The 109,474-nt window shown below is 49.6% G+C and overlaps 4 protein-coding genes and 1 long non-coding RNA gene across 5 annotated transcripts; 2 read left to right on the top strand and 3 right to left on the bottom strand.

Moving 5' to 3' along the window:
- Positions 1-9,246: 9,246 nt before the first annotated feature.
- Positions 9,247-20,766, bottom strand: LOC308358432 (V-set and transmembrane domain-containing protein 1-like; the record flags this gene model as incomplete). The annotated part of the gene is made up of 7 exons (XM_080828611.1): positions 9,247-9,492; positions 11,468-11,499; positions 11,606-11,643; positions 11,782-11,809; positions 12,068-12,160; positions 16,245-16,283; positions 20,445-20,766. 7 exons carry the CDS (start codon positions 20,764-20,766, stop codon positions 9,385-9,387), a joined length of 660 nt encoding a protein of 219 aa, XP_080684737.1. The 3' UTR covers positions 9,247-9,384.
- Positions 20,767-31,864: 11,098 nt separating this feature from the next.
- LOC308358433 (T-cell-interacting, activating receptor on myeloid cells protein 1-like) lies at positions 31,865-36,925 on the top strand (the record flags this gene model as incomplete). Its single annotated transcript, XM_080828612.1, has 4 exons — positions 31,865-31,874; positions 33,558-33,848; positions 34,122-34,418; positions 35,696-36,925. 4 exons carry the CDS (start codon positions 31,865-31,867, stop codon positions 35,845-35,847), a joined length of 750 nt encoding a protein of 249 aa, XP_080684738.1. The 3' UTR covers positions 35,848-36,925.
- A 1,392-nt stretch (positions 36,926-38,317) lies between these two features.
- Positions 38,318-88,620, top strand: LOC308358858. The gene is made up of 6 exons (XR_013968344.1): positions 38,318-38,439; positions 44,497-44,552; positions 63,216-63,289; positions 85,174-85,424; positions 86,808-86,887; positions 87,625-88,620. It is a non-coding gene; the product is annotated as an uncharacterized lncRNA (long non-coding RNA).
- On the bottom strand, positions 72,562-75,796 carry LOC308357891 (T-cell-interacting, activating receptor on myeloid cells protein 1-like; the record flags this gene model as incomplete). The annotated part of the gene is made up of 4 exons (XM_080827771.1): positions 72,562-72,713; positions 73,990-74,286; positions 74,561-74,851; positions 75,763-75,796. The coding sequence occupies 4 exons, from the start codon at positions 75,794-75,796 to the stop codon at positions 72,562-72,564; spliced, it is 774 nt and encodes a 257-aa protein (XP_080683897.1).
- LOC308358856 (T-cell-interacting, activating receptor on myeloid cells protein 1-like) lies at positions 84,486-97,148 on the bottom strand. The gene is made up of 10 exons (XM_080829332.1): positions 96,979-97,148; positions 93,763-93,798; positions 93,342-93,632; positions 92,771-93,067; positions 87,908-87,952; positions 87,412-87,495; positions 87,282-87,309; positions 86,790-86,851; positions 86,196-86,233; positions 84,486-84,893 (listed from the first exon to the last, which is right to left on the bottom strand). Exons 1-10 carry the CDS (start codon positions 97,010-97,012, stop codon positions 84,750-84,752), a joined length of 1,059 nt encoding a protein of 352 aa, XP_080685458.1. The 5' UTR covers positions 97,013-97,148; the 3' UTR covers positions 84,486-84,749.
- Between the last annotated feature and the right edge of the window lie 12,326 nt (positions 97,149-109,474).

A 109,474-nucleotide genomic window follows, 5' to 3' on the forward strand; every position in this document is an offset into this window, starting at 1 on the left:
TGCTCCGCTTTGGGGAGCCCCCCCCGGGGCTGGGCAAATGGCTTGAGGCTGGAAATGAGGGTACGGGTGGGGAGACCCGCAGGATGGGACTGGGCTTCTGTAAGGAAATCACATCACAGTTCTGAGTGGTGTTGTGGTGGACGTGAGGCTTTGGGCGAGGACCGCAGGTGCCTGGCCTCGTCTCCGTCTTCCTTGGGCCGGAGACAATCATGGGCCGCCACCTAGCTGCGGAACTGGCAGCAAGCAGGAGCCGCGGGAATAAAGGCCTTCACCACGGCGTCCCTTCTGCCTGCGGCAGTTGCCCGCTCCCCGCGCTGATCCTCTGTTCTAGTTAACCCTCGGTTTATGCCAAACCGGCCCAAACTAAGTGACCTAAAACAGCCCTCGTTTTAGTATGCCCACGGACTGCAAGGTTGTGAATTTGGGCAGAGAACAGTGGGGAGGATGGTATCTGTTCCCCACCGTCCCAGCCTCAGTTGGGAAGAAGACCCGAATGGCAGTCAGAGACATGGGGGGCAGTGTCTGGGCATCGAGCCGAATTGTCCTCTCTCTGGTCTTTTCTCCCTTGCTGCTTTCTCTCACCCTTTAACAAGTAAACTTTCTTTTTTTATTTTTTTAAATTTATGATTTTATTTTATTTCATCTTTTTAGCCCCTGGCTTTGAGTTACCCATGGTATAGATACTTTTCTTTTTAAAGATTTTATCATTTTATATATTTATTTGACAGAGAGAGACAGCAAGAGGGAACACAAGCAGGGGGAGTGGGAGAGGGAGAAGCAGGCTTCCCGCTGAGCAGGGAGCCTGACGCAGGGCTAGATCCCAGGACCCTAGGATCATGGCTGGAGCCAAAGGCAGATGCTTAACTGACTGAGCCACCCAGACGCCCCACAAGTAAACTTTTAACGTTCGAATGGTTTTAGGTTTACAGAAATGTTGCAAAGAGAGTACACAGTGGCCCATTTATCCTGTGACCTGGTACCAAGTCCCCCTATTGTCGGTATCCTACATTAGTATGGCATTTGTCACAGCTAATGAGCCAGCCTTGATACAGTGCTGTTAACCGGAGTCTGTACTTTGTTCAGATGTCCTTAATTTTTGCTCAGTGTCCTGTCTTCTGTGACAGGATACATGACACTGATAGACTGTGCCTCCTCTTGACCCCACAGCTCCCAGACTCCTTGTTTTGAATGACCTTGGGGATCTGAATGACCTTGATGATGTGAAGGACCTTGATGGCTTTGAGGAGTGCTGGTCAGGTGTCGGGGTGGGGTTCATGTTCACCTGAAGGTGTTGAAAAGCCAGGTTGGAACTAGAAGAGTTGTGTTGTTTTCAAGAAATGTGCGTCCCCACACAGGAGGGCAGCAAGCAGGTCAGTCTCTCACTTCCAGCTTCCGGGGGAAAGCGTCCACTGGACCACTCAGAGCGTTTGGTATGGGGTCAGCGCCGGCTCAGAGAGGAATGGGATCCGGCTCAAGATCGAGCCATCTGGAGGGCTCAAGATTGTGGCTCACAGCTCTGGGGACTTTTGGGGCGGAATGAGTGAATCAGGTGTCTCGTGTGCTTTCCACCAGCGCCACCTGGAGGTGGAAGGCGAACCCTGCGGAGAGGCTGGAGATGGACTGATGGACCCCAAGGACAGAGCCAGGGCCCTTCGGTGAGCTCGTGGAGGAGATGCGCTTACAGGCACCAGGAGAGAACGGTGGCCTGCGGAGAGCGAGGGGAGGAGCAGAAGGTCCAGGTGGGGAAATAAAAAAAAAGCTGACCATGCCTACTGCAGCCGCAGGCAACCTGTCAAAAATATTTCCGTTGCTGAACTGACACGATTTTTCCCTTGCATGTGATTAATTGGACACCTTTATTACCTAAGATGACTGTGAAGGTCATGGGACTTGCCTCAGATGTGTCCCAAGGGCACAGACCTGTGACGTGGGTGTGTTAGGGTAATGGGGGCGGAAGGAGAGAGCCAATGTTCTTATCACGCCTGCTTACAGCTCCTCCGCCTTACAGTGAGGGTGAGGAACGAACTTGGTCCTCTTTGCCCAGGGCTTTCTCAGCTTCAGCCCTGAAATATCCATGTCCTGTGAAACTCCTCCTTCCCACATCCTGGGGCAGCCCCCGCCCCAGCCCCAGTCCTGGGGAAACTGGGACGGTGAGTCCTACTGCTGCTAACAACACTATCCCATATCTCTCCCACTTTTGACCAGGATGTAGAGACCTGGAGTTTTGGGGGTTTTTTTTTAAACATTTTTTAAAAAATTTTATTTATTTATTTGACAGAGAGAGAAATCACAAGTAGGCAGAGAGGCAGGCAGAGAGAGAGGGGGAAGCAGGCTCCCTGCTGAGCAGAGAGCCCGATGCGGGGCTCGATCCCAGGACCCTGGGATCATGACCTGAGCCGAAGGCAGAGGATTTAACCCACTGAGCCACCCAGGTGCCCCATGGAGTTTTTTTTTTTTATTATTAAGATTTTATTTACTTATTTGGCAGAGGGAGAGAGATCACAAGTAGGCAGAGCAACAGACAGAGCGAGGGGGAAGCAGGCTCCCCACTGAGCAGAGAGCCCAATGCGGAGCTCGATCCCAGGACCCTGAGGTCATGACCTGAGCTGAAGGCAGAGGCTTAACCCACTGAGCCCCCCAGGCGCCCCAAGACCTGGAGTTTTTAAGAAATATTCCTTAGGTTCACATAACCCAGACGTAGACCCAACACCATCTAAAAACAAAGGACTTTCCGTAGCCCCGGCCTCTTCCCAAGCATGCCCCCTGGGCCATGGAAGACCCAAGTTAGGAAAACACCAGTGGACGACCCTTGCTATGCTGCATTTGGAATTTTAGCAAATAAACAGCTGTGGTTTGGGATGAATCCCAGAGTGCGTGTCCACAAATGGTATCTGTTAGGGCCGGCGAGCAATCTTAACAGTGTTTGTCCAGACTCTGTTCGTAACAAAAGCCCTTCTCGGACTAGCTCCGACTCAGAAAACTTTTCCAGGTGTCATTTATTTTAATTATTAGTATTTTTTTGACTCAGAGGGTTCCCAGAACGATTGAACGGGAAAGCTGCGCGGAGAGGGGGGTGCTGAGGGTTGGAGGCAGCCAGAATGAAGAAAACAAAAGCTCTGAGTCATCTTCGGGTTTCTGTTAAAGACCGGCTTCCTCCACATGGTGGGACAGATGGCCACCAAGAGCTCCCGAGTTTGAGAGAGAATGACTTCCCCGACAGGAGGAACAGAGGTACGGCTCCCCCGCCCGCCCAGCGACTCCCCCGGGGGCTTTAGCGCCTTGTCAGCCGCCACGGGCACAGCCCGAGCGGAGGGGAGCAACGGGGAGACGTCTTCATGTGCACCGAGCCTGGGAGCTGCTGGCGGAGGCCGGGGCGCCCGCTTGGCCGGCTCCAAAGGCCTGCAGGGCAGGCAACCGGGGCCTCGGGTCCTCACGTTCCGCCAGGACCCTGAGCTCGGGGCTTCCTGCTCTGCACTCATCATCTTGAAGTTCTTAGTCATTTATCTTGGGATCTGTGTTTCGCTGATGAATTCCTGTAGGACAGTGCAGCCTAAGCCGGGGGCTTAGAGCCTCCTGCCTCCTCCCTAGCTCCCTGGGTTCCCGGTCTCCCGGCTGCTCTCACAAAGCAGCACAGACTCCCAGTGGCTTAAACAAAGGGAATCTATTCTCTCTTGGTTCTGGGGGAACCGAGGTCAGCAGGGTTGGTTCCTTCCGTCTCAGGCCTCTCTCCTGGCTTCTGGTGCTTCTCGGCTTAGAGACACATCACCCCAATCTCCGCTTGTATGTTCCCATGGTGTTCCCCCTGTGTGCATCTCTATGCCCAAAGGGCGCCCCTTCTTACAGGACAGAGTCGTATTGAGCGAAGGGCCCACCCTCCTCCAGTACGACCTCATCTTTTAAATTAGGTCTGCAATGAGCGCATTGGAATGACCACCATTCGAAGCCCACCTTCCAAGATGCAGGGGGGTTAGGCCTTACACATGTGAATTTTGGGGGTAGACAAAGTTGAGCCTATGAGAGTGTGAGCTGATATGTGTGGTTGTGGACACATAGAGGGTCTGTGTGGCTCTTTCTCTGGGTGTCTGCGTAAAATAGTGTGTGTGTGTGTGTGTGTGTGTGTGTGTGTGTGTTTGTTATGAACTCAGTGTGTTCCCCCCTAAACTCCAGTGTAGTGGGATTTGGAGATGGACCTCTACGGGAGTAATTAAGGGTAAATGAGGTCGTTTAAGAGTGGGGCCCTGATCTGATCGTATTAGGGTCCTTAGGAGAAGAGCCACCAGAGAGTTCGCCCTCTGTCTCTGTCTCTCTCTGTCTCTCCACCCACTGCATGAGCACAGAGGGGAGGTCATGAGAAGACACAGCGAGAAGGTGGCCTCTGCCAGCCAGGAAGAGAGCTCTCACCAGAAGCCAACTTGACCTGCACCCTGTCCTGGACTTCCAGCCTCCAGAACTAAGGAAATAAATAAGATAAATAAGAACTAAGGAAATAAATAAATGCCAGTTGTTTAACTCTAATAGTGTGTGCATGTGTGCATGTATGCACATGTGTGTGTGGGGGTGTGAGAGAGAGCGAGTGAGCTGGCCGCTCTTTGTAGAGCAGAGACCCCTTCTCTCCCTTGCCCCAAGCTTACGGACCCCTCACTCTCCAGAGTGCCTTCCCCTCCCCAAGCACACACAGGGTGAGAGCAGAGAGACTGACATACCTGAAGGAGGTCAAAGAATCTGGGACGGGCCAGGGCCCCGAGATTCAGAAGGCCTCTCTGCTCTACCTTCTTCCCAAGCCTGACCGTGCATTACAGGCTGATGCAGGCTGTAAAGGGGAAGCCACAGGCTGCCAAGTTCCTGGGAAACAAGCCCCATCCAAGTTGCAGAGCCGGCTGGGTCTCTTCACGAAGAGATGTGGGTTGGGCCCCCCTCCCTTAGGTAAAGCACCTCTGCGGTAGGGAGGATGGCCCCAGAAGTGTAGCACATCAAGACAGAGAAGACCCCAGAAACCATCCAGTCTTGCTTGTTTTCCACTTTTACAGATCTGAAAACTGAAGGAGCAACCCCCCCCCAAAAAAAACCTTCCGTTGCACCCTAGAACACATATTTCCTGGCTTAATTCAGTTCTCATTCTGGTGATGGATTCAGTTTTCCAAAAGCATTGGTCTAGGATAGGTGTTGGCAACAGGCCCATCATTTGTGTTTGTAAATAAAGTTTTATTAGAACACAGCCCCGCCTACTTGTTTCTGTAACAGATACTGCTGCCTTCTTGCTTCCAGAGCGGAGATGAGTTGACATAGAGATCCTCTGGTCCACAAAGGCTGAAAATACTCCCCTCTGGTCCTTTTCAGAAAAAGTTTGCCGACCTCTGGTCTAGGACTGGGCAGGCCTGGGTTTTCTATCCACTGTGTAGATACGTGGATAAAAGACGCTAAGCCTCGCCCTCGGGTATGGTTCCTGGTAAGGTGGACGTGCATTAGCCAAAGACAAGACTTGGAGGTTTTCTTCTTTACATATTCGTTGTGCTAATATATGAGCAGAAGCTTGGCCTCCTTGACTCTGTGCTGAGGTATAGGTTATAAATGAAAGGCAAGATAAATGCTTGGTTTCTTTCCTCTGTGCTTAAATCTTTTGAGAGTGGGTTTCTAGCATGTTCCAAAGGTAGCCAGTAATATCTTTTTCTAAATCGATCCAGTAAGTGAAAGGCCCCCCTTACCTCTTTGGCTAAAAGTCTGCAAGGCTGTGAGCCTAGAATTGTCACTGTCAGTCCCAGACTCCTCAGGACAGCTGGTCTGAATAATAATGATAACACAGAAATAGAAACAGAGATGAGAGATACAGACAGGAAAAGTCTAAATGATTTTGGAGCCTGGGGATGCAATTTTCTGAGATATGGTTAGCTCTGTCTTTTCCTTGGTTAGGTTACATGACTCAATTTCTTCCTTCTTTCCCTCCCTCCCTCTTTTTTTTTTTTTTTTTAAACATGATCTCTAGGGGCACCTGGGTGGTGGCTCAGTTGGTTAACCATCCGACTCTTGGTTCTGCTGAGATCATGATCTGAAGGTTTTGAGATCAAGCCCCGTGTCAGGCTCCGTGCTCCCTGGGGAGCCTGCTTGAGATTCTCTCTCCCCCCATTTTGCCCCTCCCTGCCATGTGCATGCGTGCACACTCTCTCTCTCTTTCTCAGATAAATAAATAAATCTTTAAAAAAGATAAATGTTACCTCCACAACCAAGGTGGGGCTTGAACTCACCCCAAGGTCAGGAGTCACATGTTCTATCAACTGAGCCAGCCAGGCATCTCACCTTTTCCTTTATTGTTTTCAAGTCTTTTCAAATCAAGTTTCTCCCTTCGTCATTTCCATCCAAGAGTTTAAAGTAGGCTAATGATGGAAGGCAGTGCGGATGAAACAGAAGTGAGCGTGTTTCAGCAGATTGAAGACACAAACTGAGTGGAAAAAGAACGGGCCTTTCAATAAAGGGTACTAGGGTAGTTGGTTTTCCAAGTGGAAAAATTAGATCCCTCCCTCACACCTTAGACAAAAATTAATATCAGATGCTTTACATATGAAAAACGAAATTTAAAAAATGTTAATTTAGAAGATACGGAGGAGTATACACATCATGTAAAGCTAGTCAAGACAATGAGAAGTCCCTTGACATATAAATTAAGATGAATTACTTTGAATGGCTAACATTAAAAGATATAGAAGGGATGAAAATATGTCACAGGCTTCAAGGAGGTCTTTGCAGCATACAGCTTACAAAGGAAAGACGTGCCTGGTATACATATATAAATCAGAAAGGAAAAGACCAACAGAAAAGTGGACAATGGATAGAAATCATCAATTTACAGAAAAGAAACCCCAAATGGTCAATAAGCCTCACTCATACTCAGGAAAATGCAAATTAAAACAACCATGAGATATCTTTATATAGGCAGCTTAAAGTGGGTTATGAGTTCATCTATTTTAATCAGCAAAATTATCAGGTTTAATATATTTCTGAATTGGCAAGGACGTGGGGAACTGGGAACTTATACATCCCTGGTGGAAGTAAAAATAGGGAAAACTACTAGGTCTCAGTCTGGCTCTCCTAATGGGATTAAAGGTGTAGATAGCACAAAAAACAGGTTTTACTCCTAAATATGCCACCAAGAGATCACACTTGTGGACAGGACGTCTATTGCAGCATTTTGCTGATAGCAAAGCCCCGGAAACAGCCCAAACATCTAGTCGTGGAGGAAGGACTCAAGAGAAGCCATGATTGGTGCAGCCAACTAGTTCTTTGTGTCAATCTGGTTTATTGAGATACAATCCACATACTGTACAATCTACACTTCTAAAGCATCCAATTCAGCATTTTTTAAAGAAGTGTATTCACAAGGATATGTACCATCACCGGTTTCTAATTCCACAATATTTCTGTCACCCCCAAAGAAAAACCCCATCCACTTTCTCCTTTCCCTCAGCCCCTTGACAGGCATGAATCAGTCTATACTCTGTGTCTGAGGGTCTGCCTTTGGGCATCTCACAGAAATGGACTCCTACGGCATGCACGTAGCTTTTTGTGACTGGCTCTTTGACTGAGTGTAATGTTTTCAAGTTTCGTTCATGTTCAGTGGCAAGTCAAGGTGCTTTATTCCTTTTGGGGTTGAACAATATTCCATGGTATGGCCAACAGCTGACTTCTGTATTCAGGCAATGAGCTGTATGGGTCTATGAGCTAGACCCACAGAATTCACCTGGATTTTCAGCAGCATAATATTGGGGACAATAAAAAGTCACAGAATTATAATATAAAAGAGGATCCCATATCTGTGTATATGTTAACACATAGAATATTGCCATATACTGACAATCAGTAGATGTCTGTGTAGTAAAAGTATGAGAAAATGGATAAGAATAACATGGAATAACATGCATAAAGGTCACCTCTGGGGAAGAGAGGAAGGACGACAGATTGGGAGCGGGCGTCATGAAACATAGCAAAAAACATCTAGAAAGGAAGGACAGTGTGCATATTTCCATTTCTGTAGTTTGGTGTTTGGGTCAAATTATTTCATAATTAAACACCTAAAAAGAGGAAAGTTGCCCAGCATGTGCTTGTGAGTTAAGAATATTTATATGTGCATCCCAAATTCTTCCACTTTTGTTCACTCAGAGATGGAAAAAAATGACTTTCGATCCTGATCGGGTGACGTAAGTAGAAGCAGAGTTCACTTACTTGCGTTTACATGTAGCTGGCCATTCCGAGTCACGGCCACAGAAGAAAGTCCACGTTCAGAAAAGTCCTTACAGTGGCATAATACATAAGTTAATGAGGTTCTGGGTGCCACGTGACAAAATCCACATGTACTTGGTAAGTCTAGGTCCACTGCATCCTTTGGTTTTATTTTATTTATTTATTAATTAATTATTTATTTATTTGACAGACAGAGATCACAAGCAGGCAGAGAGGCAGGCAGAGAGAGAGGAGGAAGCAGGCTCCCCGCGGAGCAGAGAGCCTGATGCGGGGCTCGATCCCAGGACGCTGGGATCATGACCTGAGCCGAAGGCAGAGGCTTTAACCCACTGAGCCACCCAGGTGTCCCGCATCCTTTGGTTTTAAAGAAATAATATGAACAGAAATATGACGGCACTGAGAAAGCGCTTCTGTTCATGTCAACAAGAAAACTGGTCTTGGCTTTGGGACTAGAGGGCTGCCCAGCACTGCTTGGAAGGATCATGAACCAAACACAGCTTGGGGCTTACCCTGGGGCACGCCTCTTGAGGTTGCTTCGGTTAGTTCACCATTAAGTGTCCATCTTTGTGGCTTGTATCTTGTGCTCCTTTTCTTTCTTTTTTTTTTTTAAAGGTTTAATTAATTTATTTGAGAGAGAGCAAGAGAGAGCATGAGAGAGAGAATCTCAAGCAGACTCTGTGCTGAGCAAGGAGCCCGACATGGGGCTCAATCCCAGGACCCTGAGATCCTGACCTGAGCTGAAACCAAGAGTCAGACGCTTAACAGACTGAGCCACCCAGGTGCCCACCTTGCGCTCCTTTTCAAAAATCCCTCTGTCTATGGGGGGCCTCACCCAACAGCAACCAATGGGCTTTTCTGGGGAACAATCTTTCTATTTGTGGGGTGCCATCCAGAATCCCGTAAGTGGATAGAACAGGACCACCAGCCCATAGATACAGGTCATGTTTCAAGTCAATCCATACTAAAGTCACACTCCAGATTTTGGGAAAACCCAGCCAGTAATTCTTGAGAGGCATGGAAGCAAAAAAGCAGATCTTTAATTTTATTACTATGGATTATGAGCCAAGGACGCGGAGTGACCCGTTTTCCACAAGACCAGTCATTCCACCATCTTAATGCACGTTCTCCTTCTTCTAGGGCTCCGGCTGTCCTCCTTCACCTGCCGCACTGCACATTCACAAGATCCTGGGGCTCCTCGGCGGAGGACAGCGACTGCCTCAGGTAGAGATCAGCATGGCTCCCTCCCTGGGGGGGTCTTTCAGTCTTTGGGGGAAAGAGTTGGGCTTTTAGAGCTTAGCTGTCCAATATGGTACCTACAAGCCGCATAGGGCGACTGACATTTAAGTGAATTAAAATTACATTTAACTTAAAACGCGGGTCCTCAGTCATACCGGATGCATTTTGCGTGTACAGTAGCCACACGCAGCCAGGGGCCGCTGCATCAGATAACACAGCCATAGGACGCGTCCTTTACTGCGGCAAGTCCTACTGGACAGCCCCATTCCGGGAACGGCTGTGGTCTTGGGGAGGATGAGGGTTTTGACTCTAGTTTGAATCATACAACACTACTAATGATGACTGGTACCAAGAACAGTCATTGCAAATGTATGGGGTTGGGAATAAGGACTCCCATCCCGTAAGAGTACCTATTGGTTGTGTTAATATCACGCTATTTTAAAAACAATTTTATTGAGATATAATTCACATACCATGAAATTCACCTAACAGAGGTGCGCCATTTGATGACCTTTAGTGAGTGGATCTGTGGAATGAGGTAGCCCTTGCCAGAATAACTTTTAGGACATTCGTTACCAAAAAAGTTCCCTTTGTGCCTGTGTGGTTATACCCGCCCTCCTGGGTGTGGTTATACCTGCCCTCCTGGCTCTAGCCACAGCCGTCTATTGAATTACTCCCTCGGGAGAGTTTACAGGAATGGGACAGTGGACAGTCTCCTGTATCTGGCTCTTTTCATAACTTAGCTAAGTGGTTTTGCAGTGTATTCATTTAGCACATGGATCTTTCACTAGTTTCTTCCCTTTTTGTCGTTGTTGTTGTTGAATAGAATTACACTGTATGGTGAGGTACCCCACCATATTATCACGTTATTATAATACTATTATTATCAACAAGTTGCTAATCAATGCCATTTACCCAACATTTAACATAGACTAGATTTGTTCATTGATGGTTCATTTGTGAACCTGTGAACTATGTTTTTCTATACCTTTTAAAAAATATATATGTATCTCAATGAACGCCATGGACATAGATATTTTTCAAGTACAACAGCGAACAGTTTGCACCTTTTGCTAATGCCCCTTTTTACATGCTTTGGCATACAGAATGGACCAAGCAACCTCTGTGTCCTATGGAAAAATGTATAAATGTCACCTGATAGTTGCTCTTAGAGGTAATGGTAATTAATGTTAAATCACAAGTAAGCAGTTTTTTAAATAGAAAAAGTTGATCGATATACATCGATTAACATTCGTTAATCAATGCTTTCACGCCATCCACCTGTTGTTTTAAAACTTGCCAGAAATTCCAGCAAACCCTTTATGTTTAGTGTGTCACTGGATTCACACAGGCCTTTTCATGGGGGATTTTGATCCCCATTAGATAAGGGAGGGAATAAAGTGTCCAAATCACAGGGGTTTCACGAGTTGTCTCAGACCATACTGGCGGCAAATAGTAGCCATGGGGAGTTGGAACCCAGCTACTGTGAGATACAAAGCAGGTGTTTCTTTGTTGAATTATTGAGATATAACTAAGGTGTAGCATTATATGTGGTTAAGGGGGACCATGGGTTGATTTGATACATTTATATATTGCAACATGATGTCAGCTAACATTCTCCATCCTGCTGCATAATTACCATTTCTTTCTTGCAGTGAGAACAATTAAGACCTAGTCTCTTAGCAACTCTGAGGTTTATAATACAGCGTTGTGAGCTATAATCACGGTGTTGTGGGTCACATCCCCACGACTTAACTTATCCACTAGTTGCAAGTCTGTACCCTTTGGCCAACATCTCCCCAGTTCTCCCACCCCTGGTAACCACCATCCTACCCTCTGTTTTGATGAGTTTGGTCAAGGCACATGCTTTTTAAACACAATGTTAATTGGCCTCTTGTCAGTCATGTGAACTGAGGGCATCCAAGTAACCAGAAAATGGGCTAAACCAGGAGGCAGACGGGGTCAGCCTACGGTGCTAAGTGACCTTGTGGGGAGAGCTCACCGAGACAGGCATCCTCTCCAGGTTGGATAAATCTGCATGTGTGTAAAAGGGAAAAAAAAAATCAGGTCTCGGTTTGCGGGAGTGACACTTACTCTTCCATCCCACGATTCCCTTGTGGCTTCTTCCCTTACCACTCACCCGTAGCCTCCGGCTTGGGAACTTCAGAATGGCTGGTTCTAAGAGACAGAAACACATTAGGGATCTGAAGACTGAGGGAGAGGACAGGGCTTTGGAGAGAAGAGGCACGAGAATCCCAGAAGGGCAAACGGGGTTCCGGAGAAGGGAGGGGCACAAGATTCGTCAGGTATATCTACCTCTTGGTGGATTCTCCATGTGACGAATCTACAAAACAACAACAGCAACAAATGCGGAGGGATTTGTACAACGAGAAAATCCGTCACTTCATTCCCCTTCCCCAGTGTTTAGAACTGGGACTTCCCTGGGGTGCCTGAGTTGCTCAGTCAGTTAAGTGTCTGGCTCTTGATCTCAACTCAGGTCTTGATCTCAGGGCCATGAGTTCAAGCCCTGCGTTGGGCCCCATGCTGGGTGTGAAGCCTATTTATTAAGCAAGCAAGCAAACCAGTGCTTCCCTGAACTCACCGTGCTGGGTGCATCTGTTGATGAAGAAGACGGCGAGGAAGAGGATCGAAATGGAAAGGCAGCTGAAGGTGGCAGCGAAGATTAATCTGTTGGCTGGTGGGGGAGGAGCAGGTCATAGAATCAGTTTGGCTCCTGAGACACCCTGATCGAGTTCAGCCCCACAGGTGCGAGGAGTCAGATACCCTGGCTTCCAGAACTTGCTGCTACCACTTCTGAGCTGGGACTTCCAATGACTATGGGAATTTCCTTAATCTCTCCGACTCTCCATTTCCCTCTTCAAAGTGAGGATAAGAACAGTCGCCATTGGACTGGATAGCAGGGGGTTAACTGGATGGGCACTCACAGAAAGGGCCTCACCCAAGGGAAATCCCTAATAAACCTTTCAGCCGTATCAATAATTCTGATTATTTATGGTGAGCCTCTCCGTGGTAGGGGCTTCACACGTTCTTCTCATCTTGACAGGAAGCACACGAGATGGTGGGAAGGCAAGCTGGTACAGCCACTTGGAAAAACAGTGTGGAGGTTCCTCAAGAAGTTAAAAATAGAGCTACCTTACAACCCAGCAATGGCACTACTGGGTATTTACCCCAAAGATACAGACGTAGTGAAAAGAAGGGGCACCTGCACCCCAATGTTCATAACAGCAGTGTCCACAATAGCCAAACTGTGGAAGGAGCCCAGATGTCCCTCGACAGATGAGGGGATAAAGAAGATGTGGTCTATATACACAATGGAATATCACTCAGTCATCAAAAACATGAAATCTTGCCATTTGCAATGACGTAGATGGAACTAGAGGGTATTATGCTGAGCGAAATAAGTCAATCAGAGAAAGACAATTCTTGTATGTTCTCACTGATATGTGGAATTCAAGAAGCAAAATAGAGGAGCATAGGGCAAGAGAGGAAAAAATGAAACAAGATGAAATCAGGGAGGCAAACCTTAAGAGACTCTTAACTCTAGGAAACAAACTGAGGGTTGCTGGAGGGGAGGTGGGTGGGGGGATGGGGTCACTGGGTGATGGGCATTAAGGAGGGCACGTGATGGAATGAGCACTGGGTGTTATATAAGACCGATGAATTACTGACCTTTACCTCTGAAACCAATAATACATTACACGTTAATTACTTGAATTTAAACAAAATAACATTAAATTTTAAAAAGAGAGAAACATACAAGATAGCTTTACTGTTCCCATTTCATTCCAACCTGAACAAAATATGCAGAAATTAAGGGAATTGCTCAGAGTCCACAGCTGGGACGGGTAGCTCCGTGCTGGCCTCTGGGTGTGGAAACACCAGAGAAGTGACCTCACACTCTGGGGAGACGTACATTTACCCCCGTCACTGCGACGCTGCAGAGAGAACAGTAAGTCCCATCCCAGAGGAATGAAAGTCCACACTCAAGAGTTCAAGAGTTAAATGGTATATGTACTGGGATATTATTGAGCCATAAAAAAAGTAGAAAATCCTGCTGTCTGCAACAGTGCAGATGCATTATGCTGAGGGGATGAGCCAAACAAAAGCAAATACTACCTGATTAGATTCTACTTAGGCAAGGAATCTGAAACAGAGAAAAAAAAATCTTTCAATTGAACTTGTAGAAGCTGAAGTAGAGTGGTGGTTGCCAGGGGCCGAGGAGGGTGGCGGGTGGGGAGGTGGGGAGAGGCTGGTAAGAGGCTTCCGGCTTTCGGTGAACAGAGGAGTAAGTCCTGGAGGTCCAACCATCACGTGCACACTTTGGTCCGTTACACCTCCCGAAGGGGGGTAGGGAGAGGGGCAGGATGAGAACAGGGAGCTTGAAGAGCTGAGTAGTGGTGGAAAGCACTGGCTTCAAAGCACAGAGTCTAAAATCTGACTCAATGTGTAGGAATGAGATTGTAGTGATAATGATTATTTTCTCCCCCCATCTCCCACCCACACCTGTCTCCCTCTGTCACGGAGGATGCCAGCGCTCCTCCACTCCCTTTGCCATTTTTATGCTCTCTGGATCATGGTTTCTTTCACTTTCCAATGTGAACATTTGCATCTCGTTGTCAGGAGACTGCCAGGAAGGACCCCAAATGCCTCGGGATCTCGTATCCGAGGGACACCTCTTTCCCAAGACCGCCTGAAGCCCCTAGCCCGGCACACTGCAAAAGACACCAGGGAGGGACATGGATATCACACTCTTGCTCAGTCCTTTTCTTCTCAGCCCTCTTTCCCCGGCACCTCCTACACTGTCACTTTCACACTAATACTTCTTTGAATCTTTCGGTGGGACTGAATCCAAGAGACCCTCAAAGCAGCAAACTATCAATGCCTCTCCGGGAGCCTAAGAACGCAGGGTGGGACCAGCTGCTCCAGACATCAGCCCTGCTTCCCGTTCATCTAGCCTTGGGTTTCTCTCCCGCAGCCCCTCACTAGAAGGGAGAAGTAAACCATCACAAGACTTTCCCCTTCGTACGGCGCCACAACCCGCTGATCTGCGTTCACCCTGAGACATCCACGTTTCCTGGCCAAATTTCCCACCGCTCTTTACCAACTGCTAGAATAAATTAGCAAGGGTCTCTGGTGTCGGCGTGAAGGAATCACAGGGAGTGGTGGGATAAAGCTGGCCACCGGCGTAAATGAGGCCTCAGGCAACAGAGAGGAAGCCGGGCCTTGTGTGCACATATGTGACCCTCTGTACGGGCCGGGAGCATCCTATCTGTGCTTTAAGACTGTATTCCATTTAGAATTGCTGCGGTATAAATTTGAGCTCAGAAAGTACATCTCAAGAGATGATCTACACACCCACTAGGATGTCTATAATAAAATGAAAGGGAAATAAGTATTGGCAAGGATGTGCAGATATTGGAACCCACATGTATTACTGGTGGGAATGTAAATTGGTGCGGCCACGTTGGAAAACAATTTGGCAGTTTCTCAAGAAGTTAAACATAGAGTTACCATATGTCCCAGGAATTCTACTCCAAGGTAGATATCCAAGAACATTGGGAGGAGGAACTCAAACAGGTGCTTGCCCCCCGCCTCCCAGAGCTCAGAGTAGCATTAATTGCGATACCTGAGAGGTACGAACAACCCAAATGTCCACCATGGGGGAGGGAATGGGGAGAGACTGCTGATGGGGAAGGAGAGTCTGTTTGGGGGGGATGAGAATGTTCTGGAATGATAGAGTGGCGTTGGTTGCACAACCTTGTGAATGTGCCAAATGCCACCAAATTGTGTACTTTAAAAGGCTGGATTTATGGGATGTGAATTATAAATCAATACAAAAGAAAGAAAATAAGTAATGCGAGAGCCAAAAAGAAGAATGCTCCTCTTCCTCCTTCCCCTCGCGCCCGTCGCTAGACTTCCCGCCTTATTTCTGGTACTTCCATGGTCCTTGACTGGATCTGATATCAGATTTCTCCCAGAAAACATTCCTGGTGTGACGTATGTTCATAAGGCTGGAGTAGAGCTCATTCCCCAAGTCTGCTAATACCGAATGAAAACACTTTCAAAGGCTATTACTTATTTTGCAAGGACATTTTGGAAGATACCTTAAAAAAAAAAAAACAAAAAACGTTGTTCTAGCATAGACTCTAATGACAGCCTTGGACAATTTTGGCTCGTTGGAGTAGATTACAGGGAGGTTATGAGTTGCAGAAATTAAGGATGAGTAAGCAACTAGATGCCAACTTACATTATATATTTGGCCATTAAAATCTGGATGAGCTGTTTTCATCCAAAGATGTCAAAAGTTCTAACTTTTACAAGCATTTCCGAGGATAGACTCAGTCAACTCCTCATGGAAAAGCAACATCAGAGGAAAGTAACTTAATATTCACCTGTTTTTGAGAACTCTAAAGTTTTAGCAAATCCTTGATCACACACATTCCCAAAGCACCTGGGCTCCACGGGTCCCCATCCTGTTGCCCAAACCGGACACACAAGCTCATCCCCAGTCTTCACAAGACTCCACCACAGTGTTTCACTACGTAAAAAGACAAACGACGCACCTCTAACTGTTTTACTCATCGGCTTCTCCTTAACCCACAAGGAGCTTGGGGAATCATCTTCCCAGAAAGGCAGTCATCTTCCCTATCACAGTGAGAAACCAAGCATCAAAGTTCTTCTGTGCCTTTTAACCAAAGGGGACTGCCTGCCTCATGAGGTACATAAAATTCGGAAAAATATCTCTCAGATTATCTTACCATTTTTTACTCCCGTAGCTCCACGTCCATCGTGGACATCTAGAAAATAAGATGCAGTGGGGGGGGGAGTCAGTGATTGAGTGGAAATCTTGGGGACGTAGGTCCTCTTACTCTGCTTATGGACTCTAAGCCCCCTTTGGGAAGTGGAAAATGTCTTTCCCATTTCCCTTCCCCATTTCCCATTTTCCTCTTGGGATGCTCACTGGGTCCCCAAACCAGAGCCATAACATTAGATGGCTCTTTTTTTTTTTTTTTAAAGATTGTATTTATTTATTTATTTGAGGGGTGAGGAGAGGCGGAGGGAGAGAACCTCAAGCAGACTCCATGCTGAGCACAGAGCCTGACACGGGGCTCGATCTCACGATGCAGAGATCATGACCTGAGCCAAAATCAAGAGTCAGATGCTCAATGACTGAGCCTCCCAGGCACCCTCAGATGGCTCTTTTTTGTACTCCTGAGTTTCACATGATTTTTATCATATTATGTTTAATAACAAAACATTTATAAATGATCTCACTAATTTTACCCCTTCCAGTCCTATTCCTTGCCAGTCTTCCCTGTCCCAGGAGGGAGCACCACCGTTTTACAAATATTTTCTCCCATTTGGTAGGTTGTCTCCTCATCTTGATGACTGTTTCTTTTGCTGTGTGGAAGCTTTTGGCCTGATGCAATCCCACTTGTTTATTTTTGCGTTCATTTTCTCGTGATTTATGGGTCATATAAAAAAATCATTGCCAAGGTTGTGTAAAGGAGCTTTTCCCGTTTTCTTCTTGGGGTTTTATGTCTTGGGGTCCTATGTTTAAGTCTTTAATACATTTTGAGTTAATTTTTGCGAATGGCGCAAGGTGAGGGTCCTGGTTCATCCCCTTCATGTGGTTATCCCATTTTCCAACATCATTTGTTGAAAAGACTGTCTGCGCCCCATTGAGTAGTTTTGACTCCCCGTTAAATATTAGTTGATGTGAGGGTTTAGTTGTGGGCTCTTGACTCCGTTCCATTGATCTATGTGTCTATTTTTATGCCAATGTCACACCATTTGGATTACTATAGCTTTTTTAAAAAATTGTTTTATGAACTTCTGTTATTTTCATAGGTTATGTAATAGCTATTCAGTAGCCTAGAATCCTTGCTATCACATTACAGTTTTTAAAAAAGATTGTATTTATTTATTTGACAGAGAAACAGAGAGATCACAAGTAGGCAGAGAGGCAGGCAGAGAGAGAGGAGGAAGCAGGCTCCCCGCTGAGCAGAGATCCCGATGTGGGGCTCGATCCCAGGACCCTGAGATCATGACTGAGCCGAAGGCAGAGGCTTAACCCTCTGAGCCACCCAGGCCCCCCATAGCTTTGTAGTATAGTTTGAAATCAGTATGTACAGTAGCCCCACCTTTATTCTTCTTTCTTGGTATTTCTTTGGTTATTCAGGATCTAACAGGTTTTTTGGTTGAGTCTTTAGGATTTTCCATGTATAACATTACATCATCTACAAATAAAGACAGCTGTCCCTCTTCCTTTCCAGTTTGGATGCCTTTTACTTCCTTGTCTTGCCTGATTGCTCGGGCTAGGACCTCCAGTACTATGTTGAACAGGAGAGGTAGGAGTGGACGTCCTCGTCCTGTTTCTGTTCTCAGAGGAAAGATTTTGACCTTTCGCCTTCGAGTACGATGCTAGTTGTGGGTTTGTCATGTATGTCCTGTCATGTTGAGATGCATTGCTTTTATACCTGATTTGTGGAGAGTTTTTAATCTTGAAAGGACATTGTGTTTTGTCAAATGCTTTTTCTGCCTCTATTGAGATGATCATAGTCTTTTTTGTTTCATTCGTTAACATGGTCTATGACATTTACTGATTGTGTACATCGAACCATCCTTGCACCCCAAGGATAAATCCCACTTAACCATAATGCAAGATCTTCTTAATGTGCTGTTGAATTTGGTTGCTAAGGTTTTCTTGAGAATTTTTGCCTCTGTGTTCATGAGGGACATTGCTCTGTAGGTTTCTCCCAGTGTCACTATCTGGCTTTGGTATAGGTAATGCTGGTCTCATGAAATGAATGTAGGAATGTTCCCACATCTTCAATTTTTTTTTTAAGTAGGCTCCACACCCAACATGGGGCTTGAACTCATGACTCTGAGATCAAGAGTCACATGCTTTACCGGCTGAGCCAGCCAGGTACCCCCACATCTTCCATTTTTAGTAAGACTTTGAGAAGGATTGGCATTATTTCTTCTTTAAATGCCTGGTGGAAATCACCAGTGAAACCATCTGGTCACTTTTCTTCATTGGGAGGTTTTTGATTATTGAGGCAATCTCCTTATCTGTTATCGATCTGTTTAGATTTTCTATTTCTTCATGATTCAGTCTTGGTTTATAGACTTCTACAAAGATTCTCTTGCCCATAGGTGATTGCCCAAGTCTCCAGGTGCTTCTAGGCCATGGCCAACAGGACCTGGAATTAATTTACAGTCTCCTTCAGGTTCCACAGCTGGTACTGAGCTCTGTCTGCCTATTACTCAATGCACAGGTGGGTGAGATTCCTCTCGGGTCCCTTGCGGTGTGGTGCCAGATCCCACAACTCCCACAAAGGCACTTTGGTTTGTGGATGGATGCCAAATTTCTGTTGTTGAAGTGGAGGGTCAGAAATGAGGGATGTCTTATGCCGTCCTGATAGTATGGATTTTTCTTGTTTTCTCAACTTGTAGCGGCTCTGGGAGTTCTGTTTTCAGCAGAACAATAACAATACAATTGGGTCTGTTGTAGGCAATCAGACATCAGAGTCTCATACTGTGACCTGGAGTCATCTCAGGGTCTATGTTGAGTAAGAGGGAATGTTTAGGACTGATCCTGGAGAGGCCAAAGCAACATGGGTGAAGGGAAGGACCAGGAATTCCTCTTTTCCAATGCACCTGGGGACATTCTTACCCATCTTTCTATTAACCATAGATTTTATTTTCTGAATTTGACACTTTGATATCTTGGGACATTGCTGACCCTGCAGAGATCTCCCACCAAGGGTATCCACTTCCCCAAGCACACCCCTCAGGTGCAAACCAACCATTCCAGAGCTCACACTACCAACCACCTCCTCTATGGCTCTCACACTCTGGGTCGACATTCCCTGTCAGATACCAGACAATCAGGGACAACCTCTCTACACCAGAGCCTATCTTTTTTTTTTTTTTAAAGATTTTATTTATTTATTTGACAGACAGAGATCACACGTAGGCAGAGAGGCAGGCAGAGAGAGGGGGGGAAGCAGGCTCCCCGCTGAGCAGAGAGCCCGATGTGGGGCTGGATCTCAGGACCCTGGGATCATGACCTGAGCCAAAAGCAGAGGCTTTAACCCACGGAGCCACCCAGGCACCCCACCAGAGCCTATCTTAAGTCTGTTCCTTCCCACAGAAACCTCAGTAAAGACTCTTGCCCAGTCTTCCTCCTCCCTCTGCTTCTTGACTGTCCTTGGTGCTTCTCTATGTGGTCCTGCGTGGCATGGCCATCCCCCTCTTCTTGGGAACTCTAACAGACCTCTCTCTCTCTCTCTCTCTCTCGATTTTATTTATTTATTTATTTATTTGAGAGCAAGAACGTGAGAGAGAGCACAAGCAGGGGGCAGGGTGGGCCAGAGCGAGACGGAGACGCAGGCTTCCCTGGGACGATCTGAGCTGAAGGCAGACACTTAACCCACTGAGCCATCCAGGTGCCCCCAGACTATCTTTTTCTCAATGGCAATCATCTCTTCATCTTTGGCCATACTCTACCTCAAATTTTCCATTAATACCTACATTCTTTTTTAAATTATTTATTTATTTATTTATTTATTTGACAGAGAGAAGGCGAGCACAAGCAGGGGGAGCAGCAGAGGGAGAGGGAGAAGCAGACTCCCTACTGAGCAGGGAGCCCGACATGGGGCTTGATCCCAGGACCCCAGGACCATGATCCAAGCTGAAGGCAGACGCCTAACCCACTGAGCCACCCAGGTCCCCTAATAACTATATTCTAAAACACTCCCACATCCACCTCGTTAATCCACACTCAGAATCTCTGATGAGAACCTTTCCCCACACTCACTTCCTATGTCCACCGTATTTTACACTCAAGTGGCCACGTCTGTCCATTTCCCGGACTTTTCCTCGCCCAGCCAGGTCCCATCACAGCACAGGAATATATGCCTCAAGCACAAACCTGAGGCAGCCTTTCTCACCTCTGACCTTGAGCTGTACGTATTCGCTCTCCCCTGACCACTCCTGGGAGACCACTGTCTTGTAGGCGCAGAAGTACATCCCAGCGTCCTTCGGCTCCAGGTGAGTAAGGAGGAACTCAGCCTTGTGTCCTGTGGACCTCTGCTCCTGCCTGTACCTGGAGTCCTGCAGCTTCCTCAGCACGAATGTCACATTCCGGAAGTGAGACTGGCACCTCAGGGTCACGTTGCCTCTGTATCCAACCACTAAGCCGGACAAGGCACTGAGGGAGGGCTTGGGAAGCGTCTCTGGAAAGAATTCAGAGTTAGTCTGACTCTTCATCATGACGACCACCAGTGCCCTCCCAGAATTCAGAGCATTAAAGAGAAAATCTGGGTGGCAGGAACAGATAGGGTTTATGCGAGAAAACTCACCATTCTTTATTTATTTTTATTTTTTTTTAATTTATTTATTTGATAGAGAGAGAGCGAGCGAGCACAGGCAGACAGAGTGGTAGGCAGAGGCAGACGGAGAAGCAGGCTCCCCGCCGAGCAAGGAGCCCGATGTGGGACTCAATCCCAGGAGGCTGGGATCATGACCTGAGCCGAAGGCAGCTGCTTAACCAACAGAGCCACCCAGGCGTCCTGAAAACTCACCATTCTTTTTCTCACCTTCAAAGCCCAGGCTGAGCCCTGGAAGAGAAACCCTCATGAGACATGGGTTGTATACTCATCCTTGAGTACATATCAGGCAGAGGACGCGTGGCTAATTTGTTAGAGATCTATCCTGTTTCTTGGAGGCACTTCCTTGGATTGATTTTTTACCTTTAGCTTATGTCCCGTTGTCTCTCATTCAGGAGTTACATTTACGTACAAAGTTCCAGCAGCCTTTACCAATTTATGATGTTGCTTTCAAGATCAGTCTTTCTTTCACCATCTAGACATCACTGCGCCTTTGCCTATATTTTCTTCTCCTGCTCCCCATGACCGCACTTTTCACCCTGGCCACTTAAATAACATGTGGTTATTTTACTGTGGAGTGTGAGCAGAGGGCTTCCTCCCTGATTCAAATGGAGAGAAGTCGCTCTCTCTGACAAGATTCTTCTTTTCGCAAGAAGTTCAAGACATTCGCGGTCCTCAATGCTCTTTCCACATGTGACTTTGATCTTCACAAACGTCAGGCCCCACCTCTCCTGTGTTCTGTTCTATGTATTTCATTCTGGGATAGGGAGGTCATCCCTTGGATGAAAATATGGGAAGCCTGTCTTGGGGGTCTGTCAAGCAGTGAAGCTAGAATGTCTCTAGATGTGAGAATATCTCAGAACATCTGGCCCTTGCTTAAACTCAGGGGTTAACTCACAACACAGAACCCCCCCAAGTTTCACCAAGAAAAAAGGTGCACTGAGGCCAAACTTGCAGTGACAGTGGTGGGATTTATAGGTAGGAAATCATCCTCTGAGTGGTCAGGGCATCCTAGGTCTCATGTTCCCTTTTCAGTCCTCCCCCAACAAACCTGTTTTTAGACTCATGTTGTGTTCAGTTCTGGTATCAGCCAATATTCTGCTCAAACAGTGACTGCCCCCCCCCTTTTAAAATAAGCACATAGATGACTTTAGTTCATTTTGCCTTATGAAACCCTAATGGAGAATGGGGTGTAAAGGTGAGAGGGAGGTTCTCTTTCTTTGACAAATAAAACTGTATATACTTAAGTTACACAACACGATCTATATGTATATACACATGCATACATAGAAAAATTACCACAATCAAGCCAATTAACACATCCATCAGCTCCTAGAGTGACCCTCCGTGTGTGTGTGCGTGTGTGTCCGGGATGAGAATGCAGAATGATTAACTAGGGTCTCCATGCTGTGCGTTGGAGAACTTGTCCCTCTTTCCTAACAAGGGACCACAGTGGACATAGACAAGGAGGACTGTCCACACAGAGGGAACTGTCATTGGGGCGAATACAGGATAACTTGAAAAAAACACATTTCTCAGGAAAGAAGTACAATGAAAACTCACCAATTACCAAGTGTCTGTCATTCGATGGACTCTTTACAGACACGGACCACTGACACACTTATACTTTTTAGCAGGTTCTTGGCGGGCCACTGTCATCTACCGTCTTACAGCTATGTGCTCTGAACAACGTCCAGCCTCATTGGGTGCTACACCTCCCACTGAGACAGGTAGTGGTGGGGACACGAGAAACCACAGCTCCCTAAAAACTTAGGTGAGGCTGTGGTTTATGATAAGAAATACACATTTGGTCTTTGTCCTGGTTCCTGGCACATAGCTGCTACCAAAGCTCTTGGAATTTTCTTAACCATGTTTTGTTTTGTTTTTTTTTAAAAGACTGTTTATTTATTTATTTTAGGAATCTGTACACCAAAATGGGGCTCAAACTAATGACCCCAAGATCAAGAGTCCCATGCTCTTCTAACTGAATGAACCGGACACCCGCCCTTGGAATTTTGCATTGGTTGGATGCAATATAAATGTCTTTCATTATGTTATGAAGTGACTTCTGGACCACACCTAAGGATGAGGGCTGGTTGCCAGGGGAACCAACCATATGATGGCAAGCTTGGAACATGCAATTCCATCTCCTTGACCTCTGGGAATGGGGGAGGGGTTGGAGATGGAATCAATTGCCATTGGCCAATGATTTAATCAATTGTGCTTATGTAATGAAGCCTCTATAAATGTTCAGAAGGATGGGTTCAGGGCATCTGGGTGGCTTAGTTTGTTAAGTGACTACCTTTGGCTCAGGTCATGATCCTGGAGTCCTGGGATCGAGTCCTGCTTTGGGCTCTCTGCTTGGCAGGGAGCCTGCTTCTCCCACTGACTTTCCCCCTTTTGTCCTCTCTCTCTCATCCTCTAGCTCTCAAATAAATAAAAATAAAATCTTTTTAAAAAATGGAGGGTGGTTTCAGAGGGCTTCCAGGTTGATGAACCGAGGGAGGTGCAGGGAGAGTGGTGTGCCTGGAGAGGACGTGGAAACTCGGCGCCCTTTCCCCACACCCGGTCCTCCACATCTCTTCCATTTGGTTATCCCTGAGTTATAGCCGTTTCTAGTACACTGGCCACCAGTATTCAGTATTTCTGTGAGTTCTGTGTGCCTCTCTAGCAAATTAACCAAACCCAAAGAGGGGGTCATGGGAACTCCTGATAGATAGCTGACTGATCAGGTGATGACCCAGACTTACCATTGGCATCTAAAACGAGGAGGAGGGAGTCTTGCGGGCCTGAGACCTTACGTACAGGATCTGATGCTGACTCCAGATAGATAGTATCAGAACTGAGTTAAATTACAGGACACCCAAACGGTGTTCAAGAATTTCTTGGTGGTGTCCGGGCCCCACCCCCACACATTGGAACTGGGCGCCAGAATCGATCTCCAGATTCCTGTTAAATTACGATTTAACAGATCCATTGAACGCAACATCTGGAAAGCTTAAAAATTGTATCTAAAGCATTCTTCAGATTATGTTATATAAAATATTCTCCTATTCTATTGTAGAAAGAAATGTTGTGGTGACACATCATGGATGGACCTTAAAAACATCATTCCTGGGATGCCAGGGTGGCTCAGTTGGTTGGGCCACTGCCTTTGGCTCCGGTCATGATCCTGGGGTTCTGGGATTGAGTCCCGCATCGGGCTCTCTGCTGAGCAGAGAGCCTGCTTCTCTCTCCGCCTCTGCCTGCCACTCTGCCTGCTTGTGCACTCTCTCTCTCTCTGACAAATAAATGAATAAAATCTTTAAAAAAATCATTCCTAGAGAAAGAATCCAGACATGAAAAGTCACATGTATGATTCCATTTACATGATAGATGCAGAATAGCTCCATTTAGAGAGACAGAAAGTGCATGGGTGGCATCCCCCTCCCCCCACCCCAAGGAAGGGGGATGGCGAGTGGCTGCTTTGTGGGTACAGCATTTCCTTTACGGGTGATGAAAACATTTTTGGTGGTTGCACAACATTGTGTCTAAATATCTAAATGTGTCTAAAATGCCACTTGATTGTCTACTTTAAATGGTTACTCAGGTGAATTGTATCACATTTTAAAATTTTTAATTAAATTAAAATTAAAAATTTTACGTAAGTTGGGTACATTTACATAAGTTGGGTACATTTACCCTCTGTACTAAAGTAGTATAGAGATCGAAACATCAGAAGTCCACCCGATATAAGAAGCGGAAATGACTAGTTGTGTTAGTTTAGGCACGAAACCTCCATTAAGTGTAACAGCGAATCTGGCTGCCCAAGCAGCCTGACCCAGGGATTCAGGGCTGTTAGGGTCTTTTCTCTCAGCTGCCATGTGTCATTCCCTCTGAGTATTGTCACGACAGGCCTGGGAGCCTGGAAGCAAGTCTGTAGGCAGCTGCAGTCTGGCATCTTCGGAAGGCCACCCTCAGAGGACCGAAATTTATCTGAATCCCAATGCTAGTCTGAGAATCTTCCTACAGACTGGACTGCCTTGCTAAGCATTATAGACCCACCCATGGAGTAATGATTAGTTGTGTCCTCCAGCAAGGTAGGTTCAAGTCCTAACCCCCAGCACCTATGAATGCGAACTTATTTGGAAATAGCATTATTTGGGAGTAGGCTAGTCCCATAATTCAGTATGACTGGTGTCTCCATAAAAGGCGGGGAGATATAGAGAGACGGACACAGAGGGAAGATGGCCATGTGAGGACATGAGGGATTGCAGCAAAGCATCTGCAAGAAAGGAACCCAAGGACTGCCTGCCATCCCCAGAAGGGAGGAGAGCCTGGAACAGAGTCTCCCTTGGGACCTCGGAGCCCTCAGAAGGAACCAGCCCTACTGGCACCTTGGACTTGGACATCTGGCCTCCAGAACTGTGAGAGAATAGATTTCTGTTGTTTTTTTTTTTTTTAAATTTATTTATTTGTTAGAGAGAGAGAGAGAGCAAGCACAGGCAGACAGAGTGGCAGGCACAGGCAGAGGGAGAAGCAGGCTCCCTGCCGAGCAAGGAGCCCGATGTGGGACTCGATCCCAGGACGCTGGGATCATGACCTGAGCTGAAGGCAGCTGCTTAACCAACTGAGCCACCCAGGCGTCCCTAGATTTCTGTTGTTTTAAGCCATTTGGTGTTTGGCACTTTGGGAAATGACTACGGGCAGGATGAGGTTAGTCTCTCAACTGCCCAACTTATTCTGCCCTACAGTAGGGGGCTCAGGGTATAGCCACACCTAAAGCTCAAAGCATTACCCAAAGGAAGGGCTGTATCTCAGAAGAAGGAGGAAGGAACTGGGGCAGATGACAAGTCCTGATACCCTCTCCACACACCCCTCAGCCCCACCTCACAAAAGAGGAACTGGGAGCTTGGACAGTGGAACAGCTGTAGAGCTCCTACGAGACCAAGCCAAGGTCATAATCACCGGGCTTCCTATTAACAGGCTGAGGTCCCTTTGATTACATCACATTCAAGTTGAGGACAGTTAAAATCAGTAGAGAATGGGGCTGGTCAGAAATTTTTCTTTTCATCTATTGTCCCCAGACGTAGCCCTTCTTTCTAATCTTGGTCTGTGCCCAAACCCATAGTTCCACACCCTATGTATCCCACCCTCCTCTATGCCAACAAGCATTCATGGCAAGAGTGGTATTTGGACCAAGCAGGTTTGCAGACCTCATGGGAGCTCTGCGCTGCTTAGCTGAGTAAATGAGGGTATCACCCCATGGCTCTGAACCTCACTTTCCCAGGTGCCCAGAACAGAGGAGTGTCATACCACAGCCCACGAAACTCTGACAGGTAGCATGTGTCCAGTACACAGAAGATATCATTTCACATCAACCCCCGCTTCACCGTGAATTTTCTCACCCACCCAAAGCCATCTGTCCTAGTCCTGGAGACTCACCAAGGCAAAGCAGGGACAGGAATTCTGTGAGCATAGTGTCCCTTTGACTCAGACCGAGATCCCGTCTTCAGTTTTACAGTTCAAAGGAAGAAGGGGAACTGAGCCATCGCGGGTCCCTCCTGCCCACTGTGTCTCCGCGTCGTGTGGGTAGAGGTCTTACCCCGACACGTTGGTTCTCCACTGCCTGGTGTACAGTTTCCTTCTCACAACTAAGCCAGGAAACCATCAGTGACAACATCTCCCTCATAAATGTGGTGTGTGCGCCTCCAGCTCCACCCACTCTGAGATCTGTCCTATCTCCTCTGAAGTCCTGACCAAGACATTTTCTTCACAAAAATTTTTGTTTTGGAAAATATTTTAGAGTTACAAATAAAAAAAATATTACAGAGCTCCCACATAACCATCAATCAGCTTTCCCATTGGTAATAGAACTGCTGTGTATTATGAAAGCCAGGAAGTTGGCATGGGCACAATACGATGCCTGGGCAAGCACGTGGTAACATCCAGAACATCCTGCAGGAGTCTTTGGTAAAAGATGGGAACCTGCTGCTCCTGAGAGCAGGCTGCTCCACAAGAAAACAGAAATTTTGAGGCTGAGCAACTTGTCTTTCAGTAAACCTTGACACATGGGTCCCACAACATCAGAGTTTTCCTGTACTTTCTGTTATAGAAGAGAAAGTAAATCAAGGGAAATTGAAAAGCGTCTATGCAACTTTTTTCCCAAATGGGAAGAGGGTAATCCCATTTTCCAGGAACAAAGGAGGAAATATTGGTGAATTAAGGAAGCAAATTCCTCTCTAGCAGTACAACACTCATCTCTCCTTCCCAGGTACGCATTGCTTCCCAGGTCCATTAAGGACTCTTGTTGATTAATGATTGCCTCACATAACTGAAAACACTAAGGCAGTGTTCAAGCATGGGTAGACCCAAAGGCTCAAATAATGGTACTGGGAATCTGTCTTTCTCCATGTCTAGGTGCCTCTCTCCACTGTGTAGACTTCACTTTCAGGTTGGTTTTCTTCATGTGGTGGGAAGATATCCAATGGCATCTCCAGGGAGAAACAGTGTGTTAGCACTAACACATGCAATGAAACTCATAAGGCAGACTCAACATGGTTTTGATCCTGGTTTATATGTCCATTCCTAAATTGATAAATGTAGCCAAGGTGATGGATCACACTAATTGGCCTTTTGGGTAGGTATGAGCACACCTGCAGCTAGAAGTCTGGATCAGTTTCATTTAAACACAGAGAGTAAGTGACAAGTGGTCAATGTCCCAGTGAAGATGGTTATTCCAGGATACGCTGGATATGAATAGATAGACATGCAAAAAGTCAGTACTGTCCACTATGTGCGTTTATCTGCCCATCTCAGGCTGTGCCCAGGCAAGTCTTTCTCTTCTTCCAAGGACTAATCTATGACTCTTCTCTCCCTTAGCCATGGGTTTTTAACCATGAGATTGCTGAAAGCGTATGCAGATGCCACAATGTTATCCCTATACATCTGTTTTCTAGAATTATTAGGTCCCCTTCCTGGAGGTATGAGAGGTGTATCTACTGATACACAATGTTACAAGTGTTGAAAAATCCTATACTACATCTCAAAGCAGATGTCAGCACTTCTGATACACAATACCCTAGCAGAGGTAACACACAGCCAAGCAAAAAATGAAAAGTAGATTCTCATACACTCTGAGAGGGCAAAATAGATCAAGTCCCTTAGGTTAGATTGAAATTATTGGAGGGACTAAGACTGGAAGAGAAGATAGAGTAAGCAGAGAAGACCCCCAACTCTGGGCCACTGCAACTCTGGACCACTATATGCGTATCAGAGATACCTTGTTCGAAGCTCGTACAGGCTCCTCACCTTCTGACTCAACCTCAACCTTGTCCTGCAATTTTTTTTTTCAGTACAATTCTTCAGAAGTTAAGTTTCTGACAAAACACCAAGGGAAAGTGAGTCCTGATTTTTATTAAGGTTTGAAGTCACCAACATTCCACACTAACTAGTAAGAGGAATGTATGTGTTAATGCACTCGTGAACACATTCCCTCCGTGTCCCCCACATCCACTTATTCCTGGTCCAGCTCTTTCTGCCATCAGATGGGGCGACTTGGCTCCAGTTCACATGTCCTTCATCTCCCCGCTGAGAACAATGTGCTGCTGTCACATGTTCGTCTCGTGGGAAGGGAAGGTGCACAGGCACCAGATTAGAATACGCAGTACCCCTGAAGACCTGGGCTGGAGTTAAACTGTTGCTACTTGCACCTTATCCTGCTGACCAAAGCAAAAAACGTGGCTGAATCCATAGTCGAAGGGCTATTGATGTGATCTATTTCCCTTTGACTTCTTGGCCACAGTTATTCATATCCATCCCACATATAAAATATGCTCATTCCCACCCCAGGACATGGTCCCCCCAATTCCCATCCAATCATGGCATCAGGCTTTAAATCCAGGAGCTAGTGATCATGATCAAGTCTATAGGTGGTTCCTCTGGATCCAGGACTCGTGAACTAAAACACAAATTAGCTGCCCCATACATTTGCCATATGATGACAAAACAGAAGTGGGAAAACCACAATACTCCCACTCGAGAAAGCTTCCTCCTTATGTGTGTCGGTGATATAAAGCAGTCACTGGTTTGCAGCAGCTTCAAAAATCACTCTGGGAAAATGTTGCTAGATGCCACAGTTCTGGGGGTGGAAATGTTCCTTCACAAAGTTTCACTTCTGTTCTTCATGAAGAGCTTCTCAGCCTACTGTCCTGCGAGGTCTCGGTTCCTCTTTCTGAGACGTCTTTCTTTTATCAACCTTCCCGTCCACTTCTGAAGAAGACCCTGGAGAATATGACCCGCTGGATGGATGGCCCATTTTCTCAGCTTGCTTTCTGCACACAGGAAGTTGAAACTTCAAGTCTTTGTATAATTTTTTAAAGCTTAGATTGGCAATGGTTTTGCTAGCATGGCTTTCAACACCATTGTGGCTTTCAGGGCACCTGGATGGCTCAGTTGGTTATGCCTCGGACTCTTGATTTTGGCTCAGGTCATGATCTCAGGGTTTCTGGAGCAGAATTCAGTGATCACTTACCTACAAGACCTAGTGTTCATCACAACAAATTCCCTCTTTAATCCCCATCACCCATCTGGCCCATCCCTCACCACCACCCTCCAGCAACCCTCAATTTGTTCTGTATCATTAAGAGTCTCTTATGCTTTCCTTCACTCTCTTTTCTTTTTCCCCTTCCCATATGTTCATCTGTTTTTTTCAGATGTTAAATTCCACATATGAGTGAGATCATATGGTATTTGCCTTCCTCTGACTGACTTATTTTGCTCAGCACTCTAGTTCCATCCATTACAAATGGCAAGATTTCATTTTTTGATGGCCGAGTAATATTCCATTGCATATATATATATATGCGTATATATATATGTGCGGCACATCTTTTTGATGGACATTTGGGCTCTCTCCATAGTTTGGCTATTGGGAACATTGCTGCTATAAACATCGAGGTGAGTGTGCCCCTTCAAATCTGTGTTTTTGTAAATTTTGTGTTAAATACCTAGTAGTGCAGTTGTTGGATCCTTGGGTAGTTCTATTTTTAACTTTTTTATTTTAGATTTTATTTATTTATTTGAGAGAGAGAGAGAGAGAGAGCTTGAGTGGGTGGAGGACCAAAGGGAGAGGGAGAAGCAGATTCCCTGTTGGGCTCAATCCCAGGACCCTGGGATCATGACCTGAGCTGAAGGCAGACAATCAATCCATTGAGCCTCTCAGGTGTCCCTATATTTAACTTTTTGAGGAACCTCCAAACTGTTTTCCAAGTGACTGCACCAGTGTTCACTCCCACCAACAGTGTAAGAGGGTTCCCTTTTCCCGACATCTTCATCAATACCTATTGTTTCTTGTGTTGTTAATTTTAGCCATTCTGACAGGTACGAGGTGGTATCTTCTCCTGGTTTTGATGTATAGTTCCCCGAGGTTAGTGATGTTGAGCATCTTTTCATGTGTCTGTTGGTCATTTGTGTGTCTTCTTTTTTTTTAAAGATCTTATTTATTTATGTCACAGACAGAGATCACAAGTAGGCAGACAGGCAGGCAGAGAGAGGAAGGGAAGCAGGTTCCCCGCTGAGCAGAGAGCCCGATGCAGGGCTCAGTCCCAGGACCCTGGGATCATGACCTGAGCCGAAGGCAGGGGCTTTAACCCACTGAGCCACCCAGGTGCCCCTAGATTTTGGGTTTTTTAAAAAGATTTTATTTGTTTATTTATTTGTCAGAGAGTGAGCAAAAGCAAGGGGAGCAGCGGGCAGAGGGAGAAGCAGACTCCCCACTGAGCAAGGACCCCCCCATCACAGGACTTGACCCTGGGACCCTGGGATCATGACATGAGCTGAAGGCAGACACTTATTGACTGAGACACCCAGGTGTCCCAGTTCTTTATAGATTTTGAATACTATGCCTTTATCAGATATATCATTTGAAAATATCTTCTCCCATTCTGTAGGTTGCCTTTTAGTTTGGTTGCTTATTTCCTTCACCGTGCAGAAGCTTTTAATCTTGATGAGGTCCCAATAGTTCATTTTTGCTTTTTTTTTCTTTGCCTCCGGTGACATGTCTAATAAGAAGTTGCTGTGGCTAAGGTCAAAGAGGTTGCTGCCTGTGTTCTCCTCTAGAATTTTGATAGTTTATTATCTTACATTTAGGTCTTTCATCCATTTGGGGTCTATTTTTGTGTGTGGTGTAAGAAAGTGGTCCGGTTTCAGTCTTCTGCTTGTTGCCATCCAGTTTTCCCAACGCGATTCGTTGAAGAGACTGTCTTTTTTCCACTGGACATTCTTTCCTGCTTCGTCAAAGATCAGTTGACCATAGAGTTGAGGGGCCATTTCTGGCTCTCTGTTCTGTTCCGTGGGTGCATGTGCCTGTTTTTGTGCCAGTGCCATACTGTCTTGATGATCACAGCTTTGCAATGCAGCTTGAAGTGATGCCTCTGGTTTCATTTTTCTTCTTCAGAATTGCTTGAGCTCTTCAGGGTCCTATAGACCGGGACTCTCCAGCAGTGTCTGCACCAACCTGTTTCCATCTCCTCAGTGGAATCATTTGGACCCAGGTGTCCAGAGCCTCTGGCTGGGTTAGAATTTGAGCCCTGAATTCACTGTGTTCATATAAAGAGTTTGCATAAATTAGGAACTCATGGAGCATTTTTATTCCTTCTTGTTTCCTGGATGTGGTTGGAACACAAAACCTGTAGGTCACATGAGAGGAAGGAAGGGAAGGGTTGGCCAAAGATGTCATCACCCACATCCAGCTTCCCTCCCTGTCGTGGATGAGACCAGAGAGGGGCCCCCAGAGCAGCCGGCAGGGCCAGTATGATCCCTGAATTCCTCTGCCTCCTCTGCTTTGGTAAGTCTCGTGGGCCCATCTACTGGGATTAGAGGTAAAGGTGGGTGGAGAAAGACGGGACCACTTGAAACGGGAAGAGCAGCAGTGATGTCTTCACCGACTCCTTCGGGTGTCTCAGAAACCCAGGGGGAGTCTTGAGACACATCTTATCGGTCAGATGTTCGCCAGTAGGCAAATACATTTCATGCCGTAACCTGTCCTCTGCCTCTGTCATCCCTACTTACTTAAAATGTTATTGACTTGATATCTTAATTTTATTTTGTTTTATTTGTTTTTGCAATGTCTTTATTTTAAACAAGCACATTCATCTGAAGATGGGAATTTAATGCCGATCGCTTAAATTTAAAAAAATAAAATTCAAATGAAAAGCCAGGGTCACTTAGCAAAAAAATAGGTTGGTGTAAGCGTATATGCAGATTAAAGGAGTAAGGCATGAGGATAGTCTAGCCGTGGGCTGTTGGTCATTACATTTCTGAGCCCGTGCCCAGCTACTTTCCTATCACAAAGGGCAGTTGGCCAGAGACAGATGTGTGGGAAGGCTGATCTCTAGCCTAAGGAATTCTTTGTTATGATCAAAGGAGCGGAAGTGACTGGAAAGGGTTTCAGCTTTCTGATGCCTTGATCAATGCTATAAAATACGGTGTCACTGCACCCCATGAAACCATCCGTAGGGCCCCGTGGTTTGTATCCCACCCCGAGGGAAATGCCACTCTGACCCTTGCAAACAGTCCTACGTGATGGGAATCAGACCCGTGCTGATAAACGAGGACCCTGAGACTGACAGTTCAGGGTTCCTGCTCAGGGCTGTGCAGTGAGTTCAAACCCAGGCCTGTCTGGATCCAAAGGCACTGCTGTTTCCACTTGGTCATAAGGGGATATTAAGAATGAGGCATGGTGGGTCTTCAGAATGGGAAAGTCCCCGGGGTGAGTCAGCAAAGGTCAGCTGGGAAAAGTATAAGGAGATGAAAGATGGGTGCTTCCAAGTGTTCAGGGGCACAGTAGAGCTGGGGGCATCTCAGGAGGTCGATCTGCTGGTGTTAAGAAAACCTGCTTCCCACAAATAGGGACAGCATCAGTCTTAGCTTGATTGGGTCCCAGCGATGTGATTGATTTTCACAATAATCGCTGACCCCTAGATTCTAGGGTCATCCATGGGGCTTTCGTTGCCTTCAGGCTGGTCTATCTGGTGAAATGAAGAAAGGACGGTATTATAAGTTTGAATCTTTCTACCAGCCTTGAAAAATCTGAGCCCTGCTTAAATTGGGACATCTCTTCAGTTGGCCAATGTGCTTTCTTGATTCTTACTGTGTTCCAGGATTGTTTAGACACGGGGGATGCTAAGGAGAACAGAATAGAGTAGCTTCCTTCCAGGTGTTGATGGGACAGTAAAGCCTTGTGTCTCCCCGGGCATGAGTACATAAACTCTCTAAAGAATTCAGGGGTTTGTGGACATCTGTGGAACCAGGACAGGTCCTGGGGCGTGGGAGGAGCGAGCTGCCCAGGAGACCTTCTGGGAGAAGCGAGGAAGGAGCCGAGAGCAGAGCTGGAGCCACAGGCCCGCGTGGGGAAATGAGAAGCCCCAGATGCCTGACCTCCAGGGTCCCTTCTCAGGGGCAGCCCCTGGGAGGCCCCGCGGGACGGGCTCCAGGCGGGTGCTCGTGTCTCATGGACGGTTCTCTTGCAGGGCTGTGTGCTGGCCAAGGAAGCAGGGGGACTGACGGTGAGTTCCTTCAGTCAGACCCTCCTTCTCCTTCACTCCAAACTCCCCGTATCACTTCTCTTTCCTTCAAGGGGTTTCCCGGGACCAGAAAAGGGCACCAAACCCCATCCTGATCTCTGCTTCCTTCCAGGGTCCCTTCCCAAGCCCTCCCTCAGGGCCTGGCCCAGCTCCGTGATGCCTCGCTCAGGTAATGTGACGCTGCAGTGCCAGACTTCTACCAAGAATGTCAACTTTGTTCTCAGAAAGGGAAAAGTTCCTTTGGAGTCTGTGCAATCATGGATTTCCACAGATGGGCCGGCTGAATTTCAACTCACTGACCTAAAAACCAACAGCGCTGGAGAGTACACCTGTGACTACTACAGACGGACGCCCCCCCACACACGTTCACAGCCTAGTGACGTCCTCCTTCTACTGGTGACAGGTGAGGACGGTGCCTCGGAGGGACACGGGGTCTTGCAGGGACAGGTGTGGGGGGGACCGAGGGAGGGAGGGGGCAAGGGGAGACGGAGAGACACAGAACAGAAAGAGCCAGGGCTTGAAGCAGAAATCGCCTTCCCGCCGTCAGAGTGGAAAGAGGGTGAGACCAGGGATCTGTCATTTCCCCCACTTGGCGGGAACCCCTGCCGGGAGAACAAGGGTGGGTGGGGGACGCAGGGCTTCTCCCCATGACCATGGAGCCCTCCTTCTCTTCCAGGAGATTTACCTAGACCTTCCCTCCAAGCCCACCAAAGGGGTGAGGTGACCGCAGGAGACACCGTGACCCTGCAGTGCCAGAGGCCAGACAATATTTTTATGCCTATAATGTTCGCTCTCCTGAAGGTGGGAACGGCAGGGCCCGTACGGGTCCAGAGTCCGGTGGGGAAGGAGACGGACTTTTCCCTCCGGGCTGTGACAGTCAGTGACGCCGGGAACTACAGCTGTGTGTACTTTCTGATGAAGGCTCCTTTCTTGACCTCACAGCCTAGCAGTCATCTTGAGATCCGGGTGACAGGTGAGGCGACAGGTCCATGACTCTTAGGACTTTTAAAAATTTAACTTATTTCTTAATTAGGTTGTTTTTATTTGGGCTATTTTACTGGCTTTTTCCAGTTTTGTTGACCTATAACTGACTTAAAACACTGTTAGTGTAAGGTGCGTGTTCTTTTCTTCTTTTTTCTTTCTTTTGTGGACCGGAGAGCGTTTCTTCTGTCACTGTCGGGTTCCTGCTTCTCCTTCGCTTTCCCGATCGTCTCCTCCTTAAACCTCTCCTTTCCTACTTTCCAGTCTTTGGCCTTTGTGGCTTGGCATTCTTGGAGACTTTCTCAGCTTGTTCTTCCAAACGACCCGTCGCGCCCCGACCAGCGCCCCTTCTGCCACCCCGGGCATCCCCGAGAGCTGTGGTCCGTCCCGCCGACGGCCACTTCACGGCAGTCCCTTTCTCACTCTTAGAACACGCTGCTCCCCGGCCGCCTGCTGTCGTGACGCAGCTACAGTATCTTCTAAACTTGCCGCCTCACGGGAGGCTGCGCCCGCGTCCTCGGCGTCGTGCATGTTTGCGTGTGCCCTGTGGTCGGCGAACGTTCTGTAGTTAGGACGCAAGGTCAGGGCGGGCACTGCCGAGAGGCGCAGAGGGCATCCCGGGCCTGGCGGCGTCTTCAGGGGCCTCTCCCCACGGACTCTGTCTCCAGGGAGCTTTGTTGCCGATGGGTTCACACGCGAACTCTGTGCTCCTGGCGTGTGGGAGCTGGAGGAGGCAGCTGCCGGTTCCCTCTGGGAACCAGGGCCAATGGCGAGCCCGAGCTCTTCTTGGGTGAAACTGAACCGAAATGCACAGTGGTCCCAATGCCCAGCAACTAAGCTGGAATTTTCTTGAGCCCACTGGCTGCACAGAATAAGTGTTTGCTGTGAGGAGGGGAGCAGACGCAGCCCCCGAACGACTTCCGTTCTCTGTGCCGCAACGGTGGGTTTTGGGGTTTGGGGTTGCCGCTAAGCCTGGTTCCTACTACGAGGAGGGAGACGGGGAAAGGGCAGCGCGGGTGGAAATGAGACGACGATCCAGGACAGGATGGGGGAGCGGTAAGGCCGAGAAACCAGGAAGGAGACCAGGGAAGAGCCACTACAACGCTCCGGAAATCCGACGCTGTGTTGAGTGATGACAGCGTCGGGGGAGGTAGAGCTGAGCACTGACCAGGAAGCACCAGCGGGTGCAGGACGGTCGCACTGGGCAGGTCCGCGTGAGAAGGAGGGATGCTCCTTTCCAGCCGCTGCTCATCCTCTCCTCTCTCCCAGCTCCCCCAGGGGCCGCGTCCCGGGATTACACCTCGGGCAACCTCCTCCGACTGGGTCTGGCTGCCGTGATTGTGGTGATTATGGGGGCTCTCGTGGTGGAAGCCTGGTGCGGCCGGAAGGAGTCTCCACGTGGATCCACAGAAAACAGCTGAGCGTCTCTCTTGTTTGGGCTGGTGTAGCGACACGGGGCTCTCTCAACACCAAACGCCACCATGGGACTTCTTGCGGTTCTCAACATAGACACAGACGGCATTTTGGGTGGGATAGTTCTTCATCACAGGGGACTGTCCTGTTCGTCGTGGGAACACTTAGCACCACTTCTCGTTCCCATTAAAGAGCAGCTGAGGCCCCAGTCATTGTGGAAGAAGATAGCAAGCGAGTTCTATCGTGCTTTTCCCAACACCCCTAGATGGGGAGGACGGGAGTGTGTGGTGTTCCCCTGGTGGACAGCCTGTGTTTGGGGACCAGGAGAAATATTTCTTCTCTTCTTCCCTCTCCTGATCTCAGGTCTGTCTTTCTATGCATAGACTCCACAGCTCTCTGGGGGAGTGAGGCATCCTTGGTCAAGTTAACAGCCTGTGTGAGATCTTTGGGGGAGGTTTGGGAAGCTTGCAGATGAAATGTGACCTCACTTACTTCCTGACATTATGGAAGACCCAAAGTGGCCCCTGAGAGTGTCATCTAGGATCGAGTGACCAGGAACTGTCCCCCATATTGAAGTCTTCTTGGTGCTCAGGACGACAGAGATTAAGACAGAATCATTTGGTTGTAAAGTTGTTCATGTATCAAAATCAAAATTAATATAGTATATGGCACTAGCTCACTTTTCCTGGTACCAGGATATGGAAAATGTGGACTTTAACCAAAAAAACTCCATCCACACTAGTTAACTGCGATACAGCATTCCACGGTGTTTTAGTAAAAGCAAAAGCATCATGACTTCTTGGTGTTCCGTTATCAGAGAAACTTGAGAATAAATTTCTTTTACTTAAGTGTGATCTTGGTTTCGGAAATCAGAAGATAAAAACAAGTGGCCTCGAAAAGGATTTTCTGAACTGTGGATTTATGTCTAAGCCATTGCAAGGCATGAGAGTTGCTCTCATAAATCATCCCTTGCTCCCAGGACCAAGCCGCAAAGCATGACATGCTCCTTTAGGTCAAGAAAGATTGGGGTTCACTTCCCTTGAGACTTCTGGTATATGAAAATTGAATAAATGCCAAAACAGTTACAAAAATGGAAGCATCTTTTGAAAGCTTATATCTAGCATACACACAACTCAATCCTATTTTGCTACTTACAAGTTAATGATCGATTTGTATACGTGTATCGAGTCTTAGAGCAACAGGGTCCAGAAACTGGAAACTAGCAGTGAGATGTTCTCTTTCATTTAAGCCTGAAGATGCATCTCCCTGTCTGTACCGATAGTCTCCCCTGGAGGAAAAGTCAAATCTGAGCTCCTTTTTCTTTTCTTGCCTTTTTAAAGGATTTTTATTTATATGTTAGAGAGAGGGTGCACAAGCAGGGCAGGGGCAGAGAGAGTTCAGACTCTCTGCTGAGCAGGGAGCCCAATGTGGGACTCGATCCCAAGACCCTAGGACCATGACCTGAGCTGAAGGCAGACGCTTAACTGACTGAGCCACCCAGGTGTCCCTCAGAGGGCCTTTCTGAAAGTGAGACCCAAAGACACTGGTGACCACATCCCCACCTGAGCCTTGCTCAGCATTGTGTGTCATGACCCTCTCACTACAGCCTCACCACGCTCCTTTCCCTGCCACCCTCCCCTCATCTAGAACATTCCGCTTTTTTTTTTTTTTTTTTAAAGATTTTACTTATTTGAGAGAGACAGATCAGAAGGGGAGGGACAAGGCGACTCCCCTGCTGAGCAGGGAGCCTGACACTGGGCTCCATCCCAGGACCCTTGGGATCACGACCTGGGCCAAAGGCAGAGGCTTAACCCACTGAGCCACCCAGGTGCCCAATCATCCAACATCTCAAAGCCTGATTGGAACCCCACAACCTCCGGGAAGTTTTTTTTTACCCCGTCTCTGGCCCTTGTTTGCCCTCCAACAGCACTTGGAATTTGTCATTTTTGTTCCTGACCTTCTTCCTTGCAAGTTCATCTTCCTGCTTAAACTAAAGTGCCCACGAGCTCACCGACCCTCCCCCGAGTCCAGCTAAGGTGTCCGGCATACAGCAGGCACTCAGTCAGGAATACGGACCCGGACCTGACGCAAGGGAAGCGCTGCGCTCCCGCACGCTCGAAAACGGAGCGGTCCCCAGCCCTACTGGCGGCCAGAGGGGCGGTCGGCCGCGTCGGCCGCGTCCTGGGGACTACAAGTCCCAGCGGCCCGTGCGGGCCCAACCCTGTTTCCGTGGTGGGGGGACGCAGATTTGTCCCTCCGAGCCGGGCGCCCGCCGGAGGACGTGCTGGGGACTCTCACAGGGCAGAGTCTGGGGCAGTTCGGCATCCGCGCGGATGCACAGGGCACAGCTGCTCAGTCCGGGCACCGGTCGCGGGACCGGGAGAGGCCCCTGCGCCCCGCGCGCTCCCGACCTGCGCCCCGGCCGCAGAGGGTGGGGCTCGCCCCGCCGGCCCGACCCCCTCCGCCGGCCGTCCCAGCGTGCGCGCCGCGTGCGCCCCGGCGTCCTGCGCGTCTGCGCCGGCGGCGGCCTGAGGGCGCGCTCCCGGGCGGCGGGAACCCGGCCTGGCGCGTCCCGCGCGGGGGAGCGGCGTCCGGGGCAGGTGAGTAGCGGCCGCGAGCTCCCCGGCGTGGCCAGGTGCGCGGGCGTTCCGGGGAGGACGCCGCTGAGCCGGCCCTGGGGAGCGCTCCCTGCGCCCTGGGGTGCGCCCCGTGGACCCGCCTGCGCTGGACCCCCGCCTCCGCCTCGCCGAGGAAAGGGGGGGGGTCCTGGGGTTCAGGTGCTTTGGGTGTGGCATCTCGGAGGGCGCCCGGAATACGCAAGGGGGTCTTTTCTCCCCAGAGCTTTCCCTTAGTGCCACCAGTTTAATACCTTCCAGTCTTCGGGGGGGCGCGCGCCGGACGTGTCGCATTCCTGCGCAAGCTTCACGTGTAACACTGTGTTGGAGTACGGTGTGCACCTGTTGTTTTGATACATTTATATGTGGTAACGCGACTGTTGCGGCGACAGTGGCCCCGCCGTGGGATTACAGCGTCATAGTATCGTCTGTATTCGTTATGCCGTGCCGTGCGTCTCCGGGGTTTCTTTACTACTCGTTACACTTTTGTGCCCTGAAAAACGTTATCTAATCCCTGCGTGCCCTGCTCACCACCCTTTACTCTGTCGTTTCACGGGTTTGACGTCTTCAGATTCCACGTGTGAACGAGAGCGTCCGCCTGTCTTTCCGTCGGGCTTACCCGGCTCAGCGCAGGGTGCTCAGGGTCCGTCCGTGTTGTTGCGAGTGGCGGGATATTTACCTTGAATATTACGTTGTGTATATGTATTACCTTTTTTTTTTTTTTTTAAGATTTTATTTTCAAGTAATCCCTGCACCCAGCCGGGGACTGGAACCCATAACCCCGAGATCAAGAGTCGCATGCCGCAGGGACTGAGGCCGCCAGGCACCCCGGTACTGTTATCTTTTTACCCATGCATCAGCTGATGGGCATCGGGGTTGTTTCTGTATCTTGGCTGTCGTGAATAATGCTTCGATAAGCGCGGGCGTGCAGAGATCTCGTTGAAATCCTGTTTTTGTTTCAATTGGGTATATTCCCAGACGTGGAATTATTGGATCATTTCATAGTTCTATTTTAAATTTTTTGAACACTCTCCATATTGTTTTCCATAGTGGTTGGACCAATTCTCATGCCCACTACAGGGAACAAGGGTTTGGGTTTGAGTTTGGGTTTTTGTTTTTTTCACCACATCCTCGCCAGCATTGTTATCTCTTGTCTTTTGGATGCTAGTCAATTCTGACAGGATGGGGTGACGTGTGGTTGTGGTTTGCATTGGCATTTCCCTGGTGATGAGTGATGTTGAGCACGTTTTCATGTGTCTGTTGGCCATCTGGATGTCTTCTTTGGAAAAATGTCTGTTTACTTCTGGCCATATTTTATTCGGATTGTTTTTGTTGCTGCTGTTGTTGTTACTAAGTTGTCTGAGTTCTTTATATATTTTGGGTATTAATCCCTTATCTGGTATCCCTGTTTCTGTCCACCTTTGTAAGTTGGTGGTTTTCTGTTGTGATTTGCTGAGTCTGCATTTTTCCGTGTTTCATGTCTTTGCTCTAGATTTTTGCTTTATGGTTACTGTGAGGTTTACATCAAACATCTCCTAGATAACACAGTTCCCTTTCTGCTGATAGCAGTTTATCTTCATTTGCCTGTTCAAAGTCTCATCCTTTTCCTCCTCCCCTTGTACATTTTTGATATCACAAATGATTTCTTTTTATGCCATGATTTCATTACTGAATTGGTGACTTTTTAAAAAGATTTTATTTATTTATTTGACAGAGACAGAGATCACAAGTAGGCAGAGAGGCAGGCAGAGAGAGGGGGGGAAGCAGGCTCCCCACTGGGTGGAGAGCCCGATGCGGGGTTCAATCCCAGGACCCCGAGATCATGACCTGAGCCAAAGACAGAGGCTTAACCCACTGAGTCACCCAGGCACCCCTGAATTGGTGATTTTTAATGCTCTTTTTTCTTTAACCTTCATGCTGTATTTAAGTGTTTAATATACTATTTTAAAAATGTTACACTTTTCTAATGCTATCACCTTAATCAGAATTTTATGTATTTTTGTCCGTTTCAGTTTGAAGAACTGCCTTCAGCATTTCTTGAAAGGCAGGTGTAGCGGCGACAAGCTCCCTGAGCTTTTGTTTGTCTGAGAAACTCTTTATTCTCCTTCGTATCTGAAGAGTTTACTTGGCTGGCGGTTTTGTCTTTAAGCATTTTGAATATGTCATTCCACTGTCTCCTGACCTGTAGAATTTCTGTGAAAAATCTGTTTATAGCCTCAGGGAGGTTCCTTTACAGGTTACTGCCTTTTGCCTCTGGCTGCCTTTACCCTTCTTTCTTTATCACAGTCTTTTGACAGCATCGTTGTAATGTGTTTTGGAGAAGGTCTTTTCCCTTGAGATAATAAGGTGTTCTGTTAGCTTTGCGGATTTACTTATTTATGTCAGAGGGAGAGCCCAAGCGCAAGCAGGGGGGAGCTGCAGGCAGAGGCGGAAGCAGGCTCCCTGCTGAGCAAGGACCCGGAACCGGGACTCGATCCCAGGACCCTGGGATCATGATCTGAGCCAAAGGCTGATGCTTAACCCCAGGTGTCCCTGCTTCGTGGACTTTTATGTCTACTTCCTTCACCGGGTTTGGGGAATTCTTAGCTTTTGTTCCTTTAAATACAGTCTCTTCTCGTCCTCTCTTCTCCTTCTGGTGTACCCTTTAATCTTGGTGCTGTTTCCTGTAATGGAGTCTGTCGGTTCTTGTAGGGGTTTTGTTTTGTTTTGTTTTTAAGATTTTATTTTTTGGGGGGACGCCTGGGTGTCTTAGTTGGTTAAACATTGGCCTTCAGCTCAGGTCATGATCCCAGGGTCCTGGGCTCGAGTCCCACATCGGGCTCTCTGTGTAGCCCTGAGTCTGCTTCTCCCTCTGCCTGCTGCTCTCCCTGCTTGTATTCTCTCTCTTTCTGTCTCTGGCAAATAAATAAATAAAATCTTTTAAAAAAAGATTTTATTTTATTTTTTTAAGTAATCTCTAAACCCGATGTAGAGCTTAAATCCAGAATCCTGAGATCAAGAGCCACACACTGCACCGTCTGAGCTGGCCAGGCGCCCCTCCTGTACGGTTTATTTGCTTTAAAAATCTTAGTTCTTGGGGCACCTGGGTCTCTCCTCCAGGTGATCTGCTCTATTTCCAGTGCTTCCTAATGTAGTGTCCATCTCATTTATCGAGTTTGTCAGCTCTAGAATTTCCATTTGGCTCTTTTTTAGAATTTCAGTTTCTTTGGTAAGATACTCCTTCTGTTCATTAATTTTATTCCTGAGTTCATTGTACTGACTTCCTGAGTTTTCTTGTAGCTCACCGAATTTCTTCATAGCAGCTCTTTTGAATTCATTTTTTTTAATTCATTTTTTTTAAAGATTTCATTTTTAAGTAGGTTTTATGCCCAACATGGGGCTTGAAATCACAACCCCAAGATCAAGAATCGCACACTCCACCCACCGCGCCAGCCACGTGCTCAGTTTTGTGTCGTTTTGTTTTGCAGAGAGCACAGAGAGCGGGGCTGGAGGCGGAGGGAGAATCTTAACCAGGCTCCACGCCCAGCTTGGAGCCAGATGCGGGGCTCGGTCTCAAGACCCTGAGATTGACATGAGCTGAAAGCGAGAGTTAGACACTCGACCGCCTGTGCCGCCCAGGCGCCCCACCGCAGCCCTTTTGGATTCTTTCCCCGATCTCAGTATTGTCTTTGGATTCGTTGGTTACTGGAAAATTGTCATTTGCTTTTCGTGATGCTATGCTGCCGTGATTTTTCCGTGTCCGGTGAGAAGGCTCCCTGCCTCCGCCCTGGAAGGAGGCAGCACCTTCTCACTTAGATACTCACGGTTCAACCCGCCGGTCAGTAGGAGCCTTTCTTCCGTTTCCCAGAAGGCGGCGCCAGGGCACACGTCTCGGTTTCTCTTGGCAGCGCTGCCTCCCAGCTGAGGTTGGGAGCCTGTGAAGAGGCAGGTTGGGGGGAAGGTGGGGTGGCTAAGAGTGGGGGGAGGCGGTGCTTACTTAGCACTGCTGCTCCGGGTGTGTCCCTGCTGGAGGGGGTCCTCGAAGCGGGGATCCCGGAGCTCCTTCTGGGCAGGCAGGGGGGGCCTGGAGGAGAGACCTCCTCCGAAATGGGGGTGTCGCTGAGGAGCCGCAGCCGGGCTGCAGACTGTCACCCTGCCCTTTGCTGCCCCCTCTTCCACTGCAGACACCCACCTTCCGTGCGCACGGGGACGGGTCTCTGCGTCCCAGTGAGCTGTGCGGAGGCGCTTTCGTTCACGTAAGGGCGTGGATTTGTGCTCGGAAGGGAGCGAGAAGTGGACTGACTGCTGTCACCAGGATGCTAACATCCCTCTGGTTGTAAAGTCTCGAGCGGGTTCATAGAAGTGTATGTCCTCATGCCGCGGGAGGTGGGATGTCCCTCGCCCAGAAAGCAGGGACGCTGTGCTGGGAACCTTGGCATCTGTGGACAGGGGTCCTGGCGCACAGTAGGGCCTCAGCGAACGCACAGTGGCTAACTGAGAGGATGCCCAGGAGCGCCCCTCAGAGATTTTTCCAAGGATATGAAAAGATGCCAGGACCCCAGAACTCACCATCTTCCTCCGCGGAGTGAACGCCACTTCCAACACCACCCCGTGGTCACCCGCGCCGACCGGAGGGGAGAAGGGCTGGCTCGGAGATGGGGAGAACCCTGTCCTCGCAGAGAAGTACGTGTGTCAGCCTTAGCTCTGGCGCGGAAAGGCTTTCGAAGCCATCTTTTCCATTGTCTCTTTTCATTCCCTGATGCTCCAGACAGGACAAGGCTCAGTGCTTGGTGCCCTAAAACCACAGAATCCCAGTGGGTATCCAGGAAAGGGAGGACGTGCACTCCTCCCCGTCCCACCTGTGGGTGTCCCTCAGCTCAGGCCGCCCTAACAGAAGACCACAGACCGGGTGGCCCGACCAGCCCATGTTTACTTCCCGCAGTTCTGGAGGCTGGAAGTCCCAGACCAGGGTGCTCACATGTTGGGATTCTTAACGAGCACCTTCCTCCCAGTTTACAGATGGCTGCCTTTGCCTTCCATCCTCACATGGTGAAGAGAGATCATCTTTCTTGTGTCTCTTACAAGAAGAGACTAATCCCATTCATGAAGACCGCATCCTTATGACCTAATTATCTCTCAAAGGCCCCACCTCCCAGCACCATCACACTGGGGGGTTAAGGTTTCCACCTGCGAACTTTTGGGAACACACGCAGTCCTAGAAGGAGGAGACTCCAGCTCAAGTATTCTTACTCTTTGCCTCCCACGCATGCGCGCACTTTCTTGCTGAAATAAATAAGTAAAAATAACATCTTTAGAGGAAAAAAAAGGTGACGATATAAATGTAGTCTAAAACTCTAATAGTTACATAAGAAAATGTAGGAAAAAGATCTTTGTGACCTTGAGTTAAGCAAAGATTCCTTAGGACACAAAAACTCGAACCACAGAGGACAAAATAATTCATAATTGGTGAGATTAATCAAAACTTAAAACTTCTCTTTAAGAGAGGTTTAAAAATGAAAAGACAAGTCACAAACTATGAGAAAAAATACCTGTAAAGTAGGTGTTTGTTAACAGACTTGCGGCCCGAGTATGTGTATATTCTTGAAATTCAGTATTAAGAAGACAAATAATCCAATTAAAAACGGGCAAATATTTAATCAGATACTTTATCGGGAATTAAAATAAAGGTCATGTAGTGACAGATGGTGACTGTGCTTACCATGGTGAGCATCAAGGAGTGTATAGAATCGTTGAATCAGTGTGTTGTGTGCCCGAAGCTAGTATAGCATTTTATGTTGATTGTATTTTAATAAACATTTTTTGAAACGTCAATAGTACATGAGCAGACGCTCAGCATCATTCGCTATCAGGAAAATGCAAAAGAAAGACACAGGAAATAGCTAGAGTAACGATTCCAGAAAGAGGTTCGTCTGTGTACGAACATTCGGGGTGGGACCCAAGTGGCATGTCCTGTTGGTGCAACAAAATATGGAGTGTTCAGGGTTGCATGAAGTAATCATTCGTGGGATGAATTCTTACGTGCTGTCCTGTTCTCTGTCCCAGGTGGGGAGTACAGAAGAGGAAACCATCATCTAGTCCCGGAGTGGCTCTCAGCAGAGGTGAGAATGCGCATCCTACTGGAAACTGTTCACGGTCAGTGGGTCCAACTTCATCAATACCCGTCATTCCCCTCAACAGCTGTGGGGTCTGTAGGTGGAGAAGGACAGAGAGAGGTCGGGGGAGGGAGGAAGAGGAAGATACGATTTCTCCTGGCCTCCAAACACAGGTTCTCCACCAGGGCAACTGCACCCCTCGCCCCTCCTCCGAATGTGGGGTTGTGTGAGAGGGCATGGGAGTGTCTGTTGGCTTGTCAGCACAGTGAGTGGGGCTTCAGCTCCTTGAACGAGAGACAGAAGAGATGCTGAATGTTCTTGCAATGAACCAGACAGTCCTACGTGGTAGGAAATATCCCACCAGAAATACCAGTCGTGCCACTGTTGAGAAACATAGGAGGTCCCCACAAGGAAAGTTTGGTGTTGACATGCCCCCTGTCACTGGGACAGCCCATGAGAAAGAAGAGTGCTCAGTTGTTTGCTTGGGTCCGTGCAGAGGCTCCTTGTGGAAGCCAGGCTTCAGCCAGGACAGCCCCCATAATAATCAGAAAGGGGGCCGCCAGACCCGGTCGGAGGACGTTAATCTTAGTGTGATTTCCTGGCGCCATATCTGAGGAAATTGAAAGAGACAAGCGCCCAGCCCTGACCGCGGAGCACCCTCCCTCTCTCCTCCTCTGACTGTCATGTTCAGAGCCCGCTTGTGCCTGCTGGTTAGTGAGCTGCCATCCGGAGTCATCAGGGAACAGAAACAGAAGCACCAGGACACAGAATGCATTATATCCCATGTCCCATTCTAGGACAATGGTTTCGTAAAATTCCTAATCAATTAAAAATATGTAAATGTACATTGGTGAGGGCCCAGGAAGAGGTCTGCTCTGCATGTGCTGCATCGGGACAGAGAAGAAATAATGCAGGGAGGAGAATGGATGGGGAGAGGCGGGAAATCCTCAAACCCCCAAAGGCAGAGATCGCTACTAGTCACAGGTTAGGTCATGTGGGAGAAAGTCACCGTCCTGCCTCCCACTCTGTGTGCAAGGGTCCCTTCCAATGTGTCTCAGCTCGTGCTGGCTCCCAGGGCCTCGGTTCTCCCAGCATGGTGCTGAGAACAACAGACCGAAGAGACAGTGCTCTTGCGCGTGTCCTCTCTGATGATCGAGGCCCTGGTCCCTGAGCAAGACGGAGTCCCTGACCAAGGATTTCCCCAGATCGGGATGACAGAGATCTTGGCTTCCAGTTCCTGGTTGAGCATGGAAGTCGCCACTCCATGGTAACAGAGTGAAAAGCAGAACAGACTGAGAAGACTCTAACTCTTGTTAGCTCTGAAATGGCAGTGAGGTCACAGAGCAGCCCTCTGCGGGGCTCTCAGAGGCCAACCCGGGAGTCCAGAGAATCACAGTTTGCTGAGCAAGAGCCCACAAGCCGAAACCTCCATGGGAACCTGTGCCAGGTAGGGATACTTGGCTTGGACAAGTCTGAGACTTAGGAACTCCGGGGAGCTGGTCGTGGCGGCCTGGGCACGGGGTCTGGGAGTTTCACCTTCCGGAGCTCTGTCAGGTTCTTCTGGTGAAGAGCCAAGAAAAATCCCTTCTGCTTCTGGCAGGGAGGCGGGAAACCCCACTTTGAAATAGAGCCGAGTTCTAGTTAACCGAGCCTAGCCCCCTGGGGTGTTACCAGAGCCCAGTTGACCCGGAAGGAGAGAAACACCCAACCGCAGCCAGCTCCGGCCACTGTGTCCCACCACAGCAGGGGGACTGAGAAGCCCTGTGAGGGTCACCGCCTGGGGGCACAGGTTCCCTGCAAGCCGGAGCCATGATCCCAGGACCCCAGAAGGCTCCCAGCCCCTCAGCACCAAGTCACTAAAGGCCAGTTTCCAGCAGTTCCTTTGCCTGGCGTGTTGTGGCCGGCCATCAGGAACGAAGGACGGGGTGTACCAAAAGCCAAACAAGTGGTTGGAAGAGACACAGCAGCAGCAGAACCAGGTGCAGATCTGGCGGAAATGTTGGAATGATCATGTCAGGAGCTTAACATCACGCTGATTCACATGCTGGGGCTGCCCTAGGTAAAGCAGACGGCAGCCCGGAGCGGATGGGTGGTGCACGCAGGTGGAAATCCCAAGAAAGACTCCGAAAGAAGCTCCAGAGACCAGAAACACTGTGACAGAAGCGAAGAATGCCTTTCGATGGGCACGGCTGAGGGAGGAACCTCAGTGCCTGAGGCGTCGCCGGCAGAAGCCTCCAAAACCGGGAAGCAGGCAGAAACCAGACCGGAGGAACGCAGAACGGGGGGTCCAAGGGCTGTGGACGACGGCGTGACCCGCACGTCACGGAACCAACAGGAGCAGAGAGGGAGCAAAAGAAGAGATAATAGAAATGACAACTGAGGATTTTCTCCAAATTAATGTCAGACACAAAACCACAGATCCCAGAAACCGAGAGAACAGTAAGGAGGGTAAACATCGGACATAAAGCACGAGAAACTACCTCCGTGCACGCGCTTTCACGGTAGGAAGTCAGAGGGTAAGAGAATCCTGAAGGAAGCGAGAGGAGAGGGCTCGGCTGGACGGGAGCAACGGTGAGGCTCACGGCCGACTCCTGGGAACCACCCGGGAAGAGAGTGCAGTGAGGTGTCAGCGTGTTGAGAGAAACAAAATGCTGATCTAACATCCTGGACCCTGAGACATTGTCCTTCAAAAGTGAGGCAGTAAAGGCTTCCTCAGACCGACGGAAACAGGGAATGTGTTGCCGGTTCACCTGCCTCGCACGGAGTGTTACCGGAAGTTCTTCAGCGAAGGGAAGGTGATGCGCATCGGACTTGGGTCTGCGCGGAGAAGGGCGACGCGCCAGCGGAGGAATAAGGGAAGGCAGAAGTGAGAAGTTTCGTTTTGCCTGTTCTTCGGTGGTCCAGCAAGTAACCGAAATGACCGGAGCGACATTGTGTCCGACCGTGTCTGCTTCTGTCCGTGTCTGTGTTTGCGTGTAAGGGAAATGACCGTGGCAAGGGCGCGGGGCATGACAGTGAGGGGTTAGGGTTATTTAATCATAAAATCGTCCCCCTCTTTACCTCTCACCCTCAGTTTTGAGCTGTTGCTGGGCTGTGAGGCCCAGAAAGGAGCCTCGGCTTGGAAGAAGACAGTAGACAGTAGCTGCCACCGTCCCCGGCTCGCACAGTCCCGAGGGCGAGGTGAGCCATGTTCCCGATGGTCTTTGGACGTCGGCAGGCCCAGGCGCGCCCTGCTTCAGCAGAGCAAACGTGACAGATGCCATCATGAGGTCTGTCTCCCGGCCCTGAAGAGTCACGTTCTCTCCTGGTGTCACCGTCAGCCTCTCTGAGTCGGGAAGGAAGGTTTAGGTGAACTTCCTGGAAGAGAAAGAGAGTCAGAAGTGATGGGGAGAAGCTGAGGGTCCCCCTTGTTCCTGGTGTCCTCGAAGGTGTTTCCTCAGGGCGTGTGAGCCAAGAATACCAGACGCACCTTTGCCCAACGTGGCAAAGTCTTGTCGAGGAATCGGGAGCTCCCGTTCGCTAATCCCTGATCAAACCAGTGTCCTCAGACTGCTCTGCCGACCCCAAGCCCCGCCGGGGGAGAGACCACTTACTGTCCTCTCCTCTGAGTCCCTCTTCATCCTCTGATGGGGGAGGGCCGGACAGGTCAGGCCAGATCTTTCTGGGATGCTTCCTTCCCACCTGGAACCACGAGAAGGACGTCTGTGGCTGGGGAGCACTGGCGCGGGCCCTCTGTCCGGCAGTATTTGCAGGTGTATTTCCCCGAGTCTGGCTGACTCAGCCTGCGGACGCCGTGGACTCGGAGGGCAGCGGGATTCTCCCTTGCTGAGAGTGGACTCCACATTCCTGCCGGCAGTCCGGCATCGCAAGGTCACCCTCGGCAGGTGCCAGAAAGCTGGGCCAGGCGCTGAGGAAGGGCTCGGGAAGCGTCCCTGGAAAAAAGATTCTGGGGCTGGATTTGATGAGTCCGCCGGTTCTCAGCGAGCTCTTTCATGAGATGTCACCTCGCACCTGTCCGAATGGCGCTCACCCAGAAAACCAGAGGTGGCAGGTGTCGGCGAGGATGAGGAGAACAGGGAACCCTGTGCGCTGCTGCTGCGAGCGTAAGGAGGGGCGGCCGCCGCGGAGAACAGTCGGGCGGTTCTGAGTAGATCTGCCCTCGATCCAGCGGCCCCGCTGCTCGGAATATAGCTGAATGCAATGGAAACACGTCTCGAAAACTTGTCTGCGCCCCCGTGTTCTCTGCAGCGTTATTTACCACAGCCAAAACGTGACCACTGATGAGCGGATGGATAAAGAAAATTTGGTGTGGGTAGTTGTGTAATGGAATATTACACGTAATATCACACAGAAAAGGAGGAAATATTGCCGCTTGTGTCATCATGGATGGGTCTAGAAGTATTACACTACGAGAATCAGACGTGGGAACGTAAATACTGTGTTTACTGTATTTATTATGACGTCACTCACGTGTGGAGTGTTAAAGAAAGGGAGAAAGGAAGGAAAGAAATCGTAGATACAGAGAACAGATAGGCGGTTGCCCGAGTGAGATGGGCGAAGGGGCCAAAAGGTCCGGTTCTCCAGTTACAAAGCTAGTCCCGGGGCTGTAACGAGCCGCACAGGGACTGTAGTGACCAGTCGTGCAGGGCTTACTTGAAAGCGGCTGAGAGAGTAGAGCTTACCAGTTCTCATAACCAGAAAAAACAACCAAAAAATTGTTAACTGTGTGGTGTGGATGTTAACTACATTTATTGTGCTGATCATTTACCAACATATAAAATTTTTTTTTAAGATTTTATTTATTTATTTGACAGACAGAGATCATAAGTAGGCAGAGAGACCCACAGAGGGAGAGGAAGCAGGCTCCCTGCTGAGCAGAGAGCCCAATGCGGGGCTCGATTCCAGGACCCTGGGATCATGACCTGAGCCGAAGGCAGAGGCTTTAACCCACTGAGCCACCCAGGCGCCCCCCAGCACACACAAATTTTGACTCATGTTGTGCACCTGAAACTAATATGATGTTATATGACATTTGTATCTTTTAAAAATGGCACGCCTGGGTGGCTCAGTCAGTTAAGCTTCTGCCTTTGGCTCAGATCATGATCTCGAGGTCCTGGGATCAAGTCCTGCATTGGGCTCCCTGTTCAGTGGTAAGTCTGGTTCTCCCCCTGCCTCTCCCCCTGCTTCTGTGCTCTCCCTCAAATAAACAAATAAAATAAAATTTAAAAAAAGAGGAAGGAGTGTCCTCTGCCCCTTGACGAGAGCCAGAGTAGAAGCCTCAGGGCTGTAGAACGAAGGTGAAGAGTGTATCCGCAAGAAACACTCGCCGTCGGTCCCCCTGCTTCCTCGGCCAGCACACAGCCCTGCAAGAGAACTGTCCATGAGCCACAAGCACCCGCCTGGAGCCCGTCCCACGGGGCCTCCCAGGGGCTGCCCCTGAGAAGGGACCCTGGAGGTCAGGCATCTGGGGCTTCTCATTTCCCCCCTCGGGCCTGTGGCTCCAGCTCTGCTCTTGGCTCCTTCCTTGCTTCTCCCAGAAGGTCTCCTGTGCAGCTCGCTCCTCCCACGGCCCCGGGATCTGCACTGGTTCCCCGGATGTCCACAAGCCCTTCCGTGCACATCCTCTATCAAAAGGACCCTTATTCTTAGCGTTTGCTGCTAGAGTCTGTAAGGCAGGACCATGCAGGAGACTGGCGAGTCAGCCTAACTCCTGCTGATGTGCAGACCCTCGGTGGGCCCGGAAGCCCCCAGACCATCTCCCCTGCGATGAAAGCGTCCCCCGTAATGAAGGCTGCCCAGTGCCCCGGGTGCCGTGAATTGGGGCAGAAGCGATTGGGTCATAAAATCTTCGAGTTTGTAAAAGTCTGCACCTCATGCCACAGGAGACAAGATGTCACTCCGTGCGAGCAGCTAGAGGCAGAGACCCTGTGTTCTTCCCCTCGGCATGCCCAGTGTCCGCACAGGCCCTGGCCCGTAGGAGGGCCCCCGTGAGCGCACACTGACCGGCTGGCGAGGTGGCCGGGTCAGCACAGCTCAGACTTTATGAAGATGGTAGGAGATGCAAAGTCATAGGGCTGTTTCAGTCCTGTCCTAATCCTCAGCAGAAAATGCCAGGCCTTTCCAGATAGACACTGGCTCCATTTATGAATCCAACTGATGCCGGGTCCTCGACTCAGTCGTAATCTTTCTTAGAGGTGACGGCTGTGCGTTCATCCCACTGCGTTCTTGGCACCGTCTAGAAGTCTGCACCCAGTAGATGGTCGGTTCATTCAGACAGTGCAGACTTACAACAACTGCCCTTGTTCCTCCCTCCCGGCGCCAGGGTGACCCCGTCATCACCCACCTCCATGTGGCGGGAAGGGGCAGCACACCCTCTCGGGGGAAGGAGCTAGTGAGGACAGCCGCAGCCTTTGGTGCTGGAACGTCTCCGAGCCCGTCTTCTCGGTTATGTATTTTCATCCCTTATTTCTCCAAGCAGGACAGAGCTCCCTGTGTAGCGCCCTAAAACAGGTCTCAGGAACAGACCGTGTTTCTCCGCTGTCCCACACAACACGGTCCCACACAACAGCTGTGTGTGGGGTGTGCTCCAGCACTGGCTACTCGCGGGGCTCCCCGGGGGGGGCTGTGGAAACTCCCAGAGCAGATGGTGACATCAGCAAGATGGTGGGCTGCGGGGGCCCCGACGCTCGGGTCCCCCACAAAAACGAGAACGGTTACAAAACGCAGCTACGGACGGACGGAAATAGCTCTGGGGAATCTCCGACTGCAGCAAAAAGGCAGCAGAAGTGCTGAGAGCGCAACAGGCAGGTGTGGTCACGCGGAGAAGCGAGGGCAGCCTTCGACCTGCGGCCCTGCGGCCCCCAGTCAGGGCAGCTGGGCCCCGGGGGGACATGCCCTCGGAGGGGTGGCACCGCACGGGGGGACCCAGCAAGCCTCACCCCCAAGTGCCCCACAGTATTCACCCGAGGCCGATCCCAGCTGACGGTCCACAGTCCCAGCCGCTGGGGCTCCCTGGGACTGGGGCTGTCCCTGCGGGGGGGACCTGCCCCAGGAGCCCCAGCGGCTGACATGCCCTGTCCTCCCAGGGCCTGTGCCGCTGCTGCGTCCCCCTCCCCGACTGGAGCCCCCAAGACCCGGTCCCGTGGGAGACCTGCCGTCGCCCACACCGCAGACACCCCGCAGCTGCCTTCAGGGGAGAGCCCGCCCGCGCCAGCCCGGAGAGGCCGGGAGAGGCGTCCCGGCGCAGCCCCGCTGGAGAAGTGTGAGGAGGCAAGCATCACGCTCAGGGAACGCAGGAAATTTCCAGGGATGGCCTCCAAGGCAACGGAGAACTCTACGTTCCTGGAGAAGGAATGTAAAGCGGTGCCGTCTCAGGACGCTCCCAGCTCGCAAGAGCTCACATGCCGGCAAGTCTGGGAGTTCGGGGAAGCAGGCGTGGGGAAGACACGTTCGGCGAGAAGCAGGACCCCCGACCGGCCAGCCCGGCCTCTGTGTGCCGGAGCCCTGGGGCCTGGGCCCCTGTCCCTCCTGCCCAGTCCCTGCAGACGGGCGGAGCCCCGAGGCGGACCGGTCCCCATTGCAGTGACCGCGCCGTGGGGCCGGGTGTGCCGCTTCGGCCGTGGCTGTAGCTGTGCGGGGGCGGGGGGCTCGCAGCACAGAGCAAAGGGAGTGGACAGGGCGGTGGACAGCGGCGTGGCGGCCGACAGATGTGGAGGATCAGGGCATTGGACGGATTGAGGACCGAGGGTCCAGTTCGTCTCGGTTAAGGAAGGAGTCTCGGCATCATGAAGCGCGTCCTGAGTGATTTCCCACTGGAACTCGGTGCCCTTGACCTGCCGTCTCCCAGCTGAGCACCACGCAGCGTTCGGAAACCTCCAGACCTCTTCAGGTCCTGCCTGCTCAATGCCCTCACGCACCCCTGCAGACACTGCTGAGGGGGCACCAGGACCCCCCCACCGCCTCCCGAGCTGGTGTCCCCCTGAGGCTTGAGGGCTTCCGCCAGCGCGGCTGCGAGGACACGTTGGCTGGACACGCTCTGGACCACCTGGCTTCTTGTCTGACTGGCGTCTCGTGTCAGCTCTGCACGTCACCTACACAGTGATGAGAGGAGACGTTCTCAGAAGTCTTACCTCACGAGGGGCGGGTGCCTGGGAGCCGGATGACAGGGCACACGTTCTGTCAAGGACAGAGGAGAGCAAAGGGACGTGCTCGCTTCACTCACCGACGATGGAGCGTTCTCCGAGGGGGATCTCCAGCAGAAATAGCCCCTGAGCCGGGGAGGGGGATGGCAGGATTCCTTCCGCCATGGGAGTCACAGTCAGTAATCTCCCTGTGCGTGCGCAGCCTCTAGTCACCGCGGTGGGTCATCATTACCCTCACTGCGTGGATAAGGAAACCAAGCCCCAGCACCACGGATGTATTTCAGAGACACTCGACCAGCATGTGCAGGCATGGAGGATGCAGGCGCACACCCGATTCCTCCTGTCCTGGAAACACAGGGGGGCGGCTTCAGTGTGGACCCCGTTCACCTTCCCAAGACGGGGCTCTTAGATCTAGTCTGGAGCATCGGGATCAGAGGAACGTGGTGAAGACAGAACCAGGTCGCGGCGACCACTGCTTGGGGATCACACCCACCCCCCCCTTGGGGACACCAGGCTTCCATGGTGCCTACGGACAGACCTGAGAGGCCGGATGTCCTGAGGGCCTCCCTACGCTTGTGTGACCCACTCCTGTGTCACCTCCGTAGGTGTCCCACTCTCCGTCTGTACACTCCGTCTGAGGACATGTGCGCTATGAACACCCCACACGCGCGTTCCTCTTAATGTCCCGCTGTGGCTGGCCAGAGACAGCAGGGACTTTGGAGTCAGACAGACCTGGGTCTGAATGCTGACTGTGCTGCTCCTTCTCTGTGCGGCCGTGAGCAGGAGCCCTCGGCTCTCGGGCTGCAGGCCCTCATTATCCCCGCGGGTCTGAGTCCCTTCCCGAGGGCACTTGGCATCGCTCAGAGTGGTGTGCCCGCAGCACAAGAGAGGAGCCGTGGGTGCTCTGTGGGATGGTTTGAGGGGATGCAGTGACCTCGCGTTCTGTTGTATTGATCACGCATCAGAAAGGCACTTCGGTAACTTCCAGCCACGTTAAGCCCTCTCGAGCTCCCAGGATAAAGGCTTGGTTTGGGGTGGGCACCTCCGTGTCTTGCTAATCACCCTTCTGACGAGAGGTGAGCCACCCTGAGCTCAGAAACTTGACCAGCAACTGCCCTTGGCTAGAAATCCTTACGTTTTCTTCCTTTTCCTTATGCGTACCCTTACGGAAACCTTCCGTTCTTAGCAAATGACCCTGGGTTGTTGTTGAAGGTATTGTTTGGAAGTGTCCATTCTCCAATAAATACACTTAAATTAAAAATACCGAGTCACTAAAACTGAAATGTGGAGTAGAGGAGAGGCGATGTAGGCGCAGAGCACAGGCACGGATGCGGGATGTAAACTCGTAAGTGTTCATATCGGTTGCTAGAGGAAGCCTGTCTGGAGCCGCCAGCAGGGCCCTGATGCCCATGATGGTGTCCCCTCCCCGCGTCATCACCTGCCCTAGGTCTCTCCCTCAGTCCACCGCCGTCTCGAGTCCCAGTATAGGCATCCAAGGAACTTACCAAAGCAGACGAGGGAGAGGGACGCAGGGATCATACCAGCCCCGCAGCCTGCTCAGGGGCCCTGCTTCCGTGTTGCAAGCACGGGAGGGAGGAGAGCCCCCGTGGTGGCAGCCCTGGCCGACCCTCCCCTTCCTTCCTCTCCTGTGACTTACGTGACTTGCCCATATTCCTGCGGTGAGAGCCAGGTGGTGTGCACGAACAGCTTCAAGCAACCACTTCTTGTGTCAAAATCCTTATCTGAACACACACAAGTGCAGGTCCCAGTTCTAACTCGGAAAGGCTTGAGGGCTGGGACCAGAGGATTCTCTTCAGGAGACGGAGGCAGGCTGGTATCGAGAATATTGCCCAATCCCTGGCTCATAGGAAAGATGCTGGACACTGGGATGAAATGAGGTCATCGGTATTGCTGAATCTGTGTTCGCATGGATATAGTGAGACGCTTCGTCACCATCCTTAGGAAGTCCGTGAAACACTGTCACCCGTCCGCCCACACGCACACACGAGGGTCTTCCGTTATGGAAGGTTTTTATCTACGTAGTTATTGATGAAACAAACAAAAATATCAGATTAAGCTGGGGCGCCTGGGTGGCTCAGTGGGTTAAAGCCTCTGCCTTTGGCTCAGGTCATGGTCTCAGGGTCCTGATATCAAGCCCCGCATCGGGCTCTCTGCTCAGCAGGGAGTCTGCTTCCCCCCCCCCCCACCCTGCCTGCCTCTCTGCCTACTTGTGATCTCTCTTTCTCTGTCAAATAAATAACTAGGGACGCCTGGGTGGCTCAGTTGGTTAAGCGGCTGCCTTCGGCTCAGGTCATGATCCCGGCATCCTGGGATCGAGTCCCACATCGGGCTCCTTGCTCCGTGGGGAGCCTGCTTCTCCCTCTGCCACTCTGTCTGCCTGTGCTCTCTCTCTCTCTCTCTCTCTCTCTGACAAATAAATAAATAAAATCTTTAAAAAAAAAATAACTATTTTAAAAAGTCAGTTAAGCTAAAGAAATTGGAACAATGTGATTAACCAATTTGACCTAATTAATATTTTTGGAATCCTGCTACACCCAGCAATTACCAAATGTATATTATTTTCAAGGGCACATGGAGCATTCACCACAATAGGTATATGCACTGTTAAAAGCAAGAAGGAAGGAAAACAAAAGAACGGGAACATTTGTGTCTCTCCTGACCGAGAGCTTTAGGCCCTAGTTGAATGTGTATTTAGGAGATCAGAGTCTGCGGTGGGTACCTTGGACTTGGTGGTTTAAACGTGTCCTATTCTTTTCTATTCATCACATCAAAAGTGAGAGTCAAAATCTCCTCTCTTTGAACATGGGCCTTTTTTTAGTGACTTGTTTCTAACGGCTAGAATGCAGGGAGGTGTGCAGGGAAGGGTGAGCGCAGCTGGCCTCCCTTGCTCAAACACTGCGTGTTACTAAGAAAAGCCTGTCTTCCCCTCAGGGCTTACCTTCGGCAGCTCCTGGGGGATGGGCTCTGAGCCCTTGGAATATTCCGCCTGGTCGGTGCAGCAGAAAGTGTGATGTCCTCTCTGCAGTCCTGCACAAAATCTCTGTAGCTAATCACATGCTCTTAGAGAAGAGGATTTTTTAGGAAATCTTTAGGGAAAGTGACGTAGTGTTAAGCATCTGTCCAACAAGACAAGTCACAATGGTGTGCGACTCGCTAGGAGGTAGTGAGGACCCAGGATCGTGTTTGTGAAGGTCCTGTTGAAGATGCACAGATAACCCGGGGCGCCTGGGTGGCTCAGTGGTTTAAGCCGCTGCCTTCGGCTCAGGTCATGATCTCAGGGTCCTGGGATAGAGTCCCACATCGGGCTCTCTGCTTGGCAGGGAGCCTGCTTCCCTCTCTCACTCTCTCTGCCTGCCTCTCTGCCTACTTGTGATCTCTCTCACTCTGTCAAATAAATAAATAAAATCTTTAAAAAAAAAAAAAGATGCACAGATAACCCGAATCTGAATGTGAGGAGAAAGAGACAAACCCAACCGAGACCCGTTCTGCAAAGTAACTGGCCTGTAATCTCAGGTCCTGAAGATTGAGGGAAAACCATTCAAGAGTGAAGAAGATGAAATGTGGCTGCTAAGGGCAACACGAGACCCTGAACTGGGTCATCTCGCCGCAGGAGGTCGGGACAACTGGCAGAATTCAGATGAGCTCTGAGTACTGGAAGGCAGTCGTGGATCAGTGTCGAGTCCTGGCTCAGAGGTGTCCGGTGGTCATAGAAGGGAGCACCTATATTCATAGGGATCGCACAACGGACTGAATGTTGGGAGCATCACTCTCGATGATTTTGCAGATCAGAAGGCTTTCATGCTGTACTTGGAAACCATGTGTAGGTTTGAAGTTGCTGCAAAATAAAATATCTACAAAGTGCATCTTTCTTTAAAAAGATGGTATTTGTATGTTATGAGATTATTTAAATTTTTTTAAAACTAGGCTCTGTGCCCAGCGTGGGGCTCAAACTCACATCCCTGCGATTAGGAGTCATATGTTCTGTCAACTGGAGCCAGTCAGACACCCCATGAGATTATCTTAGTCTTAATTTTTTGTGTTTTCTAACTTGATATACACTTCTTTTATTCCATTATAGAGATGTATTTAGGTTTTTCTTAAGAATAAGTAGTGGAAAAATTCTCATTATTAATAGATTTCGGAACTACTGTAAACTAAATAAATGCCAAAGAAACCTCCATGCATTCTATATCTTTTGTAGTGTTTGGTAATTGAAAATTATTGCTCCATAACAATTCTTAGTTCTAAAATACACTAGTATAGACTAGGGTTTTTAAGTCAAAAAGAGAATCAGGAATCAAACTTTGATAGTGAAGAAATTTTAAGAATTCCATAAGCAAATTACTTATTGTGTATTTTCCTTGTGCTTTTTCTTAAATTTGTGTCTTATCTTTCGTGTTTTCTATAAATAGCAGATATGATAAAAACAACAAAGGGAAAAAAGCAATAAAGGGGGTGCCTGGGTGGCTCAGTGGGTTAGAGCCTCTGTCTTCGGCTCAGGTCGTGATGTCAGGGTCCTGGGATCGAGCCCCACATCGGGCTCTCTGCTCAGCGGGGAGCCTGCTTCCCTTCCTCTCTCTCTCTCTACCTGCCTCTCTGCCTACTTGTGATCTCTGTCTGCCAAATGAATAAATAAAAAGTTAAAAAAAAAACAATAAAGACCCTCCAATTAAAAAAAAGGACTGGGTAAAAGGTAAAATTCATGTCCTAGTGTTGGTTCTCTGACTATAAGAAAGAATAAGAACTTTATTTCATAGATAGAAATTTCTCTATTATGCAATATACTTTTTTTTTTTTTTTTAAGAGAGAGTGAGGGGAGAGGCAGAATGAAAGGGAGAAAATCTTAAGCAGACTCCATGCTGAGGGCACAACCTAGTGCGGGGCTTGATCCCACCACCCTGGGATCATGACCTGAGCTGAAATCAAGTCAGATGCTTAACCGACTGAGCCACCCAGGCACCCCTGAAATATACTTTTCATATGCTGTGCCTGTAAGCATTGTTTTCCATAATCTGATGAATCGGGTTGAGTGGAGAAATAGTTACAGGAATTCCTGTATACAGGATATACAAGCACTTACTTAGATAATGGGGGTAGACAGGCAAGTCAGCCATCTCTTATATGGGTTGGTTTGTGGCCCCCAAAAGATGCTGAACTCCTAATCTCCAATACCTATGGATGTGGCTTTATTTGGAAATACAGTGTCCTTATAAAAATCAAAACCACATTGAGATACCACCTTACACGAGTTAGAATGGCAAAAATTGACAAAGCAAGAAACGACAAATGTTGGAGAGGTTGTGGAGAAAGGGGAACCCTCTTACACTGTTGGTGGGAAGGCAAGTTGGTGCAGCCACTTTGGAAAACAGCATGGAGGTTCCTCAAAAAGTTCAAAATAGAGCTACCCTATGACCCAGCAATTGCACTCCTGGGTATTTACCCCAAAGATACAGATGTAGTGAAAAGGGCCATCAGTACCCCAATGTTCATAGCAGCAATGGCCACGGTCGCCAAACTGTGGAAAGAGCCGAGATGCCCTTCAGCAGATGGCTGGGGAGAACATGTGGTCCATATACATGATGAAATATTTCTCAGCCATCAAAAGGGATGAATACCCAGCGTTTACACCAACATGGATGGGACTGGAGGAGATCATGCTGAGTGAAATAAGTCAAGCAGAGAGAGCCAATTATCATATGGTTTCACTTATTTGTGAAGTGTAGAAATAGCACGGAGGACATTAAGAGAAGGAAAGGAAAAGTGAGCTGGGTTGGGGGATCAGAGGGGGAGACGAACCATGAGAGACTATGGACTGCAGGAAACAATCTGAGGGTTTTAGAGGGGAGGGGGCTTGGGGGATGAGTTAGCTCGGTGATGGGTATTAAGGAGGGCACGGATTGCATGGAGCTCTGGGTGTTAGATGCAAACAATGAATAATGGAACACGGCATAAAAAACTAATGATGTACTGTATGGTGACTAACGTAACATAATAAAGTTAAATTTAAAAATGCTCTTGGGGCACCTGGGTGGCTCAGTTGGTTAAGCAACTGCCTTCGGCTCAGGTCATGATCCTGGAGTCCCAGGATCAAGTCCCACATCAGGCCCTCTGCTCTTGAGGGAGCCTGCTTCTCCCTCTGCCCCTCACCCCTTTCATGCTCTCTCTCTCTCAAATAAATAAAATCTTTTAAAAAAAATGCTCTTGATACTCATCCAAATTGTTGTACATCTCAGTCTCAGTAATTTGTGAGTTTTATCCCTGAGCAGGAGCCCATGTGGATGTATGACTTTGTTCACCTGCAGAAGGACATTGTTGACGTTCCCTGGTTTTGGCTATTGCAAATAAAGCTGATACAAACACTTATGTTCAAGTTTTTGTGGGTGTAAAATTTCACTTCTGTGGGGTAATGCCCAAGATTGAGATTTCTGGGTCATATAGTAAGTACAGATTTAGTTTTATTTAAAACACACACACCCCCCAAAAACTACCAAACTAATGTGCAGAGTGGCTGTACCACGTAAACTCCCGGAAGCAATGTATGAGAGATCTGCTTTCTCTGCACCTTGCTGCATTTGATATTGTCATTATCCTTAACTTAGATGCTCTTATTGATGTGTTCCTTAAGTTGTGGTCTTAACTGGCATTTTCCTAATGACTGGTGATGTTGAACACATGTGTATGTGCGTATTCACCATCACATAATCTCTTTGGGGAAATGACTGTTTGTGACTTTTGCCTACTCTCTATTTCTTTTTAAAGATTTTATTTATTTTTATTTAACAGACAGAGATCACAAGTAGACAGAGAGGCAGACAGAGAGAGAGTGGAGGAAGCAGGCTCCCCGCTGAGCAGAGAGCCAGATGTGGGGCTCGATCCCAGGACCCTGAGACCATGACCCGAGCCGAAGGCAGAGGCTTTAACCTGAGCCACCCAGGCGCCCCAAGATTTTATTTTTAAGTAATCTCTACACCCAATATAGGACTTGAACTCAACCCTGAGATCAAGAATCACATGCTCTCCTAGAGTGTATTATGCTAAGTGAAGTAAGTCAGAGAAAGACAAATGACAGATGATTTTACTCTGATGTGGAATTTAGGAAACAAAACAGGTGAACATACAGGGACTGGGGGAAAAAGGAGAGGGAAGCAAACCATAATAAACTCAAAGAGAATGAACTGAGGGTTGATGGAGGGGAGTGGGTGGGGATGGGCTAGATAGGTGGTGGGTGTTAGAGAGGGCACTTGCTGTGATGAGCCCTGGGTGTTGTATGTAAGTGATGAATCACTAAATTCTACTCCTGAAACCAATATAACACTGTATGTTAACTAACCAGGGTTCAAATAAAAATTTGGAAAAAAAAAAAAAAAGAATCCTATGCTTTACCAACTGAGCTAGCCAGGCACCTCGCCATTCTCTAATTAAAAATAAATGTTTTCCAATATTTTTATTGTGGTAAAGTACATATAATATAAAATTTAGTACCTTGACCATTTTGAAGTGTACATTTTATTGATATTAAGTACGTTCACACTGCCGTGCAATCACCACCACCATCTACCTCCAGAGCTCTCTTCTTGCACAACTGAAACTCTTGTCTCCATTAAACAGGTCCCAGTTTAAAAAAAAAAATTCTTTACTGTTGATATTAGAGAGTTCTTGATTTATTCTAGATAAAAGGCCTTTGTCAAATACAAGATTTGCAAATTTTTTCTCCCAGACTATAGCTTGTCTTCTGATCCCCTTCTGAGTCTTGTGCAGAGTGGTGGCTCTTAATTTTGATTCGATGTAACTTAATGTGTTTTTCTTTTATGGGTCATGCTTTGGGGTCATGTCTGGTAACTCTTCACCAAGCTCTTGATCCTGATGATTTTCTGCTTTGTTTTCTTTCAAACGTTTTCTTACATTTTAAATTCAAATCTTTGATACACCTTGATTTCATTTTTATAAGGTGTGAAGTTTCAGCAAACCAGGAACATAGAAGGGAACTTCCTCAGATGTATGAAAGGCATCTGTGAAAAATCTATAAGTAATAGCATATTTAATGGTGAACAAGTGAATGCTTTCACTGTAAGATCATGTAAAAAGCAAGGGTATTCATCCTCACTCATTTCCTCACCAGCATTCTGGATATTCTAGCTAGAGAAATTAGCGCCCCCACAAAAGTATGCAGGTTAGAAGTAGAAGGAAAACTGTCTCTAGTCACAAAGAATATGGAGTATGTAAGAAAACTTGAAGGAATCTAGAAAACGTTATATGAAATAATATATGAGCTTGGCAAGATAGCAGGATGTTTCAGTGACAAAATTTAAAAATTACTATTTATGTGCACATGCAGGGAACTACTGCAGGTAATAATTCAGGAGGCAGTATCATTTATAGCATGTCAATGAAATGGAAACCTAAGGATGAAATTTAATTGACATATGCCAGACCTGTATGGTGAAAAAGGCCAAACACTGATGAGAGAAACTGGAGAAGTCTAAACAAAGATACAAACTTGTACTGGACCAGATACTCAGTATTAAGATGTCCCTTCTCTCCGAGTGATACAGAGCATAAACACAAGCCCAACCAGGATCCCAGTAGCCTTTGGTAGAAATTGACAAGTTGATTCTAAAATGTACATGGAAATTTAAAAGACCTAGAATTGCCTGAATAATTTAAAAACCTGATGAGCCAACAGCCTCTGTTGTTTTTTTTTTCCAGCCTCTTTTTTCAAGACTTAAAAAAACTACAATAATCAATACAGTGTGGTATAGGCAAAAGTATAGGAAAATAGGTCAATGGAACGACGGAGTTCAGAATGCAACTTGTTAATCTATGGTAAACTGGTTTTTTAAACAAAACTGCCAAAATAATTCAATGGAAAAAGAATAACCCTTTCAAGAGCTGGTATGGGAACAGTTGGGTTAGTCTGTACATTAAAAGAATGAACCTTCGGGCACCTGGGTGCCTCAGCCCGTTAAGCATCTGCCTTCGGCTCAGGTCATGATCCCAGGGTCTTGGGATCAAGCCCCACATCGGGCTCCCTGCTTGGCGGGAAGTCTGCTTCTCTCTCTCCCTCCTGGTTGTGTGCTCGCTTGCTCTCTCCCTCTATCAAATAAGTAAAGATTTTATTTATTTGTTTGTTTGTTTGTTTGTTTGTCAGAGAGAGCGCGCACACACATGCAGGCAGAGTGGCAGGCAGAGGTGGAGAGAGAAGCAGGCTCCCCGTGGAGCAAGAAGCCTGATACAGAACTTGATCCTAGGACCCCAGGACCACAGTCTGAGCCGAAGGCAGTGGCCCAACTGACTGAGCCACCCTAAATAAATAAAATCTTAAAAAAAAAAAAGAATGAACCTTGACTCTTATCTGATGCCATCTCTAAAAATTTTGAAAATATAATAGACCTAAATGTAAGGGGTAATACTATCATACAGAAGAAAAAAGAATTCACAATCCACGTGTGGCAGAGATTTCCTAGGTAGAATACAAAAGCTCTAGCTGTAAAAGAAAAACTTCCGTCATTTATAAACTTCATGAAAATTCAAAACTTTGGCTTTTAAAGAGATGCAAAATTTCATTTAAAAGTGCAGAGAGGGGTGCCTGGGTGGCTCAGTTGGTTAAGCGACTGCCTTCAACTTAGGTCATGATCTTGGAGTCCCAGGATCAAGTCCCTCATCAGGCTCCCAGCTCCATGGGGAGTCTGCTTCTCCCTCTGACCTTCTCAGCTCTCATGCTCTCTCTCTGTCTCTCAGATGAATAAATAAAATCTTCAAAAGTAAATAAATAAACGTGGGGCACCTGGGTGGCTCAGCGGGTTGAAGCCTCTGCCTTTGGCTCAGATCACGATCCCAGGGTCCTGGGATTGAGCCCCGTATCAGGCTCTCTGCTCGGCGGGGAGCCTGCTTCCCTCTCTCTCTTGCCTGCCTCTCTGCCTACTTGTGATCTCTCTCTCTGTCAAATAAGTAAATAAAATCTTTTTAAAAATAAATAAATAAAGGTGCAGAGAGAAGTAACAGACTGAAGTATCTGCCATACTGTATATTAATAATGGGCTTGTACCCAGATTATATATATTCTTACCACTCAGTATCAAGATTAACAATCCAATTTAAAAATGGGCAGAGTTGGGATGCCTGGATGGCTTAGTCAGTTAAGTGTCCCAACTCTTGATCTCAGCTCAGATCTTGATCTCAGGGTCATGAGTTCAAGCCCCACATTGGGCTCTATACTGGGCCTGGAGCCTACTTAAAAAAAAAAAAGAAAGGGCAAAATCTTTCATCAGATACTTCATTAGGAATATATACATATATCCAATAGTACATGAGAAGATGTTCAACAGCATTAGCTGTCAGGAAAATGCACAGTAAAGCCACACTGACCAAATAAATAATGATGCCAGAAACAGATCTGTATGCTTACGGAAGTTTGCTTTATGACAGAAATGGTACATCATATCAGTAGGGGAAAAGATGTTCTGTGTTGCATAAATTAATATCCTGTTGGATTAATCTTTATGCCCAGGCCTGTCCTCTGCCCCAGCTGAGGAGTGCAGAAGAGGAAACCATCATCTAGTCCCGGAGTGGCTCTCAGCAGAGGTGAGGATGCACGTTCCACTGGAAACTGTTCATGGCCAGTGGGTCTAACTTGACTGACACCCATCATTCCCCTGGGCAGCTGTGGGACCTGTAGGTAGAGAAGAACAGAGAGAGGTCAGGGGAGGGAGGAAGAGGAAGATTATTTCTCCAAACACCCTGCTCCCCATTGTCTGCATCTAGGGATACTGAGAAAGTACAATAGTACTTGCTTTTTCTCTTCTTCCACACTTATTGCGGGGTTTAGCTGGTGTTTAATGGGGAGGGAAAATAGATGGTTAATGTTTCCATAGTCAAGAGGACAGGCACACCTGACAAAGAAATAGCCCACCGCCACTGGTCCTCCTACTGAGAAACAGGAAGTCTCCTTGATATAGGTTGGTGCTTTAAGAACCCTGTTATCACTCTAAAAGCCCATGAAAAAGGTAAGTACTCAAATGTTTTATGTGGATCCTCATGGAGACTCCTTCTGGCTGTGGCAGGCTTCAGCCACCAAAATCCCAGTGATAATCAGATACATGGCAGTGAGACCCAGTGCAACGAGGTTAACCTTGGTGTAACCCCCCAGTGTTGTACCTGGGGAAACTGAGAGAGAGAATGAGGGCATCACTGGTATCCCATCTGCTCAAATGAGTTTATCAAATGTGACTGTCACCCGCCCACTTGTGTTTCCTGGCCAGCAGTCACCTACCTGTACCTGCACTGAAGTTTTTTTCACTGAAAACACAATACAGAATTTCAAGAGGGTGGTAGTGGTCCTTCTTTTGTCTTTTTTCCTTTATATTCTCTCTGCTTCATCTCTCCTTCTTCATTTATTTGCTTTTTATCTCATTTCCACCCACCCACATTTCCTTTCTCCCTCCATAGATTGGGAATTAGTCTTAGGAGCACACAAAAGACTTAGAGCACGTTCATTGGTTTGTAACAAAGTGTCACAAACTGGGAGGCTTAAAATAACAGAAATGTATTATCTCACAGTCTGAAGTCAGGGTATTGACAGGGCAACACTTTCTCCAAAGATTCTAGGGAAAGATCCTTCTCATCCTTCTCTCTCTGCATCTTGTGGCTTCTGGAAGCTCCAGGCATTCCTTGGCTTGTGACGGCATCACTCCAATCTCTGCCTCAGTTTTCATGTGGCCGTCTTTCTTCTGCATGTCTCTGTGTCTTTACTCTTCATCTTTTACGGACACCAGTCCTATTGGGTAAGAGACTTCCCTAATCCAGTATGACTTAATGTGAACTTAACAAATGACTATCTACAAGGCAAAGTAATGCTATTTCCAAGTAAGATCACATTCACATGTATCAGGAGTTAGGAGGACTCAAACATACCTTTTGGGGGGACAAACATCAACCCATTATAGCACCAACAGTGCTGAAATCTAGTAGCCGATCCAGTATCCTCCTCAGAGCACAAAACTTAATTTCACACAGGGAGTGAGCACAGGAATTTTAGAATTCAGGGTCACCATGCATTTCAGTTGCACCCAAGAAGAGCTTGAGATTGGCAGTGGCTTTGGTTCCTCATGAGGAGCCTGTGCATGTGTCATCCCTCAGCAGAGCTGGGCACAGCTACTGCATGTAAACAGGGAATGTCTTACCTCATGCATCCCAGTTATGAACAGTCCATCTCTAAATTCAGCAGTAACAATACTCTCTGAGGCAAGGCCCATGGAGAGAAATGGTAATGATGCCACCATATTTAGAAAGCACCCTCCACCTCTTATTACTGACCATACAGACCTTTAATTATAAAACATACACTGACTATGGGAAGAATCAGTAAGACAGAAAGTTATAAACCAAGAAATTAGTGTGTAGCTTCCAGGGAAGCAGAATTATAGTAGGACACAAAAGATAATTTTATTTTTAAAGATTTTATTTATATATTTGAGAGAGGGCATAAGAGAGCATGAGTTGGGGGAGGGGCAGTTGGAGGGGGAGAGGCAGACTCCCTGCTGAGCAGAGAGCCCGATGTGGGGCTCAATCCCAGAGCCCTGGGATCATGACCTGAGCCAAAGACAGTTGCTTAATGACTGAGCCACCCAGCACCCTGGAACAAAAGGTAATTTTAGAAGGCAACTAGTAGTATGGGCCAGGAGACACAAGTATGTACTGCATCCATGACACAAAAGCAGTCTGCTGGGGAAACACCACGTTTGGAGAACAAGACAAAGTAGTAGAGAATGATGAAATCACTAATACCAAGGTAAACCAAAATTGTAAGAGCCGCAGACAATAGTAGAAGGATTTCTGCTGGTGACTGGCTTAATAATTTTGAAGAATAACATAAGAAATCATCCAAGAATGCAAGATAAAAAAAGGCAAAGAAAGGGAAATTACAAAAGGTTTTAAAAGAACATAATGGACGTGGCGGAGAAAAGAGAATCAGAGACTAACCGAACACTCTCTGGTTTAAAAAAAAAAAAAAAAATCTGGCACCTGGGTGGCTCAGTCCCTTAAGCCTCTGCCTTCGACTCAGGTCAGGATCCTAGGATCCTGGGATCAAACCCCACGTCCGGCTCTCAGCTCAGCGAGGAGCCTGCTTCTCCCTGTGCCTCTGCCTGCTGCTCCCCCTGCTTGTGCGCTCCCTCTCTATCAGATAAATAAAAATCTTTTGAAAAGTAAGTATTTCTTAACATCACATAAAACCTTGCCCGTTACGAAGATTTCAAGGTGGTTACTGGGGTGTGAGGCCAAGAAAGGAGCCTTTGTCTGGTAGTAGACGCAGCTGTAGTTTCCAGCGTCACTGACTGTCACGTTCCTAAGGGAGAAGTCTCCTTTGTCCTTCAGGTCGCTGGTGCTATGCACGCTTTCTGGTACTTGTTTTCAGGAGAACAAACATTACGTCTTCGAGCGTATTGTCTGGCCCATGACACTGCAGAGTCACGTTTCTTCCCGGGCTCTCCTTATGCCTCCGAAGGGCCTGGAGAGAAGGTTTGCGCAAACTTCCTGTAAGGGAAGGTCACTTCCTGTGAGGAAAGGTTACTTCCGGTGGTGGAAGATTGCTTCCGGTAGAGGAAGGTCACTTCCGGTAACGGAAGGTCACTTCCGGTAACAGCGTTAGAGGTATCCTCGTTTCTCTCCTTCCCTTGGCCTTCTGGGAGGGAGGTCCCACAAGGGAGAAGAGACCGCCGACCCCTGATTACTCCCACCTAGGCGTGGATTCAGGCCGACTCCGGATTATTCTGTCTTTCTGTCGGGGGCTCCTTGTCCCCCAGTCTTCTGTTAGTTCTGCCTCGCCCCGTTCTCTGTGTCAAGGAAGCCTGTGTTTGAGGGCAGGGGTCCTCCTAAAGCACCCCCTCCTCACCTGTAGCCATCAGTACAGGGGTATGGCTGGGGAGCGTCTGAAAGGGGCCTTTTCCGTGGAATCTTCGCAGGTGACTCCCTGGCATCACTGTGACTCAGGTTAAGGAGGTAGGTTTTAGCTATAGATCCCTATAGAACTGGGTAGCTGCATGGGATCCAAGAGCGGCTTTCCTTTCTGAAAACAAATTTTACCTTCCTGGTGAGAGCTGAGCACTCGGGAATCACGTTACTCTTGGGAGATACCACCCACCCCGGGAAGACACTGAGAGAAGGCTTGGGAAGCGACCCTGGAAAGGAGTGGCGTGCAGGTCAGATTACGCACGCACCTTACTCTCCCCTTCAAGAAGGAGAAGGGAAGGATGGGGAGTTTGGGATGAAAAAACAAGTAGCATCTAAATAAGAAAAAACACTCACCATCTGTTGTGTCCCTTTGGCCAAGACAAAGCCCTGTAAAGGAATATGGGGATATAAGGAATATGTGGGATATAAGCCGTTATTGAGGGAGAAGATTCCTGGTCACTTTATGCCACATGGCCTTGGGTAATGGCAGGAGGTGGCTAGAGTCAGACCCCGTCACCAGTCTTCCCCACAGTTACTGCCTCCTCTCTCAGGTGCAGCCATTTAGAACATGTCACACGGGCTGTAGAAGAAGTGGCTAGATTCGATGCAGTTTGGGGTAGAGGAGGGTGATACTATCATTGTGGAGTATCTGTGCGGGGAGGATACTTTGGTCTGAGTGCTAAGATTGCCTGGAAATTGCCATCATGCCTGTACCTGAATATGACTGTAGTAAGGATATTATGTTAACGAGGAGGAGGTGGGATTTAGTTATCCCTGTGATTCCAAGAATAGAGATTTCCTTTCTTTCTCCTGTATGGAGAAACAGTTTGATGTTTCAGGGGGAAAGTGAGAGGTTATTAGGACTTTTAGGTGCAAACACATGCATACCTCATGCAAATTTCATCTGTAGTCTGAGAAAATGGAAGGTAGTGGACACGTGCTGAGGTATGTGAAGAAATGTTATTGCAAAGTCAGAGGAACCAGGAAATGGAAAAAGGACAACTACAGACACAGCAGAGGCGTGTGGAGACCCGAATCCACTCGGAAGCTGCACGTGGGAAGCAGCATTGACCTGCACCTCTGGATGGAGCCTGGGCCCTGTGCATCAAAGCCCTGCCTTCCTGCCCAGTCCCTGCAGAATGGGTGGGGCTCCCAGGACAGGCCCTTCCCCACTGTATGGGCCGCACCGCATGAGCAGGATATGTGCCCCTTCCGATGCTGCTGAAAGTAGGTGGACGGTAGACCTACATCAGACAACCTCCTGCAAATGCACAGAGCAAAGTGAGCAGAGTTAGCAATGAAGTAGGATTACCTGTGGGAGTGAGTGTGATATTTTAGAGTCAAAGAATTTGAAGGTACTTTAAGTTGTTCATAGTTGTTGGAAAAATGAGAGCAAAGGGAGGAATTCGGGGGTGAGAAACCAGCTTAACCTGTAAATTAAACTTAGTTAAGAAAAATATCATCTTAAAGCATCATGAAGTAATTTTAAGTGAATTCCTATCAGAATTCAATTCTCTCAATGTGCCATCTCCCAGCTAAGGACCGTTCAGGGTTCGGAAACCTCCAGACCTCTTCAGGTCCTGCCTGCTCAACACCTGCCTTCATGCACCCCTGCAGACACTGCTGAGGGGCCCTGGGACCCCCCTACCGCCTCCCGAGCTGGTGTCCCCCTGAGGCTTGAGGGCTTCCGCCAGCGCGGCTTCGAGGACACGTTGGCTGGACACGCTCTGGACCACCTGGCTTCTTGTCTGACTGGCGTCTCGTGTCCGCTCTGCACGTCACCTACACAGTGATGAGAGGAGACGTTCTCAGAAGTCTTACCTCACGAGGGGCGGGTGCCTGGGAGCCGGATGACAGGGCACACGTTCTATCAAGGACAGAGGAGAGCAAAGGGACGTGCTCGCTTCACTCACTGACGATGGAGCGTTCTCCGAGGGGGATCTCCTGCAGAAATAGCCCCTGAGCCAGGGAGGGGGATGGCAGGATTCCTTCCGCCATGGGAGTAACAGTCAGTAATCTCCCTGTGCGTGCGCAGCCTCTAGTCACCGCGGTGGGTCATCATTACCCTCACTGCGTGGATAAGGAAACCAAGCCCCAGCACCACGGATGTATTTCACAGACACTCGAACAGCATGTGCAGGTGGGGAGGCTCCCAAGACACACACCTGATTTTTCCTCTCCTGGAAACACAAACAGAAGGCTTAAAAACAAAATATTTTTCATTTTCCCAAGGTGGGGTTCTGAAGTAAAGAGCCCTATAGACTATCCTAGAGTCTAGGGTTCAGAGAAATGTGTTAAGAACTCAGATCTATAGTCATGGTGCCCAGATACGAGCCGAGAACCACACGCCGTCCTTGTCTGAGGAAATGAGGTGTTTTGGCACCTGCAAACAGACATCCTGAGCTGTACCCTGTTCTACACCCAGGAATTTTTTTTTAAAGATTTTATTTATTCATTTGATAGACAGCGATCACAAGTAGGCAGAGAGGCAGGCAGAGAGAGAGGGGGAAGCAGGCTCCCTGCTGAGCAGAGAGCCCGATACAGGATCAATCCCAGGACCCTGAGATCATGACCTGAGCCGAAGGCAGAGACATTAACCCACTGAGCCACCAGGCGCCCCACACCCAGGAAATTTTAAAATAACTTTATCAAGATGTAATTCACATGCCATATAGTTTGCCTATTTACTACACAGCTCATTTGCTTTCCTACATTCACAGATATGTGCAAACTTCACACAGTCAAATTTAACACACTTTCATGGCTTCAAAATGACACCCCATTACTTTTCAACTTCTGTTGTATTTCTTCCCCCCAGCATCTGCAGCCCTAAACAACCACTAACCTACTTTCTCTGTGGGTTTCCCTATTCTGGACTTTCGTATGAATGGAATCGTGTAGCACGTGGCCTTTTGTGACTGGTCTCTCACCTGCCATGATGCGCTGATCCTCTTTTATGTGTCTAGAATTTCCCCTTGTCAGCATCTGTTCAGTCACTCCAAGGACATTTCTGTTTTGAAGACACCATACTTGTATCCAGCTTAATTTCCTGTTATAAGCTGGTGGAAGTGGCCATGACGTTAGAGGCAGGCAGGCTGGGCTTGCGTTTTGCCTGTTCTGCTCGTTCTCTGTGTGGCCCTGAGCAGGAACCCTCAGCTGTCGGTCTCAGAGTCCTTCTTTAACCCCTGGGCCTAACTCCCACCACGCAGCACTGTTTGCAAGGGTCAGAGTGGTAGTTCCCTCGGGGTGGCATATGAACCACAGGTGCCCAAGGCGGTGATTTTAGGCCACACGGTGGCACAGTGCCCTATAGCTTTGGTCACAGCATTGGAAAGTTATTACCCTTTCAGTCAAGCCCTTCTGATCCTATCAAGGGGAGAAGTTCCATTTATGGTGGGCTTAGAACAACTTTCCCTCTGGCTTATCACCCTTTATAGCTAGGAAGTGGCCAGCCATGGGGTCAGAAGCATAACGACCACAAAAGGCTGAAATGTCCTAATATTTTCTGTTTTTCCGTAGTATTATATGTTTATGTTAATTCCCCTCAGTCCCGTAGGTGACCCTGCATTATTAAACTATTGCTAAGTAGTTTTCATTTTCAAATAAATACCTTTATTTAGAGAAAAAATGTTGACTCACTGTCAGTAAATCATTAAATGAGTGAAGGTGACCTAAGCACGGTGTACGTCATGAGTGTGGAATGTACATTTGTGAATATTGGAGAAAACTCGAGCTTGGGTCCTGATGTGTGTGAGGCGGTCAGTAAACACAAGCCGGCGTTGTTTTTCTGCATTCTTCATGTCTCTCAGTCTGTCAGTCCACCCTCCTCTTGAACCCCACCCTCAACTTGAACCTTCGTCTTAAGGAACTTACCAACGTTCCTACTAATCACCACAGTGATGGCCCTGGCCCTGCAACTTGCCGTAAGGACCCCTCTTCAGCTTTGCGGTCACCGGGCGGAGGGAAGCTCGGTGTGGGCGGTGACCTCTTTCCTCCAGCCTTTCCCTTCCTTCCTCTTACGTGACCCACAGGTTTTTGTGTCACACCCACATTGAGGAAATGAACACCAGGTAATAGGATGTAGAACATTCTGAAAGTGACAAAATTTTAAAGGTGGGGAACAAGCCAGTGGTCGCTGGGGTGTTGGGGGGAGACGTTGGGGGTGACAGTAAGCCACACCATGAGGGACATCGTCATGGTGAGAGACTGTGCCCGTATGTTGATTGTGCCAGTGGTCAGACGAATCTAAAGTGATAGAATAACCTAGAACCCTACGCGCTGTCCTAGGGCCAACTCTTTGGTTTTCATAATGTGGTGGACATACAGTGGCGCCATCAGAGAAACTGAGTCCAGGGTGCCAGTATCTGCATTGAGTTTGCAACTTCCTGGGAATTGAATGATTTCAAAGTAAAAGTAGGATCTGACGGAAGAGGAGACACAATCCGAAGGAGCCGTGGGCAGTCACCCGTGAGGGAGCGGGCACCTCACGAACCATGCGTGGCCAAGGTGTCCAGAGACTGGCAAGACGCGGCTGTAGACCGAGCAGCTGGCATCTGGTGTGCCGGCCTGTGCCGGCCTGTGCCGGCTGTAAAGCCAGAGTTCTGTCCGTTTCGACCACTCGTGACCAATAGCAATGCAAGGAGGAGCTCGGGAGGAACCCTGCGTTTTACCACTCATTGGCTGGAAGGGGGAGAAATACTGAACTGTTGCCTGAGCCTCCCCGAGCGTCCACACTGAGAAAGCCTGCCACGAGATACGCAGCCCAGGAGAGGCTCCTGCCTGCCGCCAGCGGCCCGCAGGAGGCCCAGCCCCGATCTGCGGAAAGCCGGCGCGATGGAAGGAAGAAGATGCACTGAAGAATGACATCCCCAAGAGCCGTTTCTACTCGGATCAGAGCTGGGTTTTTGTAAGTGTGTCTCTCGGGTTGTAAGGGAGGCGATACCAGCTCTAAAATAAGAAGGGGTATTTGTGAAAAAGAACAAGACTATTGACAAACAACAGGTCTTGAACATGAAAATACTGCGGAACATTTGACAGCTGCACCAGGAAACGAAGACGTGCGGGCGCACCTCCGGGGCAGCTCGGTGCTACGAAGCCGAGAGGAAGTCTCCCAAATGAGGTGGAATGTTGGGACTACGTGAAATCAACGTCGAGAGACACGTGTGAAAACTGCGGAAGTTTAAATACCCGACTCATTGGTCCAGAAGCACGAAATAGACAATGGAGAGGAGTCAGTGATGGATACGCGGGAAGCAGTGCTTTCCCCACTTCTCAGGGGAATGACAGTTCCTACGGCAATGACGACACAGGTTAGCCAGCCTGACTCTGAAGCTTTAAGCGTTTTTTTAGGTCCTCCAGGTTTATTAGGTGCGTCTTTATGCTCCAGCCTGTCCCCCGCCCCCGGCGAAGCTGCAGCAGGAGGGAAGCCATGTCTCGTCCGAGAGCGGTTCATAGAGCGAAGAGTGCAGGTTCCGTGGGACTCAGAATCCGCAGGGCTCCCCACCGGTGCTCATCCTTCCTGGGCAGCCAGGGGCATGTGGGCAGTGCAGACCTGAGGTCAGGAGAGGGAGGAAGAGGAAGCATATTATTTCCCTGGCCTCCTCAAGGGCTGTCCACCAGGGGAACACCACACACTCCCGTCCTCCCCATCTAGGGGTGTTGGGAAAAGCACGATAGAACTCGCTTGCTATCTTCTTCCACAATGACTGGGGCCTCAGCTGCTCTTTAATGGGAACGAGAAGTGGTGCTAAGTGTTCCCACGACGAACAGGACAGTCCCCTGTGATGAAGAACTATCCCACCCAAAATGCCGTCTGTGTCTATGTTGAGAACCGCAAGAAGTCCCATGGTGGCGTTTGGTGTTGAGAGAGCCCCGTGTCGCTACACCAGCCCAAACAAGAGAGACGCTCAGCTGTTTTCTGTGGATCCACGTGGAGACTCCTTCCGGCCGCACCAGGCTTCCACCACGAGAGCCCCCATAATCACCACAATCACGGCAGCCAGACCCAGTCGGAGGAGGTTGCCCGAGGTGTAATCCCGGGACGCGGCCCCTGGGGGAGCTGGGAGAGAGGAGAGGATGAGCAGCGGCTGGAAAGGAGCATCCCTCCTTCTCACGCGGACCTGCCCAGTGCGACCGTCCTGCACCCGCTGGTGCTTCCTGGTCAGTGCTCAGCTCTACCTCCCCCGACGCTGTCGTCACTCAACACAGCGTCGGATTTCCGGAGCGTTGTAGTGGCTCTTCCCTGGTCTCCTTCCTGGTTTCTCGGCCTTACCGCTCCCCCGTCCTGTCCTGGATCGTCGTCTCATTTCCACCCGCACTGCCCTTTCCCCGTCTCCCTCCTCGTAGTAGGAACCAGGCTTAGCGGCAACCCCAAACCCCAAAACCCACCGTTGCGGCACAGAGAACGGAAGTCGTTCGGGGGCTGCGTCTGCTCCCCTCCTCACAGCAAACACTTATTCTGTGCAGCCAGTGGGCTCAAGAAAATTCCAGCTTAGTTGCTGGGCATTGGGACCACTGTGCATTTCGGTTCAGTTTCACCCAAGAAGAGCTCGGGCTCGCCATTGGCCCTGGTTCCCAGAGGGAACCGGCAGCTGCCTCCTCCAGCTCCCACACGCCAGGAGCACAGAGTTCGCGTGTGAACCCATCGGCAACAAAGCTCCCTGGAGACAGAGTCCGTGGGGAGAGGCCCCTGAAGACGCCGCCAGGCCCGGGATGCCCTCTGCGCCTCTCGGCAGTGCCCGCCCTGACCTTGCGTCCTAACTACAGAACGTTCGCCGACCACAGGGCACACGCAAACATGCACGACGCCGAGGACGCGGGCGCAGCCTCCCGTGAGGCGGCAAGTTTAGAAGATACTGTAGCTGCGTCACGACAGCAGGCGGCCGGGGAGCAGCGTGTTCTAAGAGTGAGAAAGGGACTGCCGTGAAGTGGCCGTCGGCGGGACGGACCACAGCTCTCGGGGATGCCCGGGGTGGCAGAAGGGGCGCTGGTGGGGGCGCGACGGGTCGTTTGGAAGAACAAGCTGAGAAAGTCTCCAAGAAGGCCAAGCCACAAAGGCCAAAGACTGGAAAGTAGGAAAGGAGAGGTTTAAGGAGGAGACGATCGGGAAAGCGAAGGAGAAGCAGGAACCCGACAGTGACAGAAGAAACGCTCTCCGGTCCACAAAAGAAAGAAAAAAGAAGAAAAGAACACGCACCTTACACTAACAGTGTTATAAGTCAGTTATAGGTCAACAAAACTGGAGAAAGCCAGTAAAATAGCCAAAAGAAGAACAAGCTAATGAAGAAATTAATTAAAATTTTAAAATGCCCTAAGAAAATCATGCAAAACCTCACCTGTCACCCAGATCTCAAGATGATCGCTGGGCTCGGAGGCCCAGAAAGGAGTGCTGGTCTGGAAGTACACACAACTGTAGTTCCCGGTGTCACCAGCTGTCACATTCTGGAGGGAGAAGTCTGTCTCCTCCTTTACTGGACCCTGGAGCTGAACGGGCTCTGCTGCTCCCGCCTTCAGTAGAGCAAACATTATAGTCTCGTAAAGATGGGCTGCCGTCTGGCACCTCAGGGTCACGGTGTCTCCTGCGGTCACCTCACCCCTTTGGTGGGCTTGCAGGGAAGGTGTAGGTAAATCTCCTGGAAGAGAAGGAGGGCTCCAAGGTCATGGGGAGAAGCCCTGCATCTCCCACCCTCCCTTGTTCTCCCGGCAGGGGTTCCCACCAAGTGGGGGAAATGACAGATCCCTGGTCTCACCCTCTTTCCACTCTGACGGCGGGAAGGCGATTTCCGCTTCAAGCCCTGGCTCTTTCTGTTCTGTGTCTCTCCGTCTCCCCTTGCCCCTTCCCTCCCTCGGTCCCCCCCCACACCTGTCCCTGCAAGACCCTGTGTCCCTCCGAGGCACCCTCCTCACCTGTCACCAGTAGAAGGAGGACGTCACTGGGCTGTGAACGTGTGTGCGGGGCCCCCCGTCTGTAGTAGTCACAGGTGTACTCTCCAGCATTGCTGGGTTGTAGGTCAGTGAGTTGAAATTCAGCTGACCCATCTGTAGGAATCCATGATTCCACAGGCTCCAAAGGAACTTTTCCGTTTCTGAGAACAAAGTTGACATTCTTGGTAGAAGTCTGGCATTGCAGCGTCACATTACGTGAGCGAGGCATCACGGAGCTGGGCCAGGCCCTGAGGGAGGGCTTGGGAAGGGACCCTGGAAGGAAGCAGAGATCAGGATGGGGTTTGGTGCCCTTGTCTGGTCCCGGGAAACCCCTTGAAGGAAAGAGAAGTGATACGGGGAGTTTGGAGTGAAGGAGAAGGAGGGTCTGACTGAAGGAACTCACCGTCAGTCCCCCTGCTTCCTTGGCCAGCACACAGCCCTGCAAGAGAACCGTCCATGAGACACGAGCACCTGCCTGGAGCCCGTCCCGCGGGGACTCCCAGGGGCTGCCCCTGAGAAGGGACCCTGGAGGTCAGGCATCTGGGGCTTCTCATTTCCCCACGCGGGCCTGTGGCTCCAGCTCTGCTCTCGGCTCCTTCCTCGCTTCTCCCAGAAGGTCTCCTGGGGAGCTCGCTCCTCCCACGGCCCCAGGACCTGTCCTGGTTCCACAGACGTCCACAAGCCCCTCTGTTTGCAGCTTCCGTCCTAAATCACTGTCAGTCTTGCGTTTCTCTCAAGCTGGTGTTACAGTTTGTGGACGCCCCCCCCCACTTTACCCTTGGGGGGTAGAAGGCAGGAACCGTAGGAAAGATGTGGGAGCACAGGACTGGAGTGTGAGCCTAGCCCCCCTCTGAAGTTGTTTGAGACCCCAAGTGGCACCGAGGGTGAGCTGACAGTCTCACGTGCGCCAGGAGAAGCCCCCGCCGAAGGCTGCCGGGTGCTGCGAGTGACGGTTTATAACTAAGCTCATAGAAGCTGTGCCCCTCGTACCTCGGGAGCCACAGGATGTCACTCCCTGAGAGCAGCTGGCAGGTGGGACCTGTGTTCTTCCCCTCAGCGTGCCCAGCATCTGTGCAGGTCCCGGCACACAGTAGGACCTCAGCAAACGCACGCTGCCGGGCTGATGAGATGCGCGCGTAAACACAGCTTCTCCGAGGATGTGACTAGATGCAACATCTCCCTACCTTCCCCATCCTCCTCCCGCCAGGCCAGCTCCATTTCCAGACCTCACCAGGTCACCCACGTCCACTTGGGAGTCGGGGCCGACTCAGAGTGGAGGGAGCTCTGTCCCTGGACAAGGCCAGTTAAGTCAGCCTCAGCCTTTAATCTAGTGAGTTTCTGATCTCATCTTTGCCATGATCTCTGTCCACCTTTTGGTACTCCAAGTAGGACAGAGGCTAGTGCTTTGTCCTCTCAAACAAGGCTCAGAGAATCCCCGTGGATATCCCAGAATGGGGAAAACCTGCCTCCTCTGCTGTCCCACGCTTGGGTCGGTCTGTAGGGTACCCCACCTCCGTGGTTCCTGGCCTTGGCTGCACACCATGCTCCCCTAGGGGGCGGGGGTGCTTAGAGATCCCAGGGCCCAGACCAAACCATGAAAGCCTTGAATCCCAATCACTTGGGATAGGGCTCAAGCACCAAACTTGCGAAATCTCCTGGGAGATACAAGTATTCCGCTGAGTGACCAAACCTAGAAAAACATTTCTCAAGGCTGCAGCACAGTTGTTCGAAATCCGTTGGTGGAGAAAGAGACTTGCAGGTGCTGGTGGGATGTGCCTCTCTGACCCTCACGGGCACCACCATTATTGCCCAGATGTGGTGGCTAGAGTTTGGCCTGAGTTCTAAGATCTCATTAAAGATAACACGAAGCCTGTTTACAGAATTTACCGGAAGAGAGAGATTGCTCTCAGTCCACAGATACTGGTTGGACTTATGTTTCTAAGAAATTTACTTTTTTTTTTTTTTTTTTTTTTTTGCCTGTGTGAAGCAGTTTTGTGTCTTAGTAGTGAAAAGGGGGGAAGTTACCTTTGTGTTAAAATTGCGTGGACCAATCCAATATATTACTCTCCACGTTTTGAAAAAGCGATAATGAGCCAAAAGTTAAAGAGACCCAAGCATCCACCAGCGGACACCTGGACAGAGACCAGGTGTGTGGTCTGTAGACAGGGGAGGATGATTCTGCCGTGAAAAGGAATGGAATTCTGATAGATGCCACAGCACCAGTGGGCTTGGAAAACATTATTCTGTGTGAAATCGGCCAAACGCAGAAGGGCAAATATTGTATGATTCCACTTACACGAAGTACCTAGAATAGGTAAATTCATGCAGACAGAACATAGAACAGAGGTTATCAGGGGGCTGGGGAGAGAGAGAGGAAGAACGCTTTTTGATTAACGAGTGCAGAGTTTATGTTGGGGATGATGAAAAGGTTTCGGGTGAAGGCTGCGCGTCATTGTGAATGCATTCAGTGCCACTGACCAGATACAGAGAGTTAAGAGGATCAATGTTATTTATGTGTAATTTACTACAATAAGATGGGGAGCCTAATGAATGTGTTTAGGGTATTGAAACCTCTCTCAGTCAGTGAATCCACAGAGAACAGAAACAGGAAAAAGGTGGGCAGAGCACGCGTCGGTGCATCAGAGGTCCCCCCGCCCCATGCCTGGGAAGCGGCATGACCTGAACTCTGGGCCGAGCCTGTTCTCTGAGCACCAGAGCCCTGGGAGCCCAGATCTTCGTTCATCCTGCCACGCTTGCTGAAGAAGAAGAGGAACCCGCGACACGGAGCCTGTGCCCTCTTGACGGACTGCGCCGAGTGGGAAGTGGGAGTCCCTTCTCTCCGCACAGCAGGTGAACAGCAGCCTCGAGTTGCGGCGGAGAGCAACGGAAGGACGCGAGCTTACGGACGACCCTGCAAGAGCCTGTAAGTTCTTAGGGACGCAGGACGTCTCTGGACTGTGTGAGATGCCCAGAGGGAGTGGGCATCTGAATATAAATTCCCGATGGCCTGGACACCTGCCGGGGGGATTGTGGTCAGGGCCGAGAAGTCCGCGTGGGCGCACTCTTGGCTCATGGGGCATTCTGAGGCCTGTGGAAATATGGAGTTGGGGCTGGCTCAGTGGGTTAAGCGTCTGCCTTTGGCTCAGGTCATGATCTCAGGGTCCTGGGATGGAGCCCCGCATCGGTCTCTCTGCTCAGCAGGGAGCCTGCTTCCCCCCTTCTCTCTGCCTGTCTCTCTGCCTACTTGTGATCTCTCTCTGTCAAATAAATAAAATCTTTAAAAAAGAAAATTCGGAGTTTTCGCAAAACCTCCTCCATCAGCCCTCTCCTGCACTCGCCCAGACACTCAGGTCCCAACACCTTTGAGGGAGGTGTTGGGAGGGATGTAGGAGGTGATGTAAGGAACACTCTCTGGGGCAGCCTGACATCCTGGGATCAGAGAACTTTGGTGGTAGGGAGGCAGTTTTAGCACAAAGACCTGGTAACATCCCCCTTTTCACTTCCAAGACACAAAACTGGTCCACATGGGGTAAAAAGGAATCTTTCAGAAACACGGGTCTAACCCCTTCCATGGCCTGTACTCTGGTAGCTCAAAGCGGATTCAGGGCTCTGCAGAGCTGGGTGGTCGGTCGTGGGACACACCCTCAGGTCACATGGGACTCATCATGGGCTCCCAGGCCCAGCACAGCCCAGCTCAGCTCAGCCTATCTCAGCTCAGCTCATCTCAGTCTTCAGCTCAGAAACCTCGTTGCTTACGGGACCGACAGGAAGTCCACCCGGAGAGACTCACTATTTCTCAAAGACAACATGAAAAAGAAAAGGTTAATCCTGGCCGCCCGGGTGGCTCAGTGGGTTAAGCGTCTGCTTTCAGCTCAGGTCATGATCCCAGGGTCCCAGGATCGAGCCCCGCATTACGCTCCCTGCTGAGCAAGAAGCCTGCTTCTCCTTCTACCTCTGCTGCTCCCCCTGCTTGTGATTTCTCTGTCTCTCTGTCAAATAAATAAATAAAATCTTTGAAAAGAAAAAAAAAAAGGAAAGATTAATCTCATTAACGTGAGGAAGATCAGGAACCTTCGAAAGGTGGAACCAAGCCAGGGACCACCAGCCGGTGGGCAGATCAAACGGGATCCATACATAAGCCGCATAGTCCCCAGCCGTGAAAAGGAATGAAAATCTCATACGCGTGTTCAGGGAAGCTCTCTGGACGGACGCGAGTGGAATCAGTGTCTCACTCGGCCAGAGGAGAACGAATGATGCCAGGAACGGTAAACATGAAAAGAGCATCTTTTTGAGCAGGGACTGGTCATGCACGCTTGAACCTGACTGTGAAAGTGATTCCGAAAGATGAGGGAAGTTGCAGCGATGGGCATGCGTCCCCTGAGGCCCCACTAGGACTGCGTGCGGGAGCGGAGTCCTCAGAACTCGGTGGTGGTCGCCGTGTCCCTGCCTTCTCTCTGCACACAAGCAGCTCTGTCTTCCCGAGGCGAGCCTCTGGCGTCAGGGGCGCTCCGGGGAGGAGCCTGAGGTCTCGGGATCAGAGAGCCATGGCCAGAACAGGAAGCCGAGTGCAGAGGGCCACACGGAGGCGAGTCCTTGTCCCCTGACGTTTTGTGGCTATGACCTTTGTTGGTTTCTGGAAACCAGTTCATTCTGAGGTACAATTCCAGTCCTGTAACTGGGGACATTCTGAACCTCCCCTCTCTACATCCTCAGGCTTTTTCTAGCCCAGAGTCCTTCCAGACACGCCTCGAGTGCTCCGCACCGTGGACCCCGTGCATGTGTCCCTCTTGGTTTAACGTCGTGGCTGAGTGGAAACATTTTTGGAGCTCGGCAGCTCCGGGTTGAGATTTGGCTGCCCTTGGGCACTGGGGGCAAGTCTGCGCAGTCTGAGGCAAATCTCTTCAAGTGCGATTCCTCATTTGTAAAAGTGGACCTCGTTCTCTCTTGTAGGTTTTTGGGGTTTTTTGAGGGGGATGGGTCAGAGCGGTATTCCCCAAATGAGGAATACGTCCCATCCGTGTTTTGTGTCATGATTTTAGGTGGAAGGAAGGACAGTCAGAGCAGTGCATGGGGGTCCCTGAGAGGCACCGTTAAGCTTCAGACTCGGTTTCAGCTAAGGTCGTGATCTCAGGGTGCTGGGATCAAGCCCCACGCGGGGTTCTGTGTCAGGGTGGAGCCTGATTGAGAGTCTCTCTCTCTCTCTTCCCCCTGACCCTCCCCCACTCTCGCACGCGTGCATGATCACTCTCTCTTAAATAAATAAATCTTTTTTTTGAAAAAGGCACTGGGGGGCGCCTGGGTGATTTAGTGGATTAAGCCGCTGCCTTCGGCTCAGGTCATGATCTCAGGGTCCTGGGATCGAACCCCGCATCGGGCTCCCTGCTCAGCAGGAAGTCTGCTTCCCCCTCTCCCACTCCCTCTCCCTCTGCCTGATATTTCCCTGCTCATGCTCTCTCTCTCTCTGTCATAAATAAATAAAATCTTAAAAATAAAAGAAAAATCAAGCCTCCTTGAAGCTAGTCTCTGATATATATGGATTGTGGCTAATTGCCTTTATATTAAGATACTGTTTATTTGTCAGAGAGCAAGCAAGCACGGGGAGCAGGGGGAGCAGCAGGCAGAAGCAGAAGCAGACTCCTGGCTGATCGAGGCAGGTCTCGATCCCAGAACCCCGGGATCATGACCTGAGCTGAAAGCAGATGCTTAACCGATGAGCCGCCCAGGCGCCCCGTGGCTCATCGCCCTTGTAGCAAAGAACCAGCAGGTCTCAGGCTCCGAAGCCGACGCGGACCCAGCGCGTGTAGTTATAATATCTTAACATTGTTTCCTTATTGTTGCGTTTACTTTATAATTCTTGTATTTGACCTGGATTTTTATTCATAGTATGGAGAGTTTGTATTGTAAGCACTTTGCTTTAAGCACGAAAGGCCGACTCTGTATGAAAAACAAAACCCATTAAGCCAATAAGAACAGGTAGCAAAGGCATTTGGCAGAAATCATGAACTTGGAACAAGAGTGAGATTTCTAAAGCCTCGGTTCAGAGGCGACAGACGCATCACACTCCACGAGATTTCTGATTCATAGTATTCGCTCGATACACCCAAGTTGGTGTTACCTTTTCTCTTCCCATCCTCAGGCCAAACCTTGTACCAGTTCTGTTGTTTTCTATGGTCCCAACACGTTTCCCCGGGACACTTACTGAGACAGAGGAGTGTCACTAGCTTAGAGATCATGGCAGCACGTCCCTGTCAGCCTCTCGATGCCTTGCTGGGTTTGCCGTCCGCAGATGGGCGAGGAACTGGGCTGGCCACAGCCTTGCCCTGTGTCTAGAGCGTGGGAAGTAACGATTTTTCTGAATTTCACTTCCTCCTTCCACGCTGCGTTCTGAAAACAGTGTTGGTCCTGCTGATTGCAACATATTTCTTACACACTGAGCTCCAAGGATGCGGCTCACAGCAAGTCCTCCTCCGTCTCAGACATCAGGGGTCAAATGTGTGACTCCCACCAAGTGCCCGAGGCTTGAGTCTAGAGGGTTCCTCAGAGGACATGAGGGTACTCTCCTGTTGAGAAGATCGGAAAATCCTGGACAGACAGGTTGCTAGACGTTGCCCACTTTTTTTTTTTTTTTAAAGATTTTATTATTTGAGACAGAGAGAGAGCGATAGAGTGTGAGCAGGGGGAGGGGCAGAAGAGGAAGGAGAAGCAGGCTTCCCGCTGAGCAGGGAGCCCGATAGGGTTCCATCCCCGGACCCTGGGATCACGTCCTGAGCCGAAGGCCGATGCTTCCCCGTCTGAACCACCCAGGCGCCCCAACATCGCCCACTGTCTTACGAGCTAACGACTACAGTCAAATAGTTCCTTTTTTCTTTTTTTGAAGTGAACTTCCTGCCCACGGCGAGTCTGCAACTCACAGCCCTGAGATCAGGAGTCCCATGCGCCCCTGAGCGCGGCAGCCGGCGCCCCACCCGACACTTCTTCCGCGGACTCTGCCAGTGAGGTTCAGTTGCTCAAGCAGGCATGTGTGACCCAAACACCGTGTGTTGCTGGAGAAGAATACAGGAGAGCAGCTCCCTGGCATTGAAGTGGGTGTGTGTACCCCAGGCAAAAAGGATCTCTCTCCTTCCACACAACTTCCTAGATGGACTTTCTCTCTTGAGTCAGGCGTCACTAGCAAAGCCCCCAGAACCGGGAAACCCAGCACGGATCCTTGGCTGGGGTCTCCTGTTCCACGGTGGGTATGATGTTGGTCCCAGCGGCAGAGCCCTCCGGAGGGTCTCACAGGAGCCGGTGTCCATCATCGTGCCAACGTTTACCAGTAAATTATGCTGAGAGGCTGGCACAGAGCCCTCCAGGACTGTTCGGACCCGGGGTTACAGAGCAACCCCACTAACCAGTAGGTTTCATCCCATGAGCAGAGGTCGGCGTCATGGGGTACCTTTGTATGTCAGCAGAAGAGCTCAGACCAACTCCTGCTGGAACGAACCACACAGCACCGCGTTCAAATAACCAGCATGCGTGGGCGCGGCGCCACGTTCTTCAGGACTTGCCGTGACTTTCATGAGGCTACGGTCTCTGTACCCCAAATGATTTTTGTCTCCTGGAAAAGCTGTGTGTGACTCACAGGCTCGCTCTTAGCCAGGACATGAAATTACCAAAAGGTCTGAAATGACAGCTTCCCGTTTTCTTCCCCCGCCCTCCCTGATTTTGTCTCTACGTAGCAAAGTGTGTCTCTGCCACTTACAAATGTCAGTCCCCGTCCACTTACATTTTGACCAACTTGCTGAGTTCACGATGCAGGTGAACCAGTGTGCTTTGTTGCCAAACCGTGTTTGGTAAAATCCAGGCGTCAGGGGCAAGTTAACTAGAAATATGTAGAGTGAGGGCAGCAGGGCGGGTTCCCTTGTGCAAAGGCATAGAGGTGGGAGAGGCGGGGGCAAGAATTGGGACCCAGCTTCTGGAACCCAGAAAACCATCGGAGGCTCCCCCAGCAGTGGTGCAGGTGCGTCCTCGTCTCAGGCTCAGTGTGTGGAGAGTGCACACGAGGGGTTTCAGCGTTTTGGTTCTCTGTTGCTGTAACAACCTTACTGCCAGTACAGTGGCTTCAGCAACACACCTTCACAATCTCGTAGTCTCTGGGGCCAGGAACCCAAGCACTGCAAGCAGGATCCTCCGTGGGCTGCGGTCACCACGTCAGCCAGGGCTGGGGTCTGATCCGAAAGTTCAGCCAGGGAAGGATCCACTTCCGAGCTGCACTGCTGTTCTGATACGACCCACCCGGAGTCAGCACAGACTTCGCGGCTGAGGGCGCAGCGCCCATGAGACCTCCTCGCTGCAGACACGAGCCGCAGGCTCAGGTGTTCCAGAGTCACCTGCAGCTCTGAGCCGATGTCCTAAAATACTGGAGGGTCCTGTACTCCTGTCAGGTGCATGAACCTGCTAGAACCACTCAAAGAATTCAGGAAAGCACTGTACTTATGATAATAAGTACTTATGTACTTATGTTAATAGTTTTGTACTTATGTATGAAATACTGTACTTATGATAATAGTTTTTATTATAAAGGATATAAATCAGGACCACCCAGATGAAGAGACACACAGGGGAGAGTGTGGGAGGGCCCCCAAAGCGAAGCTCCCTTTGTTCTCAGGATGCATCACCAGCCAGCAAGCTCCCCGAATGTCCCCAATTTTCATCAGGATTTCCTCTCACAGGTGTGATTGATTGAATCATTGCCCACATGCCCGACTCTGTCTCCAGCCCCCTGTCATCCCCAGAGGTCAAGCCTGTAACCCTGTGATCACAGGGTTGGTCTTTCTGGCATCACCAGCCCTCATCCTGGGTCACCTCACTGACATAAACCCAGGTGTGGTACGACGCGCCCACCACAAAGAACAAAGATGCTTCTGCTATGCGAGAGGTTCCATGCACTTCGAGATTACCTCCCAAGAACCAAGGACAAAGACCAGCCCACTTCTTTATTATACGACGCAGACCCACATGCGTGCTGGCAGGAGTCAGTTCCTCCCTGGCTGGAGACTCTTCTCGGTTCCTTGCCCAGGGGGCTTCTCCAAAATGGGGAGCTCACGTCATCGTGCAAGTGCAAAATCCAAGAAGGCGGGAAGGAGCCTGCTGGCCAGGTGGTGGTTGTCTCCTTCATCAACACGACTGCTGAAGTGACACCCCGTCTCCTTTGCTGTCTTCTGTTGGTTAGGAGCAAGTCTCCGAAACCAGGGGAGGGGATCACACAGGGGCACAGATACCAGGAGGGAGAATGATTGGAGGTCACAGGCCACAACGGAGGCTCATCAAGCCCGCAAACGTGTGTGGGGGTTATGGGGGCGGTTCTGCGGAGAGAAGGGAGTGGGAGCAGAAGGGTGGCAGTCAAGAAAGGCACTGGGCACTTGTGAAGATGGAAGCGGGAAGTGGACAACCCCTCGGGGAGATTGTTCAGAAGCGTCTAATGGGATGAAGCACACGCCTGTTCCTTGACCCAGCCGCCCCACTGTGTACAATCCAGGGAAAGGCCTGCGTACGCACCTATGTATACAAAGACGCAGCTAAGAGCGTTCGTGCACGCTGACCCATGGAAGCCTCAGCCCGGAAACAACCCAGATGTCGTCCCACCAGAGAACAGATCAACAAATTGCGGCATGAACACACAGCGGAGTGATACTCCGTGGTAAAAAGGGAAGAAGGTACAATGCGAGTAACGACATCCGGGACGAACCTCCGAGACAACGTCTTCGCGCGGAAGCAGCCCACGCGGAAGAACGCCCGTGGGGTCATGCGTGTGTGTGTGAGTTCACACGCGGAGCGGGCCCAAGTCCTCCAAGGTGATGCCCGTCAGGAAAAGGAACGATCTCGGGGGAAGGGTGGTTAGCCAGAGCGTGGCACAAAACAAGCTTCTGGAGTGCCAGAAATACTGTTTTTATTTGGACGGTGGTTATACCCAAGGGGATAGGTAGCGACATCCCATATATATACGCATCTATTTACTTAGCAAAGTTTGTGCAGTTTTCTCTATGCAGATGATGCCTCTCATTTAAAAATAAATAAATTTTTAGAAGAAGGAAACAAGTCTTCATTGGAGACTTGAGGAAAGGGATTCCCATTCACCGAGTGCCTCAAGGGTCCTCTCTCCTTCGTCCATCCCCTCGTTGGGGTCTCCCGGCTATGCCTTAAGAGTCGAGTACACACAGCCTTCCAGAGGCTGCTCCGTCTGGCTGGAGGGACCCTCGCTCAGGGCTCTGGTGTTCAGCTCAGCATAAGTCACGCCGGGGGGCTCCTCGGCTCTTGAGGCCAGGGATGCTCTGTCCTGAAAGGAAGCGAGGAGAAGAGGACCAAGTACTCCTGGGGAGGAGGCTGGTCGTGAAGATTTGGCATTTGTGACAGCAGTGGGGTAGACAGCTGTGTTAGAAAGAGCCTCCTGCTCTTCGAGGCTTGGTGCATTCCCCTACCCTCCGGAAGGTTGGTGGGACCTAGGGGCGTGCGGGTGTCCAACGGGATAAGTGAAAAGGATGGGCTGTCCTGTGTCTTCGTGTCCAAGACTAGGTGACGAAAGACAAGACTTCCCTCTTGTTCCCACCTATTTTCAGGTCGCTCGCTCATGCTGACCGAGCCGGCTGCTGTGTTATGAGCGGTTCTGTGGAAAGGCCCATGTGGCCAGGGTGGTCTCTGGCGGACAGCCAGTGAGGAAGAGAACCCCGCCAGCCACCACCCGAGTGAGTGTGGAAGCAAACCCTTTCTCACTGAAGCCTGAACCAGCCCTGGCCAGCCCCTCGATCCCAGGCTGTGGGACCCAGCCTGAGCCACACCCAGATTCCCGACCTGCGGCCCCTGCTGAGATGTAAGTGTTGCCCTCAGTCGTGTGTTTGAGGCTGATTGGTTATGAACCCATAGATAATTCACACAAACAGCCGTCAAAGAGAGCGTTAATATGAAATGTCTGGAATAGTTCCGTCCTTAGGGACAGAAAGCTAGTGGCGGTCAGGGGCTTGGCGGGGGCAGGGGGTGGGTATGCGGTGCGTGCTTACAGGTGTTTCCTCTGGGGTGATGAGAATGTTCTGGAACTAGATGATGGTGATTCTTGACCAACATCACGAATATTCCAACAGTTGCTAAAGTGTACTGATTAAATGGTGAATTTTATGTTATGTGCATTTTGCCACAATTTTTAAAAAATTGAAGTGTAAATGCCAAAAGCAAGGGCTACTATTGATAACTCCAGGCTGTTCTACGCGGCTGCTTCACGGTCGGCGGCTGCCGTATTTTCATAAATAGCACATGGGTGTGCGGCACCTTATTCCTTTTGTCCAGATGAAGACACAGAGGCTCGGGGTGGGGAAAGTCACCGGCCCAGGATTGAAACAGATAGTTTATAATAACAGCAGCGTCAACCCCATGTCATGCAGGGGAAATGTTCCCAGAAAGGGCTCATCATGGGGTGGAGGTCCCCTGGCCAGAGAAGCCACAGAAAATTTCAGACCAGATTCTCCTGGAAAGTAGAGCGAGGGTAGGGGTAGAGGAAAGCAGAGGCGGAAACCATTGACAAAGCCGGAGGGAGTGACGGAGAGCCTGGTACTAGGGATGGGATGGGAATGGCCCAGGGGAGACTTACCAAGGCCAGAGAGCTGCTCATCATAGCTGCAGACGGATCTGAGGGGGAAACATGGTGCTGTTGCTTCATCCCAGGCTCGGGGGGTTAAGTCTACACACACACACACCCACTCACACGCCCACTCACCATACATACCCTCACGTGCACACAACTACACCCATGTGTGCTCTCACACGCACGCACATGCATGTCCACACACGAACACTCAACACATGCACGCACACGCGAGTCATGTGCACACAAACGTGCAAACCACACATGTACACGTGCAGCACACATACAGAACCATACATGCCTGCACACATGCATTCTCTCAATGCACATGTGTGTGCATGCAGGAATACTCATACACACACCCACATGCACACGAACGTGCAAACCATACATGTACACAGGCAGCACACTCATGCACACGTCTGCACATGCATGCTCTTGCACATGCGCATACACGTGTTCACATGCACACATGTATCCCTACGTGCCTGCACGTGCACACTCGCATGCACGCTCAAATGCACACGCTTACGTGAGCACAGGCTGCGCACATGGAGGCCCACAGCACACCCATACAGGTACGCACACATGTGTACCCACCGCCGCTTTCTTTCTCAGGCTGAATACTCGTCCGCGCTTCTTCAGGTCCCTCAGAGCGGGAGCTAAAGGAGAGAAACCGTGACGCATTGGAGGTCAAGGTAGTTGGAGCGAGACATCGGGATCATCGTGGGTAGGTGGGGGGAGGCGCCAAGCAAGATCACGTGTAAACCAAAGTCCCCCCACTTCCTCCACACTCATACCCCCCCTCCGTGGTCCCCAGGTTGTTCAGGTGCTCAGCCCAGTCTTGAGAGCTGAGGATGGGAAGTGGTTGGGGCCAGTGTGGTCCGTGAGGTAAGGATCCAAGGAAAGAACACAGAGTGAGAAGTGGAGGGTGGTGGTAAGTAGAGAGGACGTGGAGAGACACTTGGGAGGGTCGCTGGGGCTGGTTGCGGCCACATGAATTGTTGAGGGAGGAGAGAGGGTCTTGAGTAGTCAGGGCAGTGGTGGAGGAAGCGTTCAGTAGGGCTCATGGGATCCTCTGAGCAGCCCTACCGTTTGGTCACCTTCTCAGGAGCTGCCCCTGGGGACAAAAGAGAGACAGGATCAACCCCGTGCTGTTACTTCCCCGTTCTGTTTGTCCCGTTTCCGCCCAGATATTTAGCTGTTGTTTTCCCGAACTCACCACACCGGGTGTATTTGCAGATGAGGAAGGTTCCAAGGGGGACGAGAAAGGTGGAGATGACAATGAGGGCGATCCCAGGGGTCCCTGGGGAGAGGCGAGGGGTAAGAGGGCCCGCGGTCTCCCGAGACACGTTCTGGTGCCTCGGTGTGTCTACCAGCGATCAAGTTCCTACCACGTGCCGGAGAGCTCACTACATTATTTTCATACCTACAGGTCTCCTGGGAGAGAGACAGCGATGCCCATTTTACAGAGGCAGAAGCTGAACGTAAGAGGATTGAAGTACCATTTCCAAAGTGGCCCAGCTACCGAGGAGGCAGAGCTGTGCCTGTGATCCTCCCCACCTCGAAAGACCGTGCACTGAGCCACAGCCTTCAGGCACCACCAGAAGACAGACATCCTCGCGAATTTTCCCAAGGGTGGATGACTCGCGGCTTTACAAGGACGTCTCATCCCACGGGTGGATGAGCGCATGTCCCGGGAAGCTCTGCTCTCTTACCTATTCCTGTTCCCACCGTCTTGGGACGCTTCGTTTCAGTTTTATCTAGAAGACAGAATTCTTGAGTCAAGTTTTCAATTTAAACAAATTTAAATAAAGCTTCAAACTCTACACGTTATTTACAAAGGCATGCCCATGTAGTAAAAATATATAAAACCATGCACAGAAATAACACGAACTTCGGGGAAGAAGGTTCTACCGGGAAGGGGGAACGTCATGGGAATAATGTTGAGAAGGAAAGAGGACTCTCTTTTTTTTAATCTTTATTTGTTGGAAGAAAACAGCTTGGAACAAATATGACAAACTATAAACAAGTCTAACTCCGGGCTGTGGATATGAGATTATCTGTTATTTGATTGTTACTTCTATTAAGCAGTATTTTTCGGATTTCTCAAAAGAAAGGAAATTCTTATCAGGTCTCTTGCTGGGTCGTGGGAGGGTTTGCTGAGTTTGGGGTCTATCTAGGGAACAGAACAGAAAGAAAAGGCAAGTGTATTTGGAAGTGTCTGGACCCCACTCAGGGACCCCAAGACTCGCGGGTGGTGGGTGTGATAGTGAAATTTCTGTGTCAGCTTGACTAGGCTTCGGTACCCAGTTGCTTGGTCAAATACCAGTCTGGACCAGTTGCCAGGAAGGTGACCCCAGAAACTAATATAACGCTGCATGTTCACCACACTGGAGTTAAAATAAAATAAAAGAAATGCAATCTTAACTAAAATTCATTTTTAAAAACAGACGTAATTAACACTTAAGTCCGGAGAGTGTCAGTAGAGCAGATTACTTCCCATAATATGGGTGGGCCTCATCCAATCAGTTGAAGGCCCAAAGAGAAAGACCGATCTCCTTTGAGGATGAAAGAATTCTGCTTCCAGCTTCCCCCAGACTCAACATCAGCTGTCTCCCACGTGTCTACCCTGCCGGCCACATGAGTTGCCTGGGGTCGCACAGCTAGTGAGTAGCAGAGCCGGGGGTGGGACGCCCGCTAATGTGTTGATATTCACCACGTCACTCTTCATTGCCTTTACCATCCACAGCTGTGCCGGCTACGAGTGGACCAAAGCAGAAGCAGATCCCTGAGATCATCCGAACACCCCACCTCCTGCCCCAGCCTTGTGCTTCAAGGAAGGCAGCAGGCCTGGGATGTGTGCTCACTCCCGGCCACTGTTTCCTCTGTTCCCGGTGGTATCACCCGCAGCTCTTCACCTCTGTCCTACGGAGCCACACCGTCAGGAAGCAGGACAGTTGGACTCCACCACCTCCTGTCTACTCGCTCTCTCCTCCTGCCCCCGCCAGCCGCACTCCGCTCTGTCCAAACCGGAGACTGCGCTGACCTCGTTCCAGCTTCAGACGTGGTGAGTAAACCCCACAAACCATCCGGACCCTAGGGTCTGGCTCTGAAGAAATCGCTGGGAAGCTGGAGACAAACCATATTTCGGAATAAAAGGGATGAAAACCCTGAACACCACAAGTGACTTTGAAGGAAGGCAACGATGCCAGGATTCTGGTAGGTAGTTTCTGGAACAACTGCTGGTCTGGGGCACATAGTTTAAGTAATCAGAGGCTTCAGGAATTGGAGGGGAGTGTGGTCTCCACCGTCAGAATCCCCGCAGGCACTCTGGTGTCTAGCTGGAGACCAGACGGAGGGTCTGGAGCAGGGTTGCTCAACTTGGGCGCCATCGATTTTCAGGGGCTCTTGGTGGGGATCCTGGGCATCCCGGGGTGTTTTGCGGCTTCCACGGTCTCAACCTTCTAGATGCCCGGAGCACTGTCTATCCCCCATCCCCAGCGGTGGCCACCAGAAATGCCAAAAGGGTTCAAGAAAGGCTCTGGCGAGTCCCAGAGGGAAACTCTTGGGCCCCATTTACAGTCATCTGTCCCTGCACCTGTATCCAGTCATCTCCGTGCCAAACACCCCCGCCCCACAGACAACACCCTCCTGTCTTCCTCAGCCTGTTGCCCTTGGCGACAATTGTCAGGGTTTGAACGGGGGCTGAAGGAACACGGGAAAGGTGGCGAGTGGGCGTGATGACAGCTTCCTGGGTCCCTCCAGGTGAGCCGTTCTGTCGCTCATGTACTCAGGCCAGGGGCAGCCTATGGATGACCATCACGCAAGAAACTCAGAAAGTTCCTTATACACCAAGGATCAAGAAGAGAACCAACAAAGTGATTCACCAGTCATTGAATACCCCCAAATTATTTAAAATTTCTGCCTTCTGCAGAGAGCAGCCCAGCCTACCATATTTTTCTTCCGGTTTTGTCTCTTTGAGCGTCGTGTCTTGAAAAGACCATCTCCTCTGTGCTTAGCCTTGTCACGTGCAACGGAGCTGAGTTAGAGACACAGACGGGCACCCTTGGCCTTTGTGGACCCTGAAAGACCTCAGGAGGTCATGTAATTCTCCACCGATACTTGTAAGTCATTGTAACGGTGAAGATATTTGCCGTCAGCTTTTGCGGGGTACGCACATTCTCTGTTTCCTGGAAAGTCTCCCACTAGGAGTGCAGCTCTGAGCACAGCTGCTCTGAGAGAGAGAAGTTCTGGGCGTTCATAATGACAATAATGGGAAAGACTTAGATGACACTTGCCGTCCACCAGACACAGTTTAGAAAGGAGTTAGGTAAATTAAGTCCTCAAACTCTCACCCCTGAGGCCCTTGTGTACGTGCTACTATCAATCCCATTCAACAGGGACAGAAGCTGAGGCAGAGGCTAAGTCATCTGTAGGCAGATAGCTTGTTAATGAGCTAAAATCCAAACGCTTGTAATTATTTGCAAAACAAGAGAGAGTCCACAGCCTTCCCGACAGGGGGGCCATCCACCCAAGTGGCAGGTGCTGTCCCTGTTCAAGTGGCTGTGGTTGTTAGACTGGTCTTCCCTTTCTCCCGATTACCTGACTTCTCCCTGGGGGGGGAATGTCCTTCACATTGGCCTGGAAGACAACAGAGTAGCTGGGTCTTAGATGCAGGGAAAGGGTCCCTAGGCACGTGGAATTCCCTGCCTGGGCTCCGAGGCCTGACCCTGGGGTAGAGAGAAAACTTCTCCCTCACCTGCTGCTGCCCATGGTCTCCAGATCAGCATTGGGACGTTGGAATTTTCTTGCTCTGGCCAGGGCTGTGTAATTCTGTAGCAAAGAGCTTTGCTGAGCAGACACGCACCCTCATTAGCTGTCTTAGTCCCTTCGGGCCGCTCTAATGGCACGCCACAGGCTGGGAGCGGGGCGGATAAACGAGAGACATCTTTCTCTCACCGATCTGGAGACCGGAAGTCTGAGATCAGGGTGCCAGCATGGCCCACGGTGGGAGCGGGGCTCTTCGGGGTGGCAGAAGGGGACAAGGGAGCTTCTGGGGTCTCCTTTAATAAGGGCACTAGTCCCATCGTAAGGGCTCCACACTTATGACCTAAACAGCTTCCAAAGGCCCCGCCTCCAGTGCTGTCCCATTAGGGGTTAGGATTTCAACATGAAATTGTGGAACACACAGTTTTTGTGTTTACTGCCCTGTGCTGATGCGACTGGTCGTCCTTTCAGGACTAGGGAGCTCAGCCCCCATGCAGGAGGAGGCCTGGTTCCTAATGGCCTCTCTTCCTCCCCTTGTCCTGGACAAACTCAGTCATCAAAAATAGCCCTCGTGCACAAGGGTCAGGAAACATCCCTCTCCTGAACAAGCCAGCAGAATCCTTGTCCACTGTCGGTAGCGACACAGAACCGTGTGGCCACTCGGAAAAACAGTGTGATGGCGGGTCCTAGGATCCGGCAACCCCGTTTCTGCATATACATCTGGAAGAACTGATAGCCACTTGGTGGCCAGGAGGTGACAGGCCAGTAGCCAAATAGGTGGAAAGGACCCAAATGTCCATCAGCTGATGACGAGGTAAGTGAAATGTGGTCTGTCCCTAAAATGGGACGTTCTCAGCCTCAATAAGGAAGGAAATCCAGCTACAGGCGACGGTGTGGGTGCGCCTTGAGAATGTATTTTGGAGTGAGAAAGACCAGTCCCAGAAAGACAAGTAGCACGTGGTCCCAGTGCTGTGAGGTTCCTGGACCAGTCAGATGCATCCAGACAGTGTAGGATGGTGGGAGCCAGAGGCTGGGGGCCGGCGGGTACAGAAAGGCTGTCTGATGGGGACAGAGTTTCAGTTCTGCAAGACGGAGGGCACTCTGGAGGCGGCTGGTGTAGGTGCACTAACTACTGAGCTGTGCACTTGAAAATAAGGTGGTAACTGTTACATTATGCACTTTTGCCATAGTTTGTAAAAAATCAGGCGTCTTGAAAGAAAGGGCTTGGGAGGAAGAGGAAAGCTCGACTCAGCTAAGGTAAGAGGCAGGAGTGCTAGAGTCCTAATGAAAATGGAACACAGATCTTCCTGGAGTCTGCAAGTCCTTCTCAAGAAGGTGCTCCTGGGCTCTGTTATTCTCTCCCTCCTCCTCTGCCTTTTTGCTAGAATCTCCACCCACATAACCCCAGGAGGTGTCATTCACACTTTAGTCTAAATGAATTGTGCCCTGCCCAGGAGATGTGTGATGGTTTTGTGGCTACATCTTATTTGCCTAGGGGGGGGACAATTACTGCAGATCTCCCCTCACCCCGAAGGCTGCTCTCCCCCACCCAGAGCACATCTGGCCACCTACAGTGGGAAGCCCCCACCCAGCCTCCTTTTATGTGATTCTCCACCTTCTGTGCTCGTCTTGGCAGAAGATCCTCTATACTGTTCTGCAGAATCCCGGCCCTCCCTTGGTTCTTCCTCAATGATGTCTCTAAGCTGCAGAGTCTCGTGGAGACAGACTGTGCCCACACCGCACTCCCTCAGGTCCCAGCATCTCAGCGGCAGGTAATCCAGGTACGGTCCACCTGGCAGTACAAACCTCACCTGTCACCCGGATCTCAAGATGATCGCTGGGCTCGGAAGACCAGAAAGGAGCACTGGTCTGGAAGGTCACACAACTGTAGTTCCCGGTGTCACCAGCTGTCACATTCTGGAGGGAGAAGTCTGCCTCCTCCTTTACTGGACCCTGGAGCTGAACGGGCTCTGCTGCTCCCACCTTCAGTAGAGCAAACATTATAGTCTCGTAAAGATGGGCTGCCGTCTGGCACCTCAGGGTCACGGTGTCTCCTGCGGTCACCTCACCCCTTTGGTGGGCTTGCAGGGAAGGTGTAGGTAAATCTCCTGGAAGAGAAGGAGGGCTCCACAGTCATGGGGAGAAGCCCTGCGTCCCCCACCCTCCCTTGTTCTCCCGGCAGGGGTTCCCGCCAAGTGGGGGAAATGACAGATCCCTGGTCTCACCCTCTTTCCACTTTGACGGCGGGAAGACAATTTCCGCTTCAAGCCCTGGCTCTTTCTGTTCTGTGTCTCTCTGTCTCCCCTTGCCCCCTCCCTCCCTCGGTCCCCCCCCACACCTGTCCCTGCAAGACCCTGTGTCCCTCCGAGGCACCGTCCTCACCTGTCACCAGTAGAAGGAGGACGTCACTGGGCTGTGAACGTGTGTGCGGGGGCCCCCGTCTGTAGTAGTCACAGGTGTACTCTCCAGCATTGCTGGGTTGTAGGTCCGTGAGTTGAAATTCAGCCGACCCATCTGTGGAAATCCATGATTGCACAGACTCCAAAGGAACTTTTCCGTTTCTGAGAACAAAGTTGACATTCTTGGTAGAAGTCTGGCATTGCAGCGTCACATTACCTGAGCGAGGCATCACGGAGCTGGGCCAGGCCCTGAGGGAGGGCTTGGGAAGGGACCCTGGAAGGAAGCAGAGATCAGGATGGGGTTTGGTGCCCTTGTCTGGTCCCGGGAAACCCCTTGAAGGAAAGAGAAGTGATACGGGGAGTTTGGAGTGAAGGAGAAGGAGGGTCTGACTGAAGGAACTCACCGTCAGTCCCCCTGCTTCCTCGGCCAGCACACAGCCCTGCAAGAGAACCGTCCATGAGACACGAGCACCCGCCCGGAGCCCGTCCCGCGGGGCCCCCAGGGGCTGCTGCTGAGAAGGGACCGCTGTCATCACACTCAGCAGCAGTCCCAGCCTCCTGCCAGAGAACCCATCTAGCATGAGTGCTGGTTTGCCCCTTAGGTTAATTTCCCGGGGCTGCTGGTGTCTCAAGTTGTCACAAGTTTAGTGGCTCATGACAACACGGATTTCTCATCTTGCCGTTCTGTGGGTTAGGAAAGCCCAACAACACAGGTCCCACTGGCTCCAACCAGGGTATCTTTGGGGCTGCGTTCTTCTGGGGGCTCTAGATGACAACCCATTTCCTGGCCTTCTCCAGCTTCTAGAGATGCCCACACCTCTCGGTGGCGCCCTCTGCCTCTGCCTCTACAAGTAGGGGTGGTTGGTGCACTGACACCCTCTTCTGCCTCTTTCGCTGCTCTAGGGAGCCTGCGGTTCCCCTGTGACCACCCAGATAACCCGGAAGAAGCCTCCTCCTTTAAGACCCACTGATAAGCAGCTTCAGTTGTACCTGCCGCCGTGCATTTCCTTTGCCACGTAAAGGGATGTTGCCACAGCCCCCAGGATCCAGACATGCACATCCTCCGGGGTCTGCCAGTCTCTCTGTTATTCCTCACACTGTCCCACTTCACCATCCCAGGGTCCTCTCTCCTGGCAATGTTCCCAGGACTTTGGGTGGCAAAAGGATAAATGATGGGAAACCACCCATCTTTATCCGTCCGCCTTTTTCATCCATTGTATCATGTGATGTCATCTCTAGATTTGACGGTGAAGAGAGGACAAGGGACATACACTTGGCTCCTGATCATCCCTGTTTCCCTAAGGGTGTCGCTCGAGGTGTCTCCTGAGTGTGTGCACATTGTAGAGGGCACAGGACCCACCTTCCCCCGGTGCTGTGGCTTCTTGACTGTGAGGGATCTTAATAATGACAAAAACCATTTGACTGGAGGAAAAAGAAGCCACTTAGGTTTTAAAGACACGTATATTCCTGATGCTCTTGGGTTCATACGAGGTCTGGAATCTCTAGAGTTTAAGCCCCGTGAGGGCAGAGAATACACCCTCACGACCAAGAATGCAGCATGGACTTTGGTAGATGTTCAGCAAATACATGTTGACCAATGGAGTTTAAATTTGATGTAAAGAGAGTCATTTGCAAAGATTTCTAAAGTTCCAGAAATGATGAGTTCCCAAATTTCTCTCTGAACGCAACAGCTTAACCATCTGAGTCAACCGAGAGTGGGGGAAGGAGGTGGAGAGATCCCTACCCTATGAGAAGGGACATCTAGCTGCTGAGAACTCAGTCCTTTGCGTGGAGAAGCTTCTGTCTGCCCTTGGGGAATGGCCTAAATGCATTCCTGATGTTAGGTTTGACCATGAGTCCTCTCTTTGGTGCCCCAGAGTCAATCACAAAAGTCTAAGATTGGTATTACTTGGAAGGGTGAGGTGTACATTCCCCACCTTTCCCCTCTGGTGGCCTTAATTTCAGATCGAGACCAAACTGATCCTAAGTGAGATCATACAGTATTTGTCTTTCTCTGCCTGCCTTGTTTCACTTTGGGTCATACCCTCAAGGTCCATCCATGTTGTCACAAATGGTAGAATTTCCTTCCTCCTCATGGCTGAATAATATCCCATTATACATACAGACCACATCTTCTGTAACCGTCTGTCCATGGATGGACACTGAGGTCATTTCCATGTCTTGGCTGCTGTGAATAACACTGCAGTGTACATGGGGATACAGACCTCCCTTCAATTTCCTCTTTTCATTTCCTTTAGATATATAACCCCAAAGTAGAGTTGATGATCATATGGCAGTTCTACTTTTAGCTTTTTAAGAAATTATTATTAGAAAGAGAGAGACAGCATGAGCACATAGGGGAGGGGCAGAGGGAGAGAGAGAATCCCAAGCAGGCTCTATGCTCAGTGAGGACCTGACCTGGGGCTCAGTCTCATGACCCTGAGATCATGACCTGAGCCAAAATCACAAGTCAGATGCCCAACCAACTGAGCCACCCAGGCACCCCCACTTTGAACTTTTTGAGGAACCTCCATACTGTCTTCTGCAGGGGCTGCACCAGTTTGCATTCCCACCACCAGTGCACGAGTCCCTATTCCCCACGTCCTCACCAACATGTCTTGTCTCGTGGCTTCTTGGTGAGAGCCATTCTGACAGGTGTTGGATGGTGAGTAACAAAGACCACGCAAACCACAGAGCCTGTCTATGAGGCTCTCTACGGGAGAAGGTTGCCAGTGCCTACTAGGATCACTGGATCCATGATTCATTACTTTCTTGAGGTTTTTCTAATCATGACTCCCTTCATCCACCCTCCAGACATTTCCACCCCCATGTCCCCCAAATAGGACCTTTTTGATTCCTTCATACAGACCAGTGGAAAACTATGGTCTTTGGCACTGTGTGGACCAGAATTTGAATTCACCTTCTCTGCTTAGAACCAGAGTGGCCCTGACACATACATCAGCTGTGACTGTCAGATTCCTTGAATGCAGTATGGTCAAGAGAACTATTTGGGAGACTTTCTCTAAGAGATGGAAGGTGACTTCAGGTCATACAATGACGGGAGAGGAAGGGTCACTGAGCCTGTGTGAGAAAGTCTCTGTTCTCTGTTCTTGGTTCTCTCTTGGATCCCATGGAAGAATATCACAGCCAGATGCTTGGCGGAAGCTGGCTTCCCGGAATCACTGCCTCCTCTCAGAAACAGGACGGGGGAAACCATGGACCAGAGGTGATCAGGGTCTGTTTTTGATGAGGGACACTGATTTTCCACTGATAGAAGTGTTTTACAGGTTTTCTTTTAAAGTAGAGTTGAGTACAAAAATAATAATATAAAAACCTGGGAAATTTGAAAAGGAAGATCACGTGGGAAAGAATACAGAGGTCATGCACATAGAGGAAAATGTCATGGGGGAAGTTCAGGGATGACTGAGTTTGGGGAAACAGGAAAATGTGTGTAAAGCACCCAACACCCCCCTTGCACCTAATTTGTATTCAGGGAATGGAAGGTTCTAGTCTGTGTTTATTCACCCCACGCCATTAACCACCCCACAAGCCCCACCAACGCCAGCTGCTACCGCAGCCCAGCCCCACCCCTCCAGTAGCCGCCCTCCCTGACGACATACCAGTGCAGAGCAGAGCCAGCAGCTGGGGCATCATGGCGGCACCCGCAAGCCTCTTCCAAGGATCTTCCGTCGGTCTTTTTGTGGGTGAGAAGCCAAGATGCTGTCTTGACTCCAGGACGTACAGGAACAGCTTTGCCCCTGGTGTTTCAATCCACCACTCTGCACACCCCGTTTCTGTCTTCTAGTCTCTATCCGGAAATGACTGTTGCAACACACTCTCAAGCCACTTCCCACGGGCTTGACACACTGAGTCCTCGCAACAGCACCGAAGTCAGTCACCCACTTCTAGGGCATAACCATGAATATGCAAAACATGGGAGATAGGGCCAATGGGACCCCAATCACCAACATCCCCTTCTGCACGGTGACAGCAAATACCTAGGCTCCCAGTGATCCAGAATAAGAACTACATTTCTCTCGGGGCATCTGACTCTTGGGTTCAGCTCAGGCTGTGATTTCAGGGTCGTGAGCTGGAGCCCTGTGTTCGGTTCTGCGCTCAGTGGGGAGTCTGATTCTCTCCCTCTTCCTCTGTCCATCCCCTCAAATAAATCTTAAAAAAAAAAAAAGCAATAATTCTCTCCCTCAGGAAACTGTGGGCCCTTTTGGTCACAGGATGTGAGCGAAGTGACGTGCACAACTTCTGGGTAATGTCCCAGGGACGCTGAGGGCAGCAATGGGGTCAGAGCTGAGGGCAAAGAGGTGGGAAGTCATAGGGCATCAGGAAGCGGTGGGGATCCAGGAAATGTGGCAACAGGCCCTATAAAAAGAAGGTAAGACAGAAGAACCCTCAGTGGCTGGCAGCATGGCAGAAAAGGAAATTGAAGAAGAGAAATGTCTGTGGTCGTTTGTAAGTGGTGTGTCGTGGGGACACGATGGGAACTATCTCCTCAATGAAATCTCTTCTGTGAAATCCCCTGTCATTAGATCTCGGGGGGAAGGAGGCTCTTCAGGAGAACTCGAGGAGCTGTGTTCTGCATCTAGTGGAGGTGTAGACAGAGTGAGAGACAATCCTGACGGCGGACCCAGGCGACGGGCAGGGGCTGGTGTGCACGTGGAAAAATCTAGAAGGTAAATCTAGTTTATTTAAAGTGTTTTTCTCTGAGTAGTAGAATCACGCTCGATATTTTTTTGTTCCTTTTGCTTATACGTGCTTTCTAAATTGGCTGAAATGGATAAGTTAACTTTATCCCTTTAGATGTTTTTGAAATTTAAGCCTTTAGACATTTTAAGTGCGGTGCTGTGGGGTGAAAAAACTCAAAGTTTAAAAAAGAAGTGAATTCTTGTAAAGCTTAGAATCTGGGACTGCTGAATTTAGGGACAGATACAAGAACTTCCACAGAACCATGCCGGTGGGGCAGACATCTCTCCTCCCAAAACCTCACTGAAAGGCAGTAAAGGGATTGATTAGGAGGAAGGCAGCTAAGAAGGAAGAGAGGGAATGAGGAAGGAGCAAATGTAGGACAAGCAATGTTGGTACAATTACGGGAACTGGAAAAGAAGCAGGTGCTTGCCTTCCGTGGGGCACCGCAAAGCAAAGTCACATCCCCTGACTCTGGCGCTTCGTTACAGCTCGAAAACGGAATTAAATTAATCACCATCTAGCAATTCCGCTTCTGGGCGTATATTCAGAAGGATTGAAAGTAGAGTCTTAAAGAGATACTTCTCCATCCGTGTTCGCCGTAGACGAGGTAGGGACAACCCAAGTGTCTGTTGACGAACGAACGGACAAACAAAATGTGGTCTATACACACAATGGAATATTACTCAGCCTCTGAAAGGAAAGGCATTCTGACACCTGCCACAATGGGGGTGACCCTCAAGGACATTATGTTCAATGAAATGAGTCAGACACAAAAAGACAAATACCGTACCAGTCCCTTCGATGAGGTCCGTAGAGCAGTCAGATTCGTAGAGACAGAAGGTGGACGGTGGAACCGGGGTTTGGGGGAGGGGAGGGGGAGGCGTGGTTTGATGGGCACAGGGGTCTCGCTGTGCAGCACGAGGAGATCTGTGGACGGTGGTGGTGGCTGCCCAACGGGGTGAATGTACTTAGCGCCCCGGACCCATGCACCTAAACATGGCTGAGGTGGTGCACGTTCTGTGTAGTTTTTTTTTTTTTTTAAGATTTATTTATTTATTTATTTATTTGACACAGAGAGAGAGAGAGAGATCACAAGTAGGCAGAGCGGCAGGCAGAGAGAGAGGGCAGGGAGCCTGATATGGGGCTTGATCCCAAGACCCTGGGATCATGACCTGAGCCGAAGGCAGACGCTTAACCCACTGAGCCACCCAGGCGCCCCCGTGGTATGTGTAGTTTACAACAGTGTTTAAAAAGGAAAATTTCCAGGAGCCTGGCTGGCTCGGCGGGTTCAATGTCTGCCTTCAGCTCAGGTCATGATCTCAGGGTCCCGGGATGGAGTCCCGTATTGGGCTCCCTGCTCAGTGGAGAGCCTGCTTCTCCCTCTGTCTCTCCTCGGCTCATGTGCTCAGGCGTACTCGCTCTCTCCAATTAAAAAAAAAAAAATCTTAAAAAAAAAAAGAAAGAAACGGACTTGCACTAGGTTCTGGTTGCCCTTCGGGGTAGAGGGACACAGGTCGGGGCCGTGCTCATACCTGATAAAAGATTTTGTTGCTTTGGCTATTTGGGGGTCTTTGTGGTTCCATTTAAATCTTCGTATTATTTGTTCTGGTTCTGTGAAACATGCTGTTGATGCTTTGATAGGGATCACATTGAGTCTGTAGATTGCTTTGGGTACTATGGGCATTTCATCAGTATCAATTCTTGTCATCCACAAGCGTGGGATGCCTTTCCGTTCCTTCAGTTTCTTTCATCAGTGTTTTACAGTTTTCAGTACAGGCCTTTCACCTCCTTGGTTAAATTTATTCCTAGGTATTTTATTCTTTTGGGTGCAATTCTGATTGGATTGTTTTCTTAGTGTTCTCTTTCTACTACTTCATTATTAATGTATACAGAAATGCTACCAATCTCTGGATATTAATCTTATATCCTGCAACTTTTCTGAATTCATTTATTCCTTCTAGTAGGTTTGGTGGGGTTTTTAAAACATTTTTTAAAGATTTTATTTATTTATTTGACAGAAATCACAAGTAGGTAGAGAGGCAGGTGGGGGGTGGAGGGGAGCAGGCTCCCCGCTGAGCAGAGAGCCCGATGCGGGACTCGATCCCAGGACCCTGAGACCGTGATCTGAGCTGAAGACAGAGGCTTAACCCACGGAGCCACCCAGGCGCCCAAGTTTGGTGGTTTGTTGGTTTTTCTTTTTTTTTTTTTGGTGGAGTCTTTAGGGTTTTCTGTGTGCAATATCATGTCATCTGCAAATAGTGAAAAGTTTACTTCTTCCTTCCCAGTTAGATGTCTCTTACTTCTTTTTCTTGTCTGATTGCTGTAGCTAGGACTTCTAGGACAATTTGAATAAAAGTGGTGGGAATGGACATCCTTGTCTTGTTCCTGATCTAAGAGACCTGAAACCATAAAAATCTTAGAAAACAACACAGAGAGTAATTTTCCTGACATCAGTCATAGCAGCATCTTTCTAGATATGTCTCCTAAGGTGAAAGGAAAAAGGCTAAAATAAACTATTGAGACTATATCAAAACAAAGAGTTTTTGCACAGCAAAGGAAACCATCAACAAGACAAAAAGGCAACCTACTAAATGGGAGAAAATATTTGCAAATGATATATCTGATAAGAAGATAATACTAAACGTATATGAAGAACTTACACAACCCAACACCAGAAAAAGCACAAACAATCCAATTAAAAAATGGACAGATGGTCTGAATAGATGTTCTTCCAAAGAAGACACACCAGTGGCCAACCGACACGTGAAAAGATGAGCAGCGTCAACATCAGTAGGGAGATGCAGACCAAAACCACGAGGAGGTACCTGTCTGAATGGCTGCAATTTAAAAAAAAATTTTAATGAAACAAGATATAAAAGCATTGACAAGGGTAGAGAAAAGAGAGCCCTCTTGCACTGTTGGTGGGAATGCAAACTGGTGCAGCCACAGTATGGAGGGTCCTCAAAAAATTAAAAATAGAAATACCTTATGTCCAATAATTCCATGACTGGGTGTTTATGCAAGAAAATGAAAACTCTAATTCGAAGAGACATATACACCCTTATGTTTGTGGCAGCATTATTTTCAACAGTCAAGATATGGAAGCAACCTAACTGTCCATCGATAGATGAATGGATAAAGAAGTCACACACACACACACACACACACACACACACACACACACACAGAGGAATATTATGCAGCCATAAAAAGGGTGAGATCTTGTCATTTGCAACAACATGAATGGACCCAGAGGGCATTATGCTAAGTGAAGTAGGTCAGACTGAGAAAGACAAATACTGTATGATTTCATTCACATGTGAAATCCAACTAAAAAACAAGTGGATAAACAAAAAGCAGAATCAAACCTACTAACACAGGAAACAAGTGGATGGTCGCCAGGAAGAAAGGGAGGGGAGTAGGGATGGGCAAAATGGGTGAAGGGGAGAGGGAGATACAGGCTTCCCGCCACGGAATGAATGAGTCACGGCAGTAAAAGGGAGAGCACAGGGAATGTACCCCTGATACTGTGGTAGTGCTGAGTGGAGACGGACGGCAGCTACACGTGTGGTGAGCACAGCGTAACATAGAGAGAAGCCACGTCACTCTGTTGTGTACCTGAAAATGATAGTGTCAACCATACTAAAAAATAACTTTAAATAATAGTCAGGAGCTATATATAGTGTGTATATATATATATATATATATATATATATATATATATGTATGTATGTGTATATACACACACACACATATACACATGCATATACACACACACATACATATATACACATACATATATATATATGTGATGTCCATTCCCACCACTTTCATTCAACATTGTGCTAGAAGTCCTAGCCACAGCAATCAGACAAGAAAAAGAAGTAATATGTAGTAGCTATAAAGTAATAGTTAAATTTTGCTGAGTGACTTCTCTTGTGAACTCATCTTTTTAATCCCCTGATCTTTCAGTACACAGCTATCTTTATCAGATGAGAATCTTTTTAAAAAATATGGAACCACCAAAGCAGTATCATCCCAGGAAAACTAACAGTCCTTCCTTGATACCATCTCATGTCCCTCCAGGATCCAAATGTCCTCAATCATCTCAAATACACTCTTTTTGTCAGTTTTCTTTTAAAAATCAGGATTCAAATCTGCGAACTACAAGTCTACAAACTGTATTTGATAGATATGCTAATTTAAGTAAGACAACACTTTCAATCTCTTTGTGAAAATAAGAAACCAAGCACATCGTAGGTTTTTATGATTTTCACACCATTCCTTTGGGAGACAAGCGCCATGCCCCTGAGACGATTGTCCTGACAGGGCTTACTTGTCTTTCCATTTAGGGATACAGAAAAATCAACAAGGCAATGGGTTATCAAGGAGAGAAACCAATCATAACGACAGGCGTTTCTTTGAAGGCGATTTTCAAAAGATGTGGCGACAATTTTTAAAGTCTTGAGACTCTTATAAGACTCTTGTTTAAATATCACTTCTGTGCATAGATATATTTCAACAGAGAAGAGTTTAGTAAAAGTCATGAATGAATATTTACATCATTCTCCTACTTGCATCAGGGAACAAAAGTGATACTTTGGGCAAAGCTTTCACCTTCATACTTTAACCAGACTGACTGATTAATTTCAAGCAGGCTCCACGCCCAGCATGGAGTTCAATACGGGGCTTGATCTCACCGCCCTGAGGTCAAGAGTCAGATGCTTAACCAACTGAGCCATCCAGGTGCCCCTAACCAGATTTCTTTTTTTTAGATTTTTTTATTTATTTCTTTGACACAGAGAGATCACAAGTAGGCAGAGAGGCAGGCAGAGAGAGAGGAGGAAGCAGGCTCCCTGTCAAGCAGAGAGCCCGACGCGGGGCTCGATCCCAGGACCCTGAGATCATGACCGGAGCTGAAGGCAGAGGCTTAACCCACTGAGCCACCCAGGCGGCCCCTAACCAGATTTCTTAAATAATCTTTATCACATTACATTATTCCATTACAGAGGCGTGGTTGATTAAATTATTGGCCATTGAGTGACTCTCTCAATATCCAGCCTCTTCCCCTCTCCCCAAAAGTGGGGCTGCTGCTGAAGTTTCCAAGCTTCTAGTCGCGTGGCTGGCCTTTCTGGCGACCAGCCCCCATCCCGAAGGTACCTAGAGGCTCACCAAGAGGGGTCTCCTTCGCACAAAAGTTGCTCCCGTCACCCTCGTCACTGAGGAAATAAGGGGTTTAGGAGCTCTGTGCCAGGAACCAGAAACAAAGGCCACATGCCTTTCTACTGAATTACAAGAGCGCAGTCTAGGCTGCGGCTAAGCGTGCTTATATTCTGCCTCTCATTTGAGGGGAACAGGGCAGAAAGCGCCTCAGCTCACTGGAACCTGAGAAGCAGCGCAAGGCTGTGTGGCGAAAGTCTGCCGGGGAAGCGAGGTGAGCGGGACACGGGCTCCCAGCAGCTCCCCACCAGCCTCTCGTCTTCTCATGTTCCAGGAGGATCCCAAGGCACCGCGCCCAGCCTCGGAGTAGCTGCGGGACCAGCGTCTGACTATGCGGACGTGGGAAGGGTTTCCAGGATCCCATCGCAGAGCCTCCCCACCCCCTTCCCACAGCATGAACTTTCCATAATTCTTTAAAAATAAGCAGGGGATACAGGATCTCCAGACGGATGCTGTTATCGGCTAAATGTTGGGGTCTCCCCAAAATTCTTGTGACCAAGCCCCTAGCCCCCAGTGTGCTGGTATTAAGAGGTGGGACCTTTGGGAGGTGATTAGGTTTAGGTGACATTATGGGGGTGGAGACCGTATGGTTGGGATTAGTGTCCTACTTAAAAGAAGAGACATGAGAGAAACCTTGGGTCTCTTTCTCTCCCTCCTTCCCTCTCCTCTCCTCTTCTCTCTCTCTCTCTCCCTCTCTCCCCCTGCCTTGTGAGAATACAAGAGGCCACCTGCCAGCCAGGGAGAGGGCTTTCACAAGAACCGTGCTGGCCCTCTGGTCTCGGACATCCCAGCCTCCAGTACAGTGAGAAGTAAGTTTCTGTTGTTCCAGCCACCCAGTGAATGGCATTTTTTAAAAGCCCGAGTTGACCGAGACAGGTGGACAAAAAGGTGGTCGTATCGATGGGCTCCTGGGAGGAGAGCCTGGAGGCCGGTGGGGGGCAGGGAGACTATAGTAGAAACAGCTGGCTGGGGCCCCGGTTCAGCCTGGTCCCTCAGGCATGCAGACCAGGGAGCAGCTGCCATCTCCAACATTGCTGGTCACTGTGTCCAGGAGAGGAGGGAGCACGGAGTGGGGAGGAGGGAGCCCTTACGGTGACACGCTCCAGCTCGGAAGCGACAGGGGTCGCTGCCAGTCACAACTCAGTGTCCAGCCGGAATAGAGAAGCTTGGCTACGGTCCCCTGAAGCGCCTGTTAGGGAGTTCGGGGATTTCAGGGGAAAAGGGGTGACCACAAGGTGGCAGTAGCACACTGCTCCCCGTCTCTCCACACACACACACACACACACACACACACACACACCCACCCACCCACCCACCCCGGGCCACGCCTCCTCCGCAGGGGGCTCTGCACCTGCTGGGCTTCCCGCACCTTCGCCTACAGTGAAGTCTGCTCAACTTTCAGATCTCACCTCTACATTTCAGCAGAGCCATCCGAGATCTCCGACATGAGATCAAATCCTCGATGACAGGCTTTCAAATCTCCCTCTTCTTTGTGGCTATAGCTGTACTGATAGAGATGGCTCAGGGGTTCCTAGCACCCAAGTTTCCTTCTTCCTTTTTTTTTTTTTTAAAGATTTTATTTATTTATTTGACAGAGGAAGAGATCACAAGTAGGCAGAGCAACAGGCAGAGAGAGGAGGGGAAGCAGGCTCCCGCCCAGCAGAGAGCCCGATGCGGAGCTCGATCCCAGGACCCTGAGACCATGACACGGGCCGAAGGCAGAGGCTTAACCCACTGAGCCACCCAGGCGCCCCTCATTCTCCCTTTAAGTAGCAGGAGCCCCTCTCCCATTTTCAGAAGGGCACACGCTAGAGCCCAGCCACTTTTGCAGCTAGACCAGGCCGTGGAACTGAGTTCTGGCCAATGGGATGGGAGCAGAAGACACATGTTCAAATCCGGGGTCCTGCTCTTTAAAAATGACCATGTGATCTCTCTCCTTCTCGCTCTGTCTCTCTCTCACTCTTCCCCCCTTCATGCTGGCTCAGAACCACGCAGGAAAGCCACGTGTCGACAAAAGCAGAGCTGTTATAATGGCCCTAGGCTGTTTCAGCTGCATACTGTTAAGTGAGAGAGAAATAAATGTTTTGAAGACTTTTTATTTATTTACTTGACAGAGAGAGGGAGCACAAGCAGGGGGAGAGGCAGGCACAGGAGAAACAGGCTCTCCGCCGAGCAGGGAGCCCAACGTGGGGCTCGATCCCAGGACCCCGGAATCATGACCTGAGCCAGGCACATAACTAACTGAGCCACCCAGGCGCCCCGGGAAATAAAATCACATAGTTCTTTCCTTGGAGGGGGTCGGTTTGTTAGAGCCGCTCGAAGTGCTCCCTCATCGATAGTAGCAATTCGGTTAAAGCTTCTCCCCCTGAGCTTCACGCTTGCGCCTGCTGCCAGCACCGCGCCCCGCCCGGGGTGAGCATTGGATAGATGTGTGCAAGTGGATGAGTGGGAACTTGGGAGGACAGGCAGGGTTGGGGACAGAAATGGAAATCCTAAGGGCGAACATGCGTGGGTTTGTGGGAAGAGGAAAGAGGTTCCCTTGAAGCTGACAGTATTAGTTTTGCTCTTGCTATCATGACAAAGGGTCACCAAGTAGTGGCCTAAACATAAATTTTTTATCGTTGTGTTCTGGAGGTCAGAAGTCCAAAATGGGTTGAGAGGCTGCTTTCCTTCTGGAGGCTCTAGGGCAGAATCCATTTCCTTGACTTTTCCAGATTTGGAGGAGCCTGCGTTCCTTGGCCCGTGACCCTACATCACGCTGACCTCTGCTTCCGTGTCTGCATTTGCTTCCCTGACTTGGATCCCTTCCCTCTTACAAATAAGGACCCTTGTGGCTGCACAGGACCTAAATAATCTGGGATGACCCCACCCCCACCGCGACCTCATGATGCTGTATTTCGTCACACCCATGAGGGCCCTTTGGCCACATACATTTTCCCAGGTTCCAGGAATCGGGACATCACAAGTGGGGGTGGTGGGGGGACCTCATTCGGCCCAAGGCATAAGGGCAAAGGTACGGAGCTCATTCAGGTCACCTGCAGCGTGCTGAGCTCCGCGGGCCATGCTGCGTGTGCTCCTCAGACCTGTGCGAGGCCCCGGACACACCTGGTCCCTCTTGGGAGGATCTGTGGTCTCGTCTGGCAGAGAGAGGATCCGAATACAGTGCAGATACTCAGTTTGGGTCCGGTAGGGCTCTGTGGGAACACACACGGGCCGGGCCGCAGTCTGCAGTGGAGACAGCATCCAGTCTGAGACCAGAAGGATGGGCGTGCTGGCGCAGGCGTGAGCGCGTAGAAAGGAGAGCTGGTAGCAGGTCTGTCACAAGGGCCTTATGAGCACCCTGGGAGTGATGAGCATTTGTGGGTGACAAAAGGAACCACAGCCCGGGGGCACCCGGGTGGTGCGGTCAGTAAGGCATCTGACTCTCGGTTCCGGCTCGGGTTGGGATCTCAGGGTTGTCGTGGGACCAAGCCCCACATGGGGCTCTCCGCGCTCAGCGGGAGTCTGCTGGAGATTCTCTCCCTCTCTCCCTGCCCCTCCCCCTCTCTAAAATAAATAAATTTAAAAAAGGAGAGAGAGAGAGAAAGAGGAACCGCTCCCTCAAGAACAGTAAATCGCTGTGCAATAGTCAAATGTGATAACATTCCCCTTTCTCTTCCTCATTCAAAAGTGGAAGTGACGGGGGCACCTGGGTGGCTCAGCCGACTCTTGGTTTCTGCTCAGGTCGTGATCGCAGGGTCCTGGGATGAAGCCCCACGTCAGTCTCCACGCCCGGTGGGGAGTCTGCTTGAGGATTCTCCCTCCCTCTGCCTCTGCCCCTCGCCATGCTCTCATGTGCTCTCTCTCTCTAAAACAAATAAATAGGGACTCCTGGGTGGCTCAGTCGGTTAAGCGTCTGCCTTGGGCTCAGCTCATGATCCCGGGGTCCTGGGATCGAGCTCCGCACTGGGCTCCCTGCTCAGCGGGAAGCCTGCTTCTCCCTCTCCCTGTGCAGCTCCCCCCACTACGTGTGCTGCTTCTCTCTCTCTCTCTCTCAAACAAATGAATAAGATCTTTAAATAATAAATCTTTAAAAATAAAAATAATATTCTATTAATATTATCTGTCAATAATATTATATTTTTCATCTGGCTAGCCTTGATTCCTTTCTCATCTTCATACACACATTTTCCACCTCAGAGCACTTCTCACCACTCAACACTCATGTGTTCCTTTCCTGATTTATGCCTACATTTGGTGGAGCACACATCCTCTTCTATTGTTATTAAATTTTCCAACTTCCCCTCCCCCTCTGCCCACTGAAGAAGAAATCTTCCAGGCTCATTGGATAAATAAATGCATAGGTTGGTTGATGGATACTGAATAAGTATAAATAGGTCAGTGGATTCATAAATTGACAAGGGAGGAATGAATGAATGTAAGAATGAATGAATGATACGTAAAGGCAAAAGGAAGGGTGTATATTCAAATAAGAGCAAGAGGAGGGGCGCCTGGGGGGCTTAGTTGATAAGCGGCTGCCTTCTGGCTCAGGTCATGATCCCAGGGTCCTGGGATCAAGCCCCGGCCCCATGCGTCCATCCATCAGGCTGCCTGCTCTGTGGGGAGCCTGCTTCTCCCCCTCCCACTCCCCCTGCTGGTGTTCCCTCTCTCGCTGTGTCTCTTTCTCTGTCAAATAAATGAATAAAATCTTAAGAAGAGCAAGAGGAAAGGGGATGAGTGGTTGGCCAGGACAGAAACAGGATGAGAATCAGTGGATGACAGTGAGTGGGATGAGTGGTTGGATAGCGAAGGAGACGGAGAATGAATGGATGCAGGGAGCTGAAGTACGAGCTCATGGGGAGCCTCCCTGATGGGCACTGCCTTCCCGTGTGACTGTCGGGGGCTTCATGCCACCCTTCCATGCCGCCACTTCCCATCTGTAGAACGAGGAGCCTGGCCTTGATGCCTCTGCAGCCCCATCCAGGTCTGGGACCCTCCTGTGACACCAGGTCCCTGCTTCCCCCTTGATTTCCCACATCCACATCCAGTTCACGGGGAGATAGCCCAGGATATGCTCTGCAGCCGTCCCGCATCGGGACTCAGTACAGACCCAGAGAGCCCTGCTTCGAGTCTCTCCTCCCATCCCTTCAGCAAGTCGGTGGACCCAGGCAGCTAATCTGACTTCAAATTTCAGTTCTGCATAATTGCAGTACCCAAATCTCAGCCACCAGGAGAACTGGGTGTTGAAACAGCATCGTTTTATGCTGTTTAGCTGCATTTTGAATTTCCCAGTCTTTACACAAGTCCAGAGATCAGTTTCTGTAACCAAAGAACACCAACAAATATTGCTCAACTTCCTCAAATCGGGTCTCCTCGTGGGTGTTAGGGAGCTGCTCCATCAGTGAAGGGAATCGTGATCAGCATTTTTAACAAAGTGGATTATAACAAAATAATATGTGAATATGGCTTCATAGAACTTGAATTCTGGTTTATAGATGTAAATCGATCTGTATACAGGGCTGTGATGTAAGCTTTGCTTCCTGCTCATGTCTCCCCAAAAGGGAGGTGGGCAGGATAGGTTATAACTGCTGACCTGAGCTTTTCTGATCTCTCTCCACACGTTGGGGAGAAGTTATCTTGTTGGGTCATCTCCAACCAACATGGTAGACATTTTTCGTCCTCTTTCAGGGATAAAAACTCACGAGGGTCTGTAGCTTGCTCAATGCTATTCCAGCCCCCCTGGAGGGGCTTTCCAAAAAACGGAAGGCATCCTCTCCTTCATAAAGTGGGGGGAGGAGGAGGGGAAGGTGGAAAATTTAGTAACAGTAGAAGAGGATGTGTGCTCTGTCAACGTCAGGCATAAAGCAAGAAAGGAGCAGTAAGAGGTGCTTAGAGGCAGAAAATGTGTGTGTGAGGATGATAAAGGCATCCGGGTTACCAAGATTAACATCGAAGTTAAATTAATAAGCTCCGGAGAAACTGAATGCAGTCAGGCCTTCCAGAAAGAGAGGCAGGAGGGGAGAGCAAACAGGCTGCCAGGGGGAAGGGTCTGCATTATCTTTACAACTGTGGAGGCCACCAAGAGCCCGTGGGAAGCAGGCCGGGGGCCAGGTGTAAGTGTCCAGGTCAGAGCTCCAGGGCACACACTGCCCTTGCTGTTGCCTGGACAATGGACTCCACTTAATCATGACAGCTCAAGAAAACAGCCTGCACTGC

The sequence above is a fragment of the Martes martes genome, assembly GCF_963455335.1.
Source record: "Martes martes genome assembly, chromosome: 17".
Taxonomy (NCBI): domain Eukaryota; kingdom Metazoa; phylum Chordata; class Mammalia; order Carnivora; family Mustelidae; genus Martes; species Martes martes.

Excerpts from the sequence above, each read along its gene's own strand:
- LOC308358856 (XM_080829332.1), bottom strand. The coding sequence starts at position 97,012 with ATGATGCCCCAGCTGCTGGCTCTGCTCTGCACTG. Across the intron at positions 93,799-96,978 it reads GCTGGCTCTGCTCTGCACTG|GGCTGTGTGCTGGCCGAGGA; the intron begins GTATGTCGTCAG and ends GTTCTCTTGCAG. Across the intron at positions 87,953-92,770 it reads TCTTGAGATCCGGGTGACAG|ATAAAACTGAAACGAAGCGT; the intron begins GTGAGGTTTGTA and ends TCTGTCTTCTAG.